Source organism: Dipteris shenzhenensis, chromosome 12 (genome assembly GCF_047967505.1).
Source record: "Dipteris shenzhenensis isolate YYH24624 ecotype China chromosome 12, Dip_SZ_1.0, whole genome shotgun sequence".
Lineage (NCBI taxonomy): Eukaryota > Viridiplantae > Streptophyta > Polypodiopsida > Gleicheniales > Dipteridaceae > Dipteris > Dipteris shenzhenensis.
In genome coordinates this window covers 42580286-42724464 of record NC_141607.1, presented here as the reverse complement: position 1 = coordinate 42724464, position 144179 = coordinate 42580286, and the positions used below count along the sequence as shown (strand labels likewise).

The 144179-nt window shown below is 43.9% G+C and overlaps 2 protein-coding genes across 4 annotated transcripts; one reads left to right on the top strand and one right to left on the bottom strand.

Moving 5' to 3' along the window:
* The first annotated feature begins 7967 nt into the window (after positions 1-7967).
* Positions 7968-9997, top strand: LOC147896247 (flavanone 3-dioxygenase 2-like). The gene is made up of 4 exons (XM_087383172.1): positions 7968-8353; positions 8539-8756; positions 8863-9184; positions 9637-9997. The coding sequence occupies exons 1-4, from the start codon at positions 8015-8017 to the stop codon at positions 9844-9846; spliced, it is 1089 nt and encodes a 362-aa protein (XP_087239298.1). The 5' UTR covers positions 7968-8014; the 3' UTR covers positions 9847-9997.
* A 13361-nt stretch (positions 9998-23358) lies between these two features.
* LOC147896246 (putative calcium-transporting ATPase 11, plasma membrane-type) lies at positions 23359-120185 on the bottom strand. 3 transcript variants are annotated; one of them, XM_087382516.1, is made up of 8 exons: positions 119977-120185; positions 113453-113516; positions 111503-113370; positions 72271-72327; positions 70589-70744; positions 42764-42935; positions 24000-24295; positions 23359-23831 (listed from the first exon to the last, which is right to left on the bottom strand). In XM_087382516.1, the coding sequence occupies exons 1-8, from the start codon at positions 120106-120108 to the stop codon at positions 23487-23489; spliced, it is 3090 nt and encodes a 1029-aa protein (XP_087238642.1). In that variant the 5' UTR covers positions 120109-120185; the 3' UTR covers positions 23359-23486. The 3 variants fall into 3 exon arrangements, with proteins under 3 accessions (XP_087238642.1, XP_087238645.1, XP_087238643.1); XM_087382519.1 differs by having other exon boundaries at positions 113493-113516; positions 119977-120177; XM_087382517.1 differs by lacking the exon at positions 72271-72327 and having other exon boundaries at positions 23361-23831.
* Between the last annotated feature and the right edge of the window lie 23994 nt (positions 120186-144179).

The window sequence follows — 144179 nt, the reverse complement described above, 5'->3', positions numbered from 1 at the left end:
AAGGCACTCAGACGATGTTCCTTGATGATGAACAACTTAACTCCATTACAACTTTTTACACCATAAGAGTAGTACTACCTAATCAAATTGGATTAGGAATTAACAATTCCCTTGATCCTAACGAGATAAATATGACTCCATCTCAACTTTGGGTAGAGCTAACATCATCAGGTGCAACATGTAGAATACAAGCTAGGGTAGATGGGCAAGTGGGCCACAACCTCATCTCTTGGGAGAAATTAAAGCATCTCAGCCAGGTACACCTTCAAGTATGTGATTTTGAAATTCAATCCATAGAGGGTACCTCTATTAACGCTATTGGTTCTTTAATGTTGAATGTTTCCTTGGACAATTACATTGTGCCTTCTGAAGCCACCATTCTTGGTAAAAGCTGGATCCAAGACACTTACAAAGGGTTATATGGTGATGAATCATCCCATCAAGATGCACCAATTGCTAGCCAAGGATTAACATCAGCAACTACTTCCACCTCCCCACCTTGACAAGGACACCACCAAGGAAGAAGACGAAGACAAAAGGCAACCAAGCAAATATGGGTCCAAAAGGATCTATTGAAGGCTCAAGGATAATTTGAGGGTGAATCATTATTTTGGATCATACGCAAAGGAATTCATCTACCACCTCTTGAGTAGTTACACAAGAACCTATCTCAAAAAAGGAGACAGTAACATAAGAACCTGTTTTATCGCAAGTCTATCAAAAGGGATGTCAATTTATTGCATCATCTTCAAGGCAATTGGCAATAACACAAGAACATATCTTGAAAAAGGAGACATTAACACAAGAACTTGCCAAGACAAATGCACAATTCTCAATGATGCAACACCAACAATAATGAACATGCCAATAGTAGATCCACAAGAACCTACTGCTAAAAATGGAGTAGCTCCACAAGAACCTACTGCTGGAACCAAGGATCTTGAAGGACTTTGAGCAATGTTGCTGTCAATGGGATGATAACTGCTCGCCAAGAAAGATCTCTAGTGAGGTCTGAGTGACTCTCCTTTCAAGTGATTATCAAACTTACATCAGGTCCCAAATAGCTATACAAGTCATATTCCTCTCTTGGTTAGACATGTGGAAGTCCTAGGTGAAACTAGGACTAGGTGAAAATAGGTGGTCAATCCTCTTCAGGTTCTCAGCATGACATACTCAACAAATCACTACATCAGCCCAAGGGCTCCTTGGTCAAGAAAAGCTACAAACACGATGGAAAGTCAATACACCAATCAGCGTCAACAACAAATCTCATTAGTAGAGCCAAAACACAACAGGGCAATGACTCATGCCTAAGTCATCATCTTGAATGTGACTTCACACATGGAACGACAAGTGGTTCTCCACAAGCACCTCTTGAGGTTGCATTCAACTCTAGGGTGAAGGTGATTACACTAATATGGGTTTGGATGAGTTTCTTGTGACTGTCAAATCTTTTTTCACATTCCTTTACTAACATCACCATTACCTATCTAACTTCTACTCATCCTCTTTTCTTTACTTTACTTTACTTTTCTTTCAATTCTAGCTTAGAAGCCTTTCCTAGAATCCCCTTCTATAAACCTCTTTAGCCATACTGCTCATTTTAGGGGTTTGTATGGTGTATTATCAGACTCCTCTCGATTTGATGACTCAGACAAATAAAGCTCTAGATGGTGCAACAACCTTTTTGAGACCTTTTTGGGCTCAAATACTTCCAAGAAAAGCCCTCAATGAAGTGGATTTTAGAGGAACTTCAATGTAGAGTAGCAACACAAAATGTCATGCACAACTCCAGATGTTCAAACAGGGCATGACAAAGATATAGTTTGATGAGAATCCATTAGAAGTCCCACTCAAATAAAATATGGGACCAAGAGAAGCATGAGAATGGACTTTACTTACTTTGCTAACACTAACACCACTAGGAGTTTACATCAATTCCTAGTAACACCTCTTCCTAATAACTTACCCCTTAGAATTTTTAAAATTTTTTCTTATTCCTTCTTTGAATGGTTACAAGTAATCAACTTGGATCACACAAACCCTAAGGTGCTAGTTCTAGAAGTATTACTCATCCATACTTCCAGCAAGGAGCCACTACATCCCTCTATTGCAATGGACCAAAAGAAGATTCAGCCCAGTGCACATGAAAGACTACTTTGCATTATCTTCATGGACAACACTCCAACAACCATCCACGTTGCACGATCCAAAGGACTGGATCGAGATTAGGAAGGGGGGGCATGTTAATAGATTGGTTAACAATATGCCACCACTGGTTAAGTGATGTGATTTGATGGATAGTGGCAAGTCCGTAGAGCCAAGATTGTGTCTTGGAGGATGGTAAAAGAATGAGAAGGAAGAGTGGTATAAAGAGATTAGGGTTGGCCCTCCCTTCAAAAGGTGACTTGTATAAAAGGACAAATGGTTGACTTTGGTCTTCATTGTTTTTTGCACAAGTCTTCTCTTCCAAGAGTGTTTTGGGTGTTCCCTTGTTTCCATTGTAGTGCCCTTGTGTTTACCACTCCATCCCCCTCCACTCTCCTCTTCCCTTCTCCTTCTCCCTCCCTTATCTCTTCTCTTCTCTCCTCTACCCCTTCCCTCTTTCTCTCGTGGAAACACATTGCAACAATCCAGAGGCCACTTGAGTGACACTTGCATATGGCTCATGCCTTGCATTGCTCTCACAAGGAGTAGCTTGGAGTGGAGGCTCCATCGGAATCTCTTCAACATCCCCATGACATGTGTGTCACCATTCACACACACACACACACACACACACACACACAGAGACTTGCAAAGAAAGAGAAAGAGAGCGATAGAGAAAGATAGAAGATAAGACATAAATTTTGAGGGTCTATAGAAGAAAGAGATAGAAAGAGCTAGTTTTAATCATATGGTATAAGGGCAAAAACTATGGAAGTAGAAAATGATAGATATAGAAGTAGTTTACAATCTATTGTATTGAAGAATGTTAAGGATGAGCATGGGAAATGGATTCCTTAGCTCTACAAGAAATATTATTGGATCATAATGCAACCCACTAATCGTGTGCTACAAAGTGGGTCAGAAGGACGCAATGGACATCTCCAAACATTGGAAGGGAAGGATCTTAGATTTGGAAATTTGGGCCTGGTAGTAACATAGTGACACAGGTATATATTCAACATGTCTTTACCCATGCAAACATATACGTGCATCCGAGTGTAGGACTTCCATATCATAGGCCCAATTGTAAGTGTACTAGTACTTCATTTGCATTTTAGAGTATTTTCATTTATTTGGTGACATTTTGCTTATGGGATTATGCCCTTGTACATTTTCCATGTGTCATCCATGGGTGAGGTACTATTAGCCCCGTCCCTATCAGGCACCCCATTTTGCTTATGGGATTTTGCCCTTGTACATTTTCCATGTGTCATCCATGGGTGAGGTACTCTTAGCCCTTTCCCTTCTACACCATGCACTCATGATTGCACATTTCATAGCCCATCTCAATCATGAGTTGGGTTTATAACCATTGTCGCCTTCTTTTTCACTCGCTATGATGTGTGAATCTTCCATCTCATGTTGATTATTTCGATCAGCACTGCTTTCGATGGCTTTCTTCTTGGAGGATTTCTCAAGTGTATTTCACACTTCCATTTTTCTATATGACTTTAACATAACCTTAGAGAACTCTTAGCCTTTGAAAGCGCCATATATTTTTGTCTCTGCTTTTCAATTTGTATATCCTATCCAAGTTAATTTTCCACAAATAAATTCATATGATGTATTATGAATCCATGTGTCCTGTCGTTGGCTGGCCAACCTTGGTACACGCACTGCACATAGGTGTACATGCTGGTTGCTTTCTTTCTGTCAAGCTACCAAATCCATAGTCTGACTCTACTAGCTCACTCTCTAGGGTCCAGCATCAATGGGCTGCAATCCCTATGATTCCCTGACTTCCGTGCTAGTACGTAGCTGCTTCTAACTGCGGGCTTTGTGCCAAGCTTTCACAGCTTCTCTACGCTATTGCTTGATGCACTGCCAACTCATAGTTGGTTTCCTTATGCCACATTTTTGGTCTAGTTTGCATGGTTTGAGCCACATTGCTAGGCTTGAGTAGGGCTTGAGTGTGCACTTTTTATTAGGTTAAGCTCCTTCAATGCAGTCTGTTGCAACACATTGGTCACCCTTGGCTCACATGTTCAACTAGCTACATTGCTACTATAGATGTCACCCTTGCTCCTGCAACCTTTGATTGGTTGCTTTCAAGACCAATGGACTATTCTGCCATGTGTTGCATTCATGTGGATTGCCACCATTATCTGCTTGCATGACAGCTTTTCTTAGCAGCTACCTTTAGACCTTGTGGTGCCACATGTTGGGTATGCTATCTTGATTACATTTTGTTGCAATCCTCTGGTCCATGCTGCCATGTGTATTTTTATCATCCACTTCAAGTGCCAAATTACAAGTAATCTACCCAATTCTCTTACCATCTGGGGATGTGCATTATATTGCACACCTTAACTCACATACAATCAAGGGTTTGACCTTAACTCTCATAAGAGACATCTCCCCAAAAGCTGCATCTAGGATATTGGAGGACCCTATCATCAAGGCTTCTTATATCTTAGAATTAGGTATCCCATTTTGCATATGGAATTATGTCCTTGAACATTTTCCATGTGTCATCCATGGGTGACGTTTTGTTCACCCTCTCCCTTCTACACATCATGCACTCATGATTGCACATTTCAACAACATATAGTAGTTGTTTTTTGTTCATATGTCTATATATAAATTTGGATTTTCTTTTGATGCTCATAAGTGGAACAAAGAGATGGTAGTGTCATCAATGCAACCATATGAGAGAAATACCTATGACATCTTATATTTGATATATTTGATTTGAAACATGAAATTTTTAAAAGCTAAAATAAAGTAAAATAATTTTAGCTACCTCTCAATATAGTTAAATTTATAGGAGGAAAAACGGATTAAACAAGTAGACTAGAAATTCAATGAAGGTCAACGTGGAATAGGCGTGGAACCTTTTAATGCTTCTCATCTGAAGAGAATCTTCTTTTGAGAATACTTATCTATTGTCTTATTATGTAGTTACCTTGTAGTTACTAACATTCTATATTTGTGAAAGTGTTCTTCTAAGCTTGTGTAGTAGGTCATGAATTCCATAAAAGCCACTAAGGGGAAGTTTACAATCTTACCATCTACTCAAAGTCATTAATATTAATCTATAATAAATACATATGCATCACAAAATGCATCTTCTCAAAACTCATTTTGATAACTATGTATCACAAAGTGCATAAAATTTCCCTATACTTATACTTTTACATTAAAATTTTATGCTCATGCCTTGTATATTTGGCCTATAAATTAAATTCCCATAACTAGGTGTCAAATGAATTGAGTCCTAAAAAACACTTGATCGTTTTTTATATTTTTCATTTATTCACACAAATTAAAATAAGAAGGAGTATATATGACCTTAGTGTTGGTTATGTTAATTTAAAACCATTTAAAAGCTCATTTATTTTGAGAAACCAATATATGACCTTAATTTTGATTGAAAATCTCATTCTACTTTGTGAAGCTTCCAATTTTGTTTATCATATTCACTGACTAAATTTCTTATATAGTAAGTTATCCTCTATGGTTATGTTTGTGAATGAACTTTATCCTTGCAATACACTTGCCTCTTTAAGAAACATTCACTAAGCACTTACATTTGCCTTGTGCCCTTTTGAACATATCTAATTGCATTAGCACATCCCTAGCACATGTGTTCCTTTTTACAACCTAGTAAACCTAGTCTAGACTATAAAGAGATATTTTTATCTTCATGTGAATAAAGTGTCCTATCACTTCAAGGCACCAATATTTGAATGAAACTCGTCCAAGTTCCTTATTTAATTGAAATATCTTTTGAAGTTCCTTTACTAGGCAAGTGGGCTTGGCATCTAGCCTATTGTGCATGTGTTTTGGCATGATCACCATGTATTGTTCATGCTCAAGGATATTCGCTATATTGTAAGTGGACGGTCAACTTGATAAAATGCTTTCTATGCAAGAAGGCTCAAAATATAAAAAGCGTTGCTTTAATTATGGCGCAAATTATTGTACATGTAAGTTGAAATCTCCATATCTCAAGAGATTAAATGTCTTGATTTAACATGATCCCATACGTAGTAAAGGATCATGGTATAAAGCATGATTAAGAGGGTCTATTTAGCAACAAAGTCCTAATTTTTTTAAGGATTAAAATTTTATATCTAAAATTAAAAATTGTAAAACTTGAAACTTAGTATTAAGGCTTAATAAACATGTTTCATGTAAGCTCACAAATTTTCTTAAAGAGGACCATGTGGCATGACCATTGCCTAAATTACCTTAATTATTTTAGCAAGTTCCCAAAAAAAAAAGCCATGTCCAAAAGGCTACCAAGATTATCAAGCATGCATCAAATTTTGCACAAATATATATCAAGGGTGGCATAGATATAATAAAATATTTATGGGTTTAGGAAAATGAGAGCTTCTCAAGAATTTTTGACTAAACTGCATACTATTTGAAACCTAGAGGTTTTGAGAATTTTCCACCTAAACCCTATGGTCTATGCTTTACAAGGCATAAAGATGACATCATCAATTATGAATTATGAGCCAAGTGGCATGATTTTGACTTATTAGTTGTTCCTATATTTTTATGCTATATAGGACAAACTCAAAGTTGATGAAGTAGGAGACAATTGGCTAGTTTTTACTTATCAAATTTCTTATATTATCATCACATTTGAGTAAAAGCAAACTATTTTACATTAAGATAGTGATGTTTTCACATAAATATTAAAAGTGAATAACTTTTTTTTTTACAGAGATTAAAAGTGAATAACATTTTCTCTCACCATGAGGTTGCAATAACAGCTTCAAGAACCCTCCATCTTTGAAAGGGTCCCATCTATCAAGCCACTTCAAGGCAAATGGCCTAGGGTTACAAAAAGATGGATCCCCTTATTCAGCACTCCACCCTTGTGTGTGTACATAGCCACTGTTTGTACCTAATATTGTTACCAAATGTACAATGTAATGAAAAGGAAAGCTTGCTTACATACTAATCACCTTTTGAATGTGAAAATAAAGATATGATGCAAAAAGCAGGATATAAGATCTTAAGTCATTACATTGTCTTGGGAATCTCTCAATTTTGAAATAGGTATAACAAGGTGCTATGAAACTCTAGCAAGAATGTATTTGGTGGTTAAAATTCATGCATATGTATACTAGATTGCAAAAGAACTTTTACATGATGGACAAAAAGAATTTCATGATCCTTTTCATCCAAATTAATTATAAACAATATATTTGAAATCTATAGACCATGGTATAAAAGCAAGCACGAGTATAGATCCGAATCAATGATTGAGGGAAAGCATGTCAACACCCAAAAGGAGCAATTTTTGAGGTGTTTTACAATAGAAAACCAATTTGTTATGTTCGTAGAAATCCAACTTCGTCTAAGGGTGATGCACCTTTTCCTAAGATGTTAAATCATGGAATCATTTGTCACTCTCCTTAGTCCACCATCACAAGCACAAAATTGTAAAGGGTAGTAGTGTAGAGGATAGGTAGACTAAGATGTGGAGATGACCCTTTAACATCAAATCAAGGATTGATGTACATTGTATCTTGCCTAGATAGGCCTACGTGTGTATTTAAGAGGAAAGGACGATATTTTGAAGGTCGTAGAGCGTTCTTTTCCATGAAATTGGCCTAGAAGCTTATAGAAAGATAGACATATAAAGACTCTAGAGATAAACATAGAAGTATACGTCACTCTTGTGTACCCAAGAGGGAGACATGCTGTTAAACATACACACACACACATATATATATATAGGGAGGGATGAGTTACATAAACATCTTTCTTTAGTGAGCCTCAAGAGTAGACATCTTGAAGTTCTTAATAGGACACATTGCCACCCTTGATAGGCCATTCCTCAAATATGGACTTCTCCTCAACGTCCAATAGCTCTTGTGATTATCCAAAGCGCGAGCTTCAACAACAAGCTCGTTCCGATGAAAATTCCGTTGACCCAAATCTGCATTCCTTCTTCAACCCGCGTTCCCGCAATGGAATCCAGCTCGTCCACGATCTGGTTGCTCAGGGTGCCCCCTCTGTTCCGTCTTCTTACGTTCTTCCGGCTGCCTACAGACCTTGCCTCTCTCAAGTGTGCTTCACAAAGTGTGTTCCTGTCATCGACCTTGCTGGGTTGCAAGGTGCTGGCAGGGAAACCGTCCTTGGAGAAATTCGCCGTGCATGCCAAGAGTGGGGCTTCCTGCAGGTAGCTTTCTCGAACCGAGAAAGCGAGAGAGAGGCTTTTCTAAACGCATTTGGCTTTGTTGAATTCATTTTTTAATGCGCGAAACTAGTCTGCCGATTGCGTGGCGTTCACACGACGTTCAAATACGTAAAAGTCGTCTGCCAATTGCCTGTAATTCACATGATGTTTGCTGGAGTTGAGCACAGGTCATCAATCACGGAGTTTCAGAAGGCGTCATCCAGAAGATGTGGGCAGCTGCCGATAAATTCTTTGGGCTGCCGACGGAGGAGCGGGCTCGCGTGTACTTGGAAGATCCCCGTAATGCGTCTTGCGAGGGATTGCAGAATCCTGTCCTCGCATGGAGAGAGACGATTCGATTTCGCGGGGTCTGGGATCCGTCAGACGGCTTGCCAAACTTTTTGAGGTCAGTGATCCACCCAAATTTGTTTCCCCAGCTCCATTTCGCAGCGCAGCGCTGGCCCAGCGGCGATCGTCTTCGTGTATAAACTCTAACAGGTGGCAACTTGCAGAGCTCCAATGGAGCGATATTTGCAGGAAATGAAAGCGCTGGCGCGGAAACTACACGAGGCGATGATGGAGACGCTGGGAGTCAGCGGACGGGATGTGAAGGTAGCCAATGTGTCGAAGACGGGGCTCAGCGTACACATATATCCGGCATGCCCAGAGCCGAGCCTGACGCTGGGTCTGATGGGGCACAAAGACATCACGATGTTCACGATCATGCGGGAGACAGAGGAGGTGGGAGGCCTACAATTGTTCAAGGACGGGCAATGGGTGGAGTACAAGCCTGTGCGAGGAGCGCTGGGTATAATTCTGGGTGAACAGATGGAGGTAAACTCTCGTATTTCTCAGTATGCGAAAGCATTTCACTATGCAAAAGTCTGTTCGCTTCTCTACAAGTCTGAGCTTCAATTCAAAAGCGTGTTGCCGAATTTGCGATCCACACATGCTGATTTCTCTGCTAGATTTAGCTCGACTTAAAATGCATGCAAAACATAATTCCTCTAACGTGAAAACTGTATGCAAATGCGATGAAAGTCGCATGCTCATTTCTCTGCTAGATTTAGCTTTACAGGACAAATGCGTGCACGAAATGCTGCACAGACCGACCCATCACATCCTCTAGCGCCAAATTGAATGCACGTCCAAGCTTATCCGAAGGGCGAACGATTGATAACTCACAGAGATAATAATATTAAAAGTTGCGAGGTGATTTCTCTGCTAGAGGTAAGGTTACCGCAAAGTGTAAGCATGATTCAATGCTGATTGCGATTTTCTGGCAGAGGTTGAGCAATGGAAAGTACCGGGGTGTGCGACACAGGGTGGTGACCAATCCATCGAAGCTCCGGATGTCCATCGCCAGCTTCTTCTTACCGCCTGCGGATGTCAAATTAGGTCCGCTTCCCAACCTCATCGATCGCCACCATCCCCCTCTCTTTCCCAACCTCGCCATAGCTGACCACTTCCCTCTTGCCTCCCAGTGGTTCAACTAAATATGGAAGCACAGACATATTTGGCTGCACCTGCCAAACATCTACCCAACATTAACGTTTTTTTCCTACTACCTCTAAGCAAGGGGAATAAAGAGAGTGCCCAATAGTGGAGAATTCAATTCTCCTTTGTGAATTTCCACCTCTAATTTACTCGAGTAAAGTACTTTTTATGGAGATCGCTTTTATCTTTCAGTTTGAAATTGCCCTTTAATAGCCATTGCAATGTAAACAAGGTGAATGATAATTAATCATTCATAAGGCCTGCCCAAGATTTAAAAATCAAACAAAAAGGAATGTAAACAAGGTGAATGATAATTAATCATTCATAAGGCCTGTCCAAGATTTAAAAATCAAACAAAAAGGAATCCACTGGAAATGGTGTGGAGGAAGACTCCATGAGATAAAGGCGAGAGAGGGAGAGAGAAGAGAGAGAGGGCTCGGGGGGAGGGGGGGGTGTGTTTGGGGGGGGAGGGAGAAAAGGTGGACATGGTAAAGGAGAGAGAGAGAGAGAGAGAGAGTCAACCACTTTAAAGTATGCATTCAAGTCCAATGAAGAAGAGAAACCACATATCAACGTATTGTCCAATAGGAAAAATGCACTTCCAAAAATTCTAAAAATGCCTAATTTTTTATTTGCCCAAATTGCATCGTTGCTAAGGCTCCCTGAGGGGCAGGTCAAAAAAATCATGTGCTTTTTCCTTTGCATCCAAAAGCGCACTTTATCACTATAATAGGAAGCACTCAGCAAAAGTGCATTGTGCACTCTTCTTTAAAAAAGAGAGAACGATTTTCTTTTCTCAAGATTCTTCTTACTTGTATGCTTGAACAAAGCCTCCAAATGCTCATCAAGTTTCGCATTACCAAAGGTGGCAGTATCATCCAAATATGAAAACTTTCCCTAAAGTTTCTAAGAAACTCCACCACCTACTATGCATATTGTAGTTTTGCTTAGGTTGACTCCCAAGTAGCTCTCGTAGATCATGACATGTCATAAGCCCTATCATATAATTTGAAATGCATAAAAGGTCTATAACTATCGTTATTATTGATGTGATGGTTTTCAAACATTTCAATGTATTGTGTATATCCACATTTTCAAGCTCCAACATATCACAAACTAAAGCTTATTCTTTATGTTCATGTGCTAGGAATATTCATAATGTGTAAACTCTTTTGAAAAAATCATATCTTTGGCTCCTAATGTCTAAATGGAGTGTAACCAAATGCTTTTTTAAAATTTCCATATCCTTCGCTCCTAATGTCTAATGGGTTGCACTCTAAAATTTATCACCCATACAATTAACACTAACATTAAACACGCAAGTGTACACGTGCACGCGCGCGCGCACACACACACACATATACATAACCTAACATAAACTCTCTAATCTAATCTCACCTAGCCTAACCCACCCCTAAATGCAACCATACATTCAAAAAGATATATTACAAACTGACACACATATTGCACACAAGTGGTTAGTAACAATGATGTGGCCTCTTACCCCCTACCTTAGGTTAATCGTACCCTTGGCCACTTCCATTTCACCTGTCTTTTATCTCTCCACAACTAGGACTCCCCTATTAATAAGAATTTTGATTTTTAGTTGAGTAGGGGGATATATTAGAGTATTCACATTCTAATCCATTCAAACATAATCTCCATATTTATTTAGCATGTTACATATATATATATATATACACACACACACACATATGACACTCACTCAAAGCAGACATGAAGTCACTTTGAAGATTCTTAATGAATCTTAATAAGCCTTAAATTACATGTAATTCGTCTAAGATTCACATAACAAATCAAAGGCAAGAACACATAGGTTGCAATGCTCTAACTACAGATACTTTTCTAAATTGTATAGATTCAATCACTACTATAGGCTAGGTGGGAGTGACAATTGTTAGTGATGTTGGCAAGAAAATCCAATAGGTAGCATTGTTAAAATTTTCAAATTTAAGTATACTTGCTTTACAATGCATGTATGTAGATCACTAACAAAGTCGCATTAGTGCATCACAAAATGACACTTCTAATGACATAGAGTACTAATTTATTACAACATTGGTATCGTACCCAATGATGGAGTGCAACTCTACACACTTCAATTATATGCCATTCGTTTCTATGCTCTTCATTCTAGGTTACCTTCTACCCATCATTGTAAAAATCATAGTCTCGCAATAATATATTAGGTGCGAAGTATTATAAATCCCTTGGAAGGGTGATACAAAAGAATACTCTCACCCTAAAGAACACAAAAATGTACCAAATTAATTACATCATAATAGAAAATGCCAAAGCCCTCATTCTTTGGACCTCCATGGCTAGTGTACATGTAACATAAGAGAAGAAGGTTTCTTAAGTAAAGTACCTTTACTACAACTAAAAGAAACTAGCATAAGAAGTAAGAATGCAAGACTTACTTATTTGCTAGGGAGTTCTATTTCCTTCAATTCCAATGTGTCAAAGAGGTTAATGATGACATTGTTTCAAGCTTCCATCATTTCTCCTTGTATAATCACGAGTCAACCCCAACTCCCTTCACAAAGTTAAGAACCATATTTTTGCAAAGTAAAGTGGCACATCCCAATGGTAGGGCTCCTTGTCATATGCATCAACGTATGCTCTAGCATGTATCTTTGGATGCCACCAATTCATGATGTTCCATCTATCATGTGATTCAATTAGCTAGGTCTCTTCCCACAGTGTGTGTGAACCCAACCCTATATGTTGATGTCTTCTCTAGCTTCCCTATGCTGCATCATCATCATCCTCTACTTCTAGGGGAAATATTCAAGTACATCCTCCTTAGGCACAAAATTATTCATGTGTCTTTTGTAATTAGCTTCCTCTAACATGTGTTAGACCGTGTTTGTAAAGCATTGTGGAGGGTGCATGAGCGATCCTCTACAGGCACTCATACCACACACAAAGTACTGAATTGTGGGCCTATTCCTCCTAAATGTGCTATATATGAGAGGACTCTTGCCCACTCTTCTAACTCTCTCATTCTATGGAGGTTCTTCTCCTTGTTGCAACATGTTGTTGAACAAGAAGGAGACTATGTGCTAGGGGTGCATGACATATGCTAGTCATGTATCTATAACTACTATAGTGTGCAAATAACAAGAGCACAAAGTATTATGCATGCATAAAAATTCAAACACGTTGATATATTATGCTCATGAATATAAATCATATTACACCTAGTGTTTTCAATTTTTATAGATTATTGCATCCATGATGTTTCAATTTTACAAAATGCATGACCCGAAGTGCATGATGTTTCATACTTTCAAGCTCTAGACAATATGTGCTACATGAAATTCAAGTTTTTACAGATTATCACTTGCACTTGTAATGATATTAACAGGTCACATGTTATGATGCATATGCCACATGTTTTGATGCAATACGTCATGTTTGCTCCGATCTTGGTAGGCCAAAAAATGACTTATCTTACATCATGAATCATGATTAAAAATTTGAGACATTAATTCACAAGATTTAGATCAACATGATACATGGCTATCTGGACCCATTGCAACCAAATATTTGGAGAGTCTCTCTTACAACTTGAGGGGCTTTAGTCTCCTCAGGGTTGTTTGCCATCATTTTGTCTCCAATATTTTGTGAAATGGACCTCAAAAGAGATTGTTCAGTCAATGTAGACACAACTTTTGAAGTATCTGTGCGCATTAAAGAAAAAGTGTGCCATTTCATTTGCAATCCAATTGAGTACATATGCTGTCAAATTGCAGGCTATGTCTGCCTTGCATTGCAAAAACACACAACTCTAGTGCAAGCCAATGTCTGCTCAAAGATTTGGTCTACTCAATCCTCCTTAGTCTCCAAGAATTGCTACTTCTTGTTTTCTATAATCCCTCCTACAATCCTTACAAATGTCTTGTGCCCTGGGGTGCCCTTTCCCAATCAAGGATCCCATTCAACATGCACCATTTGTTATAAAATGTAGTAGGATGTTGCTAAAGTGCAAGTTTGTATGGAACTATCTAGCCTCATGCAAGTATGGTAGTATAGCAAAGAGAGGATAGATCAAAGGGTACACATTGGTACCCTTTGATCCATGGTAGCATAGCAAAGAGAGCATGGATCAAAGGGTACACATTGGTATAAAATAAGTTGATCCTATGTACCATGTCCCCTACACTCGCATCCTCTAGCTTGTGTTCTACCTTAGTCCTCCTCTGTACACCTCCATTCAATGAATTATCCACATAATGGGACACTTCATCAAAAGGCAACATGAGGAAATACTAAACCACACTCTCACCTTTGAATAATGGTGTGATGATCCATATGTGCTTCTCTCAAGTCATAGCAATAGCTTAAACGAGATAAGGTTTACTATCTACATGGCTAAATCTCTTCATCCTCTTGTTTATGAGACATGATGTCACCCTTGTACTACTTTCTAGCATACCATCGATGTTGCAATAGGGAAAAACAACTTATCAGATGGACTTAATCGATTTTATGCTATGGTTTCTATTTATAGAATCAATAGAAGTTGTGGGAGAGAGGAGGATGGAGATAGATACCACCACTCTAGGATACTATACACATGTACACCTTTATACACATGTACACCTTTGTTATGAAAGAATGAGATACAAGGTTATATACCTAAGTTACCCATATGAGGTAATTTACATATGTACTTAAAAGGATATAAGAAAGGGATATAAGGTTATATACACAAACCATTTGAGGTGCTTTAGATAACCCCTATGAGATATAAGCTTATATGCATAATCCATAGAAGGTGCTGTACACCTATACTCACATAACGAACAGGGTCCTTAAATATATCAAACGCTAAGGTGTAATTACATCCTCAACATCCCTTCTAGAGATGGTTTTTCTAAAATATAGAAAACCAAAAAAAAAAAGCTAACTTCTCTTTGGTTAAAGGTATCGTAGCAACCATGTATATAAGTGTCAGACAATATTACATAGCCAATAAAAAATGAGAGACAATGAGAGGAAGAGGATTGATCACGGCAAAAGACTCTATCATTCTATCATTAGCAACGCCTTAAAACAAGGTCCTTTGGAGAGCCATTGAAGATTACATCAAGAAGGAGTAACGGGTTGAGGCACATCTCAATCTTGGCCTACAGACGGTGAGCCGATGAGGTGGCTGATGAGTTGGAGGAAATTAGCTAAGTGGTGCTACATGAGATGATGGGGCTGCCAACAAGGATGCCAAGGTGGCATCACGTCTTTCCCCCCTGAGAAAAAGATGGTTCGTGCATGATACGTCTTAATATGTACACATGCACAGTCGTTTTTGTTTTTCTACATACTGAGGCACATCATTCCAGTCCATATGTTGTATTTCCCAGTGGATGGAGCACTTTATGTAGGCCTATCCATTTTACGAGGAATTTTTTAGCCGGTCCCTTTTTTCGCATCGAGGGTGAACTGGGGATGAGCATAGGGGTGACAGAGGAGTGAACATGGGTGAACTAGGAGTGAACATGGGTGAACATGGGGTGAACGTAGGGTGAACTAGGGGTAACACAAAGGTGAACAGGGTGACCCAAAGGTGAACATGAGTGAAGTGGGGATGAACATAGGGGTGAGCATAGGGGTGAACATGAGCTGAACATGAGCTGAACAGGTGTGATAGAGGAGTGAACAGGGGTGACCCAGAGGTGAACATGGGTGAACTGGGGATGAACATAGGGGTGAGCATAGGGGTGGACAAGGGGTGAACATGAGGTGAACAAGGGTGACAGAGGAGTGAACATGGGTGAACATAGAGGTGAACATGGATGAATAGAGGAGTGAACATGGGTGAACTAGGAGTGAACACAGAGGTGAACATGGGTGACCCAAAGGTGAACATGGGTGAACTATGATGAACATAAGGGTGAGCATAGGGGTGAACATGAAGTGAACAGGGGTGACAGAGGAGTGAACAGGGGTGACAGAGGAGTGAACATGGGTGAGTGAGAACATGACAAGATCACCAATTTGGAACTGAACCAGTTTATGTCTGTGATTGTAGTGAAGTCATTGCGAATGCTATGCTTTTCTTGCAACTAGTCAGCCCATTGCTGAGCTTCTTTCACCTTGATGTTTTGGCTGTCAATTTGATCTACCTCAGGTGGAAAGATAAGCAGACGTCAATACATTCCTTCAAATGGACTTAATCATGTTGATTCATGTATTGTTGTGTTGTAGGTTGTTGCTACCACATAGCCCGAAGAAATATCCCAATTTGTATGCATTGGATTGATATCATGATGCCACCTCGGCATCCTCATTGGCAACCCCATCGTCATTGGTAGCGCCATCAGCTCCTGCAATGCCACTTGGTTGATTCCCTCATGCTCATCAGCCACCTCATCGGCTCACCATCTACTACCAAGATTGACATGCCTTCAACCCGCTCCTTCTTGATGTAATCTGAGATCAACGCCTCTCAAAAGAGCCTTGTTTTAAGGCCTTGCTAATGAAAGAATATCAGAGTCTTTTGTCATGATCAATCCTCTTCCTCTCTCATCATCTCTCATTGTTTGTCGGCTGTGTAACATTGTCTGATGCTTATATACGTGGTTGCTGGTATTTTGGTGGAGACGTCAGGCACAATGGAGTTTGAAAGTGTGAAGCAACAAGCTTCTCCCACTCGTCTTGACCTAATCGCGACTTTTCTTTCGGAGTTGGTGCAATCAAACATGCAAGTAGAGAACTTGATGGCTCATCTTGATTCTGTAAAAAATGTTTTTACATAGCTTCAAGAACTGTCTCAATTGTCCACTAAATCACTGTCTCAATTTGGTGCAAAGCTCACACACCTCCTACTTCAAATCGATCCAAACATGATTGAGGACCTCAAGTTACTTTTTCTGTGGCCACGACTTCGTCCAACAACTTCACAACACCCTTAAGATCAAGGAACAAAATCACTTAATGAGGCATTGTTGATCGCTCGAATTTTATGACAACATGTTGATGCCATGTTACATGACAAAGTGATTCAACATTCAAAAGGTCTATGGGTCTAGGAACCTCACTTGGTCAAGAAGTCAGACGATACTTTTACGTTTTGCGTTGATTTTCAGCCGCTGAATAGGGTGACAATCAAAGATGACTATCCCCTACCTCAATTGGATGACATCTTGGACTCACTGGCTCATTCCAGATTTTTCACCACTCTAGATCTCAAGTCGGGATATTGGAAAGTTCACATTAAGCTAGAAGATCATCATATAACTACTTTCTACACACCGTGCGGGCTTTACCAATTGAATGCCATTCGGCCTTAATAATGCTCCGAATATGTTCCAAAGGCTCATGAACTTTATTCTTCATGAGAAGGTACTTGTTTATCTCAATGATGTTTTAGTGCATACACACTTGGGAAGAACATAAGAGTGTGCTAGAACAGGTTTTAAGAATGTTTCACAAGTACAATCTCCGATAAAATCCACTCAAATGTAATGGGCCAAATCAAAATTAAAATATCTGGGATTCATTATCTCAGTAGAGGAATTCATCCGGATCCAAATAAGGTATAAAGCTCCCTCAAATACCAAGTCTCTTCAAAGATTTTTGGGAATGGCAGGATTTAATTCCAGGTTCATTCTGGAACTAGCAAAACTATCAGCTCCTTTGCAGAGATTGCTGCTAAAAAATTCAACGTATATTTGGAGTGAAGATTGTCGCAATGTTCTTCAAGAAGATGCCCTTCTCCGACATCATGATTTGACAAAGCCATTTCTTATTCATACCCATGCTTCTAAACAAGGCTTAGGTGGAGTTTTGGTACAAAAAGATGATTCTGGTTCTTGGCACCTGAGTGTTTATCTGAGCGGATCTTTAACAAAACCAAAGATCCGATATGCAGCTACAGAATTGGAATGATTAGTTCTTGTTTGTGAAGTGTCAAAGTTTCACGCATACGTGCATTTTTGGAAGATTACAACTTCAGTATTTCCTACGGGCTAGGAAAGTTAAACCATATAGCAAACACTCTGATCTCCAATCGCAGTGGCACAAGAAGAAGCTCCTACACTTCTAACAGCTTCTAGAACACCACTTCTAGTCTCGACATCCATTCAGCCGCATCCAACAAATAAGAAACTCAATCTTCAGTAACAACAGGATCCCGAAGTACAGAGAATCATACAACAAATACAAGGTAGCAAGCTGCCTCTGTATTATTGCATTATAAATGGTCTGCTATACTATCATAAGCCACCTTTTCAACCATGACTCTTCATCCCAACCGAAGTCAAAACTCAATACCTTCATTCCTTCCATGATGGATTATTTGGAGGGCATCTAGGTCTCATGAAAGTGTTGGTGAAGATACACAAAAATATTTCTTGCCCAAAAATGTGTAATTCTCTCCATAAGTATCTGCAGTGTGCCATCATTCAAATCTCCAACTACAAAGCCTTTGTGATGTATGCAATCAATCACAGTCACTCGTCCATTTGAATTGGTGTCTTATGATATGATGGGACCATTTCCTGCTTCAGTTGCAGGAAATAAATACGTCATTGTTCTTACTGACTACTTGACAAGATGGACGATGGCTCAACCATTGAAGTCCACACCTCATCCTCCCTCATGGGTGTCCTGAACAGATTTCATCAGACCAAAGGAGCAACTTCAAGTCCAAGGTCATCTGTACTGTGGTAGATCGATTGAACATAGATCGTATTGTGGTGGATCGAGTAAACATAAAGCAGCAATTCACCAGCCCCCATCGCCCAGACTGTAATTCAAGTTCAAGGTCATCCGTATTGTGACAGAGTCAATTGAACATCAAGCAAGAATTTAACAGCTACCAATTCAAATGGGCGAGCGTCTACTATGTGGTTTAACTTTCCTGGCCTAAAGGAAATACTGAAGTTGTAATCTTGGAGCAAAAGAACCCATCGTGCCAAACGATCTTGGAGATGTTTTCAAGACATTAAACTGGTTAGTGCTACATGGTCTGTTTGAATCTAGAATTTGGTACCATGCACATATGCGTGAAAATTTGTCACTGCCCAAACGTCGAAGCATTCCAACTCCGTAGTTGCATATTGGGTGTGTGAATCCATTAACGATCTGCTCAGATTAACAATCCGGCACCAAGAATCGGAATCATCTTTTTGTAGCAAAACTGCATCCAAACTTTCTTCAGAAGCATCATTACGAATAAGAAATGGCGTTGTCAAATCAAGTTGTCGGAGAAGGGTGTCTTCTTAAAGAACATTGTGGACTACAACGAAAGCTTTTTGACAATCTTCATTCCAAATATATTTGACTCTTTTAGAAGCAATCTCTGCAAAGAAGCCGATAGTTTTCTTAGCTCTGGCATGAAACTGGAACCAAATCCTGCCATTCCCAAAAATCTTTGAACAAACTTAGTATTTGTGGGAGCTTATTACTCCTTGAGTGCTTTTACCTTATTTGGATCCGGACTAATTCCTTCTATGAGATAATGAATCCCATATATTTTAATTTTGATTTGGCCCATTTACGTTTGAGTGGATTTAATCAGGGATTGTACTTGTTAAGCAATCTTAAAACTTGTTCTATCACACTCTTATGTTCTTCCCAAGTGTGTGTATGCACTAAAACATCATCGAGATAAACAAGTACCTTCCCTTGAATGATCAAATTATGAAGAACAGAGTTCATAACTCTTTGGAACGTACCCGAAGCATTATTAAGGCCGAATGGCATTACATTGAATTGGTAAAGCCTGAACGGTCTTCGAAAAGCAATTTTATGATGATCTTCTAGCTTAATGGAAATTTGCTAATATCCCAATTTGAGATCCAAAGTCGTGAAAATTTTAGAATGAGCCAGTGAGTCCAAGATGTCATCCAATCAAATATGACTGTCACCCTATTATCAATGCAGAATCTGTCTGACTTCTTGACCAAGTGAGATTCGCAGACCCATGGACTTTTTGAATGTTGAATCACTTTGTCACCACGCAACATGGCATCAACATGTTGTCATAAAATTCAAACTTCTTGTGTGAATGTCTCCTTTGAGTAGTCGCTACTAGTTTGGAATCCCCTACGGGAATCTCGTGATATACTTTGGCAGTGGTAGTCGTCGTCGTTTTAGTTGCAAATGCATTTGAAAAAGATGCAAGAAGTTGTTTCACCTGAGCCTGTTGTGAAATTTCTTCGTGAAGCATATTAGAACATATGTGTCTAACGAACAATAAATCCATGGAACTAAAATGGAATTTGGAAAGCTTAAACATCGATCTTGAAAATCAATTGATGCTTTCTTTTCCAGGAGCCAATCGCAACCTAAAGTTAGAGGGGAAATCTGATTTGGCAAAACGCGTGTGCTCACTAAAAAAGTTTCATTTGCTAATTAGACTTCTATATTGGCTCCGATGTGAGATTTGACAGAAGTAATATTATTATATTACTTCTCGACAGAGAATAGATAGGAATTTCGAGTTCATTACTGAATGGGCTAAATGATGAAGTGATAGAGCTTCCAGAATCTATTAAGGCAAGACATGGTTTCTAACAACGTTGAGCTTCAATGACAAATGCAATAGAGCGAGGATGGCGACATTACAAGCATGCCGTTCTTTGAATGCGCTCTTCTTGATGTTGCGATCATGCCATCTCTCTCTCTCTCTCTCTCTCTCTCTCTCTCTCAGACACACACACACACACACACACACCCCATAATAATTATTTTAAAGAGCTTTGTTTATTTAAGAATCCGACAAGAACAAAATCATAGGGAATTTTTTTTTCTACTTTCCTATTGAAGAACTCTACATTGTAGAAATGTTACTCAAGGCTTTAAAACTCTTAGAGAGGGCATGCCATGCTCTCTATATATATTCAAGCGATGGACAAGGCATGCCATGCTATCGTCAATTATGACCTCAAGCCACCTCTTGCAATGTTGTTTAGAATAGCCAAGTGAAATGAAAAAAAAAGAATCTAGAAAGAAATGTGATCATTGCATTATAAAGTTTCTAATTGTCAATTAAAATTTTAGGTTTAGGATATTTGATTCCTAACAAGTTGGGTTTCTGTACATAAAATAGAAAAACATAGCAATGTATTTCATTTCAAAGAAGCAAGTACCATAAGTCTTGACAAATTAAGTACAAATACATCCTCAAATAATGATGCTAGCATTGCAAAATATGGGCATTTATGCTTACAATTTTGGATTGCAACCACACTCACCTTGTACACTTGTATGCAAACACCACGTCAATAAAATATGCATGCTTCATTCGTAAAGGGAAATGATAAGGCTCTCGTACCCGTAAGGAAGAGAGCAAATACTACATTGTTTGCCTAACACATCCTTCAAAAGCACAACAAATATTGCAGTTTCTATCTCATGACTGTCACAAGAATAAAAACCATGACTCCCCAGGGGGTCCACTAGGGTTTATCGTATGGTACCACGTGAGTGTAAGGGAGGGGGGTTATATAAGGTAAGGAAGGTAGATTTTATAAGGTAAGGTCCTGTAAATAGGGGGTAGAAAAGAAAAATTTTCATATATTTATTGCATGCAGGTGACGTCTCCTTATTACTACTAGTGAATCCCCCGTGCATGACTCTCATACATACATATGCACACACCTACACACTTCAGCATCCATTTATACAACAATCTTTGTACTGAGTTTTCAAGAATAAGATTATAGTATTTCACTTTAGTCTCTCCCACATGAGCATTTCTATGTAAAAGATAAATAGAAAAGATAAATGATAAGTCAAGATGCCACTTAGAAAGAATTTATCACAATATCAACAACAGGAATGAAAAATTCACAAGATGAAATTTACATGTCCGTGAATACGACGGGAAGAACATACCTAAACTCATCCTCTAACAAGTAGTACAGTTTCAATCTCTATAACTCATAAGGTTGAAAACCATAAAGTTGCAAGATCTACTTACACGATTCAAAAAAACATTCAAAAATACCAACTCAAAAATACATTCTTATGATTAGCCTTGGGCTGTTATGATTCGCTCTCTGTTGATACAAATCAATACTTCTGCCTTTGATCACTGGGAACTCACTCAATGGGATTTCTTGTTTGGTTGCATTGATGGCACACTGCATGGCTGCCCTATGGTCTCCAACTTGCTTCTTGATTGGAAGCACATCCTCTCTCATTTGGCATGGCATGGCATGGTCGAGATCTTATGATTGGTAATTTCTTAAGGACTAAAAGCATTCACTGGTCAAAAGCATTTTCGCCTTCGTTTGCTTTACAAGAATCTAAGCATTCCTACTTTATCACCTTCAAGGAATCAACTTGTTGCAGATGTCATTCGTGATGATAGAACTATTTTACCTTTTTCTCTAACAACCACACTTTATGGCTTGGGATCCTTCTATGACAAAAAATTACTTGTATGCTTTCACCTTTTGTCCCCATTCCTCCTTTAAAACTTCAAGATAAGCTGGAGGATTGGACTGACTTCATGAGACGACTCCTCTCGTCCTTTGAGACTATCTCATATTACAGTTCCTACATTATATAAAATCCTTTTGCCTCAACCTTGGGTTTCAGATAAGGCTAACTCTATTCGATGAATGAATCGCCCAGTTAACTGGTAGAGAAAGAGACTCAGGCAACTTCGCGCATATAAAGTTTCTCTTCGACAACAAGTCTTCATTTGCAAAGTACTTATGGGGGATTTTCCATATGGTCGTGCATATAAAGTCTCTCTTCGACAACAAGTCTTCATTTGCTGCTGGCACGTCAACACATTGCTCCTATTGTTTGTCGCAGATGCTTGGCTTCTAAAGAGTTTGTTCTTCATTTGTTCTGGCTTTGCCCGTGCTCCCGTGAGTTCTTGGATCTTCAACAACTGAGAGCGAGATTCCCGACAGTTACTTTTGAAAAGTCTTTCTAGTTATTTGGTTTTCACCCACGCACATAGGACTTTGATCTTCTCTTTGTTTGGGTTCGTTACTGGACACTTTGGACTTTATGGATAGACAAGAATTGTAAAGTCTTAGGTGATCCCACTTTCTCTTTGTTTGCTTTCTTCAAGCATTCTCTACAACAATCTTTCTTTGTCTACTTGCAGACTCGCTATATAGATCATGATGTATACTTGGCATATATAGAGATTTTCAGCTGATGTATCTTACAACTTCTCATTTTGAGGTGAATTTTCTTGTAATATAAACAATCCTAACTTTCACTTTTAAAAAAAATTGTGTGTGTGTGTTTGTTTTCACCCAAAAAAAAGTGTGAAAAGACTACACACAGAAGTGCGTAGTTCATGTATGTGCAAGTGCAAAGTGTGAAAAGACACAAACACACAGAAGTGCCTAGTTCATGTACGTGCAAGTGCATATTTCTTAGGGAGGAGGGGATTATTTATTTATTTATTTATTTATTTATTTATATAGAGAGAGAGACCCCAACACATACACACAGAGGACCGGGCAGGCACACACACACTGAAACAAGGTATGACAATATGCCCTCCATGGCAGAGCAAAACTCCCCTGCAAAATAATTTGCAAGAGACAGAATTTTAAAATAATATTTCCAGTTTGGTTCAGTGTTCAGCGCTACCTACTTCATTGCCTGGAGGCTATCTCGTTTAGGCAGGTGCCCTTTAGTTTAGTGTTTCCTGCCTGTTTTGTGGTCCCTGTAGCAATGGTTCATGCCCATCACTTAACTCATTTTGCCGCCAATGGAAGAAATCAGTAATAGGCTTTGAGGGTACAGGTATGAGCTTCACCACTGTAGCTACTAAGATACTGCCTAAACCTAACACAATACTGATTGCCCAATGTTCGGCACTGAGCGGTACAGTATCAGCTAATCTTCCGAGGAATTCTACAATTATACATTGAAAGACCACTGTGAATAACATGACTGATAAAAACACTTTATTCGTCAAAATATTCTTGAATACATTCAGCTTCTCCATCTCTCGTGAGTTGATCTCATTGAAAACCTGTGTAGAAATCCAGTAAATTCAATTAGGAAAACATGTTAAGTACTTGGAAACAAACCATCTTTCTATCAGTATTTGCCATTGCAAACAAACCATTTCTCTATTAGCATTTGACTCGTAAATAGATGCGATGAAAGGTAAGAGGCAAGTTGGTCTATTTAGTTTCACCTGTAAAAAGACAAAAGAATTGAAGATCAATGTGTTCAGCACATCTGCATCATCACCCGTCAGATGCAGTAGGTTTTCTCCTTGAAATTGCATTACCCAAAGAACAATTAGTTGGTAGACAGCCTGACCCAATATATTTCTCCACATCATATTCGTGATGAAACTTCCATGTCGTCCCACGGGTCGCCTCTCCATTAATGCATCATGGGGAGGTTCGGTTGCTAGCGCCAATGCTCCCAGCGTGTCCATGATAAGATTAACCCACAGTAACTGGACTGCGGTAAGAGGAGCATCACCTGCCATGAAAGACCAAGTTCATAGAAAGAAGCTTTATAGTGGTTTCTGGCTTGGAATCAGGCACTTTCCCCCCCTCCCCCCAGACAAATACACAGAAATAATGTAGTTATTGTTTACTCTCGTCCCTTCATGCAACTACACCAGGCCAGCAGATCATATCTATACAGTGAACAGCATAAGCCTCAAACTTGACACTACAAATTACCACATCCCATCTCCGGTAAAGCTACCAGGAGTCCAACCTGCATGCAGGAGGCCAATGAGTTCATATGACCACTCTTGAGGGCAGACAACTAGCCTGGAGAGGATATTGAAACCAGATACGTATAGATGAATATATGTAAATGCCCCAACCGATCCAGTTAAACAATACCAACAGAGCCGTTTTGCTTTAGGATAGTCAAAACCACAAAATAAAACCAGCAGCTCCATCATGCATACCATCCACCTACTCATCTATAAGGATATGCTCTCATACGTGTATTCATATCCGCACGCCCTCATACGCATGAGCACCCATTTATGCAAATTTTCATACATAGTTCTGTTAGAACTCTAGAGATGATAAGCAGACTCTGACTTGATGATGAGCAAACTCGGTTGTGATGAAGGCTAGCACTTTAAGAGAAGGCTAATCAAAAACTAGTCTATATTCTCTTCATCCAAGTCATTAGCAAAAATAGATCTTAGACAAAAGCTTTAGAAAAGAATGCAGATAGACCTTACACTGACAAATAAGAAAACTACAACATCAGCAGGCTGCAACTTAGAGAAAAATATCCCAGGGTTCCTGAGCAAAGGTCATCCCTCCTGAGCTTGGAACGGAGCAGGGGAAGGCTGGAAAGCAAGGGCAAACCTACTCTAATACCAAATGTGAGGATTGGAGACAGTGGATAGTGCAAAAACGTAGAGCTAATCTGAATTCAAGATGCAAGAATGAGATACAGGGATAAAACCATAAAACACTAGGCTGCACCTAGGGTGAGTTAAAACTCTCTCAAGTACTAACTCAACCACTAACTGTGAAACCTTAGAAGGAGAAGGTACCCCTAACCCTCCTAACTAACTAATACATTGGCCAATGCCTTAAATATTACAATATTTCCAATAGGTCCGCCTAGCTTTTCCCCCTGTAAGTGTGAATGGGAAGATACCTTATGGTTCCCATCTCAGCTCTACACCTGTTGAACTTAAATGAGATAAGAGCTGAAAGACTTGCTGTCCAAAAAATACAGCAAACTGAAAGTACAGTTCTCACCTTGGTGGCTGTATGAATCATAAGGGTTTGCTGCCCTCCTCGTTAATTCTAAGAGAACCACTTGGCTTTGATACCATGTGAGAAGTGCCATCATGCACACATGCACAAACAACAAAAGCAAATATAGACCAAAATCTTTAAACATTTGTGAGAGAGTGAAAGAAAGAAAGAAAGAAAGTTTAAAAGTTTATTAAAGTCTTCGAAAGACGTAAGGGTCTAAGAGACTGAAAAACCCAGATACAATGAACTGAATGACTGGACTGAATGCCGGAGCCACTAAGCAGGCATCCCCACTCAAGACAAATGCAAATTCAAATAATAACTATCTGAACCCATGAGCAGAAAGATATATCTGCAATGTGGTATCACCATGACGGTCCTCTGTATGTTGTCTCGAAGGAACCAAGTCCAGTGGGCAACTGAATGGATAGGAGGGTTTCAGCACAAAAAGGCTCCGGCATGGATCAGTGCCACAGAGCGATAAAAACAGATGATGGAGCGCTGATGTCCAATCGCAAATGGGTCTGCTATGGTCTCCTCGCAGTAGCTCTCCATTGGACAGGTGTCAGTGTCACCTCTGTTGCATGGAGGGAAGATCCCCAAGCCTCCTTTGTGTGTCAACATGCTGGCAAACCTGTCGCTCTCGCACTCCAGATCTCAGCTGCTGGTTTGTACACAGTTTCCAAAACGTCCATTCCAAAGGTCCAAAACGGTATGGCATTTTTTAGCAGTTTTCAACACACAAAACCGCGTTTCAGGGAGGCTCATTTTCTTCCTAATTTTTCCCCATGTGGTGGCCTTCCTCCTCCTCTGCTTGTCCTTTCCTTCACCTGCAACACTTCAGGCTTCTCTCCCTGTCCACTACACCTAGGAAGCTGGTACTTTTCCTTCTCTCGAACCTCCATCTTCCTTCCAAGTTCCTTTACTTCCTAAATCCTCTATTAGTGATGTTTCCCTTCCTCTTCCCTGCTACACTTTCCCTCTTTAGACTTGATCAAAGACGTATCTTTCCAGCTTTTGTAACACATTTGTTAATGATATATGTATGTATGTCACCGGGATGTCAACTTCTGGACCTTAGGGTAATTTACAGTGAATACTATGGCCTTTTGATGAATTAAATATTAAAAGGCAAGTTCGGTGTAATTAATTCTATGGGCCAAGGCAAGTGGTTGAAGATTAGAGAGGGGGTAAAAATCCCTTAAGCTAAATTGGGCTTGGAGGCCATGTTTCGCAAGATAGCTTGAGGAGCAAGAAAAATAGGGCGAAATTGGCTTTGAGGCATGTTTGTGGACCACAGAAAGACATAGAGAGGTGGGTCACAGGCTGGGAAAGTGCCTCGGGGCTGTTCTAACAAATCGCCTTGCTGATTTTTGACTACCAGAGCAGTCCGTGTGCTGTTTGAGAGCTGCTAGGGCTGCCAGAAGCTCCAAAACGAATTCGTTTTTGCGCCAGGAGGCTCCATAAAAATTCGTTTTCTGCCACGAGCCTCCAGAAGAAATCGTTTTTTAGTCAAAACCTGCCAAGGTATTTCGTTTTTCAGTCAAAGACCTTCCAAGGCAATTAGGTTTCAGACAGGAAGCAGCCAGGATGATTCCTAATCTGTTGCAGGGATGCCTAGTGCAACCAGGAAGATTCGCCATCCACCGTGAGCTGCCGGGTATTGCTAGAAAGGATTCGCCTTTTCTCCATATTAATTTCGCCTACTATGCCAGGCTAGTTTCTAGGTCTGTGTTGTGTGCCAGCTCCGGACAGCATGGAATTGAACCTTTAGGAGCTTTTGCCTTGTTACCGTGTACCAAGAAATCAATGTTGATCTAGAGAGAATTTGCGCGGAGAACTTCAAAAACTTGGTGAAGATGTTGTTTGTGCTCATGTAGGGATCTGCTGAAAACGAGGATGTCATCGAGGTAAACGATGACGAACTTATCGAGGAAAGGCCTGAAGATGTCGTTCATGAGTGTCATGAATGTGGCCGGGGCATTGTTTAACCCAAAAGGCATGACCAAACATTCATAGTGTCCATACTTTGTTTGAAAAGCTGTCTTGTACTCATCGCCTTCTCGTATGCGAATTTGATGATAACCTGAACGAAGTCAATCTTTGAGAATTGTGTTGCGTGTAGAAGTTAATCGAAGAGGTCATCGATGCGAGGCAATGGATACTTGTTTTTTATAGTGAGCTTGTTGAGGGCTCGGTAGTCGATGCAGAGGCGCATTGACTTATTCTTTTTTTCCACAAGTAGTACAGGAGATCCGATAGGGCTGCGACTGGGCCGAATGTGACCTTTGTCGAGTAGTTCAGTCACCTGTCTTTGGATTTCTTCATTTTGAGTGTAAGAAACCCGATAAGGAGGTTTCGACGGTAGATTACTGCCGGGAATAAGTTCGATTGGGTGATCCACTGGTCGTCGAGGTGGTAACTGCTTTGGCAATTCCTGTGGAAAAATATCCAGGTAGGGCTCGAAAAAAGGTTGGTTGAGGTATTCAGAAGGATCCTTTGTTGGTGTCTCCTCTACTGCCGTAACCAACAGAAGTGAAGTCTTTACTTGACGTTTACGAACCCACTTCTTTACTTGTAGGACAGAGGCAACTGGGGTTGAAGGAGAGTCCCTTAAACCAGTTAGCTCAATAAGTTTTCCCTGGTGGACAAACTAGATAGTATGGCTGCGAAAACTGATTGATGGATCATAGTCATAGAGCCACTGTTGTCCAAGTATGAGATCGTACCGAGAAAGAGGCATGATGTGGAAGTTCAACTTGTCCGTATAATGTTGGATGTGAAAAGACAAGTTTTTGATCCTGGTGTTGCACAAGAAGGTAGTTGTATTTGTGAGTTCAATCTGATAGTCCATGAGACTAGGACTGGTGGTCAACCGAAGTTTGTCGACCATAGAACTAGCTAGAAAGTTATGAGAGCAGCCACTGTCGATGAGGATAGTGACCGTTGTTCCACGAATCGATCCTTGGACACAAAGTACTTAAATGGCCAGGGAAGATTCGGGGTTCCTGGCAAGGCTCAGGTGGATGGTATTTGCCATTCGAACAGCTTTGCCTTTCTTGTCTTGTGCTGGGGTAGCATCTTCTGTTTGGGAAGTGCTAGGTTCCATATTGGAATTTTGCTTTGGTCGCTTGGGACAATCGAACCATCTATGGTCGCCTGTACAGATGGTACAAAGTCCTTTTGTGCTGGAGTTGTTCTTCTTGTCAGTGGCCGCACCTTTATGTTGGGGATGTCGATGATGACTTTGTGAAGAAGAAGAGGCGCGATCCTTGGAGGAGTTCTTCTGTTGGAATCCTTGGAGGTTGCTCATGTTGGAGGGGGCAGGCGAGGCAGGATGGAACCACCCGTGGAAGTCTGGTAAAGGAGGTCCTATCTGAGGTAACACTGGTGATGCCGAAAGTGGTGTTACTGCTCGTGAGAGTACAGGAGTAGGTTGCAGAGTCCACGGATCTGAGAAGGGATAAGGAGCTGCTGTTGGAAGTGGAGGATATCCAGGAGAAGGAGTGCCTTCGAAGTGTAAATACTGTCTTGGGGAAGGTACAACCTGTATAGGAGGATATCTGGGAGCTGAAGGAGGTGGAGAGTACCCTGGAGATGCCGAAGGTGAGGGGTAAAATTCTCTCCAAAGATGGACAGCAAACTCTTGAGGAATATCGGGTTCTGGGTATCTTCGTGTCTCGTGGAACACAACCTGGACTGTGCTGAGGAAGTAATGTAACTGAGGTGCCTCACGCAGAAGGTATAGGATGTGGTCCAAATCACTAGGAGGGCACATGACACAGAAGACCCAAGATGCCAAAGCTCCAAAATGGGCTGGTTGTGCAATCTGAACACGATATTGTGTGGTAGATGATGCCTGAGGTGTCCTTGAAAGGCCGGGTGAATTACCAGGGGTTTCCATGCTTTAAGGGAGCGTCTTTCATTTCCTATAATTGGATAATGACAAGAGAATCCTTAAAAGTAGAATGGAAAGAATCCACCTGGCAATGATTTAATCTGCCAAATTGTTGCGTAGAAGAGGCCTGCAGATTTCTGTCCGGAGGTCCATGTTGCAATGGGTGGCGAAGAGCAGATCTGGGCCTGGCATTTAACAGGCTGTCTTCATCGCGATAGGAGGCTGAAACTGCTGCTGATCTGGCAGGAAAATGTAGCGCCACAAAGGGGCAGGTTGTCTATGGCGCAACAGGCTGCAAGGTACCCAATTCTGGATTGCGATAGGGGCTGGCGCACCAGGCTGCTGATGTCAGGAAAGACTGGTGAAACAGAAGGGGGGGAGGCAGGCTGTCAATGGCGAAAACTGGTTGCAGGCTGGATCGCGGCAGAAATGGCGGGCTTCCAAGGCTGCAGGTTGATTTGCGGCAGAAAAGGCTGGCTGGTGCCGTTTTCACACTGCAGGCTGGCAGGAAACAAGGCCGGAAAACTGGTGAGGCTAAGGCTGCACATGGCGAGGGGAGCAGGGCAGCGAAATGGCTAGGGGCTGCACAGGTAGGCTGAGCGAAATGGCGAGGCTAGGGGCTGCGCAGGTAGGCTGAGCGAAATGACGAAAATCTGCATGGGCGTTGAAAAGGTGCGCCCTTTTTTCGTTTGGGCTGCCTACGTTGGGTGGTTGCCCCAAACATTAAAGGGTGGGTTTAGTTGACCCTTGGGTAATCTAGGGTAAACCTAAGGTTTGGGGTTGGGTTTTTTTTTTTAAAACCCCTCTAGGTACTCTTTTTATAAGTGCTTGGTATTCGAAGGGGTGTGTCCCTTGGAATAGGTGCACCTTTTCATGAAGGGGTGTGTCCCTGTTTTTAAAAGGGGTGTCCCCACATGAAAAGGCGTGTCCTTTTTGCCACGATGGGGTGTGTCCCTTGGGTGAGGAGTCAAGACTCTTCATCAAAAGGTATGTCCGATGGTGGAAAAGATGCGTCCCTTGGTTTTGGGACAGCCCAAGCACATGAAAAGACACGATTTTTGTCGTGTCCATTCACATCAACTTGTGATGTGTGGGAGATGGAGAGGCCATTGATGACTTTAGATAGGGTTGGCACTAAAAAATTTTACGCTCATTCTCTCCATCACTTCCATGCACAATGTGCACGGATCCTTCTAGCAGAAAAAGATGTATCAGATAGGCGCTAGAAGGTGGGGGGCATTACCTACAGGTAGGAGCAAGATTTGCTCTGATACCACTGTAAGAAATCCTAGATTTACTATATTTAGAAATGTGCTAAGGAACAAAAAGGAGACTGAAATAGCAGAGGATAAGGAATAATTGTATTGCTTGAATGTCTGGAGGGTATCTGTTGTGTGTCATCCATACAATTGGGCCTCTCTTATATAGAGAGTGAAGAGTCACACATGAAAAGGTGTGTACTCCAAAGTGTATGTGCATGAAGAGGTGTGTACCCCTTGTGAAGGGTGTGACCCTTGATGAGAGGGTACATTACAATAGGAATGTCTCTTCAATAGAATGTCTCTTGTGAAGGGTTGTGCCTCATAGGAAGTGTCCCATCGAAAGGGCATACCCTTCCACAAGTGTCCATTCATCAAACCATCCATAAGTCTAGAAATAGAGAAAGGAATACGTCACAAATCGTGACACGTAGAGTGTAGATGATATCCTGCCAAATGGCGACCATAGTAGCCGAGGGTGGAACCGGATGCGCACCCATCACGAGACTACGAGTCACCCAAATGTTCCACGTAGTGATACTGGCTACCACCTCCCAAACGTTGTCCTCTGGAGGAGAAAGGGGAGCTAGGCTATCAGGAGGGACTGCCTCATGGAGTGCTATCCATAGGCTCGAGAGATCTCCCAAGTATCCGCGATAGGCTCAGGAGATCTCATCAATCTAGAATGCGTGTCCTCCCTCCGTGAACCAGGCCACCATCCCCCAGGTGTAGTTCCTCTAAAGACTCTACATACGGGTCATGAATCTGAGGACTCCCATCCAGATCCTCACTGCTCCGCGATAGCTCCAAAGGCAGTGCGGAATCATCTCTAGGAAACCACCAAAGCAACAATGGCACTACCCCTCCACTCGCATTTGCTCCAACGACGGTCCGATGGGCAAGTCTCCAAGGGCGGCCAGCCAGAAGAAGTAGGATATCTTCCTCGCCCACAAAGTGGACCATAACCGCATCCAAAACCTGAAACAGACATCTTGGGACACTCTCTGGGTCACCCAATGCCGCTCCCTCGAGGGGATCCACCTCGAAGAGTCTATCTGAAGTCTCCTGCAAATCCGTCTGGTATAGGAAAAGAGCGGCATCTCATCCATCTGCTCGGCAAGGCCACCCCTGGAGGACCAGAACCACTCTCCCGGATCCCACTGGACCTCCCTCAAGGGTCTACCCTCCCACAGCCAGAGGCACCATCTGGGGGCATCCTGCTCTAAAATACTAGGAGGGTCAATGTGCCACTCCTTCCCCAAACATCCCACCACTCTGATCATCTGCCACTGAAACCCATCAAGACTCCCATCAATCTCAGGGTCTCTCTCAGTGAGCGGATGAAGTAGGCCTCCAGGACCTACACACAGTAGAAGCCGGGGTTCGTGCTGCCTTGTTGCATCATCATTCTCAAAGGGACACCAATCCGAGAAGACTGCCCCAACCAAACGCGAAGTCCCTCCCACCAAGACTCAGGGATGGCTAGGTTGATCTCTCTCATCCACTGCCCTGCCCCTTGCAGATGCGCTACGGCGCCAAGTCTCGCCTCTACCTCCATGGGTAATCTGCTCCATCTCCCAAAAGACCCGGCCGGCCCACTATCCCACTGTGCCAACCAATGTGCGTCCGCTGTCCAAGCATACGCTCCTCCTGATCTCGGATCTCTGGGTGCCACATAGGGACTGACGCTCGAACTCCTCTCTACATTTGGGCAGAGCATGAATGAGACCCCTTGCTAGTCTCTGCCAGACCTTGTGAAGACTCCGCATCAAGGGGGAACCCTTCCCTGTAAGGGGGGCCTTTGAGAAGATCCACCTGTGTGAAGGCTACCACTGTCCTCCAGTGCATGGGGTGTTCCTGAGAAGCCCTCTCTGTAAGAGGAGCTTCCAAGGCTCTGCACCTAGGGTGAGGCCGCGACCAACCAACTTGCCCAGAAGGGCTCTGCTCTGCCTCTCCGGATCGATGATACCCAAGCCTCCCAGTGCATGTGGCATAATCACCATCTGCCAAGCGACCTGGGCTCTAGTATTTCGCGTGCCGTCCGATCCTACCCAAAGGAAGTTCCGAACCAACCATCGGAGCTGTCCAATGCATCCTCTATGAAAGCACAACTCCTCTGACCCATCTGTCTGAGAAACCCAATCTCCGCCTAGTGCCCTCTAGGAAGGACCACTCCACCCTGTCATAGACCTTCTCAAAATCCAAGAGAAGGACGGCCAATGGCTGTGACTCCTCCCTAGACCAATCCACTGCCTCCCAAAAAGTGAAGATGTTGTCCAGGATGCTACGCTCCTAGACAAACCCCGTCTATGTATCGTGGATGATGTCAGTACGATGGAGCCGTAATCACAAGCTCAAGACCTTGGCGAGGATCTTGTAAGCGGTATCAAGCAGAGTGATCGGTCTCCACTACCGGATGTCTGACCTATCTCCCCCTATCGGGATCAAACAAATCCACCCCCTGCTCAAGGACTGAGGGAGGGAGCCCGTGTCGAAAATGTCATGGCATGCTAGTGGAAAAGGAGTGGAGATAATCTCCCAGAAGTTCCGGAAGAAGACCGGATCTTCACCAGGACACTTCTGGGTCGAAAGAGCCTTAAGGGCTTCCAGAGCTCCTCATCCGTGAAAGGCTCCTCCAGCATGCTCCATAAATCCTGCGAGACTACCGCCGGAACGTGATCCCAAACTACCTCTCGGGCCACAATACCAACGGGAGTCATCCTCTCCGTCCTGAAGCATCCTCCTCCGCCTAAGGACGTGAGCCTATAACTCCTCACTGCACCTCTAGATCGCATTGGCCACCCATGAAGCCCAGCCCTCGCTCGTTGTCATCTCTAACTGCTCCCAAATCCCTGCCATGACCTATTGGATCTCCTCGTCCTGCATAAGGTCCTCTGGAATGCGGACCCCCTTCTGGGGGAGACCTCGGCGGGGCTGATCTAAGTGAAATACTATGGGAGAGTAGTTTGACATTGTGGTACCTGCCAAAATCCGGGTAGAGCCACCTCTGTGCAGTGCCCAATCCCCAACGTAGAAGCAATCTAGTCTCTCAAGTAGTCCATTGTGTCTCCTTTGTCCGAAAGAGAAGAGGAGGCTGCCAAGTATCCTGCTGAAATCTATCTCTCGCCACGGGTCCCTGCAACTGATCATGAAAATGAACTGCTCCTAGGTGCTACGCTCTGCTACTGCTAGCATCTCAAAGAAGGAGGCGCCACCATGCTTGTCTTCCCCAAACTCCAGGTTGTTGAAGTCCCTTCCAACAATCCAGGAGTCTACATCCGAAAGACACTCTATCAGCCTCCTCCAAAAGGCCGAGCGATGCTGTCTGCACGCTAGGGCATACACGTTCAGGATCCCAATCTTGGACTCTCCCATCCTGACTCAACTAGATTCCAAACTGCCCGTCCTGGGATAAACTCGCCCTGATCGTAGACCTCTGGAGCCAAAGTCTGTGAAACCGAGATGCAGAACCCTCCGCTCCGTCCTACTGCCGGGGACCACTCCTTCGGACCTTGCCCTGGGAAGAGGTGGTGACGCCGTCTAATGTCTACTGCTGAGAATATATGCACCTAAATCAAAAGGATGTCCACTATCCACCCTACCACTACCCTCTGCAACTCCTACAGGAGTATTAGGTACTGCGGTTGACTACGAGCACGATCGTGGAGCCCGTGCACGTTCCAACTCACTATGGTCCAACTCATGAGGGCGGGGGTATAGAGAACAAGGCTCTCCTGTGAGTGGGTGCCTATTCCAGAAAAACTTCCTTATGTGACTTTGTCGGGGGTTTGGAGGACGAATAGTCTATGTCTATGCGGCGACATACTAGGGTGGATACTGGCTCAATGCCGATCTGCCGTATAGCAGACCCAAAGACACCTGAGAGACAACACCGACCAACACTGAGACCTTGACGTTGTCCACACTGACGATGTAAGACACTTCTGCAAGGAAATGGAGAGGCTTGTGCTGTCCACCGGAAGGCAGGGTTACTGCGTGAGTGAGAGAGTGAAAGCTAGGAGTGATAGATCCTATAAGAGAGCTGAGAGATGACTCAAATAAAGAGCTAAGAATGAGCTGTGCAAAACTGTAAAAGATAACTGAAAAGAGCTGCTGAAAGAGACCCCAAACATTACTCCGTTCGCTGTCCCGACTCCCCATCGGATGCGCTGCGTAACACCTTCCTAGAGGGTTGAATTGATGCCAAAGGCTGAGGCGGGTAAGAGGGCCACTGGGGTTGAGTGTTAGGCTGTTCAGAGGGGGCTCAAGAGGAGCTGTAGGAGGCTGAAGGTGTGAGGGAACTGAATGAGGAAAGACGCAAGGGGCTCCCCCTTAAATAGGGGGCTGGGGCTGAGCCAACCTGCCCTAAACAGGCCGACTTCTAGTCGGCTGTTTTAGGGCTTGCTTTGCATCCCTTTTCCCCATAAAAGCCCACCTTGGGTGGGGTGCACGGAAGCCTATATAAGCTGCCCTCCCCCAGCCCATTCCCTTTCATATGTTCCAGCCTTGAGGGGGCCTAGAAGGGCTCCTATCCTAGGCTGGACCTAGACCTATCACTAAACCTAAAATGGAAATACTAACCTAATGTTCTCTTGTGGGTACCAGTGAACAAGAGCTGACCTTCTGACTTGACCTAAAGCTGAGAGTGTGACTTACGTAGCTTGTGCCTGACTGTCCCTAGACAAGGGCTCACAAAGGGGTCACAACATACGACAAAATCTCGTATTAGGGAACTATTGCGCACTTGTCGATGTAGCCAGTGTGTCACTTTGCACCCAAGTGCAGGGGTGCATGTGACATTCCCTCCTCCTCAACTTGGCAGTAGGTTCATTGCTTCCAAGTAGTCCGCCAATATCTGGGGAAACTCTTGGAAAAAGTCTTCCTCCAACTACACTGCTTCATGGGTACCTCAATCACGGAACTTGGTGTAAAACTCCTGGATCCTGCGTCCTGACCAATGCTTGAATTTATGAAGAAGGATCTATTTTGGCTGCAAAACTTCAGCTTCATCAAGAACTTCAGGTTGTTGCTCGTCGGAAATCTCTGAAAGAGGAGGTCCAAAATATGGCTTAAACTAAGCTACGTGAAACACATTGTGCATAGTCCAATTTTCTGTAAGGTGTAACTTCATTGAGACATCATTGTTTTTTAAATAATAGGGAATGGTCCGAATCTCCTGAAGGATAGCTTGATTTGAAGGGACAAGGGGGCAGGAGATGCCCACTTCATCATGAAGGAGACGGGTGGTGAGAGTGATCACGACAGGAGGGGCGAGGGGGGGAGGAGGGGGCAGGGGGAACCCAGAGGGGGGGGAGTGGAGGGGAAGGTCGGGAGGGATCTGGAGGGGGAGGGGGAGAATAGGGGCTCCCCCTATTGATCAGGCTCACCGGGGCTCTCGATCCACTCCTCAACCGCTGTCTGGCTATCGTCTGCCATCGCCACATCAGGAACTCCTGGGGTTCGCTGCTCATGCGCTTGCAAGCCTGTTTGCTTGGTTTCTTTTTCTTTTTAACCTGGGTCGAGCCCCCTTCTGAAGGGGTCACCCAGGGGGTCTGAGACTCCTGCACTCCTGTCCAAGGGGAGGCAAGACTTTGGTCTGGTGGCTCTGGCTACTTTGCGGGGGAGGGAGCGGAGATGCTCAGACATGGCCACAAGGGCAATCTCTAGCTAAGTGACCCATCTGTCTGCACCGAAGACACTAGCCTAGTAGCCCAGAAATCTCCACATGCTGGCGAAGTGTGCCCCCTTCAAGGGTCTCTAGGAGGATCAACTCTAGGAGGGACTCTGGGCTCTCAACCACCAGTCTAATCTTGGGGACCCTGTCATTTGCTACGATTGAGGCGGCCGACTCTGGCGGGGACTCGAGCACAGTGCCAAATGCCCGACCAATGAAGGGAAGGATGGCTCAATACTCCTTGGGAAGCCCTAAGAAGCGGAGCGTAACTGGAAAACGGGAAACATGGTGTGTCGTGTCCATGTCCTCCACTGTAAATCCATGATACCAAGCTCCTTGAGTATCAAGGCAGTGTCAGGGGAGCTCAGCTAAATGAGGAAAACGCCTCTTCCATAGATGGTGACCTCCTGGATGTCGTCACCCTCTAATGTCAAGCCCGCCTGGATCCACTCTCGCACATGTCTCTGTGTAGGCGTGAGGCCCACAATTCTACCCACCAGCACCTTGTCTTGGAGGGACTAAACTACCTGCTGTACCTGTTGCTTGTCAACTGGGGAAAGAAGAATCTTAACAGCTATGGGATTCAAGGGTGCTGCCATAGAGTCCCTCTGGCCAGACCAAGGGTCACCACCAAGATTTTCTTTCGCCTTAACAAGCACAAATGCTCCCGCTGTAGGAAGGAAGATGAGAAAAAAGAGAGGGAGGGATGAGAAATAAGGGCGTCCGAGAGGGAGGTGAAGGCGAAGCAAGGCGAGGCAAAGAGGCGGAGGCGAGAGGTAGAGAGGGCGGAAGGGAAGGTAAAAGGGAGAAGGAAAAGGAGAGAAAGAGAGAGAAGAGAAGGAGAGAAGGAAGGAGTGAAGGAGCGGAAGAAAGGTGGGGGAAGAGGACCTGCGGGGGGAGGAAGAGGACGGGAGAGGCGGAGGGGAAAGATGAAGGGGGAGGAAAGATGGCAGGGGGAGGAGTGATAGCAGGGGAGGCAAGAAGTCGGGGGGAAGCGAGAAGGCGGAGGGGATAGAAGGCGGGGAGGCGAGATGGCGAGGAGGAAGGACGGAGCGAGGGCGGAGGAGCGACGCGGGAGGGTGGCTGCGAGGCGAAAGGGCAGCGAGGGGGAGAGGCGACAAGGTGGAAAGTGGTGGAGCAGAGAAGCGATGGGCAGCGGGGCCGCCGCGGACGGAGGGGGGAGCTCACCCGCTCAGCTCAGCTCGTCCCTCACATCCATAGTACCATGGCCTTTTGATGAATTAAATGTTAAAAGGGAAGTTCAGAGTAATTAATTCCATGGGCCAAGGCAAGTTGCCACCCAAGGATGTGGACTACATGAGAAGATGATGTGGAGAAAGGACTACAACTCAGAGAGATGTGGGTCATAGGATCCCACATGGGTTTGACTATTCTAAAGGCTCTCTCTATATAAGAAGCCTTCTTGTATTGTTGAAGTACACACATTGGAATAAATTGAGTGTGCCTATTGTTGTCTCCCTCTCATGGAGTTTCTTGGTTGCTTTGATGCTCCTTGACCATCTTGCTCTTCATGTATGTAGACTAGGAGAGCACAATCCGCAGGTTCACATGGTATCAAAGCCTAGGTCTTACTCTCCTAGCTTAGTTTTTAGCTCATTAGTATTGCTCATATTTCTCTCCTATCTCATCTTGTAGAGGGTGAAAAGACTTTCCTTTTGGTTCAAGAAACTCTCAGTTCGGTTTCCTCGAGTGTGAGCTATTGCATTTTTTAAGTCGACTATATTCTTTTGAGAGACTTGAGCGAGAATAACCTCTCTCCTTCATGGATTTCTGTTGTGAGTTGAAAAGGTTGTCCTAGAGAACAACCACATCCATTGTTAAGAGGCATCTCTCACGAGGATTGATAGAAGGGGAAGAGAGAGGGAGAAAGAAATCGATCCCTCCTTGAATTCATTTCTGTTTTTGAGAGGTTTTCCTTCCCCAAGGCAGAGAGAGACTACTTCAACACAAGCACCAAAGCAAAAGTCACATCCCCAAGGCTACGCCACAGACTACACACAATGCCAATGAAGCTCTACAACTACAACGCCTAGCAACTCAGACCTACAACAACGGCTACAGCAAGCCCGGACGTGACACTCCACACTCACGAGGCAAGACGACCTCTATAGCATTACCTTGCAAGGATGCTCAACCCGACTGGCACGAGATAACAAACGCCACAATGACGATGGACAATGACACTTAGCAACAACTAAATTGGCGAGCTTCAACGCCAATGGTAACATTTGCAGCCACGGACTACAAAAAAGTTAGATGCCCATCAACACTAGCAGGTAGTCACGAAAGATGCAGACAATAAACAGACTAAAGCATACATTGCTCGCCTTGTTGTAGTTGATCCGTTCGACGCCATTGCTTTTGTTGATAGGTGGTACAACTTTCAAGGCTTGATGCAAGAACACTCGAAATGGCGTGAGTCCTTGAGATTGTTTCGTATGCAACAAGCCTTGGGATAGTGACTACAAATACAACGTAGACTCGCCACATAGGAGATGCCTAAAGCAACTAAAGCACTCAAGCATGACATACGACTACAAAACAAGCATCTCAGGAATGTGAGCAACAGGCAACGATTTCGACGGATTGCGTGAGAAATAGCTATTAGAAATCTTCAAGTTAGGCAACCCAACTCAGAAACAAAGCACTCAGCCAAAAGAAGTAATCAAACACAAAAGATGCTACAGCCTCTAAGTTTGTAAAACACCCGCAACATGAACAAAACGGAGGAGGAATGCCGTCCCTAAGATTCTGATGGTGGCAATCACAACGGGAGAAAAGGATTTTTTGTTGTTGTTTGGAAGTGTCGAGGGAGAAGAAGTGGTCACTGTACGTGCCGAGGAAGAAAGAAGAAGCGTTGTCCAGCAAACAAACACACAAACATTCATAATCCATAGTGAGTCACGTGGCAAATAAGGTGGTGAGTCAAACTATGCTTGGGTAACCACTCTGGTTAGAGAACTAAAGCTTGGTTAATAGAATGCCACGTGACAAACTTATCCACAGCTACCACGTCACGTGCCACATCAGCATACACAGTCATGCACTTGTCATATCAGTCCAATGCCACATAAGTACACTGTCCCTTAAAAGTACAGTTTTGTAAGCAACATATGAATACATGTGCCACATCATCAATTAGACCCCTCTTCTTGAGCAAAACTATGACGAGCCATAACTTTGAATCCAAGAAGAGTTTACCGGTGATCCAAAAAGAAAAAATGATCCGCTTTTCGAGCCATACATGCTCGTAACATCAAAATCATTGTATGCAATTAGACACTACCAATATTGAAAGAAATCAATTGGTAGGACCTTTGCAAGAATGCCGAAAGCACAAGTGCGTGTGAGATGACCATATCACAAAACATGGCATCCACACATAAAGCATTAAAGACACAGGAAGAACAAAGCATCATGCATCAAGCTACATCAAGCAAAGAAGAAGCAAACCTTACCACTTGAGCCCATGTTTTGTAAAGGTCACCAAATGACTAGACCTTGATTTCCAAGTATCAAACTTGACTACCATAGAGTTATGTAAGCACCCAGGGGAGGTATTGATCATGTTAGAATACCACACTTGACCACCTTAAGTAGCAAGTATGTACTAAGGGGAAGTGACGGACTTTTACACACATTTGACCACCTTGTAGTAGCCAATGCATTATGGCACCAAGGGGAGGTGTTGAGAGATATGGTGCCATGTGCACATAATTAGAGGCAAAGGTATGAGCTAAGGTATGGTGGTGCATGAATTAACGTATCCACCCAAGGATGCGGACTACATGAGAAAATGAAGTGGAGCAAGGACTACCACTAGGAGAGATGTGGATCATAGGATCCCACATGGGTTTGACTATTCTAAAGGCTCTCTCTAAAGCTTTCTTGTATTGTTGAAGTGTACACATTGAAATACATTGAGTGTGCCTATTATTATCTCCCTCTCATGGAGTTTCTTGGTTGCTTTGATCCTCCTTGACCATCTTGTTCTTTATGTATGTAGACTAGGAGAGCACGATCCGCAGTTTCACATCATTGTCTTTTCAGAGATGTGTCTAGACCCCTCTCCATCCTCTTGGTTCACCCATCATGCTATGCAATCAGCTCATGACTCAAACAGGCATTTCAGTCCAGTGCCAAATTCCATGGCAATCCTTATCGAGTATCTGGCTGTTCAATTCTAACCTGGCATCTCCAAAGGAGTCCTGGCAGGATAGAAACCAACCAAGTCTGTCCTGGCAGGATAAAAAGCAACCAAGTTTGTCCTGGCAGCTCTAAAAGAGTCATTGCAAGATAGAAACCAACCAAGTCTGTCTTGGTAGCTCTAAAAGAGTCATGGCAAGGCAGAGACCAGCAAAACAATCAACCGTGGCTGTTCCTGGCACATGGTAGCAGGCAAAAGCTTTTGAAGGTTCAATTCCCTGCTGTCCGGAGCTGGCGTGCAACACAAAGCCAGAAACAAGCCTGGCAAAGTAGGCGAAATTAATTTAGAGCACTCCTGGCTGAAGGCGAATCCTTTCTAGCAATACCTGGCAGATGGCAAATCTTCCTGGCTGCACCAGACATTCCAGCAACAGATTGTAAATTACCTTGGCTACTCCCTGTCTGAAAACAAATTGCCTTGGCAAGTCTCTGTGACTGAAAAACGAAATTCCCTGGCAGGTCTTTGACTGAAAAACGAAATTCCCTGGCACGTCCTGACTGAAAACCGATTTCTTCTAGAGGCTCCCTGGCACAAAAACGAATTCTTATAGAGGCTCCTGGCACAAAAATGAATTTGTTTTGGAGCTTCTAGCAGCCGTGGCAGCTCTCAAACAGCACACGGACCACTCTGGTAGTCAAAAATCATCAGGGTGGCTGTGGGGCACTTTGCCAGCCTGTGACGTGCCTCTCTCTGTCTTTCTGTGGTCCAAAAACATGCCTCAAAGCCAATTTCGCCCGCCCTATTTTGCTTAAATCAGAAAATTAACAACAAATCCTTGAAGATTCAAGAGTCAATGGTAATATTTCAGAATTGAAAAAGATACATCAACCATGATTCACATGATTCTATTTTCAAAGCTGAAATATGATACTAATAGGTGAAACGACATTCAATTTTGACGATTTGGGGGTTTCTAGGTGCTCCAAAACGCGAGTTTCAGTTTCGAAATGTTTATGAAACGTTTCGTACATTTTGGGCCTGCCTGAAATGCGTTTTGGGCCAACTATGCCTGAGACTCTCATAAAGTGCCATGATTGTCCAGATAATCTCTGAATTGTATCCCAAATCTTGCGGGCGTCTAATGAGACGGGCCCTCAACACTCTGTCGAAAGCCTTGCAGAAATAAACCCTATGTCTCTGTGCTCTGGCCTCTACTCAATGGCAGCTCGGAGTGTAAGTATGCGATCTACAGTCGCATGTTCAATATGGAAGCCTACCTATCCAAGAGATCGGGTTCTGTGGCGCTCTCCAAACTAGCTAACCTGCACTGAGGCATAGATCTTGGACATGACATGCCTAATCATGATGATCTTGTCATAGGATCCCTTGCCTTGAATAGGAAAGATGGCGTTAATAAGGGTCCCGGCACAAGGTACTATCTCAGAGTTATACAGAGGCCTGAACATGCCTCATTCTTATGTCCCCAAGAAAGTCGTGCAATTGCATTCTAATTTCTTATATTCAGTCAAGTAATGCTCTCTGGATGACGTCCCTAACTCTCCTTACAGACATGTGCATGCCTCTGTGGATACTTCATGGGAGATTCTGGTGTGCACATCAGCATGGCATATTTGGAGATCCAAATGCACAGAGGGACATGGATGGTTTACTAGTCCACCCTGCACACACATTTGCCAATATTTGGACAGACATAGTACAAACCTTGGCAACCATTTGGGGTAGTATGCAAGGGTCTTCCCATGCAACCTCTACCAGGAGGATTTTTTTCCTCAAGGAGTGGAGTGGCTCTCCGTCCTTCTCACAGTCCTCTGCAGGGTTGAGATGGCACTTTCAGCCTCAACCTTGGATTTTATCTTGCTCTCTTACACGAGCTTGATTTTGCCCTACTAGGGTGCTGGTTTTTTTCATGCCTTGCATGGTGTATTTCTCCCTTGATCTTTTGCTCTTAGTTTTTCCATACTTAATAGAAGACTTTTCTTCGGGAGGGAGGGAAACAAACCTGCATGTATGAAGGAGAGAGAAGCTATATTCCAATATACTCACTCAGCATTCAAATTGAAAGCAGGTATGCTCCATCAAAAGTAGCAATCCAATTGCTATTTGAATTTCAATGAATCACATTTGACTATGAAAAACAGAAACAAGAAGAACTAACTTAACAGGAAATTTGAAAGTTCATCAAGACATACCTGTGATGCATGCAGAAAAAAAATTTATGGTTAGAGCCACCAGATTAACTGTGAGTTGAAATTGCACAAACTTTTGGATGTTGGTGTACACAGAACGGCCCCACTTTGCAACATTCACAATTGTTGTGAAGTTATCATCCAAAATTATTACATCAGCACTTGCCTTTGCCACCTGCATCAAAAAGTATTTCCTCCCTTAGAATAAAATTGCTTCTAACCTCAATGAGCTTTGAAATATTAATCTGTAATTAATCTGTAACTACTAGGAGGTCAATTCAATGTAAAAGCATGTAGTCATGGTTTTCTCTAGTTTTTCAACCTGTCAAAAATTCAAAGAGGTGTGTATAATGAGTATATATAATATATTTTAGAAACAAATAATATACGAGGGTCACAACACTAGATACAAAAGTAGTTGCAATTATCTCAAGGTGTAAGGGGGCATCCTTCATGAATCGTACAGTTCGTGTCAATGATTTGTGGTCCAAACAAGGTTCCATCTGAGACATACTTGGAAGGGGGTCGGTCAAGATGGATCACCTGTCATTGCAGGATTGGTATGTGATATGCTTCATGGTACATGCTTCAAAGAGATTATTTTGTATGTCATTTTCAGGATGTAGAAACACAATTTGCTCTTTGGCAAACTTGTCCAGCCAGCACAGATATGGAGCAAAGATTTGGAAACCTAGCTTAGGTGAGGAGCCTGCCCAATGTTCCAAGCACTTAGGGTGTTCTCTCAAATAATATACGAGGGTCACAACACTAGATACAAAAGTAGTTGCAATTATCTCAAGGTGTAAGGGGGCATCCTTCATGAATCATACAGTTCGTGTCAATGATTTGTGGTCCAAACAAGGTTCCATCTGAGACATACTTGGAAGGGGGTCAAGATGGATCACCTGTCATTGCAGGATTGGTATGTGATATGCTTCGTGGTACATGCTTCAAAGAGATTATTTTGTATGTCATGTTCAGGATGTAGAAACACAAGTTGCTCTTTGGCAAACTTGTCCAGCCAGCACAGATATGGAGCAAAGATTAGGAAACCTAGCTTAGGTGAGGAGCCTGCCCAATGTTCCAAGCACTTAGGGTGTTCTCTCAATAATAATCCGATCCAGCTCAAGGGTCAGTTTTCAGTCATAGGACCACTGAATACGATAGCAGCAAAAAATGAAACTTTGCTACTTCGAGTCCTCCAAGAAGACAGTCCTATTCAGCTATGACAGCTTTCACACCAGCCCCATTTGGGAAGACTTATCAAAAACAATATGACAAGGATAAGCGTATCATCAAGGCCACACGATCAAATCTTTCCTGTAAATGGGGATTAAAAACCTCAAGGTCCACTCGCAGCAATGGAGTTCAAAGTTCAAAAAATGGAAATCATAGAGCAGCAAGGAGTTGTAGAAGACATAATGAAGAAATGCAATATATCTCCCCTACTACATTGGGGTTTCTATAGTTAAAGATATGATTAATACAGAGATGATATGATTGGGCTTTTTATTGTTAAAGATATGATTACTACAGAGATGTGAAGTTACTAAAAGCAGAGATGAAAGTGAAAGTAGAACAATAGGTATTCGATACCAAAGGATGGCTATTTGACACATGAGTCACCCCAGATATGATGTCGGGCAGAGAGACCGCATATCCTAATGGTCTCCAGGATGATTGACCTCAGGCAAAGAGACCGCAGATCCTCATGTTCTCCAGGACGATTCGCAGTGAACCATCAGTTTAGAGCAGAACTTGTAGCCCCCCAATAAGAGGGCCTGGCGAGTGGGAGAGACCCCAACCGTGAGGAGCAACCCTCATCGTACGATTCCGTGATGCTCAAGCTCGACTAGCAGCATTGCGTTGTAGATCGGCCCTAAGGGACCACCCGTTGATTTCCATGGATGAGGATTCGACACCTTTGCAGGTTGAGGAGAGGCATACCCTGATGCAGCAGCAGGATCTGGCCCGCAAAGAGGGGAAAGGAAGTGGTACGAGATGGGCTCAGGATATGGAGACCCTATCCTCCACTATTTGGAACTGTAATGGTACCTTATGGTTAGCACCAGGAGCTTCGGAGCTGCTGCTCCTCCCCGACTTGTGCTGCCCCGCTCCCTCCCTCCCTCTCCTCTCCCCCTTGCTAGCCCTCTCCTCTCCCTCCCGTACCTCTTCTCATCCCTGCTGCCCTCTCCTCTCAGCCCCGCTCCCTCTCCTCTCAGCCGTACGGCCCTCCTCTCACCTCTCCGCCTACCCCTAGCCCTCTCTTCTCAGCCCTGCCTCCCTCTCCTCTCCACTCCCTAGCCCCTCCGCATACCCCTAGCCTCCCTTCCCTCTCTCCTTAGCCCCTCCGCCTCCCCCCTAGCCTCTCCGACCTCTCTCCCTAGGCCTCCCTAGGCCTCCCTCCCTCTCCGCCTACCCTCTACACCCTCTCTTCTCCCCGCCTTCACTTCCTAGCCCCTCCGCCTACCCCATCCCCTACTCCCCCTTCCCTCTCCGCCCTACCCTCCTAACACCCTCTCCCACTCCCTCCCTGCTGCCCCCTTTCTCCCCTTAGCCCTCACCCTCCCCTCTTTCAGCCCCCCCCTACTCTTCCTTCTTCCTTTTCTTTCCTCCTTCCTCCTCTTCCTAGCCCTTCCTAGCAACATTTTTGGTCGGACGGAGCCTCCTGTATTTGAGTCGGCCTTCACACCTTGATTGACGATGGCCCAACCTTCAGCCAATCCTCGCCCGCTTCCACCGGCCACAATAACCATCACTTTCTCAAAAGACGAGTTGCAGCAACTCAAAAAAGATACAGAGCAGGAGAGCTCTACATCGCTCTTTGCTCGCATCCATGGGTCCCACCCTTCCAGGTTACAAGCCAGGGGCTGGATGCTCACCGCTTTACCTAGAGACCTCGCAGGGCACCTCACAAATGTTCGTCATTGGGGTTTGATCATGTCGAGGAAGACAGCCAGACGACGTCACTCTTCATCAGATTTCCAGGCCTTCCTCAGGTGTACCATCGACTTCTACATTCCATTGGAGCCGCCTTTGGAGTGGTTACTGAGATCCCCCCTCTCCCTAGTCAGGTCCGATGGGGTACCGCATGTATTGTTACTGAGATCCCCCCTCTCCCTAGTCAGGTCCGATGGGGTACCGCATGTTAGGGTCATTGTTTCTGACCCTAACATCTCGGATGACCACATTATGCTTCAGCGTCCAGATGGCTCCTTCTTCAGATAGAGAGTCGAGATTGCAGGGAGACAGGATTAGTGTAGGATTTGCAAGACCCTTGGGCACTTTGCCAGGGATTGCCCAAGGAAAAAGAAAAGACCTAAAAGATCCACGGGTGCGCCTCATAGCTTCACCCGACCTGGACCTTCCTCACGACCAGCTCCTACCGCTTCACGCGCTGCTAGACCTCCGTCTTCACAGCCAGGACCGGCCTCTCATCCTAGTACTTCTACAACGCGGACAAGACAGTCAACACGTCCTATTTTGGTCATCCCCATTGGGTGCTTGTCAAAGTTGGGGAGCCAGTTCCACCTCAGGCTACCACTGATGAAGCCACGGACCCGTCTCTTCAAGAAGGAGACATTCCTGTCCTGGTTCCATGTGCAGATGAGATTGTCCTTGCCCCTTCATGTGTTCATGTGCAGGAGCGTTCACCTAGGGAGATCCTTTCGGCAGAGACCCGTGCCTTACTTGAGAATCATGCCAAAGTCGTGGCCGAGATCATGCAGATTCAGACTGAGGTTGAGTTCTTGCAGCACCCCCCTCCCTCTCCTGCACGTTTGTCTACCTTTGATAGAGGTAAGAGGGTTATTGGTTCCACTCCTTCTGCAAGGATCCTTCGCACTCCTACGCCAGAGGTACTTCGCAGGAATTTATTTTCAGTTCTAGCAGACTTGGCTGAGTTTGAGGTAGAGGAGAAGTTTGTTCCTTCTACACTCGGGGAGCATATTTTTCAGACATCCATGGATAGAGTTTCCCCCTCAGCAGGTGTGGGTGTGCTATCCCCAGTTGACTTCCCTCTTGATAGGAGGAACTTTTCGCAGGAGAGGGCTTCCTCCGCTACTACGTTGGGGAGGATCTTCCATCCAGCGGCCTCCTCTCACAGATGAAAATTGTCAGTTGGAACGTTCAGGGCCTCGGGGGTGTACCTCACTGCCGCCGCAGGCGGCTGATTCGTAACCAACTTCATCCAAGTGTTGCTAGGGGTCACATGGACATTCTGATGATATTGGATGTCAAGGATTGTGCCAAGTCAGGTAAGTTTCTTTCAAGACATACTTTTTGGTCACCCGCCTTGGGCACCAGGGGAGCTACTTGCATCTCTGTTTCTTCTTCTATACTCCCCTCGGTGATTGGACACGGGATCATAGTCCCTTCCAGAGCTCAGTGGATTATACTTTTGATTGGTGGGCATAAGGTTGGTCTCTTAAACCTTTATGCACCCACTTCTAGAGGGGATCGTGTTCTTTTTTGGAAGGAACTGCTCTCTTGGTCACATATTGCAAATGCTTAGATTATAGGGGGTGATTTCAACATGGTTAAAATGCCCTCAGATAAAAGGGGTAGTAAGGAAGGTGGCCTTCACTCCCTCAAGAGAGCAGTGTAGGATGCCTTCATTTTTCAATAGTGGCAGCGATGCTTGGCACGATGATGCTTTACACACTCAGCCACATTCTCTCATGTTTTCTTGGTCAAACAGGAGACTGCAGATGCCTGTACATGCACGGATTGACAAATTTTATGTGGATTATTGGGCTCTTGACAAAGGTGGTACTGTTTGCATTGCTGGGGTGTCCACTTCGGATCATTTTCTAGTGGTTCTGATGGTCTCAAATCCTCATGTGAAGGGCCGCTCTGCCAATGTTAGGATTCCAGATTCCTTTTATGCAGAGGAGGGCCTTACAGAGACAATGTTGAGGACCTGGATATCTCATTTGCAGGATGGGCAGATTTCTCCTTCAGACTTAGCCGCAGCCCTCTCTGATATTAGCGACTTTTATCTTTTAGTTGCTCGTATCAGGAGGGGCGATATCCTCATGCATGAGATAGGTATCCGCCAGCAGTTGGCTGCCCTCCAAAGGGAGGAGCAGAAGAGGCCTACAGATGCTTCGATTCAGGAGCACCTTACTGCAACAAGGACTCAACAGCAGTTACTTTTAGATCAGAGAGCAGAGTATGCCTTTCATGCTAAAGAGTCATTTTGGACTCAAACGCAAGGTAGGGTCAACAAGCAGTTCTTCTCTACTCTTGGCCCCAGACATAGTAGGGAGAGCATCTCACAGCTCATTGATTCAGGCGGAGTTCTTCAGACACATCCAAATGCCGTCTTGCAAGTTGCCAACGATTTGTATGCCTCCCTTCTTACAGCAGATTCTGACACTCAGGCCACAGATGATGCTAGAGTGGTTATTTGGCGACACTTACCTGGGTTGGTAACAGGGGATATGACTGTCTCACTTGATGCACCCTTCACCAACGTAGAGTTCATGATTGCTCTCTCTACCCTTCACAAGGGCAAGTGTCCTGGTTCAGATGGACTTACCCCCTTATTTTTTATTACATTTTGGGGTCAGATTGGGGATCATATTACCTCATCCCTACAGGGTGTATGGGACTCCAGTGAGATGCCAGACTCACTTACGGAAAGCCTCATTCATTTGATTTCGAAGGGGGGTTGCAGAAATTTAGTGTCTCAGTGAAGACCGATTACCTTGTTGGGTACCTTGTATAAAATCCTAGCTAAAGCTATCAGCCTTCATCTGCAGCCCTTTCTCCCAGATCTTATCCATGATACGCATACGGGTTTTGTGCATGGTATGAGCATTTTTTATAACATCTTCTCATTTTGGGAGGCTTCGGATTGGGCCATGCATAATGGCCACAGGCTGGCCATTCTACTCTTGGACTTTGAGGAAGCTTATGATAGGGTAGACTGGGGCTTTTTGGAGGGCACACTTACTCGCTTTGGTTTTTCAGATGCATAGATCAAAGGGGTGTCAGTCCTCTACAGATCAGCCCACAACCAGGTTCTTATTGGTGGAGTCAAGGGGGAAAGGTTTGAGATTACCATATCAGTCCGTCAGGGATGCCCCTTAGCCCCCTTTTTATTCCTTTTTGGGGTTGAGGCTATGAGCTATTACATTAGAGCTCAAGCTAGGATTGTATGGCTGAGGCTTCGTCTAAGGCAGGAGGATGAGCTCTTAGACAGTGAGTTGGGACATAATACGGCTGTTTTTTTGAATGCTACTCCACAAACACAGAGTTCATTCAGGACGGCATTGAATTTGTTTTGCATTGCGGCAGATGCACACATTAATTGAAACAAATCCAATGGCTTTAGGATCAGCAATGAGGACACTCCATTCTAGAGGAATGACATAGGGTTCACTTGAATTCAGAGGGGAGTCTCCGTCAGGTATCTGGGATGCCAGGTTGGGGTGGGCATCTCTCCGGTACAGCAGTTCGCTCCCGTGTTGGAGAGTATCAGGAGGAAACTCATCTTTTGGAGTTCAGCCAGACTGGCCCTCCAAAGCTCTGCATTGGAATAGTTTTTGCATTTATGCACAGGTGCAGAAAAACTTTTGGAGGAGGCTCTGAAAATTCCTCAGGAATAGAAAGATCACTCTCTTCTTTTGGCTTTTATTCATGGAGGGATTGCAGTGAACCTGTGGAGATCCAAACCCTACTTGTCCTCAATGCCACGCAACAGTTGAGTCAGTTCAACATTGCCTCTGCAAGTGCAGACAAGCGAGGACGATCTGGAAGGGTGTTGCTAGGATATTTAGCACATTTCATAGAGCACCCTTCTTTGTGACTTGGGGTTCAGTGGCATCCAAAGTTGTGGTTGTGAACCAGGTATTATTGGTCACTGCCTGGTTTGTTTGCTCATGTTAGTGCAGATCTAGAGGTTGTATCGCTCAGCTCATGAGACCTATCAGAAACTTCCTATGGAGCGGTTTAGATAGCACCTCAGATGTTGTAGCCAGGGTGGGGCTTGGGAGACCCTCATTCTCTCGACAGGAGGAGGTGGTCTCAATATTATTGACTTGAACTTGCAGTGTATGGCCTTGCTCTGCAAGTTCGTAGTACAGGGATTGATGCCTGGACAAGAGCCCTGGAAAGATCTTTTCTCACGCAGCATTCAATCTTGTACCCCTTCTCATGGGGGAGATTAGTTGGACAGCAGTAGATGGATCTTTACTTCAGCCCATCTCAAATCTCCCCCTTCCCCTCTCATGGCTGCTATTTTGAAAGCTTGGGGCTGCTTCAGAAACACACTTCGCAGAGTTCCACCCACCTCTCACGAAGAAATTCATAGGCAGCCAGTCATGTGGAATGACTCGATTTTGGATGACCATGGTAGGCCACTTGGAGTGTCACATTATATGCAGTGGTCTAGATGGGAGAGGGGACCTACTTCTACAGTAGGCGCTTGGCAGGCCTTTATGAGACTTCTAGAGGATCAAAGACTTTTAGCAGTTGACCACCTCACAGGGTGTGCACTCAGGATACAGCAAATACAGGCAGCCATTCCGCCAGAGTGGATTGACACAGATGACATGCCGATCACAGAGTCCACTTGGTGGGGAGCATTTTCAGGGACGAGCATTCTGTTACATGTTATTGCACTGCAGGATGCACATGAGGATACCCTAGTCTTTGATGTTCAGTCGGGAGGCAGACTTATCAGGTCTTCTGATGATATTCTTTTGGAGGTGGCATTTCAGCCTATCAAGATTGCAGGTTTCATGGAGTGGGATAGGGACTCACAGTGGTACCTTGACCCCAATCCTATTCTCCTTGCGCTGGGGTCTTGGAGACTCTGGCTGTATGGTGGTTCCCCTATTAGATTCTTGCAGTGGGACCCAAGGGAGTGGGAATGGATTGATGAGGGGCACTGAGAGAAGAGCTTCAGTTAGAAATGCCCGAAGGTTTCAGCTCAGCAATAGAGGTTGGAGACCCTCCAAAGCGCCCCATTGGGATAGTTTTCATATTTCCGCAGTTGTGCGGAAAAACTTCTGGCGTAGGCTCTAAAAATCCCTCATTTGGAAGCCGTGGTCCCAAAGAGTTTGCACTCTTTTCTTTTGGCTTTCTATTCATGGAGGGATAGCAATGAACTTGTGGAGATCCAGGTTCGGGGCTGATCCTACTTGTCCTCGTTGTCACATTGCAGTTGAGTCAGTACAGCATTGCCACACATAGTAGTATATGCTTGCGAGCATGGCCTCAATGGTTAGAACCAAGAGAAAACCAGGGGAAGAATTGAGTAGGTCCAAACACAAAAGAGTTATGAGAAGCATCCGTGATGCCCTTTTTGTGAGGATATGCAACATGCAAGAGAGTGAGATGCACACAACAATATCCAGCCTAGAGGGAATAAATAGTATGAAGAGAAGGATTCTCGAGGATGCCAAGAGCACTTTGCAATCCGAAAGCAATGAGAATATTATCAACTTGGTGCAATGGGAGAGCGATGGAATGATCTGGGTTAACAGTTTCCTCGAAAATGCATAGATGCGCTTCAAGGAAGCATGTAATGTGGATCCCACTCTTGCCCAAGAGTTTGACACAGTAAGGTTGACACAATGGCTTGCTGTGTGGGCTTAGTACAACCATAAGGTGCATGCGTTAGATAGACGAGTGACGGTGACTATGAGCTACGATGAGAAGGCCGCATTCGCCTATGGTCCAGCCACGTCCCTAGCCGTAGGTGAAGAGCATGCAACATCTGGATCCTCTCAAACACCGTTGAGGGGCGATGACCTCCAAAGAGCCCAACACTGGAAAGTAACATCATCATGTGTTAGGAAAGTAACATCATCATGTGGAATATGTCGGGAAGAGGTACAAGGGAAATATTGGCACCCACAGATGAGAGTCAAGGAGGGAAGCGCAAATCTAGATCCGACATCCAATGTTGGTCCGTGTGGTTGCAACAACCGCAAAAGACCATCATGCCGTATTTCAACGGTGGCAGTTTGTTGTAGTTGCTTCAAATCTTGCCAATGCATCAGGGCAGGTTCACGCTCTACGTCCACCAGGTTCTAAGGGGCTCATGCTATGTCAAGGATACATCTAGTCACATAGTTTCACAAGCCATCACATGCTGGTCAAGGATAAATCTATGGCTAGGATCTCATGCTAGCAAGGGTGAGGCTAGCACCATATGCCTTTTGATTGGTCTTGTATTTACTGAGATCCCAAGTGTAAAACTTCTTGTAATCAAATCTATTTGAAATAAAATCAATTATTTGCCATTCGGCATTTATGCATTTGCAATGTACATGAGTTTTGATTAATTATTGTACATGAGTTTTAATTATTGTGAATGCACATAAGTTTTGACTATTGTACATGATTTTTAATTATTTTGTTATTTGTAATTAAAGATTGCAATTTAGTCAAAACTATTCCTCTTTCTTGTTAATTGATTGCATGTGCATCGTGCGTAGTACATGTATGATATAACAACTTGAATCTTAATTAGTATATGTAACATCTCTCATCTTGCATTGACCACACTGCATGCAACATTCGCATTGAGCATCCAACATCACACGTGGGGATCTCATAAACACTAAATTTGATGCATGCAGAACTTGCATACCACTCCATCGCTCTATCGCCAGCATACAATCACTCTGTCACAAGGACGAGATCTCCTGTCCCACCTAGGGAACCAAAAGGTTCCAGGAGAGCAAGCAAGCGTCCCTTGACGCAAGAGGAGGCTGAAGAGGAGCAGCAACATGCCGAGCAACAACGTGTGCACTTCGAATAACTACGTAGAGTCGCAAGTGCAGCGCCCGAACACACGCCACAGACGATCGCACGCACATCAAGATATGCCGATCCTAAAGGTCTGGACGTTAATATTTTTGCATGTATTTAATATTAAATTTATTATTATTGCGTGTCTTCCTTGAGTAATTTTCACCTATGAACTAGTAATCAACACCATATGCACTACTTTTTCAAGTCTGCAATGGAGGGAGGTGAATAAACTAGTCTCCAAACAAGAGCTATTGGCAATATGTCCCTTAGAGGCCGATGAAGGTGAAGATAGCTGCAACTAAGCTCAAAGACGTAGAAGAACGACAAGGGAAGGTGAGATCGCCCCAATCCAAGGGCTTCACAAGCATGGCCGTTGGAAGATTGCGAACTGCCGAGATGAACGAATTCTGCTAAATGCTCGAGAAATTTATATTGATGTATATGAAAAGCCACCTCATCACAACGAGGTAGCACAATACTTTGCGAAGTTTCTCTATGAAGAGTTCATCAAAGGCATCTGGGTGGACTTCTCTTACCGTGACAAGCGAACACATGGGCCCACAGAAGTCACCATCACACAAATGCAATTGTCAGAGGCATTATAGGGTGTGCGAGGGCCACTACAACAACAGGTGGCACAACGGCATGAGGAGTACATGGCCCGGTTCGAAGACATACAACTCCTAGAAAATGAAAGACCGTACACTGAGCCTGAGCTACACATCCAGATAATAGCTCTTTAGGCTCAATTAAATAGCCTTCAAGAGATCAACACCTGGTTGCGGCAAGAGAACCATGATGCACGTGCAGAACTAATTCGTGACATGGGAGCAGAGGTGCAATTGGTGATCTGTCGGGACTCGGCACCCATCTAGCTGACCATATGCCATGCACCTGCTTCTTGAGGATAATCCAGATGCATGCTTATGTCCTATATGCCAATGTTTTTTTAATGACTCAACTGGCTACTATGTTTTACCTTGCCATCATAGGTTTCATGTTTATTGTTTATTAGATTACTTGCCAAGACAATCTGTATGCCCGCTTTGTAAAGTTCAATTACCAAAAGCATTGTATATGGTCTTGGGCTTAAGAGAGGTATATCCAGGACCTGAGCGAATTATATGAGTATGACACTATGATCTATGATGGATGTACATGGTATTATGTCATTGAAATAAATGTTCTTTCAAATTTGTTCTTTTTATTTGTTTTGTTCAAATATATGTCACTGAAATATATTTTCTTTTACTTAAGTTTACTTTTGTAGTTTACTTTTATCTTCATTTTAATTCTAGTTTCATCATCCTTGTTATTTACTCTTTTACTTTTATCTTCATTTTAATTTAACTTTCATTGTCCTTTACAAGGCTCGATGAATCACGTTGAATCTTGTTGCTTCGCAACCACTAAGTACTTCAGATGGATAGGATAGACATACATGGGATAGGATAGCTTCTCTCTAAAGATCATATGTGACTGAACACATGCTACCTTCCTTCCAAAGCCTCCCACGCATGATGTGAGTTGAAGGCAGTGTGGGATGCTTTCTTTTATTTCTTTGAATCCTCTTCGACATGATGTGGGTTGAAGGCAATGTGGGTTTCTGTCACATACAATCTTTAGAGCAATACTTAAAACCTAAACCCACACATCAATTGGAATTTAAAACCATATGCAACACCCTAAATCCATCACATAATTGATCTAGTACATATAATAGCTAGAGCAACCCTTGTGTCTTGAAAATATAAACTTCGATTGTGCAAGCTTCACTCAGGCATCGACTAGGTTGGCTTTAAAGTATTTGCAAGTCACAAGGTTGGCTCTAGCTATTATGTATACCAGATCATCCACAAATACATTGAAAATTTGAAACCATCTTTTAAATATTAAAAATTGACATCAAATCCTAAACATAATACAAATTAAATTCAAAGTAGACCATTTGCATCCCATCCTAATACTTAACACCTAAACCCATGCATTGGAAGTTAATACCCTAAATCCATCACATTAAACCCTAAACATTAAAAATAAAAATTATACATTTAACATTAAAAATTGAAATTAACTCCTAAACATTAAAAATTGAAATCAAATCCTAAACATAATACAAATTAAATTCAAAGTAGACCATTTGCATCCCATCCTAATATTTAACACCTAAACCCATGCATCAATTGGAATTTAAAACATTATGCAATGCCCTAAATCCACCACATTAAATCCTAAACATTAGGGTTTTGCAAACCCTTAACATTAAAAATAGAAATGAAACGCTAAATATTAAAACCGTAAATCCCATCGGAGTGACTCAATGCATCCACAATTTGCCTACTCACAACTCGTCTTGAAGGTTGTGCACGAGTATTTCTAGTTGAGGCATTTCTGATTGTGCATTCGTAGTCCCAAATCATACTTTGTTTCTTCTCACATCATTGTCATCTTGTCTCTCCCTTGTCTCCATGCTCTACTGATAAATTAGAACAAAATCAAAATCTCACAACTCTAAACCGTAAATCCTTAACTCAAGACTCCTCACTAACAATCGCCTTCATTGGCACTCATGATCGTGGTCCACAAGTAGACCGAAACGCAAGGAGTCGAAGTTTAGACCACCGCCAGGAGCACACAAAAAACACTCGCATTCACTAGCACTCACGGTCGTGGCTTGCGATTTTCCAAAAACGCAAGGAATAGGAGTAGTGAACCACACCCACAAGTATAATGAATGCTGACTCACCTTCCCCCCACTCAACCTTACCAATACGATCTAAATCGTGGTTCACATGTGTATCCCAAGAAACCAAATGGTTCATCGGAATATGAACCACAATCAGATCGAATGAAGAGCCTGAAGTGTGCTTTCCACCAGTATATAATGTGGCGTTGTGCGGGAAACGTGTAAACAATACCGTCCGTACCATTAATATTACCGTCGGTACCACGATAATAATCGACGATAATATTGTATTACCGCCGGTTGTATTACCACTAATTATATTACCGCCGGTAATATGAGTATTACCGCTAGGTATTTTTATAATGCCAGTGGTAGTATTACTTGGTTTCTCGGTAAATTTTTCCGATAATCAACATGATCACGTTGATTTCATGCTACTATAGAGCGTAATTAATGAACGTTAATAACCTGTTAACACAAATGTGAACGTAATCCCTGCTCAAATCTAATCCGAGGGATTAAAAAGGGACTCTAATTCGTTGCGCGTTCAGGCAAAATGCTGACACATTTTGTTTGTGTCACGATCTGTGACGTATTCCTTTCTCTATATCTAGACTTATGGATGGTTTGATGAATGGACACTTGTGGAAGGGTATGCCCTTTCGACGGGAGACTTCCTATGAGGCACAACCCTTCACAAGAGACACTCTATTGAAGAGACAGTCCTATTGTAATGTACCCTCTCATCAAGGGTCACACCCTTCACAAGGGGTACACACCTCTTCATGCACATACACTTTGGAGTACACACCTTTTCATGTGTGACTCTTCACTCTCTATATAAGAGAGGCGATGACACACTACAGATACCCTACAGACATTCAAGCAATACAATTATTCCTTGTTCTCTGCTATTTCAGTCTCCTTTCTGTTCCTTAGTACATTTCTAAATATAGTAAATCTAGGATTTCTTACAGTGGTATCAGAGCAAATTTCGCTCCTGCCTGTAGGAAATGCCCCCCACCTTCTAGCGCCTATCTGATACATTTCTTTCCGTTAGAAGGATATCCGTGCACAGTGTGCATGGAAGAGATGGAGAGAATGAGCGTAAAAATTTTTGGCGCCAACCCTGCCTAAAGTCATCAATGGCCTCTCCATCTCCCACACATCACGAGTTGATGTGAATGGACGCGACAAAAATCGTGTCTTTTCATGTGCTTGTGCTGTCCCAAAACCAAGGGACGCACCTTTTCCACCATCGGACACACCTTTTGATGAAGAGTCTTGACTCCTCACCCAAGGGACACACCCCATCGTGGCAAAAAGGTCACACCTATTCATGTGGGGACACCCCTTTTAAAAACAGGGACACACCCCTTCATGAAAAGGTGCACCTATTCCAAGGGTCACACCCCTTCGAATAGGCACACCTTTTGGAACCAAGCACTTATAAAAAGGGTACCTAGAGGGGTTAAAAAGGAAAACCCAGCCCCAAACCTTAGGTCTATCCTAGATTACCCAAAGGTCAAATAAACCCACCCTTTAAATTTTTTGGGCAACCACCCAATGTAGGCAGCCCAAACGAAAAGACAAAAGGGACGATCCATTTCAACGCCCATACAGATTTTCGTCAAACAGGTTGGCCTCGCTGCACAGCCCCTACCCTCGCCATTTCGCTGCCAGCCCCTAGCCTCGCCATTTCGCTGCCCTGCTCCCCTCGGCATATGCAACCCCTAGCCTCGCCAGTCTTTCGGCCCTGGTTCCCTGCTTGCAGCGCCAGATCAGCGATAGCCTCGCCACCCTGCAGCACTAGATTCAGCGTCAGCCTGCCATTTTGGTCGCAATTCAGCCTTGGACGCCATTGACAGCCTGGTTTCGCCAGTGACAGCCTGCAGCCTGGTTTCGCCATTGACAGCCTGGCTTCGCCAGTGACAGCCTGCAGCCTGCTTTTGCCATCAACCTATTTCTTCATAGACAGCCTGCCCCCCCCCCCCCCCTTTGTTGCGCTACATTATCTGCCAGATCAGCAGCAGTTCAGCCCTCTTCTCGCGATGAAGACAACCTGTTAAAAGCGCCCTGTTCCTGTTTTCCAATCCGGACCAGCCAGGCCCAAATCTGCTCCTTGCAACCCACTGCAACATGGACCTCCGGACAGAAATCTGCAAGCCTTTCTACGCAACAAATTGGAAGATTAAATCATTGCCAGGTGGATTCTTTCCCTTCTACTTCTAAGGATTCTCTTGTCATTATCAAATTACAGCAAATGAAAAACGCTCCCTTAAAGCATGGAAACCCCTGGTAATTCACCCGGCATTTCAAGGACACCTCAGGCATTATCTACCACACAATATCGTGTTTAGATTGCACCACCAGCCCATTTCGGAGCTTTGGCATCTTGGGTCTTCTGTGTCACGTGCCCTCCTAGTGATTTGGACCACATCCTATATCTTCTGCGTGAGGCACCTCAGTTACATTACTTCCTCAGCACAGTCCAGGTTGTGTTCCACGAGACACGAAGATACCCAGAACCCGATATTCCTCAAGAGTTTGCTGTCCATCTTTGGAGAGAATTTTACCCCTCACCTTCGGCATCTCCAAGGTACTCTCCACCTCCTTCAGCTCCCAAATATCCTCCTATACAGGTTGTACCTTCCCCAAGACAGTATTTACACTCTGAAGGCACTCCTTCTCCTGGATATCCTCCATCTCCGACAGCAGGTCCTTATCCCTTCTCAGATCCGTGGACTCTGCAACCTACTCCTGTACTCTCACGAGCAGTAACACCCCTTTCGTTATCACCAGTGTTACCTCACACAGGACCTCCTTTACCAGATTTCCACGGGTGGTTCCATCCTGCCTCGCCTGCCCCCTCCAACAAGAGCAACCTCAGGGAGCAGCCCGAATCCTCTTCCAGGAATGGTACAAACTAGAGCGCAGGTTCGTGCTTTTCTCACGGGGACCTCAGATATGTCGCAACACTCGCGTGCAGCCTCTCCAGAGATCAAAGACTCAACTCCAAAAAAGACCCCTGAAGTCAACATACTAGGCGAAACACTACTGCAACTTCAAATTTCCCAGCTTCAGGACAGCATCTCCGACTTGGTCCAGAAAGTCCAACAACTCCAAGATTCTCGCAGTACCACACATACACAGGATGACGTGACGCAACCAGACGACTATGCGGATTCATTTCCACCTGAGGTAGAAAACATTGAACTACCTGCCCTCTACCATTTACTTCAAGCTTCCAAAACTAAAAGACTTGACATCAAACTTCCGGAAGCCTACACTGGTCAACGCAATCGCCGAACAGTTGACCAATGGCTCACAAAAATGCGCATGTATTTTGATACTGTTGACCTCTCTGAAGGCAAAAAGATCGCCTTGACAGCCTCCCTCCTCAAGGATACAGCTTTTCTATGGTGGCAAAGACGCTTAAAGGACGGCAAAAGTGTGTTAACATGGGAACGTTTTGAACACGTGCTCCGTAAGCAGTTCATACCTGCCAATGCGGACTTCCAAGCACGATCAGAACTCCGACAGTTCGAGCAAACAAGCTCCCTGTCTTCCTACATCTCTCAGTTCACCACATTGGTGCTAGAGATTGATGGTTTAACTGAGGATGATCGCCTTCATGCTTTCATCTCAGGCCTAAATCCCTCGTTACGCATTGATGTCCTTAAAGCTAACATCACCACCACGACTGGCGCTATTGCTTACGCAGAGCGCATTACAGATTTCCAAAACACAGGGAAGCAGAGTGCTAATCGCACACAGAACTCTACTATGGCCAAAGGTGCTCGCCCTCAAGATAACACCTGGTTTCGAAAAAACTCCGGTAATCAAGGTCAGCGACAGTCTCAAGAACCCCAGAAGTCTCAAAAATCGTATGCTGGATTCCAACGGAAGCACTCCTTCAAGGATCGCGCCGCCTCTTCTTCACAAAGTCATCACCGACATTCCCAACATAAAGGTGCGGCCACTGACAAGAAGAACAACTCCATCACAAAAGGACTTTGTACCATCTGTACAGGTGACCATAGATGGTTCAATTGTCCCAAGCGACCAAAGCAAAATTCCAATATGGAACCTAGCACTTCCCAAACAGATCCCAAACAGAAGATGCTACCCCAGCACAAGACAAGAAAGGCAAAGCTGTTAGAATGGCAAATACCATCCACATGAGCCTTGCCAGCAACCCCGAACCTTCCCTAGCCACTCAAGTACTTTGTGTTCAAGGATCGATTCGTGGAACAACGGTCACTATCCTCATCGACAGTGGCTGCTCTCATAACTTCCTAGCTAGTTATATGGTCGACAACCTTCAGTTGACCACCAGTCCTAGTCTCATGGACTATCAGATTGAACTCACAAATGCAACTACCTTCTTGTGCAACACCAGGATCAAAAACTTGTCTTTTCGCATCCAACATTATACGGACAAGTTGAACTTCCACATCATGCCTCTTTCTCAATACGATCTCATACTTGGACAACAGTGGCTCTATGACTATGATCCATCAATCAGTTTTCGCAGCCATACTATCCAATTTGTCCACCAGGGAAAACTTATTGAGCTAACTGGTTTAAGGGACTCTCCTTCAACCCCAGTTGCCTCTGCCCTACAAGTAAAGAAGTGGGTTCGTAAACGTCAAGTAAAGACTTCACTTCTGTTGGTTACGACAGTAGAGGAGACACCAACAAAGGATCCTCCTGAATACCTCAACCAACCTTTTTTCCAACCCTACCTGGATATTTTTCCACAGGAATTGCCAAAGCAGTTACCACCTCGACGACCAGTGGATCACCCGATCGAACTTATTCCCAGCAGTAATCCACCGTCAAAACCTCCTTATCAGGTTTCTTACACTCAAAATGAAGAAATCCAAAGACAGGTGACCGAACTACTCGACAAAGGTCACATTCGGCCCAGTCGCAGCCCTTTCGGATCTCCTGTACTACTGGTGGAAAAAAAGAATAAGTCAATGCGCCTCTGTATTGACTACCGAGCCCTCAACAAGCTCACTATCAAAAACAAGTATCCATTGCCTCGCATCGATGACCTCTTCGATCAACTTCTACATGCAACACAATTCTCAAAGATTGATCTTCGTTCAGGTTATCATCAAATTCGCATACGAGAAGGCGACGAGTACAAGACAGCTTTTCGAACAAAGTATGGACACTATGAATGTTTGGTCATGCCTTTTGGGTTAAACAATGCCCCGGCCACATTCATGACACTAATGAACGACATCTTCAGGCCTTTCCTCGATAAGTTCGTCATCATTTACCTCGATGACATCCTCGTTTTCAGCAGATCCCTACATGAGCACAAACAACATCTTCACCAAGTTTTTGAAGTTCTCCGCGCAAATTCTCTCTACATCAACATTGAGAAGAGTGAGTTCTTCAAGACCCAACTCGAATATTTGGGACATGTTATTTCCGCTCAAGGCATCTCTGTGGATCCCAAGAAGGTCGAGGTAATCCGAAACTGGCCTACTCCTAAGAATGTTCATGATGTCCGCTCTTTTCTCGGATTGGCAAACTTTTACCATACAAAGGTCTATCAGTTTTCTGAAATCGCTGCTCCTATGTCCGAATTATTGAAAAGCACAGCAGTTTTTTAGTGGCTTCCCGAAACAGAGTATAGTTTCCAACAACTCAAGCAAGCACTCACTACCACACCAGTTATGGCTATTGATGACCCAAACCTTCCATTTGAGGTCATGACCGACGCTTCCGACATCACTACAGGAGCAGTCTTGATGCAAGAAGGCAGAGTTATTGCTTTTGACAGCCATAAACATTCTGATATCCAAACCCGATACCCGGTTTATGATAAGGAGTTTCTTGCCGTTGTACATGCTTATCGCTCTTGGAAACATTATCTCATGGGAGCCGACTCGATGGTCAAGACAGACCATCACTCTCTAAAGTATATCTTTACTCAGCCAGTCATGAACGCTCGACAAGCACGCTGGGTTGAGTTTCTGGCCAACTTTCACATGACCATTGAGTACATTCCAAGACTACGCAATGTAGTTGCAGATGGTCTCAGCAGGTTAACTCTAGCATCAACTATGGTAATCTCTACATTATCTGTGGATGTTCCGAATTCATTCAAAGGGAAGTATTTCAATGATAAAGACTTCGGCACAGCAGTACAAGTTCTTTCAAAAGATCAACCTTCGACTTCCGAACAGAAGATTTTCTCATCCTATTCTTATACGAACGATCCTCCCGAGGTAACACTCAGATTTCATTACAACACTACCACAATCCTCCCGAGGTAACACTCAGATTATGGTAATTGTTGATCGATTGTCCAAAATGGCACACTTTGTTGCTTGCAAAAGCAGTGCACAGGCTCCGGACATAGCCAAACTCATCATACAACACATCTTCCGACACCATGGATTGCCCAAGAATATCATATCCGACAGAGATCCTAAGTTTACCAGTCACTTTTGGATTTCACTGTTCGAATCTTTGGGTACAACTCTACTGTTCAGTTCAGCCTACCACCCAGAATCAGATGGCCAGACTAAAAGAGTCAACCAAGTTCTAGAAGAAATGCTTCGACATTATATTCAGTCACGCCTAGCAGCTTGGGAAGAGTATCTGCCACTCCTTGAGTTTGCTTATAATAACTCTTTCCATAGTGCCATCAGCATGACTCCATTTCAAGCAGCTTATGGACACACTCTGATTGTACCAACGAATTTTGTACTTCAATATCGAGTGGCCCTAGCTGATCAACTGGTTCAAGAAATGCAAGACATTCTACTCCAAGTTAGGGATCATATGCGAAAAGCACAAGAGCGGTATCAACGGTCTGCCAACAAACATAGACGTCACCTGGAATTTGACACTAGTGACATGGTGCTATTATTTGTAGCCCCACATCGCTATAAGACGGTTAAGTCTGTGTTTCCTAAGTTGCCACCAAGATACTATGGACCTTTCCGGATCATCAAGAGAAATTCACCTTTAAGTTACAAATTGGAATTACCACCATCATGAGGTAAATTCCATCCGACATTTCATATTTCTTGGCTAAAGACGTACATTCCAGGTGATGAAGCAGTTCCTCCTGCGGGTGATTATGTCCCAGAAATCGAAGACGATTATGTTCTCCTTATTCCTGAGCGTATTCTGGACCATCGACAGCGAGAGACTCGACATTGACTTTTCACAGAATTCCTTGTTCTTTGGCAAGATCTGGACGACTCTGACGCTACTTGGCAATCTGATGAAGACTTACAGCAGTACCCTGACATTTTACAGCAGTATTTTCAGAATTTACAGTGATATTTTCTACATCAGTTCATTATCTCCACCAGGGTCTTATTTTGAGTGGGAGGGGATGTCACGATCTGTGACGTATTGCTTTCTCTATATCTAGACTTATGGATGGTTTGATGAATGGACACTTGTGGAAGGGTATGCCCTTTCGACGAGACACTTCCTATGAGGCACAACCCTTCACAAGAGACACTCTATTGAAGAGACACTCCTATTGTAATGTACCCTCTCATCAAGGGTCACACCCTTCACAAGGGGTACACACCTCTTCATGCACATACACTTTGGAGTACACACCTTTCATGTGTGACTCTTCACTCTCTATATAAGAGAGGCCCAATTGTATTGATGACACACAACAGATACCCTACAGACATTCAAGCAATACAATTATTCCTTGTTCTCTGCTATTTCAGTCTCCTTTCTGTTCCTTAGCACATTTCTAAAAATAGCAAATTTAGGATTTCTTACAGTTTGTAGGTCACTTGCCAATTATTATCAGCTCCAAAAGTATTACACTGTATATCTGTACACAACTGATTTTGTGGACGTATTCAAGAAGAATGTGCACTCTTTCATCACAAATAGACAAAGACATAGTCTTTGATCAGTTACTCACTCCTCGACGATAGCCAAAAAGATGAGGACTATGCACAGACAGGCAAACGGGTCGTCTTTGAGCCATCAGTGCCCAACTATATCCAAAATGCTTTCGACTGCTTCAAATTACAAACCAAGGATTATCAACCCAATCAAGCCTTGGACGTTCAACTAGGTCAAGGCAATACTATAATCGGCACTTGTTATGAGTTTTGCAATGCCGAAATCCCCTGTATATGCCTCCATGTCTTTGTCTCGCAAGACTTGCTGGGCTTCAAATCACAATGGACGATGGGTGGTACAGAGTTATGGTAAAGGTAAACTCTAGCATACATGATGCCCACTATCAAGGAGAGTTGGAGCTATGAGTTGAACAGAGCAAAAAGCGAGACAAGCCAAAGCTTTCAAGGCCATGCACACCCTCCATGTCACCCCCAGAAGTCCGAGTCAGTCAAGAAATACTCAAACTCCCAAATTTCCAAAAATTTGAGAAGAAGGTGGATAATCACAAAAAGACCAGCAAATCAATGCTCTCTCTAGAGGGCCTTGCATAGAAAAACTCGTTTTTAGCCTCTCTCCCTTGATGCAGCAGCTCCTCCTCCACCCTTTGGGACCAGCCAACTCCTCTCCAGGCCCTTCTTTCTCTTGCTGCAGGCTTTCTCTCTCCTCTGCCAGTCTTTCTCTCTCTACTGGGCAGAAATTCTCTCTCTACAGTTTAGGCTCTTTCCCTCTACAGAAATCAGTCCTCTCCTCTCCTCCAGAGCAGCAGCAGTACATCTCCTCCTTCCCCTGCCTGGGAGCAGCCATAAATCTCTCTCTCTAAAGCATTACTCCCTAGCAAGTTTTCTCTCTCTACTGTTCCAGCCCTTCCCATGCAGAAATCAGCCTCTTCTCTGCACTTTTGGAGCAGCAGCAGCATCTCTTTCCCATCTGCTAGCCTGGTAGCAGCCATGACACTCTCTTTCTAAAAGCATCACTCCTTTCAAATTTTCTCCTTCTAGCCTACAAGCCTCTTTTTTGAGTTGTTCTCACTCCAGCCTCTTGTTCTCACTCTTCCCATCCAAGGGGGCTGCAAAAGCATCAAAGACTCCATCTCCAAAGGAGTCAAGTAATGAGGGGAGTCTGTAATTTCAAGTTTGTCTCATTTGCAACACATTTTCATGTTGGTATTGCTCTAGATAACTAGTCTTGCAACTAATGTTGGATGGAAGTGGTAATTGTTGCAAGCTTCTTCCTTGAGGATTGGGATGTCTAGGAGCTGAATCTGTTCTAGTCTCAGCCATGGAGTCATTCTCTCTACTGTTTATCTCTTTCTACAGTGTTCCTAAGTCTTCTATCTAGGTCATAGTCATCAACTGAGTTCAAAGTTTGGGAGGTGCATTGCACCTTGGTCTTGTATCTCTTTTTCAAGAAATAAAGTGAGCCTGGATAACGGGGGGGGCTCCGTCTTAGCCCCTCAACCCACGTGTACTGTCAGCAAGTTTTGCAAATTTCAATTGTGTGTATCTCTTTATTGCTATTCATATTCAGCAAATTGTCAAGCTTTGCAAGATCTCACATTCTCATGCAATCTCTTCCAGTATGCATCCATGAGCACCTTATAAAATTCTGAATAAAAAGTTTGTAACACCCTATCTCCAAGTTGTCAGAAAGCACTGAGTAGTTTACAATTGCTAGGGTGAAGGACTTGTGGTATGAGACACAAGTTTAGAGTGTAGGCTAGGACAAGCAATGGAAGGTCAAGAGGCAAAAACGAGCTGCTGTAATGAATTTCTGCAAAACTCAATGAGAGAGTTCAAGAGACACCCAATATAACAAAAGCCTAGGACAAGGTGTCCTAACTGGTACATGTACTAACTATACCAACTGTCCTAACTGCCTATAATTAGGCCTACAAGGCACATACCAAGAAATGAGTAGCACCTATGGATTGCCCACAGAATGGCCTATAAAACCCCCTCCATGGTATGGGCTGAAGTATCCTGGACACATCTCAGAATACCTGAATAACTAATGTCATGGTTGCACATGTTCATCTCGTAGGGATATAGAAACCTATGACTGTACAGAGCATAACAAATCAAGTCACAAAAGATACTAAGTTTAAAGCTTGTCAAAAAGCTTCAAACTTAGGTCTAGGAAAAGCCTTCGTCTAAAGATCTACCAAGTTGTCTTCAGTGGGAACATAAGACAACTGAATATCACCTGCTGATAATGTCTCTCTAACATAGTGATAGTGAACCTCAATATGCTTTGTGCGGGCAATGAAAACTGGATTTTGTGCAACACTCTGAATATTAGTGATGAAGATGACGATGGGAGCAGTCTGACATCCATACGATCTGCAAGTAACTTCTGGAGCCAAACACACTACACTGTAGCTGTAAAAGTTGCTCTGTACTCGATACAACTAGAGGTCGCAAATGTAGTCTGCTTCTTGTTAAACCAAGAGATGCATGGAGTACCAAGCATGAAACAGTTGCCACTATGTGACACACGGGTGCCGGAACAGCCAGCCCAATCACTATCAGTGTATCCATGCATAAAAAATGAAGAATCGGCCTCATAGAGAAGGCCTAAATGCTAAGTGCCTTTGAAGTACCTGAAGACACGCTTCACGGCTTGCCAATGGTGTGTAAAGGGGATGTGCATATATATGCTCAACTGTGAAACAGCATACTGAAGATCGGGTCTGGTATGGCATAAATAAATCAAAAAACCAACTAGTGCTGACAGAGAGTGACATCACATGCATCACTACCATCCTCAGATGAGAAGTGAAAACCAGGCTCTAATGGTGTGGATATTAGCTTGCAATCCTCTCAAACTGAAAACACTGCAAAAGCTGTCCAATATACTTGGATTGTGACATCAAAACACCCCCCTCACTACTAGCAAATTGAATGCCCAGATAGTAATGCAAAAGACCAAGATCAAACATAGCAAATGTCCTCTGCAAGTCAAGCTTAAAAGCTGCAATTTGCTCGGCATGCGTCCCAGTCACAAGCATGTCATCCACATAGAGTACTAAAATCAGCAAATCTGTGCCACTCTTTCGGGTGTAAAGGGCAGCCTCTGTAGGGCTGTTCTGAAAGCCAAGACTAAGCAAATGAGCATGTAACCTGGAATACCAAGCCCGGGGTGCCTGCCTCAATCCATAAAGGGCTTTCTTTAAGCGGCATACCTTCCTTTTAGAACCTTCAACCTCAAAGCTAGGAGGTTGGGTAACATAGACTTCTTCCTGTAATGCCCATGAAGAAAACATGTCTTAATATCAAGCTGATGTACCTCCCAATGAAAGTGGGCAGCAAAGGCAATAAACAATCTTGATAGTAGTGATCCTAGAAGTGTGGGAAAAAATCTCCTCAAAGTCAATTCCTTGCTACTGTGCATAGCCCTTAACAACAAGACGGGCTTTGTAACGGTCCACTAAACCATCAGCTTTCCGTTTAATCTTATAGACCCACTTAGTCTCAATGGCATTATTGCCAGAAGGCAAGTCACAGAACTTCCAAGTGTTATTCTGATAAGTAGAATCCAATTCAGCTTGCATAGCCTTCAACCAACATTTATTTTGAAAGGCATCCTTATGGCATAATGGCTCTTCATTGCATGTTGTAGCAACCATGTAGAAGCAACCAAATTAGCATGTTCTTTCCGAACAGCTGCTCTAGAACGGGCTGGCAGAGGAGCATCTTATTTGCTGTCCTTTAGAGTGTCGAAGAGCCAACAGGGAATCTTTTTGGGCTCCTCTATTTCAGCGCTCTCATGATCAATAGCCATGTGTACAACATTTATTTTGAAAGGCATCCTTATGGCATAATGGCTCTTCATTGCATGTTGTAGCAACCATGTAGAAGCAACCAAATTAGCATGTTCTTTCCGAACAGCTGCTCTAGAACGGGCTGGCAGAGGAGCATCTTATTTGCTGTCCTTTAGAGTGTCGAAGAGCCAACAGGGAATCTTTTTGGGCTCCTCTATTTCAGCACTCTCATGATCAATAGCCATGTGTACAATATCCTGATCAATCTGAGGCATATCAGGCTATAAATCATGCTAATTTTCAGATTGCACATGTGGCTGCAAATGACCAATGGAAGGAAGAGTAACCTCAAATGTGACATCATCATGGGTCTAACGAAAACAAAGGCATTAAGCTGTCAAAGAGATTTGGGGAATCAACAATGTGCTGTTTTTGACAATCCAGCAAAGGCATAGAGGAAGATTCATCAAAGACAACATCCCTACTGACAAAAACCTTGCCCATGCGGGGCTGGTAGAGCTTGTAGCCCTTGCTCTCTGAGCTATACCCAATAAAAATGCATTTGACAGCTTTATCATCCAACTTTGTGCGTGTCTGAGAAGGCACATGTGCATATGCCAAGCATCCAAAAATCCTCATGTGAGAAATCATACGCTTATGACCTGTCCAAGCCTCATAAGGTGTAATGGTTTTCGATGCCTTTGTGGGACATCTGTTCAAAATATAATTTGCACACATAACAGCATCCAACCACAATTTGTTAGGAAAATTCTTGCCTTTCAATATACACCTGGCCATCTCCATGACTGATCTATTCTTTCTCTCAGCTACAGGATTCTACTGAGGAGTATATGGCACGGTGCATTGATGATGTTTACGTGAGACCAAAAAGTCAGCAAATTCCTTTGACATATAGTCACCCCCCTGTCTGTCTTAATGTGGGCAATTTTCAGCCCGCTTTCATTCTCTACCAAGGCAAGGAATGTTTGAAGCATGCAAAAACTTCAGATTTGGATTTCAAGGCAAAAATCCACGTATATCTGGTGAAGTCATCAATGAAGGTGACAAAATAGTAAAATCTCTTGAGAGCTGCAACCCACATGGATCCACAAACATCACTATGAATTAAATACAACTTGCCTGAGGCACCAACTCTCCCATCCTTGGGAAATGCAAAACGGTGCATTTTACCAAGCAAGCAAGCTTCATAAACATGCTTTGAAGGCATATGCATTTTAGGAAGATCAACAACCATACCATCCTTATGTAGCTTCACCACAGCCCCAAAGTTGAGGTGTCCAAACCTCTCATGCCACAAATGAGTCTCTGCCATGGTAGAAGTATCAACAGCATACGCATCTGCATCTGCAAGTCCAACATCATCCAAGCATCTGGCATATGCATCAAGTCTATAGAGCCCTCTAGTCAATGTGCCAGTCAACACCATAGTAAAGGCTTGTGACCGCCCACCTAACACCATCAAAGAGAACCTGATATCCACAAGTAGCTATGACCCGAAATGGATATGAGGTTTTTGCGGATGCCTGGTACATAAAGTACATTGTCTAGGGTGACTAGACCACCAAAAACAGAAGTAATGGCAACTTGCCCAATGCCTTCCCCTGTATAAGATGCATTATTGGCACATGTAAATGTCCCCCCCTTTGATGCATGCTCAAGTGAGCTAAATAACCTCCGTCAGGAATCAAAGAACCACGCCTCATAAACATCAGAAACTATCATGCAAACATCATGAACATCAGGATTATACTAACAAGTAACGAGAAAAGCCCAATGCTGGTCATATGCAAAATTAGTTGACTCATGTCGATTATCTGGACTAGGAGAACCAGAAACTGCAAGACTAAACTCTTTCTTCTTCTTTTCAGATGCAATTCTCTTCCTGCATTCAGAAATATCATGCTCAAGTTTCCTGCAACAGCTGCATCTCTTTTTCTTCTTCTTCTCCCCAGAAGAAGAGGCATCATGGGAGTGACCAGCATGTGTATGAGGGGGCTTACCAACTGAAACCTTGCCTTTGCCCTTGTTTTTATGCTATGCAACAAAGGCTTGATCACTAGCCATAGAAGCATTTCTGTTCGCACAGCTTTGTTCCTCCTGAAGTAAGAGGGCAACCAGCTGGTCAAAGGAATAATGGTTGGCATTGCCACTTGCAACCAACCTCAAAGTAGTAGCAAAGCCTTGGTAGGAGTCAGGAAATCCATCAAGGGTATTAGAAACAAGCTGAGAATTAGGAACATCAACCACCTCATCAATGTTGGCCAACTGCTCTTTCAAATCCTTCACACTGGTAAGATATGCATCCATATTACCACCCTCTTCAAGCTTCAAATCCTTCAACCAAAACATGCCCCATCATATAGGCCCACATAGGGTAATTTGTACCATCATCAAGTTTGTCCTCAACCCCAATCATCCCAAACAAATCATCCTTACTACCAGCCATAGTGCTGAAATGCAAGGCAAAAGCACCAATTGATAACGCAAATGAGAGGAGGGCAGTCTCCCAAAACCCAAAGGCGAATTTCTGCTCAAGCTTTCAAAGCTTTTCACTACAAATGTGTGGCTGTCTCAAGGTACCCTAGGACAGGGTGTCCTAACTGGTACATGTACTAATTGTACCAATATCGTAACGGCTTATAACTAGGCCTACAAGGCACATACCAAGGAATGAGTGGCACCTATGGATCGCCCATAGAATGGCCTACATGGAGCCTGAGGCTGGCTCGCTCTCATATCCAAGTGGTTTAGACCCCTAGCTCAAGGGTGGCTCGGATGAGCCTATAGCTGGGAGGTCTAGTGCCAACCCTTATGTGTTGAGTCTAGGGCGAATGCCCTGACCCAGATGGGTTTCTTGCAAGCTTGGCCTGTGTTCTGATTAGGGTTTTTGGTTATGGAGCTGACATGGATACCCACCATGGTCTAGGGTTGACCAGACCTGGCGAGGGTAGGTCAGAGCAACAAACAGGGATGGCACGGCAGTTTCTTGGAGCAGATAGGAGTGGCGCAAATCGCGATGGGGGTTGAAAAGGCTGGATGGGCAGCTAGGAGGGGGGACTGGGAGGGGCTCAGAAAAAGAGAGAAAGAAAGATTATTAACACATACGAAAGACCTTAGGGTCTATGAGACTGAAAAACACCAAAATAGAATGTCAGCTAAGGAGTGAGGCCACTAAACAAGCATCCAATCCCAAAGATGTTTGATACAAGAAAGTAAATGCATCATCATGGCTGCGAGAGAGAGAAACCCAAGGCAAGGATAGAGAAGGCAATCCCTAGGCATCGGCTACCTAGTCAACTATCCATCAATCCGAGTGAAATGAATTTGAGGAGCAAGACGTTTTACATTTTATATTATAACCATGAGTTGCGCCTTTGAGTAGCTTTGTTTTCCATGCAAAAGAAAGCATTCTGCTTGTCAACCCAATCAATTTGCACTATTCACTTGAGGCATAATAAAAAAGATTTATACCTAAGTTCTAGCAATACCCATGGCAAATCCAATGTCTGCTTTATGTAAAGCCAATGAAAATTTTCTAAGACTTTGTACATTTTATATTTTAACGATGAATCGCGCCTTTGAGTAGCTTTGTTTGCCAGGCAAAAGAAAGCATTGTGTTTGTCAACCCAATCGATTTGCACTATTTATATTGAGGCATAGTAGAAAGAAGTTATACCTCAGTTCCAGCAATACCCATGGCAAGTCCAATGTCTGCTTCATGTAAAGCTGGTGCATCATTAGTACCATCACCTGTAACAGCAACTACTTCTTGTTGAGCTCTTAGATGCTGTACCAACACCAACTTATCTTTTGGAGATGACCTTGCAATTACCTACAATGCCAAGCACAAGGAAAATATAAATTGTAGATACATAGATCTCTTTCGCTTCAAAAAGCACATGCATCACAAAGACTCAAATTTAGAGCTTGTAACTAGTCACATATTTACATTCACAAGCCTATTATAGGTTTGCTAAGTTTAGTGTACAAGTAGAGGAGCTTGTGAATTTAGTCATTAAAATGGTTGGGCATCTATACATATATATATGCATACATGTGTGTGTGTGTGCGCGCGCGCGTACGATTTCACCCCCCAAAAAAAAGTGTGTGTTACATATACATATACATATGCACATATATAGTTTTTCTTTTGTAAAAGAACCTTTCATTTAGAAGAATGTACATTCATAGATGTCCCGAAATGAGACAACTACTACTCAAAAAGTAGTAGGTGGTGAAAAAAGACCATCATAGCTGATCCAATGAAGAGCAGCTAGTACAGAATGAAAGCACACTTCTAACTGGGCCACAGGAAGATCTCCCATGAAGTCCGCATCCTGAAGGGAGCAATGCAGGGAGGAAGCGAAGAAATGATAAATATCCACAGGAGTGTCCGTACATCCAAGAGTTATGGGCATGATACAAAGAGCACACTGCCCAATAACAACAACCACCGAAGAACTGAACATAGTCTGATGTAGAGGCATATCTCCCAAAATAACCAAAATGCGTGCCAAAAGAGATGCCAGGAAGCCGAGCAAGAAGATAGATCCCCAGTCTGGGAAGCAAATCTCGGGCAATCGGGCAAGTCCAAAGCAAATGCAGGGCTGTCTCCCTCAGATGAGAACAAGATGGGCAAGTCGAGGAAGCTATACGCCTGGCAGCCAAGAAAGAGCCCGCCAGTAGTACACCTGCCAAATAACACCATAAGAAAAGTCTCTATTTGAGAGTGAGCTTACTGTTTCGAATACAACCGAGACAAACCTTCCACCAAGCAAGAGGTTTGTCAAGATGCCAAATCAAAAGCCCGTATTCCTGAATCCATGGTTGCAGGCGTGGGCATAGAAGATGAAAATCTTTCTTGGCAGTAAGATCTGCGACGAAAAGGAAGAATAACCTGAAATGCCTCGATCAAACTTCCAATCCATCAAAGAAAGATCAGTAGATAAGCGAGGGACAGGCTGAAATGGATGCAGCATGGTAGTGAGAATATGCCAAATAGGCCTGTGAAGCATCCCCAATCCTGGCCTGTGGAAAAGAAAGTGTAAGACCTCGATCATCCACCACATCATGTACCGTGGAGATACCGAGTCGATGCAGAAAATAAGCCTTTCTAGGCTGAAATGAGCTAACGGAGGATCAAAGACACGGCTCCAAGGAATACTCTGCAAACAAAGTGTATTTCCAAGATCCGGAAGAACGAGAGCACAAGTGTCCATGGCTGACGTTGCTCCAAACAAGTCAACAAGAGAGTAGCCCTGCAAGCTATCACATGAGTGTGAATTTTCAAAATATTTAAACCCCCATGCACTTTGGGCAAACAAACATAGTTGGAATTAAGAAGTCGAAGCGCCTTACAATCAGTTTTAGTGCGCCAAAGGCATTCCATAGCCCTAGATATGAATTTCTCAGTCTCTGCAAAAGACCAAGGGATTAAAGGCAAGTGAAACTGCACATAGGCCATTATAATGGAAGGCACAATGCGAAGATGAACATATACACATGCATACATACATACATATATGCATATATACGCTCGACACCCACACATACTCTTTTTTTAAAGGTGAAATCCATGTATGTTTATTTACAAGAAGCATTCCCTAGAAGAGATATCAAAAGATTTCAGTGTAAGGCCACACACACACACATATCTATGTGTGGTGTGCGTACACACACACACACACACACACACATATATGATACACAAGACACACTTTTTTTGTTTTTGAAATTTCTTTTGCATTATATTCCAAAGACACTATCCCAAAAAAAGGGAAGTGCCTAAATACATCAAGAGAAGACACATATATATGTACGTATGTATGTATGTATGTATGTATGTATATGTGTTAGAAGTTACCCAACAGAGGGTACAAACAGCGGAAGTGTAAACGACTTTATCTATCCTCGTTTTTATCTGTAGCCTAAACCTCTACTCGTCATTGAAACAATCACGGGCGATGGCTATCTCTTGTTCCACCCAGCCTATTCTCAAGGATAGTAAATCGTCAGATACGTATATGCCTTCGTTATTTTCCTTCATACTTATCCATGAGACCCTCAATTCCCTAGATAGTTCTCCTTGCCAAATGTCATCAATATAGCCTCTCCACTTGGTGCACCTTTTTTTACCCCTCTCTTGGGGCACATTAAAAACCACTTGCCCCTTGGCATTATTGCACATTTAGGTGCATCTAGGCCATAGCACTCAGAACTATCTAGTCAATGCCATTCCGCCCTCACCTAGGACCTTGGCAGTTACTTCTCTTGACCATTTCAATTACGCACATTAACTATTACAAAAGTTGGTCATCTAAGAGAAAATGCCCACCGATCTATCCGAGGTCATGCTATCCCGGCTAGAGCATAACATTCCTTCCCTCTTCAAGCATCAGCGTCCTCGATGATGAAATCTGGGAACGCTCTCCGTAACTGGTATACGGATTCCCAGGTAGCTTCCGATAGAGGCTGACCATGCCATGCAACCAACACCGTGGGTATCTTCCGATTTCGTATTTGCATTGTTCCTCGGTCCAGGATTCTTGTTGGCTGGCGCCTTGCAATATCCTCTATCTGCTGAAACAAACCACACCTTCGATTAGTGAGTCACCTGTATGCAAAAATTTCTTTAAGCGCGAAACATGAAAAACCGGATGCACCTTACACCCTTGTGGCAATTCTAATTTATAGGCTACACTGCCTATTCTCTTTAGAATTAACCACGGCCCACAATATCGAGGTGATAACTTAGCACACTCTCCTGAAGTCAACGACTTCGAGTGCGAAGGAACTCTGAGAAAAACTTTTTCTCCTTCTTCAAATACTCTTATAGACCGATTTTCATCCGCATACACTTTGGCTCTATCCATAGCCTGGCGGATATTAGCTCTTGCAAGTGCTACCATCTCCCGCATCTGAACTACAAAGTTCGCGGCACTAGGCACTTTCTGAGTACTCCAACTATAGTCGGATTAGCTGGTCTATAACCATAGTTCAGCTCAAACGGACTGAACCCGGTAGATGAATGTTTTCTATCATTGTAGGCAAACTCCAACAATGGCAACCACTTGTCCCATGTATGTTGCCTCAATGACACATATGCCCTCAGCATATCCTCTAAAGTCTGGTTGACTCTCTCCGTCTGACCATCCGTCTCAGGATGATCCCCACTACTCATTCCCAACTCAGTCCTTAGTGTATCAAATACCGCTGTCCAAAAATGACCGGTAAATCTGACATCTCTGTCTGACACTATGGATCTAGGCAATCCATGCAGACGAAATATATGTCTAATAAACAAATCCGCCACTTGCGGGGCACTAACAGACTCTCTAGTCGGAATGAAGTGAGCCATCTTGGTTAGACGATCAACCACCACAAGGATAGAATTATACCCTCCTTGTGTTGCAGGTAGCCCTACAGTCCGGGTGGCTTCACCCGCTCGGCCTTACTTACTTGACATGAGAAACACCGTGTCACATATTCATGAATATGCTTTTTCATCTTTGACCAAAAGAAATCTCGCTTCACGAGATCATATGTCTTCTCGACACCTGGATGTCCCTTATACGGGCTATCATGACATTGTCGAATGACTCTCTGCCTGAGATCATTCTGACCAGGTACTACAACCTTGCCATTTCTAACTAGCATACCATCCCTTATGGTATATCTTGCATAAGTTTGGCCTTTTCTGGATGCCAGGTCATCCTTTTCACTTTCCCCGGGTTTTAATACATGAGCTTTAGGCCATAAGCTCTGGACAAACTCGTCCACTTTTTGAGTTTCTCTTATCTCGGTCATTAGAGCACTCTCTAATACCGTAAAACTCAGGTTGTGCATAATGCAAGACAACGCATCAGCCACCTTATTGTCTTTTCCTCTTCGGTACCGAATTGTCAAATTAAACTCCTACATGAGCTCTGCCCACCTAGCTTGGCGGCCCCTCAAGTCAAGCTGTTTACAAAAATGTTTCAGAGTATCATGATCTACATCCACATAAAACTCTGAACCATACAGATAATGCCTCCATGTTTTCAAAGCATGGATAACAGCATACAACTCCAATTCATGAGTTGGCCAATTCCTTTGAGAGGGAGAAAGCTTCTTGCTTTCAAAGGCTACTGGCCTTCCCTCTTGAAGGAGAACTGCTCCTACCGCAATGCCACTTGCATCGGTTTCTAGGAACAACGGTTTCTGGGGATCAACTATTTTTAACACCGGTCCTGAGACCACAGCTTGTTTTATGGTGTTAAAACTTTCCTGTTGATTCTGTCCCCAAATAAAAGGTACTTTATCTGAGGTCAGATCAGTCAATGGCGATACTATTCCGGAATATCCTTTGATATGCCTTCTATAAAACTGGACAAATCCCAAGAATGATCACAACGCGGTCAGACTCTGAGGGATTGGCCAAGTTAGTATCGCAGCCACTTTCTTCGGATCCATTTCTACCCCCTGTGGAGTAATTATGAACCCTAAGTATTCAAGCCTAACCATACACAGTATAGTTTTCTTTTTATTCACATAAAGACTGGCTTTCCTCAAAGTACTGAACACTATCCTTAAGTGTTCACGATGCTCAGTAACACTCTTACTGAATATCAGGATATCGTCAATAAAATGTACTACGAACTTTCCGATATACGGACGTAGTAAATCGTTCATAAGCATGACGAAGGTCGCGGGAGCATTGGTAAGTCCGAAGGGCATTACCAAAAACTCATAGTTACCAAATCTGCTTCTGAAAGCGGTTTTGCGCACATCCTCGGCTCTAATCCGGATTTGATGGTAGCCGCACTTAAGATCTATCTTGCTGAAAATCACGGCTCCATGTAATGCATTTAGCAAATCATCAATCCGAGCCATCGGATACATGTGCTTAACAGTGATATTATTCAATGCTCTATAATCTATACAGAGGCGAAACGTATCATCCTTTTTCTTCTTTAATATCACTGGCGAAGCAAAAGGTGAGAAACTTGGTCGAATCTGCCCCAACTTGAGGTATTCTTCCAGTTGTCTACGCACCTCCGCTTCTTCAGCAAAACTCATTCTATAGGGAGGTCTATTTACAGGTTCTGCCCCCGGGATCAGTTCAATCTTATGCTGAACTTTCCGCTCTGGAGGTAACCCATAAGGTAGTTCATCCCTAAGACATTCAGAGAACTCCTCTGTTATAAGATTAGCCAGCTTGGCCATCTCACCACTTTGCGTAACATCAGTGCTAGCCGAAGAATCATCAACCGGCTCTACCGATGCTGTGCAAAGGAATAACAACTCTACTTGAGCCTTTATGATTTCCATTACAGAAACCAACGGTCCCTGAGGTATATCTTTTTCACCTCGCAATACATAAAGCACATCATTCATCTTGAATTGATATACGTGCTTTTTCCAATCAATGGCTGGATTCTTCCTAGAATGCCACGCCATTCCCAGGGCTATATCTGCATGAGCAAGCTTGGTCATTTCAAAATCAAGCTTCTCAGCATAGTCCTGAATCCGAAGTTCCAACTGCGTAACCCTTTGGTCCCATACTTCAGTTGAACTTCCATCTGCCATCCTGACTGTATACGCATAGTCAGATGGACTTGTTTTTAATTTCAGCCTCTTCACGAGCTTGGAGTTAATCACATTGTGAGTTGACGCCGAGTCAAACAACACAATGACATCATGACTGGCCACTTGCCCTTTCATTTTAATTAACTCCGTATCATTAAAGGCCGTATAACCCGTTGCTGCGGGCTTAGATAGGATGTTATCAGGTGCACTCGTCACTAACTTAGCAACAGATACACATAACAAACAAGGTACTAACCTCTGAGAAGGTCCCGCCAGTTGCATCTGCATATGTTCCGCATTGGGACTCTCCTGCATTTCCACGTCGCATTCAGATATTATCATATTAGCCGTGCGACGGTCTTTATTCAGTGGACAATCCTTCCACTGATGTCGCTGAAGGCAGCCGAAGCACAATCCTTCTTTTCTAGCTTTCTCTTTTTGTTCAGGGGTCAACGAGGACTTTGACCAAGCCCGGGCTGCCATTGGAGTTATTTTCTTTTTCACCCCAACGGTGGTACTTGTCTTTACTGGTCCCTCAACCGGCTTCACCTGCTTGGTTTGGCCACTTGGCTGCGAGACACTTGTCTTTGAAATCCATTTCCTCTGAAATCCCCCTTTTCTCGGGTGCTCATACTGAGTCCCTACCTGCACAAATCCACCAGATCTGCCTCTGGCATCCTCATAGTTCAGGGCTACTGCTATAGATTCATCTAGTGTAGTCACATATTTAGCCCGAACTTCCATTTTGATCTTGTCGTTCAGTCCATAGATATAGTCCTTTAACTGAACCAACATAGGGAGAGGGTCTGTTATTTTCATGACACATTCCCTGAATTTGTTAGTGTACTCTGCCACTGACAGACTCCTCTGACGAAGATTTCTATAAGCATCCCAAGCTCGGGATTCTTCATCAGGTGGGAGAAAGTGTTTCTTGAATTCAGCTTTAAACCCTTCCCAGGTGGTTGGAGCAACTTGATCCTTCTGTTGCTTTATCCACCATCTGTCCGCTGCCTCAATAAACAGGTGGGTGGCCTCGCGGATTTTCTTTAGATCGGATCTAATCTCACAAATGGCGAAGCCTTCTTCCCACTTGTGTAACCAAACCTCGATCACATCAGAGCTGCGCTCGGTCATCCGACCAGCGTACTTCTCCGGTCTGTAATTAGCGATATTAGGCACTTTGACCCTTGCGCGCTCTAAGGAATGTATACTGGGCTCTGGCTCTGCTGGAGCTTTGCCCTTATCAGACGGTCTAGCCTACAAGGCTTGCACCATCTCCCTGATCTCATTTTGACCAGCATTCACTTGAAGCTGCTGGTTCATAATCTGCTGTAAAGCATCCTCTAATATCGAAATCCTACCAATCAATGTAGGTACTGCATGCTGTGACATCTGTTGTGTAGACTGTACCCTAGACTCACTAGGATTCATTCTTGAATTCTGCCCTTCTGCCTCCATAAGTTCACAATGGAAGATGGGTTTTTTTTTTCTTTTTTTCTTTTTTTTTTTCAGTCTTTTCTAAAACCCGAATAACCAATATATACACCCTTCACTTCTATTCTGCTTTCGGGGTTTTTTTTCCTTTTTTTTTCTACAGTGCAGAAATAACCGGACTAATTGGAAACAAAAAAAACTGCATGGAAAGAAAGGCTCCCTGGTTGTTTCGCAACGATGCCAAATGTCAACCTGCTCTTTCTCAGACGTAGAGTTTCCCTTCGAAGTCCATTCCAAACAGGCTGTGCAGAGACCTTAAAATGCCTCACAGGCGGTGCTTCTGCAGGGCAGCAAGCAAGATGCGACCAAAATGTATCTAACGATTTTACGATAAATGTAATCGACGTGACGCCTTCACGTTACGTAGATTATCATCCCGCCCCAAAATCGTTCAGAAAAACCTGTCTGACTACCGAACCGCTACGTTGCCCCAAATTTAGCCGTCCATTAATTTCAATGCTCAGACATGCGCGTCGCTCGTCCCTGCTCCACGCTCGTGCTTCCACGACCCATCACTGCTTGCCCACAACCAGCCATACTCCAGGAGCGGAACAGACAGATTCGTGGTACGACGGCCAATAGCCCTCGGGTCTTCACCAAATTCTTGCTCGAGGCGATCCAATCTGAGCACGTCACCAACTCGGTAGACACCCCAACCACACAGTCGGGAACGCCGTCACTTAGGCGTCACTCTCTTCATCGAGCTCGATAGCTTTGCTTTTGACGCCCAGGCTTGCTAGGAGCTGTTTGACCTGCTTGCAATAAGGATAATACGACTTGCTGAAGACGACGACAGGGTTGGAGGAGACAAGGTTCTTCGCCTTTGCTAGCGCCATAACTCGACTCTCAGGATTCGAAGTTTACAGTGCTTCCCATCCACAGATTTCGTCGTAAATCACGAATCCCCCTTCATCCTCTAGCCTTGCTCTGATACCAAAATGTAAACGACTTTATCTATCCTCGTTTTTATCTGTAGCCTAAACCTCTACTCGTCATTGAAACAATCACGGGCGATGGCTATCTCTTGTTCCACCCAGCCTATTCTCAAGGATAGTAAATCGTCAGATACGTATATGCCTTCGTTATTTTCCTTCATACTTATCCATGAGACCCTCAATTCCCTAGATAGTTCTCCTTGCCAAATGTCATCAATATAGCCTCTCCACTTGGTGCACCTTTTTTTACCCCTCTCTTGGGGCACATTAAAAACCACTTGCCCCTTGGCATTATTGCACATTTAGGTGCATCTAGGCCATAGCACTCAGAACTATCTAGTCAATGCCATTCCGCCCTCACCTAGGACCTTGGCAGTTACTTCTCTTCACCATTTTAATCACGCACATTAACTATTACAAAAGTTGGTCATCTAAGAGAAAATGCCCACCGATCTATCCGAGGTCATGCTATCCCGGCTAGAGCATAACAGGAAGACTTATAGTAATGCCCAAGAGCTCACACAGTGTGGGTGTGGGTGTGTGGAATCACAATTTTCTTTACTTAATGTGCGTCACATAGATTAGCAGACTCATCAATAGACAATGAACCAGCCAGATAGAGAAACCACCAAAATAATATTTCCGTCCAAAACTATGGACACAATACAAAAGATATAGATCCAGAGTCCCACCAAGGGTGTGGTCCTCCGATCTTACCACAAGGTCCTTCTCCTATCAGCCAGTTATCTCTAGACTCGAGCCCGTGTGCTCCACCTCGAGCATCTGTAGACTTTCCGTCCAGTGTGTTCTTCTCCTGTGAATCAGCCTAGGTGGGCAGCCCCTGCCAAGCTTTGTATGCAGCACACAGGTCCCTGTTCCACTGCTCCAACCTACTTGTGAATGGCTGCTCCAGAAGGTATGATGATCTCAGCACCTTGCTGCCCTAGAAGACAGCCAAGGTCCAGCCTCTCCCTAGAGCTAAGTCTGCAGCACCTGTTGCACTCTCTCACCTCCTGTAGATAGGCCCAAAGAGTAGGCTTCCTGCTGCTCCTTTCTGCCCTGGAACTGCTGGTTGCTGGATATTGAAATGAGGCCTGTGGCCTCTGCTTTTATAGGCCCCAAGGGCCCCTTGAAGTAACCAACCAGCCAGCCCTAAATGGGCCGACTGGCTGGTCTGTTTGGGCCGACCAGACTGCCCCAAAACCAGCCCTTTAAGGTTCCAAAAGTAGGGCCCTTTGGCCCACACTTCTAGGGCTTTTGGCCCTCCAATCTAGGCAAGGGCCCAGCCTATTTAAGGCATGCCTCAGCCCACTGGCAGCCACATTTGCTGCTCCACCAGGCCCCAGCCATGTCAGCGCCTGTTCACCCTGCTCTCCTGACCGGCCTGTACCGCGCCTTTGCTCCAGCCGTCTGGTCATCTGCATCTGCTCCGTACCTTGCTTCCAGCCCTCTGTACTGGCCCGTACAGTGGTGCTGTCCGCCTGCACGTCTGCTGCAGATACTCACAGCCCAAAGACCTCGCTCCAGGCTCTCCAAGATGCTCTTGAGCAGTGCTGCCCACATGACAGCCTTGCTGCTGTCCATGTGGCAGCCATCTCTTCACTCTTGGCTGTGAGGTGCTGCCCATGTGGCAGCCCCCTCTCTTTCACTCCTCTAGGCATCTTCTGCCCTAGGTCTCCCTCCCCCACGCTCTCCTCATTTGGGGGCTTACAGATGGGGAGGTGACCTTTCCGACAATATGTGTGTGTATACACACACACACATATATATGTATGTATGTATGTATGTATGTATATATATGTGTGTATATTATGTATACACCTACAAACATACATACATATCTATCTCTCTCTATCTCTTTGAGTGTTGTTTGAGCTGCGATCGGTAGTGTGAGGAGTGTGATTCTGTCCTCTACTTTCCAACACTTAGAGCATCGCTTGCCCACCTGCTTCAATCTTTGCTTGATAATGCGTAAATACACCCATTGACCCTCTTTATACTGGACATCTCGTCTGATTTGTTAGCCTGGCGCGTATACGATGCTTGAGCTTTGGCGATGTAGCTTTTCACAAACTCCGTAATCTCCGCCATTGATTCAGTGGTTTTATTGGCTTTAAGAGATGGAGACACCATCCGGGTGAGGAGTGATGTAAACCACCGTCCAAACGCCCCTTCATAAGGTGTGCAGCCAATACTCGAAGAATAGGTTTTTTTCAGAATGGCCTGCACGAGCAGAAGAAACTGCTTTCACTTTCCCTGAGCATCATGACAATATGATTTCAAAATATCAAACGCCATACCATTATACTTTTCCGTCTCGCCATTCGATTGCGGATGGAAAGCGCTGGACATCTCCAGCTTAGTACCAAAATTATCAAACAAGTCTCACCAAAAGTTAGACGTAAACTTGGCGTCCCTGTCGGATGTGATGGTCTTTGGCAACCCTCCAATGGGAATCGGGATACCAATACTTCATAAACAAACGAGCTACATCTTCAACGCTGGCCGTTTGTTTGCAAGCAATAAACATACAATATTTACTAAAGCGACAAACAATAGTAAGACATTGAGTGTTACACGTACCTGCGGATGCTGGAAGTGGACTCACGAAATCCATACCTATGTCTTGAAAAGGACCGTCGGGAATTGGCAATGGCATAAGTAAGCATGCCGCTTTCTTGTGGAAAGCCCTGACCTTTTGGCATATCTGACAATCCTGAACATCGCCGGATACATCCTTCCGCATCTTTGGCTAATAGAAATAGCGCTCTAACTTCTCCAAAGTCCCGCTGATACCTCTATGACCACTAGTAAGGGCGTCATGTGCATCATGAAGAAGCAACTGTCATTTGTATTTGAGTACACATAATCTTTTCTTATAGAAAAGCCAACCATCCTCTAATGAGTAATGGCTTGGAGCAAGCGTCGTGGCTAACTAGAACTGCGTGCCAAACTCCTCTGACTCCGCGTACTGTGTCTTCATGCTATCAAGATCCTTTCCTTTGACTTCGAGCACAGTGGCCTACTCAATGGTCTGGATGGAACCTTACCGACTAAGAGCATCGGCAACAGGGTTGTTTTTGCCGGGAACATATTCGATCATTCATGCAAACTGCTGGAATATCTACTCCACAGTTGCTGCGGATCGCTTCATTGTGAACTAGGCATTGTCTGAAGCCACTCAAGGGCTTGGTCATCTGTCTTAACTGTAAAAGTCCGTCCGTATAGGAAAGGCTTCCAATGTTTTAATACCAGGATGACACCAAGGAGCTCTCTATCATAAACTGAATAGTTCTTTTTAGCATCGTTAAGCTTTCTGCTGTAATATGTCATGGGTCTATCTTCTTGTTGTAAAACTATCCCGATGGCGACATTCCCAGCGTCTGTGATTACCAGAAATAGATCATCCCAAGAGGCGATACTTTATAACTGGTGCTGTCGTGGCCAACCGTTGCAAGTCATGGAAGGCCTACAAAGCTTTGTCTGTGACTTGAACTTTTTATCTACATGTCTTTACCTCCATGGAAGGCCTACAAAGGATCGGATCTCCTGAGCCGTTGTGGGGACAGCCCAACTTGTGATAGGTTAAATCTTCTCTGGATCCAATCGAACCCCTTGAGCACTAATGATGTAGCCCAAATACTAAATTTCTAGCAAGCCGAATTCCCTTTTATTTGCGTTGAGGTATAGCTAGTTATCGCGTAATAACTGTAGGACACATTGCACATCCTTAATATGCTGCTCGGCTGTAGCGGAAAAGATAAGGATATCATCAAGAAAGATGAACAAGCACTTCCAAATATACTCTGCAAATACCCGCGACATCATCTTGTTGAATGTTGGTGGTGCATTCTTCAGACCAAAGGGCATGACGACGAACTCGTGATGAGCTCGCTCTGTTCGGAAAGCTGTCTTTGGGATGTCAGCTTCAAAAATCCGGACTTGATGCTAGCCACTCTTGAGGTCAGTCTTTAGGAAAAATTTTGCACCATTGAGTCGTTCCAAGATGTACTTGATGCGGGGCATAGGAAACTTGTTGCTTACTGTAAGCTTGTTGAGTGCTCTGTAGTCGACACATAGTCCTGCGGACTTATCCTTCTTTGCCACAAATAGAATGGGTGCAACGAAAGGCGAAGAAGAAGGTCTAATAAACCCTGCGTACAATAATTCAGACAACTGCTGCTCTAACTCCCCCTCCATAGACTTAGAAAGTCGATACGAGAACTTACTTAGAGGTGTCGAGTCCGGAAGTAGATCATTGCGATGGTCTTCCAACCGGTTGGGAGGAAGCTGGGGTGGCAGATCATCCCGGAGCATGATGTCTTTGAACTCTTGGAGTACATCCACCATCGCTTACTCCATCGAAGGGGAGCGGCTTGAACTGCAATGATTTGGCACTGGACGTAGACAAGTGCACACATGACACCCTTGCGGGCAACGCGACCTACTTGAATATGAGAGATTAACGGAATCCCTCGTATGCTCCGATCACTGCATATCACGGTGGGCTTAGGTAAACCTTCCACAATAGTTAAGGTGTCCTGCCGCCAATCTTGTGTCGGTACATGCTCACGGAACCACTGAATTCCGAGTATCATGTCACACCCCATCAAAGGAGTCAGAATATAATCCCGCGTAAACAAAATCCTGCGTAAACATGGTCTTCTGAACTGAAAAAGTAAAATGGATGGCCTTATGCGTGATGTGTGCGCAAGCCGGGCGTGAGCCCATCCACTGCAAGCTCGTGAGGCACCAACGTGCACCCCACTCACAGTCTTGGCAAGCTGAGGGGAGATGGCATTTTCTGAACTCCCCATATCGAACAGGACAATAAACTGATGTCCATACGCTCAAATGAGCGTCTTCTTTTGATCTGAGAAATCACCCTCCTCCTTACCTTGAAAGACCACCATGAGAACGACGTTCAAAGCAGGGAAGATGGCATTCGTCTCACTGAGGATGGAGGCGGGACTAGTAAAGCCAACACATTTACAACGAACGAAGTAGGCGCTTTCGCAGCCTTCTCAGTAAGCCACTTCGGACAATCCTTCTTACCATGCCCAGCGATGTGGTGGCAATGAAAGCAACCATGTTCTTGGTGGTACCGCTTCTGCTCGTCGGGCTATAGATAGCCTCTCGTAATATCCGCTTTAGCCTTCTCATCCGGAGTCATCTTTGGCTTGGACACCTCCTTTTGACCAAAAGCCTAGCCATCTTTCTTTTGGAACTGGTTGTTCTTCTAATCCTTACCCGCTGTGTTGTTTAACTATTACGGGACTTTAAAATCTTTATGGACCTGCTTGGGCTTTCCCCTCTTCAACATCATCTTTTGATTCTGTGCAAGAGTCGCTACCCGCTCATAATCCGGCAGGTCAAAGTTCCGAATGGTATAATGGATGGTGTCTAATCCTCGAATGAATTACTTCATCTAGGCGCTCTTCAACACACCCAACTGATGCGCCAGCGTGATGACCTTCTTACTGTATGTCAACACAGGCAAACCATTCTGGGAGAGACGAGAAAACTCATCCTCCAGGTTAAGCATATATTGGGATGAGAAAACGAGCTTTGAGACTGATCACAAGCCAAAATGAAATTCGTCTTAAACGTTATTGGGTCAGTACGCTTACTAGCCCAATGTTGCCACCAGGTAACTGCCTCACCCGTAAGATGAGGGGTTGGAAGGTGGACTTTGTCTTGCTCATCTTAAACCCACACTAACGGAAAATGAACTACAAAGTGATGAATAAATTGCAAAATTGCTGAATGGTCACACTTACCATCATACTGAACAAAATTTGGAGTGGACCGAGTGAGTGGTGTTACCTTTGTTAATGATGAAGCTGTGGCGATGATGGCTGCTGCGCTCAAACTTTCCTGCATAGCGGCTAACATCTGTTTGTGCTGGAGAAGCATCGCCTCTCAGTCTACCTTTTGTTGTCTCTCTCCCTAGGCGAGCTTCGCGTGTCGCAGTGCCTCCTCATTTTTGCGTTCCTCACGCATCAACAATAGCAGTTTTTCAAAATCTATGGTTCCTCTTTCTTCCAGCGGCTTTTCTGCTTCTTTTTCCTCCAGACGTCGTTTTGTCTGGTTCAGCTATCTTCTACTTTCTTCTAGCTGGGATAAGTGTTCTTCGAGTTGCTGTAGGAGGAACTGATTCTGCTCTAGAAGGTTCGCCATCACTTCTTGAGCACTTGGCGCAAGCAGATCTTGTTGGTAGTCTTTCTCCTCTTCATAGTCTTCAACGATGACTCCTTTTCCTCACCCTTCCATGGCAGAAGCAAATCTTGTTGGTAGTCTTTCTCCTCTTCATAGTCTTCAACGATGACTCCTTTTCCTGACTCTTCCATGGCGCTTGATTGTGTGTCCTTTCTGGATCTCAACACAACCATACAATCGCAGTAGTCAAGCTGGATATAGACCGAAGCTCTGATACCAATGTAGCATGCAACCATAATCTGATCGTGTACTTCACAACAAGACCTTTAAACCTTTAGCGAGGAATTAGCGTTATACACCATAGAGAGAGAAAGGAGATGAGGGTAGAGAGAGAGTAGAGTCGACAACCGATTGGGTCCCTGTACGCACTGATGGCCCCCTCTCCCAAATCAGGGGAGAATTTGCTTTATACTTGGAGAACGAAGAAATACAAAGAACACTCTTCGAGAGAGCACAGAAACGCGCTTCTGAAGACACACGTATAGCAGACCCAAAGACCTGAGAGGCAATGCCGACCAACACCGAGACCTTGATGCTGTCGACACTAACGATATAGAACGCTTCTACAAGGCAAGGGAGAGGCTTGTGCTGTCCACCAGAAGGCAGGGTTAAGGCGTGAGTGAGAGAGTGAAAGCTAGCAGTGATAGATCCTATAAGAGAGCTGAGAGATGACTGAAATAAAGAGCTGATAATGAGCTGTGTAAAACTGTAAAAGATAACTGAAAAGAGCTGCTGAAAGAGACCCCAAACCTTACTCCGTTCGCTGTCCCGACTCCCCGTCTGATGCGCTGCATAACACCTTCTCAAAGGGCTGAGCTGATGCCAAAGGCTGAGGCAGGTCAGAGGCCCACTAGGGGTGAGTGTCAGGCTGTTCAGAGGGGACTGGAGAGGAGCTGTAGGAGCGGCTGAAGGTGTGAGGGAACTGAATGAGGAAAGACACAAGGGGATCCCCCTTAAATAGGGGGCTGGGGCTAAGCCAACCTGCCCTAAACAGGCTGACTTCTATTCGGCTGTTTTAGGGCTGGCTTTGCAGCCCTTTTCCCCATAAAAGCCCACCTTGAGTGCGGTGCAGGGAAGCGTATATAAGCTGCCCTCCCCCAGCCCATTGCCTTTCATATGTTCCAGCCTTGAGGGGGCCCAGAAGGGCTCCTATCCTAGGCTAGACCTGGACCTAGACCTATCACTAAACCTAAGATGGAAACGCTAACCTACTGTTCTCAAGTGGGTACCAGTGAACAAGAATTGACCTTCTGACTTGACCTAAGGCTGAGAGTGTGACTTACGTGGCTTGTGCCCAACTGTCCCTGTAAGGGCTCACAAAGGGGTCACAGCATACAACAAAATCTCCTATTAGGGAACTATTACGCACTTGTCAATGTAGCCACTGTGTCACTTTGCACCCAAGTGCAGGGGTACATGTCACATTAATGTAACATGCAACGGTAATCTGATCGTGTAATTCACAGCAAGACCTTTAAACCTTTAGCGAGGAATTAATGTTATACCCCATAGAGAGAGAAAGGAGATGAGGGTAGAGAGAGAGAGAGTAGAGTCGAGAACCGATTGGATCCCTGTACCCACTGAAGGCCCCCTCCCCCAATCAGGGGAGAATTTTCGTTATACTTAGAGAACTAAGAAATACAAAGAATACTCTTCGAGAGAGAATGGAAACGTGCTTCTGAAGAGCTCACTGTGCACGCGTAGAGCAGACCCAAAGACCTGAGAGGCAACGCTTGCATGGTCACCCTGGGTGCTGTAGACCCACCCTTTGAGGCCTTTTGTAGGTTGAGGTGGGCTGACCTGCTGTTTGGCCTCCAAGCAAGGGGGGCCAGCCCCTATATGGCTGCGGTTCAGCCCATGGTAGGGCAGGAGGGGGTCGGCCTCTTGGAGAGGGGCAGTCGGGTCAAGAGTCAAGGCCTGCAGAGTACTAAGGAAAACTCAAAGAAAATATGACTGAGAAACAATGTAAATGGAGACTCAGATACTCAAAAGGCATATCTAGGTGCCATCGTGGCTCTGTTGTGAGATGCGAGGATATCTCAGAGCTGCGTGTGTCGTGTCAACTCGCGTAATGGCAAGGGGGACATGGTTTTCGAGACCTCTGTATCCGGTGTGCCGTGTCAAGAGTGACCCCTCGGCTTTGGCGCTCGCCTCTGAAAAAGGCTGTGATAGGTTGGACGTCCATAGTGCGTGGTCTAGCTACTCTCTGCTCTGCTGCTCCATGCCGTCTCCTCCCACTAGTCCACTTTGCCTTCATCTCATCTATCTACTTCTCCTGAACTCCGCTGTGACTTGGGGCTGACTCAAAGGCATAGAAATATGTGACTTGTTTCTGGGCTGCATCCATCTTTGGCTCGAGTAGGACCGTAGACTGCCTGATATGTCCTAGAAGAGTCCTCTATGCCGTCTCATCTCCATCAAATAGAGACCACGGACACAGACCTGATCCTGGAAATGGATCAAGCAAAAGAGTGGTCCAAATCCGAGTCTCTCCTGGTATAGGCAGTGGTACCGTCCTCGAATCTCATAGTATGCCGGACATACACATAAAGAGTGCTCCTCTGTCTCCACCTCTCCTAGTGTGCAAAGCCTGCATATCCGCTACTCTCTCGGTATCCCGACAGCTCTGTCTTCCGGTGGGATGAGACTCTCATTTTCCCGATGGCAATCCTCAATGAGTGTGAGATGCGTCTGTCCTCTAGGTATGAGGGTCTAATGATCACTTCATTCTTTGAGATCCTAAGGACATGGTCTCGATAGAACTGGATCTTGGTGGAAACTCTTGGTCCCCTCCCCAAGTCTGTGTCATGTGAAATTGTAGCGGATCCATCCGTATGATACGGTTGATCTAATCTCATGGGATCAAGGAAGATGGGACATCCATCTAGATCCCCTGGCTATCAAACCATCTGGAGATATGTGTGTACCAAGCTGTGATGACCCCACGGTCTGCAAGTCGATGTGATGACTAGTGCCAATCTCGACAATCTCCAACCAGGTAAAGTCCAAACCCTGTGAATATATGTCACTGTCTGGAAGATAGCATCAATCCACAGAGGTGTCATGGCGAACTCTGCCTGTATAATCCGATGAGGGACTGAGAGCTTACTCCGTATCGTCCAGGAGCTTAAACCTCTTCCAATCTGTCGTCGAGAGGTCACCTCTCGAAAAGGGTGCTGCATACATGGCTGTCAGTCTCACAAGTGTATCAAAAAGCCATCCCTTTATATGAGGGTCCTGGAAGTGTGCCTAAAAACACTGTCGCTCTAGATGAGCTAGAGCCCCCTGCCCACATGTGAGTCATGCTCTGGCTGCATTGACCATCCTGTAGACTGGGCCCGAGAAAACAGCCCCAAGGTATGTGTAGGATATTAAAATGGCAGCGGAAGATGCAAACAAACTGAAATTATAGAGCCACACAGAGAACACTAGAGATAACAGAATGTACCACCACTGATCTGCTGTAAATCAGCCCTTAAACCAGGGCAGCAACTGAGATACAAGATATCTTGAATAAGATAGAAAACAGGAGCTGCAGGAGAGGCTGAACTGAAGCAGAGAAGCCTGAAACGAAGAGGCAGGGGCCTGGAGTGAAGAGGCTAGAGGAGCCTGAACTGAGGAGGCAAGAGCCTAGAGAAGAGGAGGCTGAAGGAGCCTGGGTGAAGAGGCAGGAACCTTGGAACAAGGGAACTGTAGAGGCCTGGAGCGGGGAGGCAAGAGCCCTGAAGAGGCAAGATCTGCTGCGGGAGTGTGGGCAGCCAACTGAGCAGCTGAGAGGGGGCTCTGAGGGGATGGTCAGGAGCAGGCTGTATGCAGGAGCCTTGAGGAGCTGCAAGAAGTGATGGAGGAAATGAAGGGAAGGAGGCCCTTTTATAGGGCAGGCCAAGGGGGAAGTCGGCCAGTTTGGCTGGACCGACCAGCCTGGTCGGTCAGGCCAACTGGGCCGACCAGCTGGTCGGCCAGCCTACCCCCTCTGGCCCCCCTTGCTGCATGGGGGCTGGTCGGCTGGCCACGCCTGGAGATGCTGAATCTCAACACCCCCTCTCAGCTCCAAGGTGTGGCACAAGACCCAGAGAGCTGGTATGACGTTGGAGAAGGGGAGGAGAAACAGATTTGGTAAATATGTCGGCGACGTTGTCGGAAGTGGTGCTGAAGAGGAGCCACAATGGTACCGTCAAGAACCTTCTCTCGCGTGTAGTGGTACTGAATTTCAATGTGTTTTGTCCGAGCATGAAAGACCGGATTGCGAGCAAGGGCAATATAGCTTTGATTGTCACAAAAAAGTGTGGTAGAAGTGGATTGCTGAAAACCACAATCGAGAAGAAGGCGCCGAAGCCACACAGCCTCACAGGTGGCACTACACATAGCCCGATACTCAGCCTCGGTGGAAGATAGGGCGACCGTGGGTTGGCGTTTACTGGACCAGGAGATAGCCGCCGAGCCAAAGGAGAAAACATAGCCCGTGGTAGAGCGGCGAGAATCGGGGTCGCCAGCCCAATCGGAGTCACTCCAACCTCGGAGAGTGAGCGGGGAAGGAGAGGAACCACCGGCAGCATAAAAGAGCCCGAAAGTAGAGGTCCCCTGAAGATAGCGGAGGAGACGTCGAGCAGCTTGCCAATGAGAAAGCGAAGGGGTTTGCATGAAGGTACTGAGGGTGCCGACAGAGAAGCCGAGATCCAGGCGAGTGTTAAGTAGCCAAAGAAGAGATCCAACAAGCTGGCGGTAGAGGGAGGCATCAGGATAAGCAGTGGACCCAGAAGCAGAGAGTTTAGCGTTGGGATCCATGGGAGAGGTGATGGGCCGACAGTCAGCCATGTGGAAAGTTTCGAGGAGCTCTTGAACATAGCGTTGCTGAGAGACAAAATACCCCCTCTTAGTCTGCCAAATCTCAAGACCCAAGAAAAAATGGAGAAGGCCCATATCTGTCATCTCAAATTCAGTTTGAAGAGCAACTTTAATGGCAAGGATATGATTGGTATGACTCCCGGTGAGGATTAAATCATCCACATAAAGAATGATGAAGGTATGAAGCTGTCCTTCATGAAAAAGATAAAGATTGGGATCAGCCAGAGAGCGAAGAAGTCCTTGGCGGCAGAAGAAGGTATCAATACGCTGATTCCAGGCCCGAGGAGCAGAGAGTATCAATGAGCCATCGCGGAACACGTACCGAGCGGGGTTCCAAAGGAGAAGCAGACGAGGGTGGAGCCGGAGAAGGAGGCGAAGGAGAGAGAATAGGAGGTGATGTACCGGGGGACGAGGCAGGTGGAGGGAGAGAGGGCTCCGGGGCATCGGACGGATCTCCAAGAACAGGAGGAGAGTCGGAGGATGTCGGAAGGACCTGCTCGTCGAAAAGAACATCCCTGCTCACGGAGATAATGCGGCGGCGAGGATCATAGAGGCGATAGCCAGTGGAGACGGAGTTGTAGCCTACGAACAAGAGCTTGTGGGACTTAGGATCAAGCTTTCCACGATCAGATTTAGGAATATGAACATAAGCATCACAGCCAAATACCCGAAAATGGGAAACATCGGGCTTAGATCCATAGTAAGCCTGATAAGGGGTCATGCCTGGGACTGCTGATGTCGGAGAGCGGTTAAGAGTATGGATGGCGGTCATCATGGCCTCGGCCCAAAAAGACTGAGGGAGTTGACTGTGAGTGAGCATGGTCCGAGCCATTTCAACACCGGTACGATGTTTACGTTCAACCACACCATTATCAGAAGGGGTACCTGTGTTGGCAAATTCCCGTTTGACACCATGACTACTCAAGAACCGATCAAACTCGAGAGAGGTGAATTCACCACCTTTATCAGCACGAAGAATTTTGAGGGAGTGATTGGATTCTTTTTCCACCATGGCTAGCCAGGTCTGGAAACGACTGAAAGCCAGATCCTTGTGGGAAAGAAAATAGATCCAAGAGTAGCGACTGAAATCATCAACAAGGAGCATGTAGTACGAGGCTCCCCCAAGGGACATAATCTGCATAGGGCCACATAGGTCGAGGTGAACAAGACCAAGCGGAACAGTGGCACGGCGAGAGGCATGATGAGCGAACGGCTCGCGATGTTGTTTGCCCAATATGCAAGAGGGACAGAGACCTTGGCGAGTGCCGACGTTAGGGAGGCCGAGGACAAGCTGATCACGGAAAGCACGATGAAGAGCATCAATGTGTAAATGACCAAACCGATAGTGCCAAAGGTCGCCAAGAGAGGTTCCTGTAAGGGAGGGAAGGGCAACAAGCTTGTAGATACCATTAGTAGAATGGCCGGTCCAAACCGGCTGTCCGGTGGCACGATCGCGGATGGTGAGAGAGGCTGCCTCAAACTCAACTTTCATATTGTTTTGACAAATCTGATGAACCGAAAGGAGATGAAAGCCGAGAGACGGAACATAAAGAACACGAGAAGAGTGTTTACCCCCTTTGCCATCAGGAATAATATCAAGAGAGCCCTCTGAATGAACAGGAATAGAGTGCTTATCGCCGATGCAGACACGACCAGAATGAGGAGTGAGATCCTGGAGCAGTGAGGAGGAGGGGGTCATATGCCGAGAGGCCCCACTATCAACAATCCATTCACGAGCATCGGAGCTATGGAGAGCCAATGACTCTGCTGCAGGAAGGGGGACCGAATTCAAGAGCTCAAGGTGAACAAATGCAGGAGTAGGGGTAAGGGAAGCATCAGCCGCAGCGGCCAGAGGTGCGTCAGCTCGTTTGTGTTTGCGGTAGGGACAATTGCGCCAATAATGGCCAGGAGTGCCACAGTGATTGCAATTACCTTTGGGAGCAGGACGGTCACTGGAGGGATCTGAAGGAGATGAGTTATTGGCAGAGGACGGGGCATTCTTGGATCGTGATTTGGGACGATGGGCCACAAGAGCCTCAGAAGAACCATCAGAGGTTTTAGTGAACTGTTCCTCCTGATCCATCATCATGGGGACAAGTTCCTCCCAAGTGATGGTGCTGAGGCGGCCAGAGGTAATAAGAGAAGAATAGAATGCTGCATATCGACTGTCAGTAATAACATGAGATAAGAGAGTAATAGCCATATCTTCGGAGGAGATAGCCTTGCCTGCATGGAGGATGTCCTGATGCATGCTCTGCATTTTGTTGATGTGGTCCCGTATGGAAGGAGAAGTAGTTGGATCGAGGCGACGAAGCTGAACTTCCAAGGAAATACGTTTCATGGGAGTGACGCGAAGATACATGCCATCAAGAAATTCCCAAATAGCACGTGCAGAAGTAAGATGCTTGATATGATTGAGAACCCCTGGTTGACAATTGAGAAAGATGAACGAGCGTACACGAGCATTCAATTTATCCCAGATAAGAGAAGCATGTGGCTCCTCCTCAGGTGACGGACGAGGGATCCCGGGATCAACAAACTCAGCAAAATCATAAGATTCCAATACAGACGCCATCTGAATTTTCCAAAGAGAATAATTGGTCCCATCTAATTGCCGAGCATCTGGAAATGTAGGAAGAGTGGGAATACGTACAGGCTTGTCAGACTCTTGAAAGAAACTGGACATAGGGGATACGCGAAGATCCGGAGTAGAATCCTTTGTTTCATCAGCCATAACTGAAAACAGGGAATGGACAGCAACAAGGGGCTGAAGAGAACGGGGCTGGTGAAAAGATCAAGGTCTAGAACAGGGCCAATCTCAACAATCGAACCCAAGGATCAAGAGCCAATAAGTTCAGCCAGAAACCCCTGAATAAAGTCGTACGGGTGAAGACGGGAGCCGACCCGATGCGCGATGAAGGAAGGGGGGGAGAGGCTCTTGATGAAGCAGTAGGCTGCTATTGATGGCCCGGGGTACCGGGAAGAAAATATATATAGGGAGGGGGGGGGGAAAAAATATATAGAAGTTGCTGACGAGGACAAACTTCTTCAACTTCATCAATATAGAAGTTCCCAGATCAGAGAGTAACCTGGTGCTCTGATACCATATTAAAATGGCAGCGGAAGATGCAAACAAACTGAAATTATAGAGCCACACAGAGAACACTAGAGATAACAGAATGTACCACCACTGATCTGCTGTAAATCAGCCCTTAAACCAGGGCAGCAACTGAGATACAAGATATCTTGAATAAGATAGAAAACAGGAGCTGCAGGAGAGGCTGAACTGAAGCAGAGAAGCCTGAAACGAAGAGGCAGGGGCCTGGAGTGAAGAGGCTAGAGGAGCCTGAACTGAGGAGGCAAGAGCCTAGAGAAGAGGAGGCTGAAGGAGCCTGGGTGAAGAGGCAGGAACCTTGGAACAAGGGAACTGTAGAGGCCTGGAGCGGGGAGGCAAGAGCCCTGAAGAGGCAAGATCTGCTGCGGGAGTGTGGGCAGCCAACTGAGCAGCTGAGAGGGGGCTCTGAGGGGATGGTCAGGAGCAGGCTGTATGCAGGAGCCTTGAGGAGCTGCAAGAAGTGATGGAGGAAATGAAGGGAAGGAGGCCCTTTTATAGGGCAGGCCAAGGGGGAAGTCGGCCAGTTTGGCTGGACCGACCAGCCTGGTCGGTCAGGCCAACTGGGCCGACCAGCTGGTCGGCCAGCCTACCCCCTCTGGCCCCCCTTGCTGCATGGGGGCTGGTCGGCTGGCCACGCCTGGAGATGCTGAATCTCAACATAGGACTGCACAATCCCTGTGGGCTCGTCTCGATAGGTGAACTATGTCGATGAAGCACCACCCATGAAGTGTTGAAAATCATAACCTTGGTCTTGCCAAGGTTGATTGTCAAGTCCCTCTCCCTACAAAATACGTCTAGGGCATGTAGATGCTTCTGGAGCCTTGTTGCGGAGGAGAATATGAGTACTATGTCATCAGCGTAAAGCAGTATCTGCACCATTAGGTCACCAATAGTGATTCCTGCCCTCCTAAGCTGTCAATGAAGGTAGTGATCTCATCGATATAGAGTTCAAAAAGTTTCGGGGGGAGAGAGAGAGAGAGAGAGAGAGAGTCTATTAACGTCCACTGGAGACCAAAAGGTCTATGGGACAGCAAGAAACCGTCTAGTACATCTGCTTTAGGGAGGGCGCATAGCAACTCCCAAGGAGTGCAAAAGCAACCCCAATTTATTTAGAGTACCTACATAATAGTCTAAAAGAGTAATCAGCCATACATCAGTTTAAGACTAAGAGTCTTTTGATTTTGATGTAAACTCTCTGATTAGGGCTACGCCTTCAAGGTAAACCGCCCATTTTCCATCCTTTCTGGCAGCCCTGACTTTAGCTAATTCAATTGCCTTATTCTTGAGTTATTCTTGTGTAAGCTTGTGTAAGCTTCTTAGCTATCCATACTTTGGTACCCTTCAACTTGTAAGATTGTCAAAGAAGCTTGATTCGCATATCTTTTGACTTCAATGTAAGGATTGCCTAACCTTTGTAGTGCATAATAGAAGCGGGCCTAGAGTTGTCATCATCCTGCTCATCATCATCCGTCCATTCAATGTTGGGCAAGCTTGCTTTGATCTTTGTCAATATTTGACTAAAAGTGTCCTACTCTTTATACCGGAAGTCCCCCTATTCTAATCTTCAGCGCATTATCGCATCTAGCTTCATGTTCTTTAATCTCTGCTTGAATATCAAACTTACTTGCTTTGGTATCCACTTCCACAATCACTTCCTTCTTAGCAGTTTGTACTTCCAGAACAAGATCTTTGACTATAGAGACTAGCTGCGGGGTAGGGGGGGAATCCTTACAAGATTTTACAGCCTCATCAATTACTGCCTTCTTACTAGGCCCTTCCAGAATGTGAAGTCGAGCTTTTACTTCTGCCAGTTCCAATTGTAGCTGTCTCACTGCTTGCTATAGATAAAAAATCTGATCCTGTTGCCCAAGGATGGGTCGTTTTGAGCCTTCTTGTTGATAATTGCGTGCATACCGAGAGGGAGAACAATTATAGAATTTCACATATAGAATAGTAACAAATTGTAATTTACATTTATCTAAACCTAGACAAACTAGGCACTTCAAAGAAGTTCAAAGTTCAAAGTTCTTAGTTAATAGTAAATACTTCAAATTTCAATGTTTTTGCACAAAAGCAAGGTCTTTGGCCCTTCGTGTCCCAAGCATGATCCTCTTCTTCAATGCTGTGCGTCCTAGGTGTAACGAAGGAGTAGGGTTTTGAAGAAAGGGAGAAGAATTGGCAGGGGAAGAGGGAGAAGGAGTGAGAAGTGAGGAAAGGGGAAGAGGGAGAGGAAGAGAGAGAGAGAGAGAGAGAGAGAGAGAGAGAGAAGGGTGAGGGGAAGAGAGAGATAGTGAGAGATTGGGGGAGAGAGTGAAGGCAGCATGTAGGAGGAAGGAGGTGGGAGATAGGATTGGATGTCACATCAAAAGTGTACAACGAGGGGTGGATGGGGACTTATTTAGTCCCTCCACATTTCCCACCTAAAATTAGCCCTTCATTACAGCCATCCCTTCCCATGGAATTTTGCCCTCAAAATTTTACATCCTGGCTGTCCAAAAAGTGCAGCAAACAGCAACTACTAATTAGCCCGGTAGGAGATAGTGGTGGTCTTGGACAATGCTTTCTGGCTGCCATGAATTCTCATCCTCAGGGAGTCCCCGCCACTTGATAAGATACTCTATGTAGACCTTGTTTCAGAGTACATGGTCTCTGAAACGCATGATGCGGTCCAAGACATAGAGAATGTGACCCTCCTCATCCATACGTGGTAGCTCAGGAAAAACTTGGACATGCTGTCCTACATACGGCTTCAGCAAGGACACATGAAAAACATTATGAATCTTGGAGGTACTGGGGAGCTCCAACGCATAAGCTACCTCTCCAACTTTGCGGATGATCTTGTAGGGACCGTAATACTTGTGACCAAGCTTCATGTTGGTGTTACCTTTCGGTGAGGCATAACGTTTTTTATGGAGGCGTATATGCACATAATCTACCTCCTGCGTTCATCCGCATACTTCTTTTTCTTGGCTTGGGCATCGTGCATATTCTTCTTAGCCAATTGCAAAAGGGCATCCATTCTTTCCAAGTCACTTCTTGCTTGCTGATTTTTCACAGCCATGTCTGAAATAAAAGGCGGCATCCCAACCTTGCATCTATACATTGCTTCAAAAGGGCTCATGCCAATAGAAAGGTGCTTGGTACTGTTGTAACAAAATTCAGCAAGAGCTAACCACTTATCCCACGACTTCTGTGTATCATGACACCCCCTTGTTCACCCTTTCTGACTGCCCATCCGTCTCAGGGTGGTAAGCAGTGCTAGGTGTGAGGAGAGTAACCACTGTTGTGAATAACTCCTGCCAAAAGAAACCCAAAAATTTTGCATCTTTGTCGCTGATAATTTCTTGAGGGAAGCATGATGCTTAAAAACATGCTCAATAAATTGCCACAAGCAACCTGTGATGTTGAATACCGGGTCTTAGTGGGTATGAAGTGAGCCTATTTTGTCAATCTATCCACCACGACATAAATGCTATCCCATTCCCTCTCTGTAGAAGGCAACCCTGTGATGAAATCCATAGCAATGTCCATTTGCGTTCTGGAATAGGTAATGGCTGTAAAAGACTTGCAGGTAGTGACATATTGAGCCACATCCCACCACATGCCATCCCAGATGAAGCTCTTTTTAATCTTTTCATATGTCTTTGTGATACCGGCATGTTCTGCCATAGGAGATGTGTGCATTTCGTGCAAAACCAGCAGCTTATACTTTGAATCTGACAGTCCTTGGAGTATAACAGCCCATTATGCAGCTTAATTCAGCATGCCCTTGGCTTGAAGGCTCCTGTAACTCAAAAAATATGGGAGCTGCCTTGGAATTCTGCATATATTCTTCCCGAATCCCATGAAGCCACTCCTGATAAATGGTGGAAATGGCAGACAAACTGCAAGCCCACATTCTAGACAAGGCATCAGCAATCACATTTTCTTTCCCCTTCGTGTACTCAATGTCAAAATCGTAGGACTGAACTGCAGCCCAACCACTTCTTCTGCTTCATGGACAAATTGCAATGTGTTAGAAAGTACTTGAGTGTCCTATGATCCGTCTTGACCTTAATCTTGCCACCGTACAAGTGGTGGTTCCATTTCTCAAAAACGTGTAGGATAGCCAACATTTCCTGATCATAAACATGATAGTTCAATCCCTTGGCCTCAAATTTTCTGCTCTCGAAAAGCTATAACTCCATGCTCTTGTGCAGAACAGCCCCCAGGGCTTTGCCACTTGCATCTGTCTCTACACTGAAGGACTGTGAGAAATCCAGGCATCCCCAAGAGTAAGTGAGGGTTTCCACATTTGGAGGCCTTATGATGTCCAATCTACTTGGATCCTTAGAGGAGGTTACCAATTGTATTGATGGTACAATGGGAAAATACATCGTAAGGGATTGAGAATATGCCAGCACGTGCTCGTTGTAGCCTCCATAAACCCATGTATAGGCGAGATCAAGGTATACATCCATACCCCTCCCAGAGCATGATCACTAAGTTCTTCCAGCAAGGTAGCACCAACCAACAAAATTCACGGAGACGACGGACACGAGGACCCAAGCCAGAGATATGACAGAGTCACCAATGGACCGAGGTGCAAATCATATGAGGGGACCTTCCCTCCATGCTCACCAGAGTGGAGACACGGCCCACAAGAGTGACCCTTCCCTCCATGCCCACAGAGCAGAGACAAGGCCCACAGGAGTGACAATGGCGCTTCTTCATGGCAGGGCCATAGCCAAGAGACCACATCGGGCCACACATGTCAATAGCCACCAACATCCCATCGTAGGTTTATGCAATCACAGCAGCCTCATATAGCGACGCCCCCTTCTCGGGGTTGAGGCCCCGCCTGCTCCTATCCTCTGATCCCGAAGAGAACTTTCTCTCTTGGTATTGATGCCGTTAGGATCATGATTGTGATTTTCTACTCATCAAGGGTGTTGATGCGCACTTAGTGGCTCCACCCCTAAGCTCATTGTATTAGGTTTCTTTAGTCTCATAGACCCTTTGGTTCTTTGAAGACTTTTAATAAACTCTCTCTCTCTCTCTCTACATCGCCGAGCTCTCTCTTAGACTTGATGACTCCACCAGCTTCGAGATGATCATCACAGTGCTGCCACATCACAGCTCCCATCTTCTCCATGGGCTCAAAGATTTCCTTAAAGGCATTGGTGTCTTCATGATTATGGCTATGTTGTGTTTTTCTTGGGTGTTGATGCCCACTTAGAGGCTCCACCTTTTCAGCTCTCTGTATCACATGCTTCAAGTCTATCAAAGACTTTTGGGTATTTCTCTTTTCTTTAATTGGGTTCCTTATTGGGCACTACGGACTCTATGGAAGGATTGCAACCATAGGGCCTTTCGTGATCCGTTCTGGCTAACTCTCACTTTTTTTGGCATCTCTATAATTATCCTTCTACCACTGCTTCCATGCGCGCGATCTTGACTATCCTGGTTTCTTGTGATATAATGAAATCTTTTGATGTTGTACTCCTTTTCATAATATGAATAAAAAATGATTTCAACCAAAAAAAGAGAGAAGGAAAGAGTGTGTGTGTGTGTGGTCCTTCATCCTCATCAGTATGGGTTTGTGCCGCGAAGACAAATTCATGACAATATTTCCAATGCCTTGACTGCAATTGAATATGCTAAGTATTTGCATCAAGATGTCCTTATATTGCAGGTGGATATTGCTAAGGCATTTGATACTGTTCAATGGGATTTTATCTCTCAAATCATGACAAAGTTGGGCTTTGGTCCCAAGATAGCAAATGCAGTTTACTGGCTTTATTTTGACTCTACTTCTCAGTGCATTCTTGGGGGTCATCTGTCTCGCTCATGGACATTGGGTCGATCAGTTAGACAGGGCTGCCCTCTTGGTGCTCTCTTCTATGCCATTGTGACCCATCCCCTTTTGATGTATCTTGATCATCTTACAAACACAAGACAGATGACTGGTCTTAAAATCCCTAGGGCTGCATCTTTTTTGGCACAAGCATATGCTGATGATTCCTTCTTTATGCCACAGAATTCTCCCCGGGAAGTTCACATACTCTTTCATTGTATGGTTTGGCAACGGGATTGCATGTCAATTTTGACAAATCTAAATTACTTCCCCTGAAACAATGTGATTGGCATTCTATTCTTTGGCCAGGTCAGGTGGTGCATTCCAAAGATGTAGTCAGGCATTTGGGATATCCCATAGGATGGCATATCACCAGGAAGCAGCAGCTAAAATGGATCTTCCAAAGACTTCAACATAAACTGGAATACTGGAAGATTTCTACTTGGCCTCTTCATGTCAGGCTCAGAATAGTACAGTCCATTGTAATGTCCTATGTCTAGTTCTATTTGCCTTTGCTGCATTGGTCCTCCAGGGATATTTCAGCCTTTATGTCTCAAGCTATGGAGATATTATGGAGGACAAAAACTGCTGTGAAAGCATTGAGACTGATGAAGATGGAAATGGTGTGCTCTCCTAGGATGCATGGTTGACTTAATGTCCTCAATATAAGATATCATGTGCTTGCAAGGAAGGCGACTATGCTGCATACTTTTTTCCGCCAACAACAGCCATGGACTTGTATGCTAGCATCCATGTGTGTCAACATGAGGACTTGTGCTTATGGTCATTGGACTACTGATCATTGGGAGGTTGTCATTGGCAGATTTGTAGGGAAGATACCTGGCTGTCCTTTCTCTACTACTCTGATACTTGACTAGAAACAAGTACTTTCTAAGGTCAAATGGGCTCCTGATAATTGCTCGGGGACAAACTCAATGAGGAAAGAAAGTATTCATTGGAGTGTCATCTATGACATTACTCGCTTTACAGGAACCTGTTCGGGCATACAATCTCATTAGATACATACATGATGTGGTAGATGATCAGGGATATGTCTTATCTTTTCCTCAGGCCACTGCTTCCTATGCATTGGGAATGCATCATAGGCCTATATGGAAGAAAATTGCTGATTTATTACATCCTTTTCTACCTATTCCTCCTGTGGCTGACACAGACAGGCTTACGGATTGGCAATTGCAACCCTCTGCTACATGCACTCATCCTGTTCCTCTTCCTGCCTTAACCTCCATCAAAGCCTATAGGCTTCTTCAGCCTGCTCCATGGATTCAGCAATATGCTAATTCTCTGTGGCATATAAGGAAGCCCCTCTCATGGTGGCGGAAGAATCTCGGGATGTTATGGAAGTGTAAAATGCCATTGAAACAAAGACTTTTTCTTTGGAGATGTATGACAGGTACATTGTCAGTGGGGGTCACACTTGCTAAACGTCACATTGCACCATCCACATGTTTAAGATGTCAGGCTCCTTCAGAGACTGTTATTCATTTGCTTTGGCACTGCGCGTGTACTAGGATCCTCCTCAGGAGAATTTCATATTATCTTCGGATCCGTTTCCCGAGTCACAGATTTGGGAAACATTTCTGGCTCTTTGGCAGATTTATGAAGTCTTTGTCTCAATACTCACTATTTCTCTCTTGGGTGCGATATTGGACTCTTTCGACAATCTGGAGTGAGCATAATTTGGCATACTTGGGTCGGCAGATTCACAAGTCATATGAATCTTTCCGAGCCTCATTGCGGCAATCCTTATATGATGCCTACCATGAGGGTGATATGGATGCTTCTTGCATAGAGCTTTTCTTTTTATGTTTATGATCTTTGGGATACTCTCCATTTCGGAGACCTCCCATCATGTAAATTTATGAGCATATAAATATACTGCACTGGATATTACCACAAAAAAAAAAGTGTGTGTGGTCCTTTCACAAAAAAAAGTATGTGTGTCTTTGTCTCACTTTGGGATAGCTATGAATGTGCATTCTTCTTAATGAAAGATAAAAGGTGTGTGCGTGTCTGCGCATGCATTTCTGTATATTTAGCATACATAGAGATTTTCAGCTGATGTAATTTCTAGCTCCTCGCTTTGAGGTGGCTTCTCTTTCCTGCTGTCCTTTTTTCTCTTGTCCTGCTCTCCTCCTTCTGTTCCTTCTCTCTCTCTGCCACAATGGCAGATTGTCCATATAAGAAGACCTTTCACAAAGAAAGATCGCTTCAGAGCAAAAAGCAAAAGCAGGTAATGGGTCACGATGACCCCCTACATGCCTCTGCAGAGGCTCAGCTGGTATATGAAGTAATGCATGAGGGCTTTGAGGATACGAGGAGAAGTTGGAATGATCCGGTTCCTACCATAGGTATCATCATTGAGGTAGATGATATCTTCGACCCTGTGAAGGATTATGCCAAACATGCCATCATTATTTTCTTTCTAGGACGGATGCCTGCTGCTGCAGATGTTGGCAATTGGTTGACTAGAACCCTAGATGGTTGCTATGTCAAGAAAGTGCAATATGCAACGAGGGGTTTTGTTGAAGTGATAATGGCTGATGAAGAGCATAGACAGATTTGCTGGAGCACTCCCCGCTCTTCTATGGCCAGCAGATGGTCCATGTATTGCCCTGGTCTCCTACTAGGGATTATCAGGCATTGATTCGACATCACTGCCCTGTATGGGTAGAAGTTGTGGATTTTCCTTAGTGCATGGCTTCTCTATTGCCAAAAATTGCAGCCTCTCTTGGTAAGGTGGTTTGTCCACCAAGACCAAATGGTAATTCGAATCGCAAAAATTCGAATCGCTTTTGCATTTTGTGGGACACAAATAATCCCACACCGACTTCTTATTCAGTTACTGTCAATAATGTTATGGGCAATGCTTTCTACAAGCTGAAATGGGGGCTGTTTGCAGGTGCTTGCTTTGAATGCAAGCAATTTGGGCATATGGCTTCACAATGCCCTTCCCGAGCTCCCAAAATGCCAGTACAAGCTATGTCAGTACAAGCTGAAATGGTTCCGCCTCAGAGTAAGAATGCCAATGCCTCTTCTGTGGTAAAAAACAAAGGGGTAAAACAGTTTTTTTCTGTTCAAGACAAAGGTAAAGCCCCAACTGTCTCGAATGCTACTGCTTCTCTTCCTATGCCCTCGGCCTCTCAGTTTCAGGTGAAGGGTAAAAATTTGGATGAAGGATGGCAAACTCCTCGCAAAGTTCTCTCTCCTAGGAGACCTATGCCATCCAAAACTTGGAATGGTGCATCTTCACAGGCCAAGACACCAGCTGAAAACTCTGGCATTGGTTTGACTTGGGCTGCAGTCACTGCCAATCATACCCTCTTCCCAGAAGAGGACGTTGCTGCTCTTTTGTCTTCCCCTCAAGCTGATTCCTCTTCTCAGGGCAGAGGTCCAGATATTGAGGTGGAGATGCAAACATAGTCAGTTTGTTTATTGCTGTACATAACTGTCCCATAGCTGTAACTATGCTTGACCACATCAAATGTGTTACACTCAATGTACAGGGTTTGTGTGATCGTAGAAAGTGGAAACTTGTGTGGATGGATATCAAACAATTGCAGCCAGACATAGTGGCTTTGCAGGAACATAATCAGCATGTCCATCCAATTCTTTCTCAAGCTCAAGATTTGGAACTGGAACTTCCCTTCACTGAAAGGGAATTGTCAGATGCAGTTAAATCCTGTGGTAGATGGAAATCTCCAGGACAGGATGGGATGGCCTCACTGTCGAATTTTTTCTTGCTTTCTGAGATAGCCTCAAATCCCCTCTGCTACAAATGGCTAATTCAGCTTGGGAAAATCAGCAAATGCCTCTGTCATGGAAAAAGGGACTCGTAAATCTCCTTCCTAAGAAGCAGATTTCTGATTTTATCACTGATTGGAGACCAATCACGCTCATGCCAGTCATTTATAAGATCACAGCTAAAATGCTTGTTGACCGTATCAAAGGCTATCTGCGTGATGGGCTGCATCCTTCCCAATATGGTTTTGTTCCTCGTAGCATATCATGGACAATATCACCAATGCTTATGTTGGGATTGAATATGCCAAGTACACCCAGCAAGATGTTTTGCTCTTACACATTGACATTGCCAAAGCCTTTGACACAATTCAATGGCAGTTCATCTCGCAAACAATGAGATCCTTGGGCTCTAGAATAAAAATGCAGCAGATTATTTATTGGCTCTACAGGGATAGCAATGTTGCTTGTATTCTTTCTGGAGACATTTTTGAAGAATGGACTCTTCGTAGTTCGGTTCGTCAGGGCTGTCCCCTTAGTGCCTTATCCTATGCTGCAATACATTGATCATCTAGTGGCTACACATTCTCTCCATGGTTTGGAACTGGATGAAAATGGCAGCATGGTTGCTCAGGCCTATGCTGATGATTCTTTCTTTACTCTAAGGAATACTCCGCCTGATCTTTTTGCTTTGATGAAAGCCCTTTCAGTTTATGGTTTGGCAGCTGGCCTTCATGTTAACTTTCAAAAGTCTAAGCTACTCCCATTGCATCTTAAAGACTGGCACAGTCTCTTATGGCCAGGGGAGATCATCCCACCCACTCAGTTAGTTCGTCACCTTGGTTATCCTTTGAGCTGGGGACTTACTTGTCGACAGCAAATTGATTGGGTTCTAATCAAAAGCTCCGGAAAAAGCTTGAATATTAGAAACTGGCAACCTGGCCTTTACATGTTCGCCTCCAAATAGTGCAGTCCATTCTTGTGGCATACATTCAATTTTATTTGCCTTTGATCATGTTCACCAAGGCAAACTTATGTCTGTCATTATGGAAATCTTTTGGCGTTCCAAACATGGCAGAAAAAGTTTCAGACTACTTTCACTGCGTCAAATTTGTTCCCCTAAAATGCATGGAGGATTTAATATCACTAATATCCAGGTGCACATCCTTGCTCACAGGGGGAAAATGTTGCTGCAATTTCTGAAACGTGATCAGCCTTGGGCTCTCATGATTCAATCACTGGTCACACATATCAGTACTCCTGCTTTTGGTCATTGTCAACCCACTCAGAGGGATTTCTTGCTTGGGTGCATTAATGGCACTTTGCATGGTTGCCCTATGGTCTCCTTGACTGGAAGCATATTCTGTCTCACCTGGAATGGCATGGTCGACAGTCTCTGATGGGTAATTCTTTGCGGGCTGAAAGCATTCACTGGTCCAAAGTTTTTCAGCCTCTGCTTGCTTTACAGGAAGCTCGCCGTTCTTACTTTATTTCTTTTAAAGGGATCAATATTGTTGCCGATGTTATTCATGATGATGGCTCTATGCTGCCCTTTTCTCTGGCAGCCACACGGTATGGTTTGGGTTCTCATTATCGTACTTTGTGGCAGCAAATCACTTGTATGCTTTCCCTTCAGCAGGCTTCCGTCCTTTGAGGCTATCTCAGATTACTATGCCTGCATTATACAAAATCCTTTTGCCTCAACCCTGGGTTTCAGAAAGGGGTAATTCTCTTTGGCGAATGCATCGGCTAGCTAAGTGGTGGAGAAAAAGACTGCAGCAACTTTGGACATACAAGGTTCCACTTCGGCAACAGGTTTTTTTATGGCGAGTGCTTCTGGGAATTTTTCCATCTGGACAGTTGCTGGCCCGTAGGCACATTGCTCCTGCATTATGTCATCGTGTATGATTTCTCAGGAGACCATGCCTCATTTATTCTGACATTGCCCTTCTTCTTGGCAGTTTTTGGATTCTCTTCGACAGAGGCTATGAGCGAGATTCCTGACTCTTCTCTTTGAGAAATTTTTCTGGCTCTTTGGTTTTCATCCACAACAACCGGAGTTTCATCTTTTCTTTGTTTGGGCTCACTATTGGGCACTTTGGACTTTATGGACAGACCGCAATTGTAAAGTCTTTAGTGATCCCAATTTTTCTTTGTTTGCTTTCTTTAAGCGTTCTCTGCAGCAATCTTTTTTGATTGCTTGCAGACTCGCCAAATAGATCAGGATGTATATTTGGCTTATGCTGAGATCTTCAGTTGATGTATTTTCCAGCGCCTCTTTTCTAAGGTGACTATTCTTGTAATATAATCAATCAAAGCTTTCACACACAAAAAATGTGTGTGTGCGTGTGTGTGTGTGTGTGTATGAAAACTCAGATATATTCTTCCACAACAGTGGGCTGACAAAAGCTCAAGAGGTGAGCATACAAAACAGCAATGCTGGACCAAACTCTGAGTCTACTCCTCTCCCTGCACGCTAGCCCGGGTGTTGGCTGTCAATGCTGGTGATGGGAAATGAGGGGGGAGTGGGGGTCTTTTTATAGGAGGGGCCAGGCCCTCTCAAAGTGGCCGACCAAGGAGTCGGCTCCCTGATCTAGGCACCGACCTATAGGACCCCCAACCGACCAGCTAGGTCAGCCATTCTTGGCTAATCTGGCCGGCTTGGTCCAGGCCTATATAAAGACCCATGTGCCCAGCACATGGGCTGTTGCTGCAGTCCCTAATGCTTCCCGCACGCTGCTCCAAGAGACACCTAGGATGCCACGCCATCATCTTCCAGCTGCGCGAGTTCCAAGCCAGGTAGGTGCCCTACCTTTTTCCTTCCCCTACCTCCTCCCCCTTTTCCCCTCAAATCGGGGGCTCACAGGTGGGACGGTAACTTTCTAACACCCCCTCTCAATGACACAATTGTGGGCCAATCCCCATGCGTCGAATGAGGTGTTCCATCTACTCCCTGGGAAGCACCTTCGTGAAGACATCCGAGATGTTGTCATCAGTCGGGCAGTACATCAACGCTATGACTCCTTCATCGATGAGTTCACGAACAAAGTGGTAGTGGATCTCGATGTGCTTCGTCCGTGCGTGAAACACGGGGTTGTTGGCGATTGCTATGCAACTCAAGTTGTCACACATAATCACCGTCGCATCTTCTTGGGCCACATTCATGTCCTCCAAGATCCACCTAAGCCACAATGCTTCTCATGCCGCTATACAAGCAGCTCTATACTCTACCTGTATAGATGAAAGGGCGACAATAGGTTGTTTCTTACTCAGCCATGACACAGCTCCTAATGAGAGTAAGAAACATTATCCATAGGTCGATCTCCGGGTATCAATATCACCTGCCCAATCACTAACGCAGAAACCTCCCAACTCAATGCCTCTCGTATAAGTGATGCCAGAGGTGCAAGTGCCTTTCAAGTACCTTAGCACCCTCATACCTTGTCCCAAAGGGCCTTCTTGGGTGTGACGAAGAACTGACAGAGCAATCCAACTGAGAAAGAAATATCCGGTCTAGTATTGGTGAGGTAAAGCAAACTCCCCACCATGCGTCGATACAGTGATGAATCAACCGGCTGAGATACACTCAGCTTCAAACCAACTTCCATGGAAGTCACTGCTGCTTTGCAATCTCCATCTGAAAGCGTTTGAGCAACACCCTGCAATATTTCTCATGTGAGATAAAGATACAGCTCTTTCCCTGCTTCACCTCAATCCCAAGAAAGTAATGAAGTATGCCTAAGTCAGCCATCTCGAACTCCTCCATGAGAAGTCTCTTGACCTGAGCAATCTTCTTCGTATGATCCCCTGTAATGATGAGGTCATCCACATATAGGATCGATACCAGCCGCAAATCCCTCTCTATGTCGAGATAAAGATTTGCTTCTAATGGACTCCACTGAAGCCCGATTTTCTCAAAGAAAACATCTATCCACTGGTACCAAGCTGTTTGCCACATATACCTCCTCCTCCAGGGTTCCATTCAAAAATGCAGAGTAGACGTCCATCTGAAAAATAGGCCTACTGTGATGAGCAACCAAGGCAATGACTGTCTGAATGGTCACCATCCTAGCTGTGGGCGCAAAGGTCTCATCAAAGTCAAGTCCTTCTGACTGTACATAGCCTTTCACCACCAATCTCCCTTTGTACTTGTCCAAGCTCCCATCTAACTTAAACTTAAGCTTGTACACCCATTTAGTCCCAATGACCTTCCACTTGGTTGGTTTGGGTACTAAATCCCATGTGTCATTCTTCAAAATGGCATCCATCTCTACCTGCATGGCTTCCTGCCATTCTGGAATATCATTCGCTTCCTTGAAGGAATGGGGCTCCTTAAGTTGAGCCACCATAGCGTAGTTCACGAAGGGAGTCTTCATGTTGCGTTGAGACCGCTGCACTACCATAGTAAGCTTCATATGAAGTCTTGTCATCAACAGCCTTGTTCTTGATTCTGTTGAGGATGTGAACGGCAATGTTCACGGCTTCACCCCAATAAGCTTTCGGGAGATTCCTCCCTCGCAACATGGTCAAACCTGTCTCTGTGACGGCGGTCCTGTGCTTCCTCTCAGCAACTCGGTTCTGTTGAGATGTGCGAGCTGTAGTGAGCTATCTCTTGATCCCGTGCTTCTTGCAAAATCCATTGAACTCGCTAGAAGTGAACTCTCACCCTCTGTCTGTGCGGAAGGCTTTGATTACCTCCCCGCTTTCCTTCTCTACTTGGGCCTTCCAATCTTTGAATTTCTCACAAGCATGAGACTACTTAGCCAGGCAGAATACCCATGTCATGCGACTGAAATCATCCACAAATAAAAGAGAATACCGCAAACCTGCGAATGAATTTATTAACATTGGGTCGCAGATGTCGGAATCCAATTCAAGCAACTTCTTGGCCTGTGATGAGGCCTCCTGTGAGACCTTGTCCATGTGTTGCTTGCCCTCCAAGCAAGCCCTGCAAACACGATCATTGCTTGCAATTGGTGGAAGTCCATCCACCATCTTTTACTTTTGCATCTCGGTGAGAGTGCCATAATTGACGTGACCGAACCGCTCATGCCACAATTTGGATCTACCATGGTCCCTGTGCACCAATAGAGCGTTGAGCCGATATAGCCCATGCTCCTCGACTACTTGAGCCACCACCTTTCCATTTGCCTTGGATGTGACAGTGACTTTGCCGTTGTCAAATAAGACCGACATGTTGTGCTTGTCCATCTAACTAACAGACAACAGTTTCTTGCACAAATTCGGTACATACAGTACACCGAAAATCAACTCCTCGTTTCCTGCAGTCGTGATGAGTGGAATCACAAGGCACATCCAGGTATCCCCCACAATGACCTTGGAATCGAGATGCGTACCTTCCATGGATTTGAACCACCCTTGTTGGACATGTGTTTTGAAGCTCCACTGTCCACGTACCAGCCTTCCTTTCCTTCACTAACTGTACAGGCGGAGCAGTACTCAGTGATGATGAAGAGAGTGCCGATCATGATGTTTGCCGATTCGATCTTTGGCTCCTCCTTGGATTTGGACTCCTTTTGCTTGAGGTCCCCTTCTTCTTGCGGCACTCCTTAGCAGAATGACCAAGCTTTCCACAGTAGAAGCACTTCATCTGCCTCTTTTTCTCTACATCCTCGGTCTTGTTGCTCTTAGAGTCTTTGAACTAACCCTTGCCGGGCTTGTCCTGTCACAGGCATCCACACGCCCGTGGCCATGCTAGCTAGTGCCAGCACAGGCAACCAGACCAACGGCCACGTAGGTGTCTGTACAGCTTCAAGAAGCCCTGCGCAATCAGCAATCAGCACACAGTCAATAGGCAGTCAACACCACATCATCGCAGGTCCAAAAATGTAAAGTTGACTATTTGGTCAAAAGTCAACGCGTTGACTTTTGGATGAAGCTGACTTTTTATCTAGCCTGGTCAACGGTCGGCGTTGACCAAGTCAGCCATGCTGACCTATCAGCCAGCAGGGTAGCCTCAGCCTCTTCAGAAATCTAGTGAGGATTCACCTCCTCTAGGTAGTCTAGTCTTCCGGTTTTGCAGTGAGGGTTTTAGCCCCTTCATACAGTTGTATTCAGCCCTTCAAAGGGCATTCATTATTCAGTTGTATCTATTTCCTCTTCGGAGGTCCACTACATTCTCTCCCTCTGATTCTCTCACTCACATCCACAGCTCACTTTGTGTATTGAGTGCATCATCTTGCAGTTGCAGTTAGGAGAGAGAGTGAGGATAGTCTATCTCCGGCTACATTGGTATCAGAGCTTCATTTTCCTGAGATAGGGAGGGTTAGTTTAGGGGCAGCTCTATTGTTTTATGGTCCAGACAAGATCCGGCAAGGAAACCATGAGCACTAGTGAGCAGTCCAACACCGGGGGGGTGAGGGTTCAATGCCTCAACCGCCAACACCACCACCACCACCCCCACCACAGAATCCTGCACATGTTTAGATCGTGCGCAGGCTGCTAGAGAGCGTGAAAGGCTAGCTCAAGAGGCCAAAGAAGAATGCGATCGAGAGGCTCGAGAAGCAAAAGAAGAACGCGATCAGAAAGCTCGAGAAGCAAAAGACGAATGCGATCGAGAGGCTCGAGAAGCCAAGGAACTCCGGGACTGCAAGGCTCAAGAGGCCAAGGAGCTCCGAGAACATACTGCTCGAGAAGAGAAGGAAGAACGGGAACACGGTACAATGGTAAGTAGGAACCCTTAGTGTTGACTTTATGGCTCAATCAGTTCGGAAGTTATTTTTCAGTGATGCCTACAAAGGACAACGAGCGGTGCATCCTAGCATCCATGCACCTCACAGGCGAGGCAGTCACCTGGTGGCTCAAGTGACAGAAGGACCGCTATGATGCAGACGAGGAGACACCTCTCTACAGCTGGACGGAATTCGTGAAAGATCTTCGATCACGGTTCCTGCCACCGCAGTACCTGGACAGGCTCTAGAGTCATTTCTACAAGCTATGCCAAGGAGACACCGAGACGGTGAATCATTATGCCAATAAGTTCACTCAGGTGTTTATACAGTTGCAGTTAGAGGACAGTCAAAAGCTGAGCAAATTTCTCCATGGGCTACATACAGACATCCAGTGGTATGTCAGAAGTTTCAAGCCACGGGATTATAAGTGTGCATATGAGCTTGCTCAAAATTTTGAGCTCTCCCCTGATTGGAGGAGGGGGCCATCAGTGCATACAGGGACACAATCGGTTGTCGACTCTACTCTCTCTCTACCCTCATCTCCTTTCTCTCTCTATGGTGTATAACGCTAATTCCTCACTAAGGGTTTAAAAAAGGTCTTGCTGTGAATTACACAATCAGATTACCGTTTCATGTTACAATTTCGCCTTGCCCCCAAATCCCAAGTTCGACTACGAAGCACGACATCAAATTCTAAGTACATAGCATCCTCCCAAAGTTCACAAAGACCCTTTGTGTTAATTTTAGGGTTCTTGAGTTTAAAGCTATAGTGCATGTCTAGATGTCCTGAGGCTGCATATGGAGAGGCTCTCAATTATTTGCTGTTACACCTGCCTTGGGCTCTGTAGTTGGCTAATTGAGGGCTGCTCCAAGTGGCCTGGAAGATGCCCTTACATAGCTGGGGAAAGGGGGTCTGGCTGACCCAAGCCCTACCTGTACTGACCATCTCGCCTTGTAGGCTGCTGAGTTAGCCTTTTTTTTTAGCATCTCCCTTCATAGCAGACCAGTTAGACTTGAGGGCGGGGCCTAGATCAGCCGTGCAAATCAGCTATTTTGCACATTCCTTTGCGTAGTAAGGATATCTTATGCCAAGTAGGTTGATGAATCGCAACCCTGGTTCTGCTTCTGGTATTTATGGTTGACTGAGGCTGGCCTTGATTGGACGGTTAGTTAGCCGGTACACACTAGTAAGCCCCTTTATGGGTAGGCCATAAACCTATTCTGACATGCCCTCATTACCAGCATCTTTCAAATAAAAGAATTCACAAAATTGGCCTGTAAACAATACAGGGTACAATGCAAAGAGTAAATAGGAGCATGATCAATGCATCCTAGAGTTACGCAGTGACATGAAAAGCATGCTAGCATCACACGCAGGTTGAGACTGGCCTAGGGTTGGACACATGTACTGTTTGAGATCAGATCCCGACACTGCCTTCTAACTACTACGCATCATATCTGAGCTAAAATTTCACTCTGCAGGCATGCAGAGCTCACTTCTGGTACCGCGTCCCAACAATGCCCAAGCTAGGCCTTTGCAAATTGAAGCAAAGCCAGGGATGGCTAAGTCTTCTGACAATCACAGATGCATCATTTGCAATGTGCTCACACACACACACCTCCTTATCCAAGTTATTTATGCCTGTCCGACCGGTCTCCCCAGGTTCACATGAAAAACACATGGGTAAACCCCACAAAAACGCAAATCTTGAACAAATGTTAGGCACTTGCATTATCCGCCTTTTAAGAACACAGCAATGACAGAAACTTCATGAAAACCAGAATATGAAGCTGAAAGAATGAAATTCATATCATTACTGCAATAGCAACCAATGACAATGGAAACTGTCATACATAGCCAAGCGGTAAGAAGCACGGGCATATAAGAGAGTTTTAAAAAAGCAGGGTTACAAGTCACTGGCAGGCATTATCTCACACACGAACACATGAACTAAATGAAGATCCGCATCATCTTTATATGCAATCTATTCGATATGTGAATCCTTTCAGGAACAAAAGTTTTTGTCAAACTAAAAATTCTGCTGACTTGTACAAAAGCCACTGGTGCTTACTTTGAGTCCCCAGACTAGCCCAACAAGAGAATACAAAATGTAGTTCCACTTACCTCTATATCAGGAACTCTTTTCAGCTTCTCATCCTCGCTCCAATTGCGAAACTGAGGCCCCTCAACCGCATTTTCCTCTTTTGTAAGGATGTTGCACTCACGGGCGATGGCCTTTGCCGTTTCTAAATTATCACCTGTAACCATGCGGACCCTAATTCCAGCTTTGAAGCAAAGCTGTACAGCGTCCTTTACACCAGGTCGAACAGGATCCTTAATTCCAACAATGGCCACAAAAGTAAGACCTTCCTTTGGGAGCTCGCCTTCTTGAGGCAAGCTTTCCAAGTCTGTATAGGCAAAGCACAGGGTGCGAAGAGCTTCCCTAGCAAATGATGAGATCACACTCTCCAACTCCTCACGGTTTAAAGGAATCAATTCTCCAGTTTTATCCATTCTTTTGTCACACATTCTCAAGATGATTTCTGAAGCACCTTTGCAAAATGACCTATACTTGCCATTTCTCAGCTTTACCAAAACAGACATTCTCTTTTTGGCCGAACTAAACGGCTCAACATTGACAAGTTCGCAATTTGACCTCACATCATGAAACCGTCCACCCAAAGATGAACCAAGCTCTAAAATGGCAGATTCTGTAGCTGACCCATGTATCGTACGCTGACCACCGTGCTCCACCACATCCCCACTTGTATTCAGAAAGATACCCTCGAGAAAAAGCTCCAACGCTTTGTCAGAGAGATTTGACCCTGCTTTCTCAGCCACATCTACAAGTCCACCACAGCACACTTTTACAACAGTCATATGGTTAGTCGTTAGTGTTCCTGTCTTGTCACTACATATGCATGTAGCTGAGCCCATTGTCTCACACGCTGACAAATTGCGAACAAGAGCCTTATCCTTCATCATCTGTTTCATGGCATAAGCAAGGCTCAAAGTCACAGCAAGCGGAAGTCCTTCTGGTACAGCCACTACTAATATTGTAACTGCAATTGCAAAGTAATTCACAATTTCAAGGAAATATTCTGCTCTCCAGTGACTGAATCCCTCTTCAAATCTCGTGATCAAGAATCGTATCAAGAGGACGAAAAACGTAAGCAGAGCAAAGACCAGGCCAATTTTCCCCACTATGGTTGCTACTCCATTGAGGCGCACCTGCAACGGAGTCTCATTAGGACCATCTTCACTGAGTTTAGACATCAGACCTCCCCATTCTGTCCTCATCCCTACAGCTGTCACTAGCATCTTTCCAGATCCAGTTTGCACCATGCTTCCTGACAAAAGAAAAGGCTTATCTTTACTTGGATGTAAAGGGTCACTCTCGCCTGTCAAACTAGATTGGTCAATTGACAGAGAATACCCAGAAATGAAAACACCATCAGCAGGGACTTGATCACCAGTTGAAAGCAGCACTACATCTCCCACAGCAATGTCATATATTAATACGATCTTTCTATCACCACCACGCAACACCTGCACTTTTATCTTCTTCTTCTCTTTCTCCAAGTCTTGAAACTGGAGAGACTGCTGATAGTCACTAGCTGCAGTGACCAACACCACAATGGCTATGCTGAGAAGAATCCCCACTCCCTCGTACCAACCTTGGCTTATGCCCTCCGTTGGAATGCCTATGGCCAGGGAGACTACTGCGCATATTACTAGAATGATAAGTGTTAAGTCTTGAAACGCCTCCCAAACATATACAAGAAAACCTCGTGGAGGTTTCTCATCATACTTATTCGAACCAAACTCCTCAATTCTTTCCTTAATATCTTTGTCACTACCTTCAATCCCCCGATCCAAAGAACTGACATCAAGCTTGGCAGCGATACCTTCCACACTGCCCAGCCCTTCATACAGCTCAAGATGATCTTGTATGTTTTCCAGCTGGTCTGCAGTAACTTTAAACCTCTTCCCTACACAGAGTCCACACAAACAAGTCAAAAGAAGATCAGAATAGCAAAAAGCAGCATGTACATGTATTAAAAGAAGGGCCACCTAGGAACAAGAGGGCTGCCTGGGTTGCTAGTACAGCAACCTTGAGGTTTTTCTTCTCCTTTGTCTGCAGACATGGCACAACATCATTTAGTTATAGCTACACAGACATCAGCACCCAGGCCATAAGAAATAAGATCTCCAAACGAGCTATCATTATACAAAAACTCAATTTGATGTCCCTTTTCTTAGGTAATAATGGGGCATTAAGGCGACAGATTTCCTATTCTCATCCTAAAGCAAGCACACTCAACATTCAGAGATTCAACACAGGCTTTTGAAAGCAGAAAAAAACAACAAAGCATCTGCACCAGCAGTAGCAACTTCACCAAACCAAAATACTGAAGCCAGCCTCTGTGGAAGGAAATACACTTCGGGAACCTCACTGACACTCTGCACGCAGGGTTTATCAAACAAGAGTTGTTTGTGCTCATGATTAAATGATTATTCATTGAATGAGGCAATTTAAGCAAAAATCAAAAACAAAAAATTTGCAGATACAGGACACAGCCACACATACGCACATACAGCACACAGACACGAGTGAAGAGAGACCATTCTACAGGCAATTTACAAAAAATAGTTTTAACAAACTAGAAAATATGAAGCGACAACATTAACTAGCTGAAAAACAATTTCCTTGAAGGACAGGCCTGACATACAGCACAACATCCAAGATTCCCCACAGACATCACTCTGGGCAGAACTAAGCACAAAATGAAACCCAAACAACTCTCCTTTTGGAAAATAGTGTGGAGCTGATGTAGTGAGTGCAACAAAGAAACCGAACTCATGTGAGAGTACTCCATGCCATAGTTACTATCAAACGCGTTTGATTGATTTACCAAACGTTTGGAAACGTTTGAAAAACAGGCGTTTGGAAACTTCAATCAAACTTTGCTTTGCATGCACAAGTTTGAAAATTTTCAAACGTTTGAAAACCACGTTTGAAAAAATCAACGTTTGTAAAAGACCCTAAGTCTTAAACTATGAAGATTTCGCCTCTTTTTTCATGCCTGTTTTGATGCCCCTACACGCACAACGGCATCCATACCTCTTGCGTTGAAAGCAACAGCTCTACCTCCAAGGTCATGACGTTTGCAGCTCTCCAGGCCCTAGGGTTGCATGCTACAGCCTGCTCTAGCTTTTAGATGCTAGCTACTAGCTAACAGCTATTTAGTAGCTAGTTAGTAGTTCCTAGCCTTGACATTGATGTTTAGGGACACCATTGCTTTCAAGTTTCATGTTTTGCAGCTAGCAAGTTCTAACTTGTAAGCTGTTTTTTGAGAAAAAAGGTTTCGTATTTGAGTTTGTAATGTTGTTTTCAATTTATGGGCCTAGGCCCCAAGTTCCAAGCTTGTAGTTCAACTCTTTGAGCGCCAAAACTTAAAATGTGACTAGTTTGGCAGTGGTAAGTTTGTAACTGGTTTTTGCTTTAAAATTCTAAATTTAAATGAAATTTCTAGCTTATAAGCTGTGCATTATTATTTGTAATGACAATATGCAGCATAGCATTTTTTTAATTGAAATTATGATATTAAAAAAACCCACGTTTGGAAACTCCACCTCATTTTTTCAAACTTATCAAACGTTTGGAAACTCCAACTTCCAAACGTTTGATTGTAACTATGCTCCATGCAAGTGAGCTTTTATAATTACCTACATGTGTTAGCTGACCCAAAATAGTTTGCCCCATCTTGAGAACCTTATATATATCTTGATGAAGGCGAGTGCAGAAGCATGCAAGAAAAGGAGAGAGAGAGAGAGAGAGAGTTTATTAAAGTTTTCGAAAGACCGATGGGTCTATGAGACTATGAAAAATCCTGATACAAACAAGCTGTGGGGTGGAGCTACTAAACGAGCATCCACTCCAATGCAAAATGCAAATGATAAGTACTGAGTGCTACATAGTCATGTCTGAATGATGATCGTCTACACAACACTAACATACTCATCATCAAAGCGTCGAGGGGAATGAGGTAGTGAGGGCATAAAGTCAAAGATAGAGTGCTGGCAGCTGCCCGCGAACGTGTACATGTGTCGTAACCTGGTCGTAGCTCTGCATCTGATAAGGGCTATAGTGACCCTTGTTGGTGGAACAGGGAAGGAATATCCCCAAGTGTAATATGTGCATCAACCCTCTGTCTGAGCTGTCGTGTCGCTAGCTCTATGTCACAATCGTGGAGGGGCCTCGAGGTGTGGAATGCGCATGGTCTCGCTGGAAGAACTCAGTGATTGTGCTCTGATCAAGGAGGCCCACTCCTGTCTCTGTGATCGAAGTAGATGCTCTCGGTGTATAATTGCCTCATGAATGAAGGCAGCTAAGCATCTCTAGTCTAAAAAGGAGAGAAAGCGGGACAATAACCCAGAACTATCTCTGAAGAGGCAATAGAAGCATCCTCGAATCTCATGGTATGCTAGATATCTAAAAATGAAATGCTCCTCCAACTCAATCTCCTGTATGTCAGCTAATGTGCATATGCGTCTCTCCCTGGGCAAACCCTCAGTCCTACCACTCTCTATGCGAAGTTTATGTGAAGAGACCAGAAACTACCCAATAGAGATTCTTAGTGAGTGGGGTAGGTGGGTCTGCGTATATCCTGGTGGATCGATAAAACCCTCCACTGTGATATGTAAACAATGATCCTTGTAGAAGCTGAGCTTCACTGGGTGGTCCAAACCAGGTCCTGAAAGTGTGTAGCTGCAAAAGATCCTCACGAATGACCTGGCTGACCTCATGAGACAGGAGAGGGAAAAAAGGCGCGTCAATGCTATACTGAAAGGGGGGAGTCTATCCATGTAGAGTCCTAGGCACTCAAACCATCTCTGTATGCGTGCAAACCAACATCTCTGATCACCTGCCGCTAATAGTGCCATAGAGGAGGACAATGCTAGCCACGGTGATCTGTTGGTCCAGAAGTGCGATCTCTGTACCCCCTGACCCGATATAGGTAGGTAATAACCTGAAATGCTACATCAAGCTATAGTGGAGATGACCCAAACTCAACCTGAATGATATGGTGAGGAGCTGACGGCTTACTGCGAATCATCCATGATAGCATAAGAACTTGGAGGTGCTCCACCCGAGCCCACTCTATATCTAACAAATCTGACCCCCAACTAGGGTTGCCATACATCCCCGCTGGACGGACCAAGGACTCCAAAATCAAGCCCTTGATCTGCGGGTCCTGAAAATGTGAGCAGAAGCATTATCTCTCTAATCTGGCCAATGAAGCACATCCTCTGCTCAGTCGGGCCTGCATCACCGGTCTCAAAGTAAAGATAGGTCCAGAGAAGAGAACCCCTAGGTATGTATATGACAAAACAATCTCCACCGGCGACCCGCAGAAAGAGAACTGCTCCCAGTGCATAGCGGCTCGAGATGTGTTAAAGATCATGACCTTGGTTTTACTAAGGTAGACCTTCAAATCATAAGAATCACAAAAGGACTGTAGTATATCTAGGTGTCTCTGGAGACCCTCTACTGAAGAAGATAAGAGTGCCATGTCATCTACGTATAACAAGATCTTAATCAGAGTATCAGCGAGATAACATCCATCCATCCCAAGTGTCTGCATAATTGTCTCAAGCTCATTAATGTAGAGACTAAACAAGGTTGGTGATAACGGACACCCTTGTTTGACCCCAATAGTACTCGTGATCTCATCTGTCCATCCAGACCCTATCTGAACTCTGCCTAAGTCCATCTCGTAAAGTGCCATGATAGCCCAAATGATCTCCTAGTCATAACCCAAGTCCTACGAACACATGATGTGACAGGCTCTTGAAACCGTATCAAAGGCTCTACGAAAATCCACAAAGCAGCAATAAACCCTCTGTTTCCATGCCCTCGCCTCCTCAATGATACATCTAAGTGTGAGAATGTGTCCATAGTCCCAAGATCACGTCTCAATCCAATCTGTCCATCTACTCTAAGTTCTTGCTTCTCTGCGAATCGACTGATCTCATAATCAAGCACTGATGCCATAAATCTTAACATGTCCAATCATAATGGTCCTCTGGTTCTCTGGGCTCATGGGATCCCCTGCCTTGTGGATGGGTGAAATAGTGTTAATAGCCCAGGTGCGTGGAAACTCAAACAAACAGCTTCATTAAAGAGCTTTGCTAAGATTGGAACTAGCAGATTAATCCCATATGCAATGAATTCATTGCATAGGCCCTCATGATCTTTCGCTCGCAGCCCTGGTGCATGGAAACTCAGACAAACAGCTTCATTAAAGAGCTTTGCTAAGATCAGGACTAGGAGATTAATCCCATATGCAATGAATTCATTGCATAGGCCCTCATGATCTTTCGCTAGGCCATTATGAAGAGTGTGCAGGATGTGGGAGGGGGTATGTGTGAGAGGCCAAGAGCTGGCTGATTTGGGATATCATAAAGCGTGCGTGCATAATTATGCCAGACTTGAGTGTCAGTGAGTGGTGAAGGGGACCACCCCTCTAGAAATCTCCACCAAAAGTCCTTAAAGTTGTTACTAAACAGAATATTTAGTAATTCCTCCTCGTTTTGAGGGACAAGATCCAACTTCTTCCTACGTACCAATCGACGATACTCGCGTAGCGTCTCTGGCTCGTTTGGGAGGTGGTTTTTGGTTTTGAATCTAAGTTGACGGCGTAAAGCCTTGCACTCATCATCGTACCAACTATTACAAGGGATGGTCCTAGGTGGGGGTGGACAAGTGGAGCGAGTAGTGTGAGGGAAAGCGTGAAGGACAGCCTCGTGTAGTAAGCAGGTGACCAGAGCAGCACAATTCTCTAGTAAGGGTATAAAGTCAATATATGTGAGAAATGTGTATAGGTGAGCTGAATACATAAGCAAGAGGCTGCAGTCGAAATATATGTCATGATAAGTGGTGTGAGTGATATGTGGAGTGGGAGGTACTGTGAGATGGGGTATAGAGATACTAAAGATAAGATATGTGTGATCAGTGCCGAGAAGAGAGGGTGCGATAGTAAAATCACTAATACGAGAGGCGAAGACAGGGGATCCCATGATCTAATCAACAACGCTAGAGCCTCCTCCATGTGGAAAGCATGTAAAACCACCTGAGGAGGGCCATCTATCAAGACCATTATAAATAATAAGATCATGCATCCTGCCTAGATCTAATAGAGACGGCCTGTAAGATGTGACTTGTAAGATGTGACTCTATCAGCTGAAACTCGCATCATACGTGCGTCCTCAAGCTCAATGTCTAGCAGTAAAATGGAATCGTCTTTGAAGTCGGTAAGTGGTACATGACAAACCCCTCTCCTCATGTTGAAGTCCCCAACCAGGACGACTTCCCCGCGGCTCGAGAAGTCAACAATGTCCTAATAGAGAGCTGCATATGGTGATGCCTCCGTCTCCTCTCGGACATCTCGGGCAAAGTCGGAGGTCGGGGGGAGAATAGCATACTGCAACAAACAAATCCCGGCTATTCATGTGTCAGATCCGGATCCAGAGAAATCTCGAGTGTGTATCTCTCTACTCTACTAAGATGGTTCCCAAAAGGACGGACCTGTGAAGAACTACTGCTCCTCCTAATCCTCGTCCTCTCTCACTAGAAACATGCCCAAACGCATTCTTTAAAAAGCACAACACAATACACTTTCAATCTCACTTTAGTCACTCACAAGGTTGAAAACCATAAACTCCATCACACAGAACAAGGACTAGCTACTATGACATTCCCAGATGTCATTACCGCCCAACCCTGGGTATAGGCCACAATATGAACATATGTTCTCACATACACAATTCCACACAAAGCATCCCTTTATACAAAGGCCTTCATATTGAGTTTCTGTCAGCACTTTGGAGGTTAAGGGAACACTCATCCGTGACAAAGGCTAGCCCTAAAGCAAAAGGCTAATCAAAAGGTAGTCGACATTCTCTTGAGGACCTTAAAAGAAATATGTGCCAATTGTTGTATTGTTCCTTATCGGAGGCCAAAATAATGTGGAGTTGATCTAGTGAAAACCGAGTTCCTGTGTGGAGTGCTCCCATGCAAGCCAGCTTTTAAATTTACCTACAATTGTTAGGAGACCCAAATGAGACTAAAAGAAATTTGTGCTAATTCCTCTCTTGTTCCATTATGGGAGGCCAAAGCATAACACCCTCTATCACGCCTCCCTATGACGCACCTTGATGTGGAGTTTGCTATTGTTCTTGCTTTGCTCGTTACTGATTCATGTAAATGAGATTATGCATCCACTACCAAACAACCCCCCCGCCCCCCCCCCCCCCCCTCTCTCTCTCTCTCTCTCTTTTCGCTCGCTTTCGCCTAGACTTTAAAGAGCTGAACGCGCTTATGGTTCTTGCTGAATGATTTTTCACTCTTAAACCTTGGTCGTAACGAGGCAATGCAGTACGATACTCTAGGCGGCCTTCTAATTTAAAACGACACAAGACAACTGAAAGCTCCGGGCTTTGCGTTAGGACAGGAAAGCGAATGGAAACTCTGAAGGCGGTCTAGGAGAGAGAGAGAGAGAGAGAGAGAGAGAGGTGGGGCGCTCGAGATGCACCTGCTGGCGTCTCTTTTGGACGTTGGCAGTGTGGCGGAAACGGCGGCATGCATTGAGAGCGAAGACGCCCTTGCGCCATCGCTCGAGAGCATCCAAGGAAGGCTGTTTGTGAGATATGGAGAAGGGATCCATGACCTCCTCCAGTCACTACCTGCTTAGCTTTCCCCTTAAGCTGTGGAAGGGGAAACGCGTTACCGCGTTTTTGTTACCCCTCGTGTCCGTTCCTTATTAGCACGCGTTTTTGGTCGTGTCCACGGGCTTTTTTTTTTTTAAACTAACAACAAACCATTGATTGCCACTCTCGAGGAAACTGTCCTCGTTCTCACCCCTTGCCTGGACGTCACCATCAGCCCTCATGGCCCCCATTGACGTCCAAGAAGGCACCTCAGGCTTCTAAACACCACGAATCACCTCCACGCCTCCCTCAGCACCTTGCCTATGGCCTTAGGGGGGTTTCACACACGTTCGCCTGCAAATTGGCATACGGTACCCGCTCCAATGAAAATGTGCGCCCACGCCTTAGTGCTTTCACATTCGTCCACCCGCAAAGTGAAAAAATCTGATGTGGAGGGTGACTCACGGATGGGCGAATAAAATAAAGTGGGCAGCCTATTCGTTGCGCCCAAGAGAGCGTCCGACTGAAAACATAGGCATTGAAAGTGGTGTCACCCCATAGGCTCCTAGCTTAGTGAAAAACGTATTGGAGTTAGCATCTATGATTTGGCAATATAGTTCCAAGTCAAGTAATAAAACCAAATGGTGCACTTCCCTAAGTCTCAAAACACCAATTACAAGACAAATTTTATTATTTTTTGTAGTTTTCAACTCTTCCTTAGTGCTTTCCTCTCATAGGCCTTGACTCATTCGCACAAGTGTTTCTCTTTGGCACTAACTTCTCGCCATTCAAACCCCAAAAGGACACTCCTCGAGAAAAGAAAGTAAGGCTTTGTCTTTTTCCTTTAGATAAGAAGAACTTACATAACACATATTGCCCCACTAAATAAGAGGAGGGCCCAAATGCATGATCTCATAGATTACATTAGAAAATGGCTTCTCAAACTTGTATTCACACAGGACATTTATTTATGGCATATACGTTATACTCTCATATAGAAGCGCTTACTTGTTCATGGCTATGAGACCCCAACCAATAAGATTGTGCTCCTTAGGTAACTAGAATTGTTGGGTGTGTCCTAGTATTCTTAAAGAAAAGGACAATTCGTATACATTTCAATTCATGTACTTACATTAAATAAAGGAAGGACACAAAGCCATGATAAAGTATTAGTGTGATAAAGGAAGGACACAAAGGCACGATAAAGTACTATCGAATATGTACTTTGGCATCTCCCTTGTACACAACATTTGCTTTACCACAAGGAGCTGGATCCCACCCATATAGGAGTCCTAATTGAACATGGCTTTGTAACAGGCATCTCCCTTGTGCACAACATTTGCTTTACCACAAGGAACCGGACCCCACCCATATAGGAGTCCTAATTGGACACGGCTTTGTAACACTATATTTTTTTACTTCATTGGAACATTATATTCCCCACGAATGGAGCCAATGGGGAGAGAGAGAGAGAGAAAAAGAGAGAGAGAGAGAGAGAGAGAGAGAGAGAGCTGATGGCTCCCGTAATTTTTTTGGCATAACAAGACACAATCCACTTTGACATTTTTTTGGTTGTGGTATGGAGGAAAGGGTAGCCAAAATTAATGAAAGGAGAAAGAACCCTTCAACTAATGAAAGGGTAGCTAAAACTAATGAAAGGAGAAAGAAACCTTCAAATTGCTAAAAGCAACAAAACTAAAGATACACTTTAACTCAAGGTCTTTCGCCAAATTCCACCAATTTGCCACAGAAGGGGCAAACCGGATTGACTCGCAGTCTCGCGGCTATCTTCCCCCTCACTGGCGGCCACATGTTCATAGCTTCCTCGTTGAGCCTCCCTTTCCACCAAGCCAAACCGCTCACAAACTTCCTTGGACGCTGGCAGCAAGTTGGATGTACATTAGGTCAGCAGTCTTCGTGGCAGTGTGGGAGGCAGGCAATGCATCGGTGTTTCAACACAAAGTGTGAATCACAGGCTTTGCGTTAGAACAAGCTCCTGCGGGAAAGTGATGAAAACATGAATTGAAATTTATGAAGGGGTGTCGCCGCAGTCTCAGAGAGAGATAAAGAGAGAGCTCAAGAAGCATTATGGGAAGCATCGTAGGCATGCATCTGAGGCATGCATTGACAGCGAAGAAGCCCTTGCGCCATCGCTCGAGAGCATCCAAGGAAGACAGTTTGTGAGATATGGAGAAGGGATCCATGAACTTCCTCCAGTCACTATTCTACTCTTAACCTGTGGAATGGGTACGCGTTCTCTGTCATGGATCCCTTCTCCTAGCGCGAGTCCCACAAGTAGAGGGGCCCACTGGTGGGGCGGAAAATTCATGATTCACGGTTGTTAAGGGCGGAAATCCCTCGACAACCCAGCAATTTGTTCGTCAAAGCCCAAACATGGAGCAGAATCCTTTTCTTGTCCATAGAAATTTATAGTTTCTCTTTTTTAGTCAAACCAAACCCATTTATCCCTCTTAAAAAAACATGTTGGAGTTAGAATGGGAGATTTGGCAAGACCATACCAAAGTCAAGCAACAGCCCAGATGGTGCCATTTCCATTAGTCTCCAATGGATGCTACAAGGCTGAAGGTCCCAAATAAAACACATTTTTGTATATATTTTGTAGTTTCCAACTCTTCCTTGGTGCTTCCTCCTCAATGGCTCACAATAGTAGACCTTAAGTTATTCTTAAAGTGTGTCTATCTAGCACTACCTTCTATCCATCCAAAAACAAGAGGACAGTCCTTGAGAAAAGAAAGTGAGCCTATGTCTTTTTTGTTGAGATTATAAGAACATGTGTAACACATACCGCCTCACTCAATAAGAGAAGGGTCCAAATACTATAAACTATTTATATGGTCCAAGTACGTCACGTCATCTTTCTATATAAACTATTTATACGGTCCAAGTACGTCAAGTCATCTTCCTCGTTTCTCCGTAGAGATAGCAAGGATTGTAAATTAACCCCTTGATGAGTCTCTGAGGTCATGAAATCTATCCTCAAATGATAGTTCATTTTTACCTCTTTGTCTCTTTTGCATAGCCTCCATTTGGGCTCCAATTTTGAGGAAAAGGTGGTTTTTTAAAGATCTCCATATGTTGTACAAACTGAGGTCATCAACATAACTATTCCTCCTTTTTGCTTCATTCGATTTCAAGACTATACACACTAGAACGCAGTCACCCTTTTGTCATCATCAATTAGAAAATGACTTGACAATACAATGTAAGCAAAATTGTCTTCAAATTTTGACATTTATTTATAGGAGATGCATTATACTCTCAAGGAGAAGCACCAACTTTAAAGGTTGATAAAGGACTAGTGAAAATAAAGTTAACTATTCATGCCATCAAATTCCAATAGGATAGTGCTTCTCCATGATATTCATGCTACAAATCCAATAAGAATATGCATAAATGCATGTAACTTGGAACCTCATGGTTGTGCAAAGCTTCCCCTTTCATTTTACATCAAAGACAAGGGTGACCAACCTTTCTATATTTTTGAACATAAAAGAAAGTGGACATTAAATTTGCTTTTCCAATAATGCCCACACCACACGTTCATCAATTCACAATCTTGGATGTTTGTTATCTTTAAAGACTTACAAAAATTCCAAAGATAGGTCAATCTTAAAATTTCACAAATTTATAGTATTGCTCAAAACTGGCTTGGATGCACCTTTAACTCCTCCACCTAGCGAGACGATAACCCCACAAAGATATGCATATTTAAATTTTGGGTTGTGATTGCATACCAGCACTCTAAATGTATGCCATTTAATGCCAAAATTATGCTCATTGTGATATTAAAACTTCCAAATGGCATCGATTTCAACATTAAAAAAGCTACAACCATTGAATAGCTCCCTTGTAGGTTTGTAGTCCTTTATTGTCATATTGTATTGGGATTCTAGTTTATTTTTTGTACTACGCTCCAATAAGCTGTGTATCTTATCAAATCCTTTCACCTATCCTTTCACCTATGTATAGGATTTATATGAGTATGATACACCAAAGTTACCGATTTGATCATTTGATATCACTAAGGTTGAGGGTGGTTTAAGTAAAGTGCATGACTTTACTTATGGTCATATTTGCCAAGTTTCATCATCATGTTGATGCTTCCATTATTGGTCATCTTTTGTGATGTCACTTGATTTTTCCAATGAGATTCTCTCTTGATAATATTCACCTTGTTGTGTGCCATTATTGGGCATGTTACTTGAGTAACTTGGATTATCTTGATTCATTGAATGAGGCCATTCAAGCAAGTCTTATACTTGTTCCACCATGCAAATTGATAAGACCATTTCAATCACCTAGTTTTTTGTTTTTGTTAGATTTGTCCTCTCCTCTTTAATGAAGTCAAGGGATCTAAGTAGCATACAATGTTGTATTAATATCCTTGGCTTTATTATTGAGGAAATGGACACATAGATAGTGCTATAACTGCCTTTCGGTATCTACCAAGTGCTTGTGAGGTAATTAGTGGCTATTTTATGGGGGTGATGGTCAAGGGTTGTTTTGAAGGTTTTTAAAGAAATTTACAGTGCTTTGTGGTTTCACATGTGTAGATAATGTGTTCTAATAATGCATGTGATATAATAAGCTCCTTTCATTGTTATCGATGCACCATGTTGGGACCTCGAGCTTGTCCTTATTTATGGCAGAATTTAATATATGTTGCATACAAAGATCCTCTTTGGTTAGATCCTAGCAAAACACTAGGAGTACAATTACCTTATTGTTATGACCATGCTTGGGACCACTTAGCTTTGGGTTAGATTTTAGAAAGGAACTCCATCGATAGATGGTCCAAGTCAATTTTAGAGGGGATTTTGATTGAAATATTAAATGCTAAGTTGGGTTTGTCTTGGGTCTAGCATTTAAAGTTGTGTGCATTGGATGCTAAAGGTGAGATTTATGAATATATATTCTGAAAGTGTTCTTTATAGGGGATTATGAATATGTACAATTTTTTATGGGAATTATGAGTGCATCTATAAATACACCTCCCAAACAGGAGAAACTGATACTATTCGGAGGTCCAAATATGCACATTTCTTTTCTTCTAAAGAGACAAAAAGTGAAAGGATTTGTTATTTCAAGTAGCTTCATTAGTTATAGTTTTGAGCTTTCTCTTAGGTTTAGATCCTTTTTTAAATCTGATGCAAAGTAATAACTCGGACGTTTTAAGTAGTACATCATGATTGAGTTGAAGGGTCCTCTTTTGTTTCATTAGTTTTAGCAACCTTTTTCATTTTTCATTACTTTTAGCAAGCTTTTCCTACATACTAAATCCAAAAGTAAAGTCAAAGTGGATAGAAGGTTAAAATGGGTTTGATAGATTTGTGGGTTCATTTGTACAATCTTTGTTCTTTTATACACAATTTGTGAAATGGCATGGTGGCATTTCTCTGTTTTTGTTTTGATAGTCTTACAGAACCATGTCCAATTAGGACTCCTACATGGGTGGGGTCCATTACACTTGCAATGTTGTGGCTACTCTAAGGAACTATACAACATACATGTGCTGAAGTTACATGTTTCATTCTGAAGACTAAGTTTGGCTCCTTGTGGTCAAGTAATTATTTTTTTGTGCACAAGGGATACTATCAAAGTTACCTCCTTTACACTACTAATACATGTTATCATGCCTTTGTGCCATCCTTTTTGTTTTAGTGGACGTACATGCTTTGAAATGTGTGTGAGGGGTCATATACACACTTGCAACTTTTAGTCCCGTAGGAGCATTATCTTATTGGGTTTGTAGCTTGAATATCATGTAGGAGCACTATCCTATTGGGGTTTGATGGCATTACTATTGTTCACACACATTCTTGAGCCATTAATCATTTTCTTAATTTATTTCCAATGCATTCACAATCACTTGAGAAGTTGTTTTGGAAATAAGATACTCATAGGTCACATAGTTTATCTAACTTGCTCTCACTACATGTTGGCCAATCTTGGTTCTACTTAGTCAATCCCTTATTCATTCATAGGATTGAGGAATATTTTTGAATCCTATTACTTGAAGAATCCCCCCTAACTTTTATATTTACTAAAACTCTGCAAATAATGGAATAGGATTTGTTATTCTCACATAATTAACAGGAAAATAGGTGTGAAGTTGTTTTTGTCACCACAAACCCCCTTTCCTTTTCTAATAAGTAGAAGTGCTGATTCTATTTTATTTTGTCTATGTGTGTATGTCATGCTAGGTTGAAGGCATGGTGGGAATTGTTTCTTGGTTCTCTTCTTCCTTCACTTGATAGTCTTGCAACCAATTGAATGGACCTATTAAGGGACCCTCTCTTCTAACTCTTCCCCAATATGTTTCTTGCAATGTTCTTGCAACCCAATTGGGTGAATCTATGAAGGAATCGCCTCTTCTAACTCTTCCTTGTACATGTCCTTTCAATAAACAAGGTAACCCAACCCATTTTCTATCTTTTCTTGAAACTTTTGTTGAAGAAGATTATGAACCATATTTGTGTTTGAGACTATCAACCTCCTTTTGACTTGCACATCGCATCTTCTCCAATGGCAACCCCCACTGCTAAAATTGCTACTTCAAGCATGATTTTTTAAATGATTTTGCCTCACTGCAATGCCTCCATAGTGGCTCGACATGATTTTCAAAATTTGATCTCATGTAATGATTTCCTAGGCTACACAATTGGAGTTTTATTTGGTTTTTCTTTGGGAGGACATACTTTGGAATATGTGTTGCTATCTTGTAGTGATTCTCTAGCCATACTTTCTTAGAAACCACATACACACACACACGCACACACACATGCACATGCACACGTGCGCATGTGCGCGCACACACACAATGATTCTTGACAATTCTTGTCAAGAATTGAGGTAATGATTTTTTTAGCTTGGTTTTTTTGCTTACCTAAGCCAATCCAAGGGAATTTTTTTCATCCAAGCATGATGTGGAGTAATCTGAGTAAAAAAAAGAGCTATATCTTTTCACAGAATTACAAAGAGGTCACCTCGATTACTATATAAAAGGTTCAATGGTAATTATTCCCATTCATACAGCTATGTGCGAAAGGTAGAAGGTGGTGATGTGTATACCCTACTTAGTTCAACCTGGGGATTTTCAATTTTTGAGCAAAACCATCCGAGCATTTGAGCAAATTGGATCAAAATATAGTTTTTTTGTGTCAAAGTTTATGAAAACAATCCATGTGTACGGACTCCTTTTCTGAATAAAGGGGTCATACTACTTAAGAAAAGAAATGGATATCCTCATTTCTGACTGAACAAGTTTTCTAACTCTTAAAGTTCATGAAATGAGGCCATGATTATGAAACCCTTTTGTAAATGAAGGGTCCATATTGCTCAATAAAAGAAGTGGTTATCCTTGTAAACTAATATACCACAACAACCAATAACCAAAAAATAAATCAAGTTGCTAGACCCCTTTTTTGATAAAAAGGGATGTATAGTCCCAAAAAAAAAGAAGATTACGTTCAACCTTAGCAAAATCCAGTATTTTGTATCTTTGTTACACTAGCCCAATATTTTTCACTCATAGTTTTCTAATTTTTCTATATTGACAAGTTTAATATGTTTCCAACCTACATCACTACAAATGAAGATATGCTTTATCACATAAAAGACATGTTCAAAGTTTTGTGATTGTAAAATCATCCTACAAGGTGTCTCATCACTATTATCAAGTATCAAGTACATAAATAAACCCAAAGTTTCCATAAGGAGTAATGAAAAAAACTCTAAAATTACTATTTTGGTGGTTCAAAATCTCCATGGTAAAAAGTATTATTATAATATAATCAAAACCATGTACTTGTGTGAATCCTTTTGCCACGAGCCGAGCCTTGTACTTATCCAACGTGCCGTCAGACTTGTACTTGGTCTTGTACACCCACTTGGTGCCGATTACCTTGCGTTTTGGTGGTCGATTCACAAGGTCCCAAGTGTTGTTCTTCATTATGGAGCCATACTCCGACTGCATAGCCTCCATCCACCTATCATCACCCTATGCCTCTGCAAGACACTTGGGTTCTTCAGCACGGATCACCTCTGTCATCAAAGCGTAGTTGACCAAGTGTTCCTGCGCCCTTCTTTGCTCCTCTAATCTCTTGGACCGGCGGTGTTCGGATGGTTCCTCCTCAATGGCTGGAGGTTCTATGCCGTCCAAAAGCTGCTTTACCCACTTCGGGAATGGCCGTTGCCGTTGTGGTTCTGCAGGCTCTTCTTCCTCTTCTTTATCTTGAATCCTCCCAAGCACCGTTGGGGGAGTTCAGTCTACTGTTGGTGGTTGTACTGGATGGATATCCTAGTCCTGGTTGTCTGGGAAGGAAGCATCCTCCTCTAATTAATGTAGCTGTTTTGAGAAGACCACATGGCGACTTACTATACCTTCTTGGTAACAGGATTATAAAGACGGTAACCCTTCGCCTCTTCACTGTAGCCCAAGAATATACACTTCCGGCTCTTCGGTTCCCATTTGGTCCTGTTAGCATCAGGGACATGCACAAAACAGTCACATCCAAAAACTCTAAAATGTGCAGCTAAAGGTTTCTTACCAGAAAAGGCCTGCAGTGGAGTCATCCCATTCACAGCCTTCGTGTAGCTACGATTCAGAATGTAAACTGCCGTGTTACATGCTTCAGCCCAGAAAGTCTTTGGTAAATCTTTCCCTTTCATCATACTCCTGCCCATTTCACAGATGACGCGCATCTTGCGCTCTGCTACTCCATTTTGCTGTGATGTATGTGGCGGGGATTTCTACCTCTTAATCCTGTGACTTTTGCAGTAACTTTCGAATTCGCTTGATGAGAAAATCTGTGCGCCATTCTTATCAAAGTGAACTTTGAGGTCCCGATCTGTGATAGCAGAAACAAACAACAAGTTTCTCTTAATATCTGGCACATAAAGAACATCGGACAACTATTTTACAACTCCATCTGACTTGAGAGCAATCGTACCTTTTCCTTTTGTTAGACATTTTGCATCATTGCCGACTTCTACTAGGATGTCATTCCCTACCGGATGTAGAGAGGTATACTAATCCTTCCGACTGGTCATGTGGCGCGATGTACCACTGTCAATAATCCAAGGTTCATCTGCAGGTACATGAACTGCCTCCATGCAAATCTCCTCAATTGTTACGAACAGCTCTATTGGTACTGCTTGCGCACTGTTGCTGGACTCTTTCTTTGCTCCGTTCTTCTGATTTGCAATCTTCTTCCAGCACTTGTTCTGCTTGTGCCCTGCCTTGTTGCAATAGAAGCACTTGATCTTCTTCTTTCTCTTTTTATCATAAGAAGAAGATGGGTTACCAAAGTCCTTACCCTTACCTTTCTTTGATCGAGCCGAGAAAGCCGTCTCCAGTCCTCGTCTTTTGACACATCTCCTCCTCCAGAAGCATCGCGTTGAAATCCTCAAAGTTGAGGGGCGGATTTTTGTTCTACATATTCAACACTATAACAAGACCATCGTACTTTGGTGGGAGAATCCATATGCACCTTCATGCTAGATTCTCATTGGTGATGGTGATGCCAATTGTAGTCTGATCGCGCAGATTCTTCACCCTGGTGATGAACTTCTCTGCCATTTCAAACTCAAGTAGTTTCTCGTTCACGAGTTGAGTCTTCAGATTCTGAATCCGCGTCTGATGATTCGTGGTCTCATACTGATTTTTCAAGACCATCCATGCCTCCTCCGCTGTGGTGACATGTTGAATTAACGCCATGACAGAATCACTTACATTGCAAATAATAGAATAGAGCACATCTGCATTTCTTCTTGTCCACGCGAAAATCTCATCTGCAGTTGGTACTATCTGTTGTCCTGCATTGGCTCGATTCGGTCTCGCAACTGGCTTCACGTCCACCCTAGTAGCAGTATCCCAAAGCTCGTATGCGCTTAGGATGGTCTTCATCTTGAACTTCCAGAGTGGATAGTTAGTGCCATCTAACTTTTCGTTTTTGCTGAATGGTGGTATTCACAGTCTTGCGGGTTGGGCCATCTCTCACAATCTGCTCACAAACAGGAACACACTACCAAATCTTCTTGCTAGAGCCCAAGCTCTGATACCATGTAAGAAAACAATACAATGTCTGTGCTCAACAGATAACAGGATCTCGTATGCAAGAGAGAAAAGCAGATAGTATAGAGAATCAAAAATTTGATTACTATAAAACCGATACAATAGATGGCGCTAGCTCCCAGCCGTGCGCTCCTGTGTGAGAAGCTTTGATGGTGTGCTAAAAACAGTAGAGGACGGAGGCTGGATGCTAAGGAATCAGAGTTGCTGTAGCCAGTGATGATGATGGGCTTCACGGACTTGCTCTTATATAGCCACCAGTCGTAGTCGGTTAGACCCAATTGGGAGACCGACCCAGTCGGCCCAAAACGATCGACTGGAGGTCGGTCTCGAAATAGGCCACTGACTACATGTTAGAACCGTGGCGCAAAATAGAGCAAACTAACCTACAGTTACCGTTCGGCCTAGAGCCATCCGAGATCATCTGGGACTCCAAACAGGCCCCGCTGGGCTGTCCCAAGAAATGCTCCGTCTACCCTCAGTGCGGTCAGCCATGGGATCCCTTCTTGCACTTGCATGTAGCCTGGTTGGCAGTGTGCCAACTCTATCTGAAGCTGTTCAGCCATCAGGCCACACATGGCCCCCATCTGGTGTCCAAACCAAGACCTACTGGATAATCGAGCTACTCAAATTCCTTCTCCTCATATGGGGGGCTTACAAGCAGAGTTAGCTGGTTCCCGCGTAGTTACACGAGAGTGGAGCATTGATATCTAACGCATACCATGGACTCTTAGATCTTTTAATCCTCAACCCATCTTTGACACGTGTTAGAGTTATTGCAAGCCATTCTCATTAGCAATAACATTTCATAATGTCTACATAATCATTGCGATAATTTGATATAAGGATTCTTAAAATATGTAAATCGATTAAGTATTTTTAACTTAATAGATAGATATGAATTATATTAGTGGTGAACAAGAAATGGTTGCTCATTACTAAACATTACTATCTATCTCTTTTTTTTCTACATCTCTAACCTCTTGAATATAAATTATGATGTTGAAAATATGCCAATAGACCCGGGTCTATTGGCCTCTATCTTCCATTAACCATTAATTAAAATTATTGTCTCCAAAAGGGGCCTATTGGCCTCTATCTTTCATTAACCATTAATCAACAAGATCTTTCATTGTACGGTCGACGATGAAAGGGCCTCTATTTTTTATAATTTTCATAAACAATTATGAAAAATAGGAAGTCTAGGGCTCTGAGAGAGTGGGCAGATTTTGTTAAACTATATGGAGTATTTGGTGCATCGGCTTCGACGTTTCTTTCAGGCGGCCTTGGTTGTCTTTCCTGTTTAGTTCCTGCTCGCTTCAAACTTTGGTTTTTCAAGCTAGCTGGTTGGTTTATTCTCCACGCTTGTACCCTACAGCTGTTCAAGCTGCTATCATCACGCAAGACGAGGTGTTGTAGATGGTAAAGCCTGTAGCAAGATCCTAAACTAAAAAGAAACTTGACAATGCAAGCTACTCACGGCCCGAGCACCATAACAGCTAAGAAATTGCATCAAGGCCACAGGTAGCCAAGAGAAGAGGGGCGCCAGCGTCTTCAAGCAGCCAGAGGTAGAGTGGAAGTGTGGGGGAGGAGGTGCCTCCGATCACGTCCATGCAATGACCAGCTTGCAGTTCAATTGTGAACGAAGGGAGATCCCCTGTGAATTGCAGCCATGATCTACCACCACAGCCAAGAGCTCGAAAAGAAGATAAGGTGAAGCGATATACTTCATGGATGTCTTTCCACCATTGAATAAACTCTAACAATTTCCCCTGGACTTGTTCTTTATTTCTCCTTAATGTGATACCTGAATCAGCCGGACGTGTGCCTCTTGCATGTTTCTCCTCTGAGAAATTTTTTGAAGCCATGAGCTGGTCGGGTGGCACATGAGCGCATCCACTTGTGTGCAACCCCACCGTCACAATGTCGGTTCAACAATCCCTCTTCAAGCATTATTCATTGGCCATCGACTATCATGTGCGTGACTATTAGACTACGTGGTATTACGTACACAACAAATCCCCATTTGTGTGTCTGAAATTACAGAGTGCGTTGGACAAAGGAGCCTATTCGGCTTGCTAGACAGTAGTCTCCAAGATTTGGATAGGCATTGGATCTGGCCATCCATACATCATATGCCAAGCTATCTATGGAGAATAACTATTTCTATCTTCCTCATGAGGAAGAGGTTATCTCATGGGCTAGATTCTCACTGTATTGTCCAATTTTTGGTGCATGCACAGATTGAAATGTATTGGAAATTTGTTCCCATGTAGCATAGTTGATAACAATCATTCTTGGTGGTATTTTGAAGATGGTTCATCAACCTACAAGTAAAGCAACAACAATGCAGCGCAAGAGCTAAAATGTATGTCATATAAGATGTATAAATGCGTTGTATTGATCATTTTATATATGATATCTTTGTGTATGAAAAGTTGTTCATCATGTCACACTATGGTCTTCATTCATGACTTACAGATATCAAAACAAAGTAGTTTGCTATTAATATAGCAATCTAGTTCCAAATAATATTTTCTTTTGTACCAAAGAAAATTTTTGGGAAGCAGATATACGTATAGTATTGATTCCTCTTAGCAACACAAGCCTTATAAGTTAAGACTTCTAGTTGCAATGCGGAAATAGAGAATGAGCGCATAAGCTCATTCTCTATTTCTGCATAAGCTCATGCATAAGCATGAGCTTATGCAGAAATAGAGAATGAGCTTATGCGGAAATAGAGAATGAGAGAAGCTTCTCTCGTTCTCTATTTCCGCATAAGCTCATGCATAAGAGAAAGCTTGTGCGGAAATAGAGAAATAAAGAAGGGGGAAAGCTTATGCGAATGAGAGAAGGGGGAAAGAGATGAGGGGGAATGAGAGAAGCATAAGCATAAGCTTATGCGGAAATAGAGAATGAGCTTATGCGGAAATAGAGAAGGAGAGAAGCATAAGCTTATGCTTATGCTTATGCTTCTCTCATTCTCTATTATGCTTCTCTCCTTCTCTATTTCCGCATAACCATAAGCATGAGCTTATGCGGAAATAGAGAAGGAGAGAAGGGGGAAATAGAGTGGGAAATAGAGAATGAGCTTATGCGGAAATAGAGAATGAGAGAAGCATAAGCTTCTCTCATTCTCTATTTCCGCATAAGCTCATGCATAAGCATAAGCTTATGCGGAAACTTAAGCATAAGCTCATGCTCATGCATGAGCATAAGAGAAGGAGCTTATGCGGAAATAGAACGAGTTTCCGCATAAGCTTCTCTCATTCTCTATGTCCGCATAAGCTCATGCTCATGCGGAAATAGAGAAGGAGCTTATGCGGAAATAGAGAAGGAGCTTATGCGGAAATAGAATGAGTTTCCGCATAAGCTTCTCTCATTCTCTATTTCCGCATAAGCTCATGCATAAGCATGAGCTTATGCGGAAACTTGAGCATAAGCTCATGCTCATGCGAAAATAGAGAAGGAGCTTATGCGGAAATACAGAATGAGTTTCCGCATAAGCTTCTCTCATTCTCTATTTCCGCATAAGCTCATGCATAAGCATGAGCTCATGCTTATGCTTCTCTCATTCTCTATTTCCGCATAAGCTCATGCATAAGCATAAGCTTATGCATAAGCATAAGCTTATGCGGAAATAGAGAATGAGCTTATGCGGAAATAGAGAATGAGAGAAGCTCATGCATAAGAGAAAGCTTGTGCGGAAATAGAGAAATAAAGAAGGGGGAAAGCTTATGCGAAAGAGAGAAGGGGGAAAGAGATGAGGGGGAAATGAGAGAAGAGGGAAATAGAGAAATAAAGAAGAGGGAAAGTTTATGCGAATGAGAGAAGGGGGAAAGAGATGAGAGGGAAAGAGATGAGGGGGAAATGAGAGAAGAGGGAAATAGAGTGGGAAATAGAGAATGAGCTTATGCGGAAACTTAAGCATAAGCTCATGCTCATGCATGAGCATAAGCATGAGCTTATGCTTATGCATAATCATAAGCATAAGCATAAGCTCATGCTTATGCTCATGCGAAAAATAGAGAAGGAGCTTATGCGGAAATAGAGAATGAGTTTCCGCATTCTCTATTTCCGCATAAGCTTCTCTCATTCTCTATTTCCGCATAAGCTCATGCATAAGCATAAGCTTATGCGAAAACTTAAGCATAAGCTCATGCGCATGCATGAGCATAAGCATGAGCTTATGCTTATGCTTGCTTGCATAAGCATAAGCATAAGCATAAGCATAAGCATAAGCTCATGCTTATGCTCATGCAGAAGTAGAGAAGGAGCTTATGCGAAAATAGAGAATGAGTTTCCGCATAAGCTTCTCTCATTCTCTATTTCCGCATAAGCTCATGCATAAGCATGAGCTTATGCGAAAAATTAAGCATAAGCTCGCATGCATGAGCATAAGCATGAGCTTATGCTTATGCTTATGCTTATAAGCATAAGCTCATGCTTATGCTCATGCGGAAGTAGAGAAGGAGCTTATGCGGAAATAGAGAATGAGTTTCCGCATAAGCTTCTCTCATTCTCTATTTCTGCATAAGCTCATGCATGAGCTTATGCTTAAGCTCATGCTCATGCATGAGCATGAGCTTATGCTCATGCATGAGCATAAGCATGAGCTTATGCTTATGCTTATGCATAAGCATAAGCATAAGCTCATGCTTATGCTCATGCGGAAATAGAGAAGGAGCTTATGCGGAAATAGAGAAGGAGCTTCCGCATAAGCTTCTCTCATTCTCTATTTCCGCATAAGCTCATGCATAAGCATGAGCTTATGCGGAAACTTAAGCATAAGCTCATGCTCATGCGGAAATAGAGAAGGAGCTTATGCGGAAATAGAGAATGAGTTTCCGCATAAGCTTCTCTCATTCTCTATTTTCGCATAAGCTCATGCATAAGCATGAGCTCATGCTTATGCTTCTCTCATTCTCTATTTCCGCATAAGCTCATGCATAATAGAGAATGAGCTTATGCGGAAATAGAGAATGAGAGAAGCTCATGCATAAGAGAAAGCTTGTGCGGAAATAGAGAATGAGAGAAGCTCATGCATAAGAGAAAGCTTGTGCGGAAAAAGAGAAATAAAGAAGGGGGAAAGCTTATGCGAATGAGAGAAGGGGGAAAGAGATAAGGGGAAAATGAGAGAAGAGGGAAATAGAGAAATAAAGAAGAGGGAAAGTTTATGCGAATGAGAGAAGGGGGAAAGAGATGAGGGGGAAAGAGAGAAATAAAGAAGAGGGAAAGTTTATGCGAATGAGAGAAGGGGGAAAGAGATAAGGGGGAAATGAGAGAAGAGGAAAATAGAGTGGGAAATAGAGAATGAGCTTATGTGGAAATAGAGTTCTCTCATTCTCTATTTCCGCATAAGCTCATGCGGAAACTTAAGCATAAGCTCATGCTCATGCTCATGCTCATGCGGAAAATAGAGAATGAGCTTATGCGGAAATAGAGAATGAGTTTCCGCATAAGCTTCTCTCATTCTTTATTTCCGCATAAGCTCATGCATAAGCATGAGCTTATGCGAAAACTTAAGCATAAGCTCATGCTTATGCTCATGCAGAAGTAGAGAAGGAGCTTATGCGAAAATAGAGAATGAGTTTCCGCATAAGCTTCTCTCATTCTCTATTTCCGCATAAGCTCATGCATAAGCATGAGCTTATGCGGAAACTTAAGCATAAGCTCATGCGCATGCATGAGCATAAGCATGAGCTTATGCTTATAAGCTCATGCTTATGCTCATGCGGAAGTAGAGAAGGAGCTTATGCGGAAATAGAGAATGAGTTTCTGCATAAGCTTCTCTCATTCTCTATTTTCGCATAAGCTCATGCATAAGCATGAGCTTATGCAGAAACTTAAGCATAAGCTCATGCTCATGCATGAGCATAAGCATGAGCTTATGCTTAAGCATAAGCATAAGCTCATGCTTATGCTCATGCGGAAATAGAGAAGGAGCTGATGCGGAAATAGAGAATGAGTTTCCGCATAAGCTTCTCTCATTCTCTATTTCCGCATAAGCTCATGCATAAGCATGAGCTTATGCGGAAACTTAAGCATAAGCTCATGCTCATGCGGAAATAGAGAAGGAGCTTATGCAGAAATAGAGAATGAGTTTCCGCATAAGCTTCTCTCATTCTCTATTTCCGCATAAGCTCATGCATAAGCCTTATGCGGAAATAGAGGATGAGCTTATGTGGAAATAGAGAATGAGAGAAGCTTCTCTCATTCTCTATTTCCACATAAGCTCATGCATAAGCCTTATGCGGAAATAGAGAATGAGCTTATGTGGAAATAGAGAATGAGAGAAGCTTCTCTCATTCTCTATTTCCGCATAAGCTCATGCATAAGAGAAAGCTTGTGCGGAAATAGAGAAATAAAGAAGGGGGAAAGCTTATGCGAATGAGAGAAGGGGGAAAGAGATGAGGGGGAAATGAGAGAAGAGGGAAATAGAGAAATAAAGAAGAGGAAAAGTTTATGCGAATGAGAGAAGGGGGAAAGAGATGAGGGGGAAAGAGATGAGGGGGAAATGAGAGAAGAGGGAAATAGAGTGAGAAATAGAGAATGAGCTTACGCAGAAATAGAGAATGAGATCCGCATAAGCTTCTCTCATTCTCTATTTCCGCATAAGCTCATGCTCATGCATGAGCATAAGCATGAGTTTATGCTTATGCTAAGCATAAGCATAAGCATAAGCTCATGCTTATGCTCATGCGGAAAATAGAGAAGGAGCTTATGCGGAAATAGAGAATGAGTTTCCGCATAAGCTTCTCTCATTCTCTATTTCCGCATAAGCTCATGCATAAGCATGAGTTTATGTGGAAACTTAAGCATAAGCTCATGCGCATGCATGAGCATAAGCATGAGCTTATGCATAAGCATAAGCTCATGCTTATGCTCATGCGGAAGTAGAGAAGGAGCTTATGCGGAAATAGAGAATGAGTTTCCGCATAAGCTTCTCTCATTCTCTATTTCCGCATAAGCTCATGCATAAGCATGAGCTTATGCGGAAACTTAAGCATAAGCTCATGCTTATGCTCATGCGGAAGTAGAGAAGGAGCTTATGCGGAAATAGAGAATGAGTTTCCGCATAAGCTTCTCTCATTCTCTATTTCCGCATAAGCTTATGCGGAAACTTAAGCATAAGCTCATGCTCATGCATGAGCATAAGCCGCATAAGCTCATGCATAAGCTCTAGCATGAGCTTATGCTTAAGTTTCCGCATAAGCTCATGCTTATGCATGAGCTTATGCGGAAACTTAAGCATAAGCTCATGCTAAGCTTATGCGGAAATAGAGAATGAGAGAAGCTTATGCGGAAACTCATTGCTCATGCTTATGCTCATGCGGAAATAGAGAAAGAGCTTATGCGGAAATAGAGAATGAGTTTCCGCATAAGCTTCTCTTATTCTCTATTTCCGCATAAGCTCATGCATAAGCATGAGCTTATGCGGAAACTTAAGCATAAGCTCATGCTAGAGTTTATGCGGAAACTTAAGCATAAGCTCATGCTCATGCGGAAATAGAGAAGGAGCTTATGCGGAAATAGAGAATGAGTTTTCGCATAAGCTTCTCTCATTCTCTATTTCCGCATAAGCTCATGCATAAGCATGAGCTCATGCTTATGCTTCTCTCATTCTCTATTTCCGCATAAGCTCATGCATAAGCATAAGCTTATGCGGAAATAGAGAATGAGCTTATGCGGAAATAGAGAATGAGAGAAGCTTCTCTCATTCTCTATTTCTGCATAAGCTCATGCATAAGAGAAAGCTTGTGTGGAAATAGAGAAATAAAGAAGGGGGAAAGCTTATGCGAATGAGAGAAGGGGGAAAGAGATGAGGGGAAATGAGAGAAGAGGGAAATAGAGTGGGAAATAGAGAAATAAAGAAGAGGGAAAGTTTATGCGAATGAGACAAGGGGGAAAGTGATGAGGGGGAAATGAGAGAAGAGGGAAATAGAGAATGAGCTTATGCGGAAATAGAGAATGAGATCCGCATAAGCATGAGCTTATGCATAAGCATAAGCACATGCTTATGCTTATGCGAAAAATAGAGAAGGAGCTCATGCGGAAATAGAGAATGAGTTTCCGCATAAGTTTCTCTCATTCTCTATTTCTGCATAAGCTCATGCATAAGCATGAGCTTATGCGGAAACTTAAGCATAAGCTCATGCTCATGCATGAGCATAAGCTCATGCGGAAATAGAGAAGGAGCTTATGCGGAAATAGAGAATGAGAGAAGCATAAGCATGAGCTTATGCTTCTCTCATTCTCTATTTCCGCATAAGCTCATGCATAAGCATAAGCTCATGCATAAATAAATAGAGAATGAGCTTATGTGAAAATAGAGAATGAGAGAAGCATAAGTTTCTCTCATTCTCTATTTCCGCATAAGCTCATGCATAAGAGAAAGCTTGTGCGGAAATAGAGAAATAAAGAAGGGGGAAAGCTTATGCGAATGAGAGAAGGGGGAAAGCTTCTCTCATTCTCTATTTCCACATAAGCTCATGCATAAGAGAAAGCTTGTGCGGAAATAGAGAAATAAAGAAGGGGGAAAGCTTATGCGAATGAGAGAAGGGGGAAAGAGATGAGGGGGAAATGAGAGAAGAGGGAAATAGAGTGGGAAATAGAGAAATAAAGAAGAGGGAAAGTTTATGCGAATGAGAGAAGGGGGAAAGAGATGAGGGGGAAAGAGATGAGGGGGAAATGAGAGAAGAGGGAAATAGAGAATGAGCTTATGCGGAAATAGAGAATGAGATCCGCATAAGCTTCTCTCATTCTCTATTTCCGCATAAGCTCATGCATAAGCATAAGCTTATGCGGAAACTTAAGCATAAGCTCATGCTCATGCATGAGCATAAGCATGAGCTTATGCTTATGCATGCATAAGCATAAGCTCATGCTTATGCTCATGCGGAAATAGAGAAGGAGCTTATGCGGAAATAGAGAATGAGTTTCCGCATAAGCTTGTCTCATTCTCTATTTCCGCATAAGCTCATGCATAAGCATGAGCTTATGCAGAAACTTAAGCATAAGCTCATGCTCATGCATGAGCATAAGCATGAGCTTATGCTTATGCTCATGCGAAAATAGAGAAGGAGCTTATGCGAAAATAGAGAATGAGTTTCCGCATAAGCTTCTCTCATTCTCTATTCCCGCATGAGCTCATGCGGAAATAGAGATGAGGTAATGCGGAAATAGAGAATGAGCATAAGCTCATGCATAAGCATAAGCTCATGCATAAATAAATAGAGAATGAGCTTATGCGGAAATAGAGAATGAGAGTAGCATAAGCTTCTCTCATTCTCTATTTCCGCATAAGCTCATGCTTATGCATAAGCTTATGTTGAAGTAGAGAAATAAAGAAGGAGGAAACTTAAGCATAAGCTCATGCTCATGCATGAGCATAAGCTCATGCTTATGCTCATGCATGAGCATGAGCTTATGCGAATGAGAGAAGGGGGAAAGAGAGAAGGGGGAATGAGAGAAGCATAAGCATAAGAGAATATTATGCTTATGCTTAAGCATTAGCATAAGCATAAGCTCATGCTTATGCTCATGCATGAGCATGAGCTTATGCGAATGAGAGAAGGGGGAAATAGAGAAGGGGGAATGAGAGAAGCATAAGCATAAGAGGGAAAGGAAATAGAGAATAAGAGGGAAAGGAAAGAGAGAAGGAAAAAGAGATGAGGGGGAAATAGAGAAGGGGGAAAGAGAGAATAAGAGAAGAGGGAAAAAAGAGAAGGGGGAAAAAAGAGAATAAGAGAAGGGGGAAGAAGAAAAGAGTGGGAGGGGAAGAGCGGGTTTCTACGCCCATCACCGCAGCTAGCGCTTAAGGCGCTAGTTGCAGGCCAATGCAAATAACAAAAATAATAAATGGAAAAAAGAGGAAGCACTTACCTGAAATAGTATGTCCCGCTCGGTGTAGTGGACTGGCCCTACAAAAGAGAGAAAACAATCCATTTTTTCAAATAAGTTGTTAGTGGAAGGAGGAGATTACAAAAGCAACTTCTTGAAGGGAGGAGATTGAGGAGACAAGGAAAGGAGGAGATTGAGGAGACAAGGAGAAAGAGAAGGAAGAGAAATACAGAAAAAAGAGGTGAGTTTTCTTTCTTTCTTGAAATCTCGTTTTTTGTTTCAATCCTTTCAAAACAAGCATGAAAACTAGTTTATAGGTTTAGCAATACAAGAAGAAACACTCACAAAACTAAAGCTAACAAACAAACAACCTACATTGTTGAAACAAACTCACCTCTTGAAGAACTTTCTTTCAAGAACCAAAGAGGGAAAAGGATAGAGAGGGAGTACAAGAGGTAGGAGAAGGGTGAGGAGTGGAAAATAGAGTGGGAGGTTGCTTGGAATAGGTGGGAGGTCGTCGAAAATAGGTGGGAGGAGATTTTGGGTTGCTTACTTGAGAGATTAGGGAATGGTATGAACAAAACGCCGCGAGTTTTGCGTTTTGGATTTTAACCCACAGCGTCGCTATATAGCGGCGCTAATCCGTCGCTATATAGCGATGCTAAATAGCGATGTTTTTAATTAAAAATATCGCTATATAGCGACAGAACAGAGGAAAGCGTCGCTATATAGCGATGCTTACTGTCATTTTTTTGATGTGGCATCAAGAGAAGCTCAAGCATGCTTTTTTATAATTGTCAATATGTCCTCCTCATGCTTATGTTGTGATTTTATAAGTGTAGATGGAAGAGACGAGTGGAAGCTCATCCGATGATGCGCCAACGCCCGAGAGCACGAAGTGGCTTACGGAAAGGTTATATTGTCATTGCACTCATTGCAAGCGAGAAGTACGACATCAACGTCGTATTATCATGCGCCACTTGCGGATGTATGGGGAGAAACCGGAACCAGTACCCCCCGTTGGTGTTGCACATGTTGATGGATCATCGGTAAGTCAAAGCTATTTAAGTTCGCAATCTTATTGTATACCAGGAAATAGAAGATCTTATATTTACACGGAATCTTAAAACAGGATGAGGAGGGTGACGAGGGTACACATATACCTTCTCACTTTCAGCAAGACTATAGTCTCTCGGACGACGACGAGGGTATGGTCGACATGATGGATTCCATTTTTAGGGGCACTACATTCCACGTACACGTGATGTCAGAGTCTGAGGTCAAAATGCGAGAGTTGCAATCAACACAATTGTACGAGGGTGCTAGGATGTCTAAACTACGTGCTTGTCTCTCAATCTTGAATCTACAAGTACAGTATGGGTGGTCGGATACAAGTGTCTCGGCCTTAATGAGGTTAGCCCTTGCATTAATTTGACTCATTATTTGTATATTGTTTGTTTTGAGAATCATCATTTGAATACTGTCTTTGTCATAGGTTGCTCCAGAAGATGTTGCTTGTACGAAATACCATGCCTGCATCAAGAGATGAAGCGAAAAAGATGCTAACAACGGTGGGTATGGATTATGATAATCCATGCTTGCCGTAATGATTGTATTCTCTTTCGTCGTGAGCATGGAGATTTGGCTAGTTGTCCAAAGTGTGGGGAACAACGATATAGAGATGACTTGCAGGGTGAGCGGATACCGATAAAGGTCTTGAGACACTTTCCCATCATTGCAAGAATACAACACATGTTTCGATGCAAATCCATAGCGGAGTTGATGACATGACATGCATCTCATCGGTCCACTGATGACACATTGAGGATTCCCGCAGATTGTGCAGCTTGGAAGCACATAGATAATCAGTGGCCGGACTTTGCGAGGGAGCCACGCAACTTACATCTTGGGCTAGCCATGGACGGCGTGAATCCTTTCGGGTTACGCTCGACATCTTGGTCGACATAGCCCATAGTCGTGGTGAATTACAGTATCCCACCATGGCTAACAATAAAAAAGGGACACCTCATGCTTGCACTACTTGTGCCAGGAAAGTACAAGGTAAAAAACATGGATGTGTACATGGCACCTTTGATAGAGGAGTTACAGATATTATGGAGAGGAGTGCAGGTCTTTGATATTTCCAGAGCTCCTAGACATGCCAATGATATTTTGGTCAGGGTATCTTGATGTGGACCATGCATGACTACCCAGGATATGGAGAGTGCGCAGGTACGTGGTTGTGTCTTTACATGTACAATGAGGGATTATGCTTTTTTTACTCTCTTTTGCACGCATGTCTTGTACTAATACATTCATACACGCGTGCAGGACTTGTTACAAGTGGGTACCATGCTTGTCCTGTTTGTGGACCGGCTCTGAAATCGCTTGCACGCTACTCCAAACATATGAGGAAAAATGTTTATAAAGGTCATGCTCGATACCTTCCGCTCGACCATCTCGCACGTGGAGGTCAGCTTGATCCACCACCATCATATTTGAAGGCAAGTGATTGGATTCAAGCTTGGAGGGCGAATGGAGAGGAACCTCCTCTTGGTATGAAGAGGCTATCGATCTTTCACGAGCTTCCTTATTGGGGTCAGTTACAAATCAATCATCTCTTGGATCCCATGCATATCTTCAAGAATGTGGGGGCTACTATTTGGGCACACTTGGTTGGTTCCAAGGACTCGAGAGGAGTGCGAGAAGACTTGCGTGCTATGAATAGGATGTCTCGTTTGTGGCCCCAAGTGCATGCTTCGGGAAAAGTTGTCCTGCCGAAAGCAACGTGGATCCTCTCTACGAGGGAGGAGGCAGCGGTCAAGGCAAAAATTGCCTCTTTTCAAACACCGACAGGGTACATGCGTTGCTTGAAAGGAGCATTTTCAAAGGACAATAAGCTTGGTGGCCTCAAGTCCCATGATTGGCACAAGGTCTTACAGGTATTCTAAGTAGAATTAGTGTACCGATAATCGTGATGCGTTAGCGTAATTATTATTATGTTATATTGTTGACATGACTTCATTGTTGCTTTGATAGTTCATCCTCCCAATTATAATAAAAGGGTGCTTACAAGAAGATGTTAGAAATGCTATATTCAAGATCTGTGGTATTATGAGGTAGGCTTATACCGACGATTAGCGCTAAAAACATCGGTACGTAAACGTCACAATAGGATCCATGTGTAGTAGTGTGGTAGAGGAGTGTTGTCTATTCTATGCCATGTGAGGGCTTCTTTTTCCTTGATTTTTTAAAATGTGTTTTTGTCACATTGGCAGGATGGTAAAACTAAAAACATCTAAGAGGAGGGGGAGAGGTGAAAGAGGAGAAAGAGGAGGCAGGAGAGGTGGAAGGACAAGTAGCAAGAGAAGCTAGCAAGTGGAATCTTCATCAAATTTAGAGATTTAAAAAGAGGTGGAAGTTGGAGTTGAAGAGGACAAGGAGATGGAAGACTTTGAAGACACTACTGTAATCATGGAGGAATCTTCTAAGAAGAGGAAGAAAGAGGACAAACAACTGGATGAGGAGTTTGAGCAAGAGTTTCTTGCTGCACTTGATATTGGCCAGGGGAAGGATGCTATTGAATATCTTGCAATCAATCCTGGAAAGATTGCTCCCTTGATCCCATTATGTCATTGTGTTGTAAAGATAAGAGTGAGAGGTCTACGGATTGATATGGATAGCCTAAAGCGAGCTCTAGAGGTTAAAAAATAGATTCAATAAAAGGGAATGTTTATTCTTCCAGATGGTGTTTCACAAGAGGTGACAGATGAACTTAAACAATCATGGGATTCTTGTCGGAGGGATGTAAATGCAGAGTTTGAGGCACATATTGTTGATGATGCTGATTAATAATTTTTATCTCGAAAGATGTTTTTTGTGTGGGAGGGGAATCATTGTACTATTGCATGAATGTCTCTAATTGAAGAGAAATTCAAGATAGCAAAGGCATGACATATTTGAGTTTTAGCAAGTTTTATTACTCTAGAGAAAGAAACAGAAATGAAGCTAATAGCTGCTCTTCAAAGGTTCAATCTTGGGAGAGGTTTCTTGCTTATATATGTTATCTTTTTTCAAGCTTTTAAGGATTTTGTGAACAATTTTTAATATGTTTGAAACTATATTTTTTTCATTTTTTAGCCTCAGTGAGAC

Bases quoted from the DNA above. Each gene is read 5' to 3' on its own strand.
- LOC147896246 (XM_087382516.1), bottom strand. From the start codon at position 120,108: ATGGATCCCTTCTCCATATCTCACAAACAGCCTTCCTTGGATGCTCTC. The intron at 72,328-111,502 runs GTAAGTGGAACT...GGTCTTTTGCAG, and splicing joins AAAGAGTTCCTGATATAGAG to AGACTGAGAAATTCATATCT. The intron at 23,832-23,999 runs GTGAAACTAAAT...ATTTCTACACAG, and splicing joins ATTCTTTTGTCTTTTTACAG to GTTTTCAATGAGATCAACTC.
- LOC147896247 (XM_087383172.1), top strand. From the start codon at position 8,015: ATGGACTTCTCCTCAACGTCCAATAGCTCTTGTGATTATCCAAAGCGC. The intron at 8,757-8,862 runs GTCAGTGATCCA...GGCAACTTGCAG, and splicing joins GGCTTGCCAAACTTTTTGAG to AGCTCCAATGGAGCGATATT. The intron at 9,185-9,636 runs GTAAACTCTCGT...ATTTTCTGGCAG, and splicing joins TTCTGGGTGAACAGATGGAG to AGGTTGAGCAATGGAAAGTA.